General features: G+C 37.3%; 15 protein-coding genes and 2 long non-coding RNA genes across 19 annotated transcripts; 7 read left to right on the top strand and 10 right to left on the bottom strand.

The window, feature by feature from the left end:
- The first annotated feature begins 486 nt into the window (after positions 1-486).
- On the top strand, positions 487-4,068 carry LOC110861044 (zinc finger protein 91). Its single transcript, XM_022110157.2, has 6 exons — positions 487-1,050; positions 1,118-1,198; positions 1,311-1,624; positions 1,993-2,167; positions 2,249-2,815; positions 3,266-4,068. Exons 1-6 carry the CDS (start codon positions 723-725, stop codon positions 3,913-3,915), a joined length of 2,115 nt encoding a protein of 704 aa, XP_021965849.1. The 5' UTR covers positions 487-722; the 3' UTR covers positions 3,916-4,068.
- On the bottom strand, positions 4,056-5,292 carry LOC110861045. Its single transcript, XR_002549020.2, has 2 exons — positions 4,880-5,292; positions 4,056-4,323 (listed from the first exon to the last, which is right to left on the bottom strand). It is a non-coding gene; the product is annotated as an uncharacterized LOC110861045 (long non-coding RNA).
- A 2,459-nt stretch (positions 5,293-7,751) lies between these two features.
- LOC110861017 (solute carrier family 52, riboflavin transporter, member 3-B) lies at positions 7,752-10,098 on the top strand. Its single transcript, XM_022110129.2, has 4 exons — positions 7,752-7,922; positions 7,984-8,247; positions 8,698-9,608; positions 9,704-10,098. Exons 1-4 carry the CDS (start codon positions 7,805-7,807, stop codon positions 9,905-9,907), a joined length of 1,497 nt encoding a protein of 498 aa, XP_021965821.1. The 5' UTR covers positions 7,752-7,804; the 3' UTR covers positions 9,908-10,098.
- Positions 10,099-11,848: 1,750 nt separating this feature from the next.
- On the top strand, positions 11,849-14,350 carry LOC110861075. Its single transcript, XM_022110188.2, has 5 exons — positions 11,849-12,003; positions 12,161-12,250; positions 12,327-13,572; positions 13,696-13,832; positions 13,905-14,350. Exons 2-5 carry the CDS (start codon positions 12,194-12,196, stop codon positions 14,139-14,141), a joined length of 1,677 nt encoding a protein of 558 aa, XP_021965880.1. The 5' UTR covers positions 11,849-12,003; positions 12,161-12,193; the 3' UTR covers positions 14,142-14,350.
- A 17,426-nt stretch (positions 14,351-31,776) lies between these two features.
- On the top strand, positions 31,777-33,582 carry LOC110861015. Its single transcript, XM_035860819.1, has 4 exons — positions 31,777-31,941; positions 32,010-32,468; positions 32,545-32,761; positions 33,062-33,582. Exons 1-4 carry the CDS (start codon positions 31,777-31,779, stop codon positions 33,580-33,582), a joined length of 1,362 nt encoding a protein of 453 aa, XP_035716712.1.
- A 3,746-nt stretch (positions 33,583-37,328) lies between these two features.
- LOC110861116 lies at positions 37,329-40,909 on the bottom strand. Its single transcript, XR_002549027.2, has 3 exons — positions 40,676-40,909; positions 40,453-40,525; positions 37,329-40,106 (listed from the first exon to the last, which is right to left on the bottom strand). It is a non-coding gene; the product is annotated as an uncharacterized LOC110861116 (long non-coding RNA).
- A 3,749-nt stretch (positions 40,910-44,658) lies between these two features.
- On the bottom strand, positions 44,659-48,239 carry LOC110861053 (SEC14-like protein 2). Its single transcript, XM_022110165.2, has 7 exons — positions 48,078-48,239; positions 47,927-48,002; positions 47,771-47,814; positions 46,907-47,021; positions 46,058-46,264; positions 45,092-45,169; positions 44,659-45,015 (listed from the first exon to the last, which is right to left on the bottom strand). The coding sequence occupies exons 1-7, from the start codon at positions 48,195-48,197 to the stop codon at positions 44,780-44,782; spliced, it is 876 nt and encodes a 291-aa protein (XP_021965857.1). The 5' UTR covers positions 48,198-48,239; the 3' UTR covers positions 44,659-44,779.
- Positions 48,240-49,543: 1,304 nt separating this feature from the next.
- Positions 49,544-59,765, bottom strand: LOC110861052 (protein real-time). The gene is made up of 7 exons (XM_022110164.2): positions 58,814-59,765; positions 55,414-55,489; positions 55,134-55,177; positions 54,939-55,053; positions 50,593-50,799; positions 50,007-50,084; positions 49,544-49,936 (listed from the first exon to the last, which is right to left on the bottom strand). Exons 1-7 carry the CDS (start codon positions 58,931-58,933, stop codon positions 49,701-49,703), a joined length of 876 nt encoding a protein of 291 aa, XP_021965856.1. The 5' UTR covers positions 58,934-59,765; the 3' UTR covers positions 49,544-49,700.
- Positions 56,728-63,847, top strand: LOC110861014. The gene is made up of 6 exons (XM_035860844.1): positions 56,728-56,733; positions 58,533-58,575; positions 60,956-61,066; positions 61,405-61,683; positions 61,834-62,609; positions 62,941-63,847. Exons 4-6 carry the CDS (start codon positions 61,542-61,544, stop codon positions 63,193-63,195), a joined length of 1,173 nt encoding a protein of 390 aa, XP_035716737.1. The 5' UTR covers positions 56,728-56,733; positions 58,533-58,575; positions 60,956-61,066; positions 61,405-61,541; the 3' UTR covers positions 63,196-63,847.
- A 4,931-nt stretch (positions 63,848-68,778) lies between these two features.
- On the bottom strand, positions 68,779-71,356 carry LOC110861110. 2 transcript variants are annotated; one of them, XM_022110222.2, is made up of 5 exons: positions 71,225-71,356; positions 70,996-71,083; positions 69,664-70,918; positions 69,319-69,455; positions 68,779-69,249 (listed from the first exon to the last, which is right to left on the bottom strand). In XM_022110222.2, the coding sequence occupies exons 2-5, from the start codon at positions 71,074-71,076 to the stop codon at positions 69,091-69,093; spliced, it is 1,632 nt and encodes a 543-aa protein (XP_021965914.2). In that variant the 5' UTR covers positions 71,077-71,083; positions 71,225-71,356; the 3' UTR covers positions 68,779-69,090. The 2 variants fall into 2 exon arrangements, with proteins under 2 accessions (XP_021965914.2, XP_035716804.1); XM_035860911.1 differs by having other exon boundaries at positions 71,231-71,354.
- A 6,083-nt stretch (positions 71,357-77,439) lies between these two features.
- Positions 77,440-83,065, top strand: LOC110861105 (trypsin). Its single transcript, XM_022110216.2, has 10 exons — positions 77,440-77,719; positions 77,806-77,899; positions 79,017-79,113; positions 79,191-79,303; positions 80,765-80,877; positions 81,006-81,185; positions 81,263-81,344; positions 81,690-81,784; positions 81,905-82,475; positions 82,808-83,065. Exons 1-9 carry the CDS (start codon positions 77,671-77,673, stop codon positions 82,105-82,107), a joined length of 1,026 nt encoding a protein of 341 aa, XP_021965908.2. The 5' UTR covers positions 77,440-77,670; the 3' UTR covers positions 82,108-82,475; positions 82,808-83,065.
- Positions 83,066-83,460: 395 nt separating this feature from the next.
- On the bottom strand, positions 83,461-85,344 carry LOC110861081 (SEC14-like protein 2). Its single transcript, XM_022110192.2, has 7 exons — positions 85,184-85,344; positions 85,021-85,096; positions 84,900-84,943; positions 84,474-84,588; positions 84,193-84,390; positions 83,868-83,948; positions 83,461-83,792 (listed from the first exon to the last, which is right to left on the bottom strand). The coding sequence occupies exons 1-7, from the start codon at positions 85,301-85,303 to the stop codon at positions 83,536-83,538; spliced, it is 891 nt and encodes a 296-aa protein (XP_021965884.1). The 5' UTR covers positions 85,304-85,344; the 3' UTR covers positions 83,461-83,535.
- Positions 85,345-88,185: 2,841 nt separating this feature from the next.
- Positions 88,186-92,350, bottom strand: LOC110861099. The gene is made up of 3 exons (XM_022110212.2): positions 92,238-92,350; positions 88,439-88,822; positions 88,186-88,354 (listed from the first exon to the last, which is right to left on the bottom strand). Exons 2-3 carry the CDS (start codon positions 88,725-88,727, stop codon positions 88,320-88,322), a joined length of 324 nt encoding a protein of 107 aa, XP_021965904.1. The 5' UTR covers positions 88,728-88,822; positions 92,238-92,350; the 3' UTR covers positions 88,186-88,319.
- Positions 90,896-94,954, top strand: LOC110861013 (probable serine/threonine-protein kinase irlA). Of its 2 annotated transcripts, XM_035860893.1 has the most exons (3): positions 90,896-91,286; positions 91,337-92,115; positions 92,864-94,954. In XM_035860893.1, the coding sequence occupies exon 3, from the start codon at positions 92,894-92,896 to the stop codon at positions 94,850-94,852; it is 1,959 nt and encodes a 652-aa protein (XP_035716786.1). In that variant the 5' UTR covers positions 90,896-91,286; positions 91,337-92,115; positions 92,864-92,893; the 3' UTR covers positions 94,853-94,954. The 2 variants fall into 2 exon arrangements, with proteins under 2 accessions (XP_035716786.1, XP_021965818.1); XM_022110126.2 differs by having other exon boundaries at positions 90,896-92,115.
- A 2,277-nt stretch (positions 94,955-97,231) lies between these two features.
- Positions 97,232-102,822, bottom strand: LOC118439496. The gene is made up of 3 exons (XM_035860865.1): positions 102,195-102,822; positions 102,000-102,119; positions 97,232-97,779 (listed from the first exon to the last, which is right to left on the bottom strand). The coding sequence occupies exons 1-3, from the start codon at positions 102,403-102,405 to the stop codon at positions 97,457-97,459; spliced, it is 654 nt and encodes a 217-aa protein (XP_035716758.1). The 5' UTR covers positions 102,406-102,822; the 3' UTR covers positions 97,232-97,456.
- Positions 102,823-102,890: 68 nt separating this feature from the next.
- Positions 102,891-104,920, bottom strand: LOC118439507. Its single transcript, XM_035860877.1, has 2 exons — positions 104,597-104,920; positions 102,891-104,360 (listed from the first exon to the last, which is right to left on the bottom strand). Exons 1-2 carry the CDS (start codon positions 104,721-104,723, stop codon positions 103,942-103,944), a joined length of 546 nt encoding a protein of 181 aa, XP_035716770.1. The 5' UTR covers positions 104,724-104,920; the 3' UTR covers positions 102,891-103,941.
- Positions 104,777-106,034, bottom strand: LOC118439491. The gene is made up of 3 exons (XM_035860818.1): positions 105,985-106,034; positions 105,338-105,702; positions 104,777-104,926 (listed from the first exon to the last, which is right to left on the bottom strand). Exons 1-3 carry the CDS (start codon positions 106,004-106,006, stop codon positions 104,777-104,779), a joined length of 537 nt encoding a protein of 178 aa, XP_035716711.1. The 5' UTR covers positions 106,007-106,034.
- Between the last annotated feature and the right edge of the window lie 10,280 nt (positions 106,035-116,314).

Raw genomic sequence — 116,314 nt, 5'->3', positions numbered from 1 at the left:
TTCTTGCCGAATAATAATTCCGTGTTACATATTCGATATGTGTACCAAATTCCAATTTGACAGGGAAGGAAAATATAAAAATTCTTGAAAATATAAAATTAACTGCATAAGTTGCATTTCATGTATTAGATATTATGCATTTTTATGCATTTTTATGCATTTTTGTGCATTTTTGTTCATTTTTGTGCATCATGCATGCATGAAAATAATTTCGTGCGCACAAAAAGAAACACTGATACATATCTAAATGCCAGCAAAAGTTTGTGAAAGTTTATAAGCGTAAAAGCAGAGGTCTTCTTGCAGAAGATCTGCCTTAGATAAGGACTTAGGTACACCTTATCTAAAGAAAAATTACGTGACGTTTATAACGCTTTGTTCTTATGAAATTCGAGATTCCTCTTTATGAAAAGGAGCGATATGCATAGAAATTTTGTTTCATGAACAAAGGCAAAGGGAGAAACGAGCAGCTGAATCGAGGGCGCGATCAAGTCACAATTTGTGATTCACAAATCTTTACGCGAAAAAAAAATAAAACAGAAATTGAAAATTGTAGACAAATTAAAAGTTTGAAGTTAGGCAAATGTTTAAAATAAATCTAAGAATGTGTATCTATAATCCATTCTTATTGCAGTATTATAACGAATTCACGGGCTAAAGTTGACTGTTAATTAACTAACTTTACTTAATTAAAGACATTTAAAAACTATTGCACCTTCGTAACCATGGCAACCTCAGGGATTTGCTTTTTTTGCCGAACTTCTTGTCAATCCACAGGGTGTGACTGTTCCTGTGGGTCAGATTTTGTCCCATTATTTCTAACTTATCTCAACACAATCAACATGGACAAAAAGTACGCGAGTAATTTTCGCCGAGAAGATTTTCATTCTTGTGAAAAATGTGGCACTTTGTTGCAAACAATTTGCGGACATTTGCAAAAATTGGGGCAAGATTTGTTTCGAATGTATACGATAACGTTGGAAAATCTGGATCGGGACGAGGTGATTGAGGAGGACGATGTTTTGCAAAAGTTGAGGAGGAAGAGTGTCTCACGTGAGTTAATCAATTATGATAAACATTTTAATTGGTCAAATTGTAAAATTTTACCGTTTTTTGGCAGAATTTAACCCTTCCGTCGCTGTGATCCGAGTACACACAGATTTAGAAAGTAGACGACCACAAGAATCAGATAGAAGTTCTTGTATGTACTTAATTTTGTATTGCCCTCAACATTTGTTTAATTAATTAAACACTAAAATTAATTAAAAGTGGAGAGTCGAACATGATTAATTTACAACTTTTCCCATCCGCAGGCTCGTCCCCAATTTATGACGATGCACAAAGTGACCTCGATCTGGACGATGGACCATTCAAAATTGAACTCGATGGCGAAGAAGATGAAAGTGACCCCGAATATGAAGTCGTTGAGCAAATAAGTGATTCCTTAGAGTGGGAGGATTTAGGAATTTCGCCAAATCAAGAAGAATCGCCGCATGCTTCTGGGGAAAGTAGTAGCGATGACGGTGACCTTCCTCTCCCTCGAAAACGGAGGCGACGAAGAAAATCCGATCCTCTACGGGTGAAAAAGCCTCGTCAAAGAGTTCGAAAAAGTCCACGGGTCAGAAAAGTAAGAGAAAAACATTCGAAAAAATGACAAGAATTTTTAATTATACCCGTTTTCATAACTCAACTTTCATTCATTTCTTAAATTTTGATACATAAAAGAGAATGAAGCAATTCACGCAGGGCTTGGTAGCATTGTAAAATCTATTGTAATTTTCGTAAACTTGCAAAGTTTTGCAAAATGTTGGAAATATTTCTAAAGAAACCTGGCCTACAGATTTTTGAAAACTTGCTCAGATCAAGGGCGTCGTTTTATTTTGTAAAAATTTCTCAAGTTACATATTTTACAAAACTTACACATTTTACAAAGTTACCAATACCTGCATAAAGTGCCTCGTTCAAAATTTTCATACATTTTTCACAATTGTGTAGGTTATTGCACCTCCCGAACCTGAGGAGACTGATAGCGAGGCTGAAAAACGAATGGTAAAAGTGTTACATGGCGGCGTGGAAATAAAATCTGACGGATCGATTTTCAAATGTGGCCTGTGCAATTCTAAATCTACCACGTGGCGTGCTATGACATGCCACGTGAAGCAACATGCACGTATGTTAATTAATGCCAAATGTATCTCATCTTTAAAGAAATTATTAATTAACTTAAAATTCCATTATAATTTTAATTTAGATCTTCTCACGGATCGCCTCCCCTTCCATTGCTCATCATGTGGCAGCCTCTTTTCGTCGCAGGATCTTTTGACCTTGCACATCTTGCAATCCAATAAATGTGACCCTGCCACAATGGATCTGCCACAACCCCAAAAGGTCGTCACATGTGTCGTCACAGGTCTTGACCCCACATTTGATAAAAAGTGTGACGAGTGTGACCTCTCCTTCAAATCGGACGCCACCCTGACCAACCACAAAGTTGAGGTGCACCTCAACGGGGCGCGGTACCAGTGTGCCATATGTTTCGTTAGATTTCGAGGACAATCAAATTACGATTATCACGTCAGAAAATGCGACGGTTCGTCAAAAACTGGAGAAGAGGATGCAGCGGTTGTCGTGGCGGACGCAGATGTGCCCAGGTCTTCCTATTTGGGCGTCGAGATGAAGAAAATTGTCATGGATGAGGACGCCTTGCGGGGATTGGTGAAGAGGAAACAGCACAAAATCCAGTTCCAGTGTGGCCGTTGTAAATATCGATGTGCAAATAAGGGGAATTTAAAGCAACACATTCGTCTCAATCATACGGGTAAGCAGTATTTCTGGGGAAGATGGCAAATTTATAAAAATTTCGGATGAAAAATAAGATTTTGAAAGTTACAAAATTGTGTACGGTACTTTTACTGTGTACAAACAAATTTAATTAATATGATATGCAAGGTCCCCATAATTAGAATAACTGGACAAAGCTTGTCTGGGTTTTAGGGTTTTAATCAATTTTACATTTTGCAAATATTTTTCTCAAAATAGTAACTCAGTTCACGCAGTCCCTGGTAACTTTGTAAATTTCAAACTAATTCTAACAAAAATTAGCTTATACATTTTCATACACGTATTCAAATCTTTGGCGTCTTTTTATTTTTTAAAACTTTGTAAAATCACTATACAAAACTACAGATTTTACCAGTTGTAAATTAACTTATAATAATCTTCTAAGAATCTACTTCTACTTCTAATAATCTTTTATTTTTGTATTTAGATAATGTGCCATTTAAATGTCTCCGTTGCGGATTCACCTTCGCGTGCCAGACCACCTTGGACCAACACCTCCTCGACCATCCGACCCATCGAAACTTCACCTGTAAAGTATGCCAAAGTGTCTTCACCTTGCGCAAAACGCGGGACAACCACGTGCTAAAGGTGCACGAGAAACCTGACCTCTTCTCCTGTCCCCACTGCGGGCGAGGATTTCGAAACATTTCGGTTGCTGAGAGGCATAAAACAACCTGCGGCGGCGGAGTTGGTGAGGAGTCTGTGCAAAAATTTGACGAAGATGCGAAATCCAGGCTTGAAGCGGAACAGGAGTCGATCCGAGGACGCGAAATAATTTCGAATTATTGCAAATTCTGCCGGAAAATGGTATTTGGTTCCGCCCCGACGTTTACTCTGCATGAGAAGATTTGTCGTAATTCCGCCACAGATCTGAAATGGGGGGAACTGTTGGTCCCTGTACGAACGGGGGTTTGGCTCCTGGACAACGTGGAAATTGCAATGACCCAAATTTTGGAGAATCCTCTCCTCTCGATGTACAAATGTGGCGGATGCAATGAGACATTTCTTAATAGAAGTGATGCAAAGGATCACGCTAAAAAGTCAAATCATGGAAAAGTGAGGGAAGAACAGGGATAGTTTTTTATAGTTGCCATACTTAATTTTGAATTTAATATTCCATTCTGGATAAGTGATGTTTTTTTGTTATTGTATTTCCAGAGATTTAATGAAATACTGTTAAAAAATTTAAGTATACGATAATAAAACTAAAAACTGAATTTTTATTCCGAATCAGTAATGTTTCTTTCGGTTGTATTCATTACATATGTATTTTAGACTCTATTCAATGGTGGATTACAAAAAAAAACATATTTGGTTTCGCCACTTTTTTATATTCCGTTTTTACAAGAGTTTATTTGAACAAGCTTATTTATCTATTTAGTGAATATTTTATATCTAACTTTGCAACTTATCGTCCAAGGCTTAAGAGTTGTGCCCACGAGGCAAAATTTATGTCAACATTGGATAAGTTGAATCCTGAGACTCCTGTTCAAAATAAAAATTAATCTTGTTAGCCTTATACAAAATGTTAATACTATTTTAGAGACCAAAGATCAAACATAAAGCATGTGATCAACTTTTACGAGTTTTATTCACCAGTGATCCACAAATATGCCCTCTTGCTTTGACTTGATCACATCCCTTTTGCAAGATCCCTTACTAATAGTAATACTGGAGGTCTCCCACCATATGCTCTCCGATTTTGGCTAAATTAGTGCCAATTGATCACAAAGGGAATTAATATGAAATTTGCAAAATACGTTTTCCCCCATTGCGCAGGTTTGGGAGAGATATTTGCATTCGACGAGGAGAAAACGCGCAGAAAATTTGGAAACTAAAATTTGCCAGCTTTAGGGCACGTTTTCTTCTCTTTAGATGCAAATCTCAAATCTCTCTCCCAAACTTGCGCATTGGCAGAGCGTATCATTTTTAAACTTGATACCAATTAAATTTGCGACCGATTGACGCTAATTTGTTCCAAATCTTTGACCATGCGCTGAGAGACCTCCATTGCATGATATATAATGATTATTTTTAGTACTTGGTATAATCGCAGGCTCAAAATTATTCGTATCCGTCCACACGATCGGGTTTGGACTCCCATTCGACACGTGGATCAGATTTATCACGAGGATTAGATAAATTAGTGCCAAAAGTGCACAATTTTTGGGAAACATTCTGCTAAAGTTTAAATGTTACTTCAAAGCAGAAATTAGTGTTGGAATTTTGGTTCTTGTTAAAAATCTGTTGCACAGTTGGCTTTATATATTGGATTTCTGATGGAATTTTAGCCAGGAAATATTTTTCGTCTGACTGCTCTTTGTGCGTATGTACGTACAATTGTACATAAATAGAAGATTGTGATACATATTAAAATTTGATACAAATTTGTATTATACTTTATCGTAGTGGCCTTGGTAGAGAAGAAGTAGGAAGTTACATATGCATACGTGCATACAAAGTTACGGAATAGATGAGGAGTGAGAATTATCATTTAAATTTTATGTTGGATACAATAAAATTTCATATCTATATTAATATATCTATATTTGTTACTGTAAATTATCGAGTTGTTATACATATGCATGTACATTGGGTGAACACTTATTAACAGGGAATGAATTCGTAATTTATCCACATATGTAATCTGTGTTATTTGGAGAATTGAACAAGTTGTTTGATTTTGTATGCATACAAAATTTAAGCATGCCTGAATTTTCGCATTTTCACACGGTACATATTTATCTGCATACACACTATTAGAAATCTGGTATAGTCAGGCAGGTATTAACTTCTCGGTATTAAAGTGCTACCGCTTGGTACTAAAATTACCCCGGTCCGTAAAAATTTGCTACCGATGTGGCACAGCTTTAATAGTGAGCGATTATTTACTACACGATATTACTTATAAATACCACTTTGTTAGAATCATACGCTGTAAGTATATGAATTGGTATAATTTCAATACTAGATTTCTAAGTACCGACATTGCATGTACATATCCCAGATTTAAAAAAATCTCTACACCAAGAGTATTAAGCTTATGTATTTATGTACTTTAAAAGCAATCAAACTTCTCGGTATTGAGAGTCTCATTTTGAGACTTACCATTAGAAAAAATTGCCTCATTCTTGCTTTTTATGTGTCACACAGGATCATAAATTTTAAGTTTCATATTCAGTTTCAGTTTCATATTCGTGATACCTGCAAAACTTTGCAAATCCGTAATATGCAAATCTCTCTCCCGTCTGACTAAAAGAATGGGAACAGAGGAACGTGCAGCATGTAAAACACGATAAACTTGACCAGTTTTTGAGCAATATTTCTTCATGATCATCTAGTTCATTTACTTTTACGATGCGAGAAAATATGCGCCACACCACCGTCCGCGTTTTCGGGAATCATTAGTGTCAAAAAATTTACAGGGATAAATAATATCGCAGTTTGTGTACCTATTGTGGTGGTCCGGTTAGTCCGGTAGTCTGTTGACTGCTACGCACTTAATGTCAAATTAATTCAAACTAACCGTTACAAATTATAAATTTCCGAGCGGATTAGCACACTTTGGTAGCTATACAAAACCCTAAACTGTTACAAAACTGTACTTATTGCTTACAAAATAAGCCCTATCGAATCTGTGTATGTATTTATTTAATCCAGGTGTAAATTGCGGTACATAACTTTTTTATTAATGCAGAACGATCAAATTAGCGATAATCCCAATGGATGGGTAAGATCAGCATAAATCCAACTGTTACATACTTAATATAAAATTATGTAAATATATTTTATTGGCGGATTAATCATCCACGCAAACAAATCACTTGAGATGCAGTGAGACTGAATTGCGGACCACACCTGCAATCCCACCGTTGAGCTCACCGACCAAGCAGTAACTTCCAGTCGGCAGTCCAGTTATGTCCACTTTTGGCCTTATCTATTTACTTCTGGATTAATAACTTTCCACTGTTGTGCGGTTAACATAATACGGAGGCAATCACAAAGACAGGGCCGAAGCGTTTCTTTGTGGATGAGATAATAAAAATATTTGTATTTCCGTGTTATCTTCAGGAAATTCACGTAGTCACTGGGAACATTGTAAAATAAATTCTGTAAACTTACAAACCTTTACAGAATTTTAAAAAAATTTCTAGGGAAAATTAGGTTACAAATTTTTGTAAACTTGCTCAGATCAGGGACGTCTTTTTATTTTGTAATAGTTTGTAAAATTATTTTACACAACTTATACTATATTTTGATATGGCATTTAGATTTATGTTTCCAAATAAATCCATATTCGTATTTTAGATTTCTGAGTAGACTTTCCTACGAAATAAAGTTTTCAAAAAATATCCAAAAATCATATTTTAAGCGCCGTAACTTGTTCTCTTGCCTGATTTAAATATATTCTAAAGCATTTCAAACTCGAAACAAAAAACCCCAGAATTTTAAAAAGTCATGAAATTCAAATTTATGTGGGAATAACCCCGACCGATCTGTAATGCCCTTTCCATCCAAAAGCTTCCTCGACCCGGCTCTGCACTCGAAATTCGCATCATTATCGGACTCGATAAACCTTTCAGCAGTGCATTGCATAGTTGAACAATTCCATCACGCAGTCAATCCCTGGTCAGCCAGTAAATTCTGGATAACTTCACCAGTAAAAACTGGAACTGTTTGTTCACCGCGGACCATAATCCGTTAATCCTAAACCTGCACAAATAATTGATCACTGGACTGGATAAATCCCCTATTTTGCACAATGCCCAAGATATAATACGTGCCGTCCCGTGCGTCACAATGCCACCCGACGCAACGTCAAAGTACAAAAATTATGCAATTGACCACCATCTATACCCTTCTTGACTCCCGTGATTTTTCACCATTTCACTTTCTCCTGCTCAGAGGATCGCAACCATTGCAAAAATCTCTCTATTTGCAAAAAAATTCGCAACCATCCCCCATAATGGCACATCGCATAAACGCTCCCGATCCGCCCTCCCCCACTACGAAACCCAAACGCGTCTATCATATCGACATTTTAGCCACATTTTTCGGAATAGGGACATGGCTTACGATTAATGGTGAGCAAGTTGCACAAAAAATGCGAATAAATATGTGCTAATTGTGCGACTTGTTTTGCAGGATTATTCGTCCAGTTGCCCCTGCTCGCGTTGGCCCTTCCGGAGGGGTGGAATATCGGGTCGTATCTCTCCGTCATGGTCCAGCTGGCGAATGTGGGGCCACTCTCGTACATTTTTCTCAACTCGATGGCCCCCAACATTGTGACGGAGAAGAGGGCAATCTACGTCGTGATGCTGATTGGTCTCGTCACCACGGTTTTGTTGGCCAATTTGTGGGAGGAGACGACCCCCGTGGGAGGGGTGGAACGATCGACGGCCTTGTTAAGTAAGCAATTTTTTCGCTACACTTCTATGCATGTTTAGAGACTTATTTGTAGTGAAAATTAAGACATGACACTGATTCTGATGGGCAACATTTAAGCTTTATTGTCTCTAACTACTAATTAGAAAGAATATGCCAAATTGGGGATTATTGGGCGAACGCATGATAGCTTTCATCATTATGCCAAATTAAGCACATGCATCTTCATAACTTTCGAAGGTTTACAAAATTTGCATAGATTTCGCAAAACTTTTTGTGATTTTTTTCCAATAGCTACTCATGTTCTTCCAAGTTTATTTCACCAATTGTACATTTAGTGAATGAATTGAGATGAGATTTTGACATAAGAACATACGTAATACAACTCGTAAAATAATTTAGCAATTAGCCAAGAATAATAATGATACACAAAAATCTCACCTGACCCCCGTCTCATTTTCTCCAAATATCTAGTTCTCGTCACCTGTCTCGCCCTGGTCGACTGTTCCAGCCGCGTCCTCTACCTCCCTTTCATGTCAAAATTTCAAGAAATATATCTCACTTCGTACTTCCTCGGCGAAGGGCTCAGCGGTCTCGTCCCTTCGGCCGTCGCACTCATCCAAGGCGTCGGAGGAGACTCCGCCTGTCAAAACCGAACCGACGGACAACCCGGCCTTGAACCCGCTCAAACCCATCCCCGTTTTTCCGTCGACGTCTTTTTCTACATCCTCTTCACCCTCGTGTTAGGCAGTCTGGTAGCCTTTGTCCTCATGAACAAAAAGGAAGTCACAAAAAACGCACGAAAAGTCTCAAAATCCGTGCTCGAAGAAGAGTTCGATATCGAAGCACCCCCAGAGAATCTCAAAATGCCTCAACCCTACGATCACCCCTCGCATGAATCTAAACGCCTCTCCATGATCGAAATCATGTCCCGTGGGTCGCGGGGGTCAGTTGAGACGTGCAAAAGTACTCATGAAAAATCCATCCCGTTACCAACGCTGTCCGAAACGCAGGAGGAAAAAGAAGAAGCCCCACCCACCGGTTGCACCCCGCTTTCAGTCCTGCTTCGCCAGCCGAAAACGAGCTTCCTCTACTTGCTCATGCTCCAGGGCTACATCTGTTTCTGGGAATTTGGTGCCTTCCCCTCCATCCAATCCTTTTCGGGAACGCCGTACGGGAACGTGCCGTACCACTTGGCCGTCGCCTTGTCGAACATGATCAATCCTGTGGTCTGCGTCGTGGCGCTGTTCGTGCCGGTGTGGAGCTTCAAGTTGGCGTTGGGCGCGGCCGGGGCGTCGGTCTTTTTTACGGGGTGGATCTGCTATTTGGCGTTGGAAAGTCCAAGTCCACCCCTCGTGGGGAGTATGGCAGGGGAAGTTATGATTGTGAGTGGATACTAAATATGCAAATTATGAGTGGAGGGGGTAGATTGAGATTTTTAATTTTTTAGTGGGGAAACTGAGATTTTTTGTCTTATTAGATTGCAGTTTGGATCATCGTAATCGCCCTTTTCACCTACGTCCGCCTCTCCGTGGCGACGTTACTGTTCGAATCTAACGGAAAAAGTGGGCTGCTCTGGTGTGGCGCCGTGACGCAGGGTGGATCTCTCATCGGGGCCATAATTTCATTCGCCTTGATCAATAATTCGCCCATATTTCGCCCATTCTTGCCTTGTGGAGAGTAATAAGAGTTAGCATTATCTCAATATACCCCACCTGTAAAAAAGTAATCGTAATTACATATGTACATATATTTATTTGCAAATTACGTATTTATATACCTTAATGTATCATAATTCATGCCATATTTTTATGCAACCTTTTTGATAACAATAAAAACCGAAAAACAAATCTGACGTCAATGTCACAAGTTAAAAATTGAAAACAACGAACAATTGGTAAATGATTGTTTTGTCTGATTCGCAATTTCGCAAACAATTAACACATTAATTCCCTCCTTGGAAGGATTACTTACTTACCTGGATTTGCGAATCAACAAACTAAATCGCACAGACAGACATAACTGATGATGCAACTCTGTAACCTAAATTGCATTGCAGCAATAATTGCACACTGAACAAGCATGCAGTGCAGACAAATAAAACCAGATCTGGAAATAACTAGATTTTCTGGCTGGCAATAACCCTCAGAGTGGGCTTAACTGGAAAATTCAACCAATTAATTATCCTCAGGTGTTCACAGGGATAATCCGTTCAAGAGCTTTATTTGTCCACCGCAATAAAATCCTTCAGTCGTTATGCAGCTAATCCGACGTGATTTATCATGCTGCCAAATTAAAAAACTTTAATATATGTAAATTCCGTTAATCCTACTCGAATCAACATTAACTCATCAAATTATGTAAATACGTATGTACATAACATGTTTTATGTAAGGGTATGTATGTACAATTCTGAATCTCCGAGAATGAACCAGTAATTTTCTTATAAAAATCTTTGCGACAAATTTTTCACCTTTTTCTACGCATGTCTTGATAATGACTTGCAGATTGCATTCGAAATATTAACAAATAAAGTAAATCGTTTCTTCGTTTTTCCACTAAAATTCCGTGTATGTAATCAAATTACTAAATAAGTGTATAAATTAGAATTTAGTCAAACAAGAGGCAAATGATCTTGTGGGGTCTCCAATCCAATGTCATATTTTAATGGACTTTTAGCATTTCCAATACAAATTAAAGACTCCGATGTAGTAAGTTCCATGAATATTAAGATAAATCATCACTGATTATTACACTTCCTCAAACGGATGAAGACCGGAGAAACTGACACCTTCAGAGAAATATGTACATATGTATATTAGTTTTTATTGGAAACGAGCCTAAACTTAGGTACAAAATATTTCTCCATTACAACCCAATTACTAGATATTGATCGTACAATTTATTTTTACGTTTGACTATTGTCGTATTCATTCGTGTTTAAATTATTATTAAAGAAATTAAATTAAATTCAACCAACAATTCTTGAAGTGATAGAATTACTTAGGATTAGTATATTTAATTATCGCTTGTATACATATGTACTATTCCATTGCTTATAATTTGCTTAAAAAATTCACAAGTACATCTACATGCATACGTAAATATGTATACATAAATATATATATATATATATATATATATATATATATATAATGCATAAATGGTGGTCACAGTTTCATGATTTCATGGAGAACGCGAACGGTATATGGATGGATTACCAACCGGTTTGCCTATTTCCTTCGAAAAGGGCGTCTTCGGGATCTGAAGACGAAAATGATCAAGTGCTGATCAAGTCTTCTGACAAATCCAAGCCAAAAATTGCAGTACACTGGCGTCGGAAGCGGGGGGCAGGGGGATTTGTCCCCCCAAAAATTCAGAAAAATCCTATCTTCCCTTAATAAGCGTTAATAAGCCCCACCTTCTCCTATCTCATAGTACAAAGGTCCCCATATGTCCCCCCAACTTCCGCCTCCCTTGCATAAGTATTAATCCATCCGTTCCGATGTGAATACGACATTTTAAAAGTTACATGCAAATTATATTCTCTCATTCGGAGGATGAGAAGAAGTTCTCATTGAGAACCACGGCATGAGACAAATCCAACCCTCGTGGGAAATTCAATTCAATCCTTGTCATTCAGTCAACATCTGCTCTCGACAAGAAGAATAAAAGAAATACTTCGTGTGTCGTGCAAATTTGCAAAATTTATTTTCGGTTGTTTAAATTGAAACGAATTCCCTACGTAAACCAGAACATTGATCTTATCTCAAGCTAAAGGTAAGTTACGTGAGCAGATTATATTTCTTAGAATAATTTCTCTTTAAATAAAATTTTCTTTCTTTCTTTTTTAAATTATGAATTACGATTTGGCAAATCGGATTTGTTCCTGTTTTTTAAAAATATACTTACCTTTTAAATGAACATTTTAAAACAGGAAATTTGTAGCATCGGCTTCGACTCTATAGCAATGGAATCGCAACAGGGAGTGCAAAGCGTGGAACTTACCGCACTGAAGAATCCGCTCGTAAGCCAAATAATTTAAACGCAATTTAGAGTATGTACATTGTTTAATACAATTTAATTATTCTCCCTACTTGCAGATTTTGACGAAAATATTAAAACAGGCCGAAATCCCGTTGAAGACTTGTCGACTCGTGAGTTCATTCTGGAACGAAATGGTTCTCTCCTTGCCAAATACGCGACTCGCGTTAAGCCTGAGTCATGACGATGATCAGAATGAAATGTCATTTTCCGAGTTGTGTTCTTCAGTAGACGCCCGACTTGCGACAAGGGTTTCTTACTTCGGTTGGAGGAAGGCCGAATCTTTCGTGCCGAACCTAACCCAAATTTGTGACCAGTTTGGCGACACCGTGCAAATTTTGGAACTCAGCATCGCTGTACAAACCAATCTACCAGCGGTGTATCAACTTTTGAAAAATTCCTGCCCCAATTTGCAGCAATTGCGAATTAGCTGCTTAAGTACCCAGAATTCAGCGAGTTCAACGGATCTGATTCCAGGAGGAGAAATTGTGCCAGTAAGACGCAGTTTGACGTCCTTCATGGTCACCACAGTTGAGGTTGAGGTGACGGCGCATCTATCCAGCTTTATCGACGTGGTTATCAACGCCTCTCCAAATTTGAAGGAGGTCACTCTTCCGTGGGGAGTCAGCCAAGATTTGTCGAATTCTAAGTGCCTCAATTCCTTAACAATCGCACTGGACAACGCTGACCCAAGGGAAATCGTCAAAGCGGAAGATAAGCTTTCAGATCTGTCCCGCATGCTGTGTCAAGTGAGCGACCAACTTGTTACACTAAATTTTGACTACGTCGACATTAACGGAGAGTTTGATAAGACGAATAACTTCAAAAAAAATCAATATCGCTTGCCAACCGAGAAAATGTCCAAACTACGCACGTTTCAGAACCGGATGACCGACGTGTTTCGGTGTGACGACCTCTTGCCTATTATCCTTCCCAACTTGAAAACTCTGATGATTGGGAAAGCATATGAAAAGTCAAAATGTGTTGATGAAATTTTGCAAACTATTTGCCACTCGAATAACAAGATTTTTCCAAACATGAAGAATTTGACGGTTATGGAGTTGCATGATCCCAAACTTTTGAATCGATTGGTGACCGCGTTTCCGAATTTGGACATGTTAAATTTGGATATGTTGAAAACGACGGATTTCGCTGGGAAGAAGAGTCGCATGAAGTTGGGCGTGGTGCTCAAGACGTGTCGGGGTTGGAAGGCTTTGAAACATTTGGAATTGGCGTTGCCAAAGTATCCAGAAGACATTGAGGATGTTATCCAGGCTCTCTTGAAAGCAAAGGAATTATTTAAGCGTAAGCTGTACTTAAATTTGCATAAATTTGCATAATAAATATATATACCATGCCAATTTACTAAATTTTCATTTTCAAAATATGTTTTTCATACCTTAACAACTGCTCGTATCTTAATTTCAGAACTTAAAACCTTCACCCTTACGACGTTGGATTGTGATAACGAGATTTACGATTTGTCAGAGGACGAAATGAATTTGTTTAAAAAATTTCTAATTGCAATTCGTGGAATGGAGCGGGTCGAAATTAGCAGTCTTTGTGTGAGTCAGATTTTTATGTATGTATTTATTTATTAAGAAGAATAATGTTTAACGGGATTTTTTTTATTCCAGTTTACCAAGGAATCAGCAGAAAGTATACACGCCTTCATGGCGCTGAAGAAAATGTCTGTGGACAAGTTTTCGGTGGTGGAAGAAATGTCGGATGATGAAGACGAAGCAGCATCCGATGACGGCAGCGGGAGCGACGATTTCGAGGATGATGATGAGGAATTGTACATGGACGATGACAGCGTAGACTTCGATTTTGAGGATGATTGGCGCTCGGACAGCGATGATGACAGCGATTAGTTTAAAACCTTACTTCAACCGTTCCAAACGCTCTGTATTATGCAAATGCTGTTCCGTAAAATTTATAATCTTTAATTAAATATGTATTAAATAGTTGGGATTTCTTTTCATGTTTAAAGTGTAAAAATTTGAAGTGTTCTTAATTATAAATTATTGAATTGAAATGTGTCTAATAAAATATCCGATAAATAAACTGTAAATACTAAAGATTTTGAAGCACTAATGATTTTTGACATGTCAGAATGATCAGGATGTCGATGAAACTTTGTATACATACAACCTCTCGTCTGCTACATATGTTTGAGATCAACTGAAAGTTGTGAAATTACTTAACTACAAAAAGTATGTTCGAACCATAATTAACTCTCACCTATGAAAGCTTCAAATACAGTAATGGATCGGAAGTGTGGAAAGCTCAATAGCACGTCACACTTTATATTAATTTCGCATCCTTGAAGCAAACTGATGTATTGCAAACACCAGCTTGGGAATGTGGATGCTTCGGGAATCGAATTCGAGTCGGTCTCACCATAGGAGGACACATCCGACACTCGACTAACTTGGTTCTTAGAAATGAAAGCACGTTTCCAGCTACTTACCTTTAGATTTGAAGGATTTACTTTTAATTAAACCTTTGTAAGTTAATAAAAAACTGAATTTTATAAATTAAGTTTCCAATTAAATATTCATTGTGCCTCAAGGACGTGTTACGAACATAAATATTTATTTGCGTACATACATCGCAGATAGACGCTGTGCATAAGTATGAATGATGCAGTCACGGCGGAAGAAGGGGGTCGGGGACATTGTCCCCCCAGAAATTCATGTTAATAAGCCCTTCTTCTCACAATAATAGTGTCCCCATATGATATGTCCATGTCCCTCAACTTCAACCGCCCCTGATGTGAACTTTTCTCAATGGACAAAACTGTGCAATTTGTACAATAAATTGCGATAAAATATTAAACTAAGTATTGGGAGACATTTATTAGATTAGCGCATAAAATGCGGCGCCGCCATTACATCTGATTTCCTATTCCGTTAACATTAGGAAGCCTAACCTGATTCGGAAAATGTGCAAAAATTGACGCCGGCGCCGCCGTAAATTGTCGGTGTCAACCTCTCTCGCCGATTTTGCACTGTTCTTATACAGGTGCATATTTATTTAGTATGTATGTATGTACATGTATTATATATATGTATCGTGTGGAAAGCGCATCTTGCACAATACTAATTTTCAATTTTTGTCGTGGCAACTTTCATTGTTAATAGACACAACATTATGCCCAACTTATTTGAGCCCGAGTCACCAATAAATTTGATTTCCTATACCTTCAAGGGGACGCTCATAAACTTCATAACGCAAATTTTGGCTTCTTTGGACACCCACCCTCCCCTATGTAACGCTGGTGTCACAAAAATTGGTAGCCCACCCCCCCCCTGTCACGTAACGCAAGTGGCTAATTGTGCAGCCTTTGAGTGAGACAAATTGTCAGTTTGGTTTGGACGAAGGTGTTCAAACCAACATGTGGCTTAACTCAAGTTAGAAATTCAAATTCTTCATGACGAAAAATTCCAAAGTTTTAAGTATGATATTTGAGTGGGTTGAAAAATTTCTTTAAATTATAATTCAGACCAAAACTAAATACCTAATTATTTTTGCGGATTTAGAATGAAATTTGAAGCATATGTAAATAATCATGTTGACTTAAATTTCAAGAATCATTAACGTGTACATAAATCCTAGTTAGCTATTTGGTTTGCATGCAAGTAAAAGAAGCACATACATATATACGTTTGACTTAAAAGCAGCGTCTCTGATGTTTTATCCTTTCCTCGTCTTTTCAGTGTTGTAAATTACAACTTGTAATGTCAAAAGTATTTCCACTTTTATCTAATATGAAAAATGAATGAAGGCGTTAAGACTTTTAAGATTGGAAGAATTATAACTTGACGGTTTTTATGAGCTCTTTATACGGGCATGTACTTTGTGGCGAAACAAATCCTTTTTGAAATTTTCTTTCTTAATAAGAATTTCATGTTATTCGAGCGTACAAAATTTTAAGTCGATAAGCTAATGGTCATATTAACAATCGAAGGGACGACCTCAACCTAAACTCATCCTCAACTTAGGATGAGGAGAGGTTGAGTGGCTCCTCAGATTTATTTGATATAAATAATGAAAATCGCTCCCTTCCTTAATTGAGGAGAACCTTGACCTCCACTCAACTCAGCTTCTACTGTTTTCGCTCAGGTTTTTTTTACTGAATTAACGCAGTTTTCAATTTGTTTGAACTGATTTTCATTTTAGCTAACTGTGAAGTATTTTTGGCCTATATTTTTTTAATTTCGAGGACAATTAACATGTCGGACCGTAGGTTTTTTTAAATCGTAGGAAAAAAAATTAAATTATCTCACTTTTTCGCCAAAATATTGATGAAAAAGTGGATTTTAGCACATATTTAGATACGACTCTCGGTCAAATGTCAATAATTTCAAAATTTTAGTTTTGACTATTTATAGTGGAAAGTTGAAAAATCGCCATCATTTCGATCTAATATAACCTGCTTATCAAAAAATCAGAACGATTGTTTGTTTAATTTTAAAATCTAAATTTGTTAATTTTTTATTATGATAATTATGATGGGCCGGATGTACTTAAATATGAATTATTAAGAAATATAAAGACAACCAGCACCAAAACTCAACTAACCACGCCTCAAATTTTGACAATATATGTAGATATGATATGGAAAACTGGGTTAAGGTAAAATATCAGACAGAACCATATGCACATGCTTAAAATACAAAATTACAATAGGGTCAACGCATGCGAAAGATTTCCATAAAATATTGTTAGTTTTGCCAATAAAAGGAGTGAGTTTTGAGAAAAACATTTAAGTTCGGGACGTCCCGTCCCGATCGGGATGGACAGCGACGGGATGACCTTCGTCCCGTCCGTAGATTCTTTGGGACGAAAAATCTTGTCCCGTCCCGCGGGAAAGCCTAGTCAGCGATGTGGTGCGGCGCGGCGTCCCAATGTTAAAATTGGAAATCAGATTTATAGGCGGCGTGTAAAATGCTACCGGAGTTGGGCGGCGTTGACCTCCGATTATGGATGAACTCACACCTGGACTTATCGGAAAGATAAGTCCGGACTGATGAGGTCCCCCGGGTGAAAATCGTATGTCGAATTTGACATAATTCTACACAACTGCCCGGACCAATTGTTTGTGCAGAAAAAGTATGAACGATTCTGCATAAAACTTCTGACAGGTATATTCTGCAGAAAGGTTTTAGCACAATTATGCGTAATTCTGCACATTTTGTGCACAAATTGTTTCGGCATGAATTTTTCTGCATAAAATCCAGCCAATTCTCTGCATAAAACCAGCCAAATTTATGCATAAACTCCCTTAAATTTTTCACTCATATACAAGGAAATAGCTATTTTTTAACGGCCGTTAAAAAAAGAGCTATTTCCTTGTCTATAGGATACCATGTATTTATGTAACTCGACAGCATTGTACTATTCAAAAGGATTGTGCATATCTCGAAGTCTGGTCAGAGGCATTTTTGCGACCCGAATTTGTCATTCCGGACGAAATTAAAATTTACCAATAATAAAAGTGACTTTTCAGCTAATACTACTGTTTTAACTGCAAAAACAACACGAAAATTGTGCTAAAGTAGACGTCAAGGAAGCTACATGAGGTACCTTGAAAATTTAGAGGAAAACTCAAGTTTTGAGGATGAGGTCAACCTTAAGTTTTCATTGTTTATATGGATGAGCTAAGGTGAGGTTTAGGTTAAGGGTCAGTTGAGGTCAAGGTGAGGTTGAGGTTGAGGTACCCCTAAGTTTTCATTGTTTATACAAATTAAGGAGCCACTCAACCTTTCCTCATCCTAAGGAAGCATTATTTATAGGGCCATAAGTCTTACGAGCCTAATCGATTGACAGAGAAGCAACTGTAATGACGGATAGATAAGCCCCAACATCGGGTTGATAATATTGATGTAAGGCTTCAAAACAGCACCGAATTTTAGATAGCTGAATCACACCCTGACTTTACAGGGTGGAAAAATATATTTTTTTTGAAAACATGAATTCCTAGTATACATAAATTTCATTCACTCATTATGTGTTTTTATGAATTTTATTTACTTTTATGCCCATGCATGCCTAAAAATTATATTGTGCGGACAAAAAGAAATTTGCGTTACAGTAACACGTCCCAGCTCACCCACCCTCCCCCCTGTCACACTGCGTAACGGAATTTCTATACCCACCCCTCCTTGCGTTATGAAGTTTATGAACGTCCCCCAACATTGGGACGCTGACGCCGCCGATATATCCCCATAAATTTGCTGGTAAATTTGTCGGTGTCAGTCGACCGCTGATCTTCTGAACATTTGACCAAATACGGTTAAATACTTACCTTTGATCCGATCGAACAGACAGACACGTTATTGTTACACAAGCTACAATTCGGACGAATAAAAGTGAAATTTATTTATTTATTTACTGCCTTGCAATTGTTTGTTGTCAATTTGTCTTGGTTAAAACAATTCGGTTGCATAACTAATCACGAATAAGTTTCCTTGATTATTTCGTCTGACGCATTTGCATTCTGCTTCCTCCCTGAGAGAGATGGTGTCCATTAGCAATAATATTCTCATCCTGACAGCCGTCCTCATCTTGCGTGAGGTCGACTTTTCCACCTCGGAGTGTTGCGGCGCAATGGTGGACGAACTAAAACGGTGCTACCCAATCGACTGGGCTAATAGATGGGACGAATTTGGTAATACATAATTTATCAACGTAACTCAGTCAGCAAAGTTGCAAAGCTTTCAAAATTTGTGTCGTGGGAGGCATGGTTTTGCAAGTGGGATATGTATATCGCAGAGATATAAAGATATCTTCAGTGTTTTACAGAACCGTTTGTAGATATATTATTTGCCACATTTCGCAAGTATCTGTACAAACGGTTGTGTTACATGTCGTATTTTAATTCGGTTTGCGTGGATTATTCGCACCTTCTAAACCATTTAATGGAGAGGATGAGTTTGCGAAATAATCTGGTGAAATTAATAAAAACATGCCCAGGTGCTAGGTATACATATGTAAATTCCTGAAGTAAAATCCTATCTTTTTTCTGTAAAATTGTTGCGAAATGTCGCAAATTTCTGAAGAATTCGCAATTAAAACGACGACGAGTGTCGCCGTGAGTAAGAGTATCATTCTTTATTTTATTTAATTCTATTTTTTTAATTGCTATCTTGCAGGCTACTCCCATGTAGTCCCGATGTGTTACGACTGCCACCCTGGGACCCCACATTGTTGTGGAGTGTAATAGATACATATTTAATATAAATATGCACCTAAAGAGAATAAGATTTAATGGTATGCATATGTACTTAAATTAAATTTAACAGAGGGTGGTGCAATATATTTTGTTGCAACTGTGACTATGGATGCAGACGTTGGGGTAGGTACATATTTACATATGCACATGAACCATGCCATTTTCAAGAAAATTCAAAATTTTTGAAACGAATTTGTCTGTCAAATTTGAGTCCCGCTGAAATTTGTGTTATCATTGGGTGGAAAGACCGAGACCGACAATAATTAATCGTAATGGATTTAAATGCAAGTTCCCACTGTTTTCTAGTTGGGAAATGTACAATTTTGAAATTATGCAATTGAAGCTTCAATTTTAAAAACTATTTTGAAATTGGAAAATGCAGGCTTGGGCAAGATACTTTGTCTTCAGATACAAGATACAAGATAAAGATACTTTTGCAAAAAAATCCAAGATACTAAATAAAGATACTTTACTCTCTGTTCTTTCCAAGATACTTAGATACTAAGTAAAAGATACTTTGAAGTATTTTTAAAGATACAAGATACAAGATAAGATAAAGTATCTTAAATATTCCACAAGATACAAGATACTTTTGATTTTTTTAGGATTTAAAGAAGATGAAATTTTATATTTTTTGCCATTTAGGCATCGCCAGTAAAGTCTTACTATTGAGTAGTTAGGCATTGAAAAACACCTTCCACTAGCAAAAATACCACGCATATTTTCTTACAAATTACAATTACTACCTCATAAATCATAAGAAAATCGAACTTTAGATGTCGCGGTTAGCATATTTTGCAAAAAGTATCTTGTATCTTAAAAAGTATCTTAGATACTTTCCTCTTGATGGAAAATATCAGATACAAGATACAAATACAAGATACTCATTGAGAATTTTTCAGATACAAGATACAATCAAGATACTTTGAGCTGAGGCGGGTGGAAGATACAAGATACGAGTAGTATCTTGTATCTTGTATCTAGTATCTTGTATCTTAAAGTATCTATCTTGCCCAAGCCTGGGAAAATGACATTTCACGAAATGAGTTGTAAGTTACAACTTGTAACCCCTACATACATATGCACATGTGTTGGGAATATTGCAAAATAAGTTCATGCAGATAATTACCACGTGCTGCATTTGTCAGTCACTCTATGATCGATGAATTTTTATATTCCGTAAAAAATGGCTCTAAGTATAACTAACTATGCCTCAACCATAGTCACGTGATGAGGTCAGTAGAGCGGAAGAATTTTTTCAAAGACGTTTAGTTATTTTCCACTTTTCTCCCCCTAAATGACCCTGATTTAATGAGTTTTTTATCCTTATAGTTGAGGCGCCAGGATGTGGAAGGTACAGTCAGTGTGCTCCTGGCAGTAGGATGGCCACGACCAGTTCCGCAAATTCATCTCAACCGCAACAACAAGAGGTCACGAGGAAGCGGGTGAACGCCGTTATAAAGCGGTTGGACCTCAACGGCGATGGTCAGCTCGATATGGCCGAGTTTTTTGCAAACCAACACCCTTCTTTGACGGTGGAACATTTCCGTGAGATGGACGCTGATAAGGATGGCTTTATCAAGAAGGAGGAGATTGACCCGGATTATAAATAGTTGTAAATATGATTGGACAATTATAATAAATTTGCTTTTTATAAGATTGAGACTTTAGTTAAGGTACTTCTTTTGATTGGTTTGTTCACCTGTAGAAATAAGAACTTGTCAAATTTGTAGGGGAGATTAATAAATTATGTCACGCAAAAATCGCGATTTTCTAGACCACCCTTTCGCGTGACATAACTTATGGACGGTCCCTCTCCCTAGAGCCCCATGGATTGATTTTTAATTACATTTTTGTGGAGTAATTGTAATTGATAATTAAGTTTAATTACAGGACATAAGTATTTTGTAATTGGAACTTAATTTCAATTTTCGCATAGGGAGTCAAATTAAGGCACAATATCTTCGTCATTCATAGAGTTTTTAGTCTGTCTCAACCCTTGTTCAATGTCTTTACATGAAAATTCTAAAATGACATCAACCTCATGAGTTTTAAGAATAAATAAATTTAAAAAAATAAAACTAAGGCGAGAGGCGCTATTACAAACACGAAACAAGCCCTCCCACCAACACCCCCGTCTCGCCGTGGCCCCATTAATATTTTTATTTTTTGTAATTCTTTCCTGCATCATACAACAATTAAAAAAAAACAATAATGGGGGATATATGCCAGCATGGGTGCATGTCATTTTCGTGATAATGTCATAAAATTGTCACACAAATGTCGGAAATCAAACTACGAAAGCTTAATTTAACTCGTTTACCAGAGCAGCTAGCTCAATTCCAAAATTTCTGAATGCAGATTTGGAATGTATTTAATTACATGATTGCCTACGTTAAAAGCTGGGTTTAAGAAGTAAATATTTCATTTTTTCCAAACTTTTTCGACAACAATACCGATTGACTTGAAACTTAAGTATCTTGGTTCTGTTATATACATTTTCTTTAATCAAAAATCTTTAATTAAAAAATCTTTTTATTTGTCGGTTTTATTAAACATTTTAGATAAATGTTTCGGGGTTTTTAAGAATATATTTATCCGGACTCTGTTGATTAATGCTAGACTGCATGTTTAAATTGAAATTAATGTAAGAACTACAGGTAATAGGTTTTAAAAGTGCAGTGCAATATAACATTGTACTGTATATCAATTTTAAATGCAGTTTATATTAGTAGTTAAAGGTTTGAATCATAAATTGTGGTACCACCCCCCAGATATAAAAATATTAATGGGGCCACGGCGAGACGGGGGTGTTGGTGGGAGGGCTTGTTTCGTGTTTGTAATAGCGCCTCTCGCCTTAGTTTTATTTTTTTTAAATTTATTTATTGTAGGGTTTTTAAGTGAACAATTTGTTAACTCTGACATTAAGAGATTATACTTGATATAGCCCGAGTTAGGAAAAGGAAGTAATTATCACCCAATCGAATTTTTGAAGGAAATTTTATCATAAATGCATTTCAAAATTTTTAAAATAAAAACTAATGGTCCTAATTTAAATTAACATTCTTACATTAGTAGCGATTGGCAGCATATGTAGCAAATTGCGGTTCGAGAACGTAACGATTGAAACAAATCAGTATGGGTCACCCATAGCAAGTTGAAAATTTTTCCGATTTTAATTCAAATTGTTCCATTACGAACCATTACAAATTTCTTTGCCAAATTTCTGCTCGATTTAATGAATTTGAAAAATCAGTATGGGTCGCTTCACAGGGTCGCTCCAAAAAAAATGTTTTCAATCTCAATTCATATTTTCTATTAGTTGCAACTAGCAATCCCCACATCAAATTTCGGCATGATTGGATGAGTTTGAAAAATCGGTATGGGTGACCTCCTCGGGTCCTTCCAGATGAAAATTTTTACAATTTTACTTTATATTCTTTAATTAGAAACCATTAGAAACCTCTGTACCAAATTTCAGCTCGATCGGATGATTTTGAAAATCGGTATGGGTGACCCCACATACCACCCCTCCCGTTGAAAAATCTTACAATTTCATTTCATATTCTTTCCTTAGAACCCATTATCAAGCTCCATGTCAAATTTCTGCTTTCTAACACAGTTTTTAAATTTTGATGTAAGTATGTACGTCACCCCCACCACTTCAAATCTTGTTTGTACCAATATTTGAACTCGGTCGTTGTATTCTCCAGACACATATTTGTACCAAATTTTGGTCAAACGCTTGAGAAAGTTATCGAAAGACAGACGGACGTAACGATTATATAAGCCCTGTCTCGGGCCATCATTTACGCATACATATAAAGAATTTCTTTACTAAAGTTGCTATGGATGTAACTGAATATAAAAAATTTCAAACCTCCATAGCTTCGTCATTTTGCATCCGATTTTCATGACTCTAAAGAATGATCTTAATAATTTGTTAAGCTCTTTCGATTTTCCTTTGCCGATTTTTCACTTTCGGCGGAATATTTCGAGATACAGGAAAAAAAGTCACTAAAACGAGAAATACACCATGAAGATGTGAACCGATTAAGCCCAAAGATCTATGCGCAATACTACAAAGAATTTACTACCCATTGGTCGAAACCGCATGTCTCTACGGCATATGGTTCTCTCAGAATCTTATCTGACTGTTTTGAGGTGAGCACTTAACTGCATACTATGGCTTCGCCGTAACCATGCACGTATTTTTTTGGGTGCATGGTTACGTTTGGGTCTCGCCTTAGAAAAATGCAACTTTTGATATTTAGTTCCAAACCTAATTTTTGGTAGTATAAAACCTTGAACTTGTAAGAAATTAGCTCATTTATTTACCATTTTTGTCACAATAAATTTCCTCGAAAATAGATAAATTATTTTTTTAAAGCACCAAGGTCTTCAAGACCTTGTTGACCTGGTCTTGTACAAAAATTAGTTTCACATTAAACTATTAAAAGTCGAATTTCTCTCAAAACTCATGTGGTTGATGCCATTTTAGGGTTTGCGTTTAAACACATTGAATAAGGGTAGAGCGAAATTAACGCCCCAACGCGTCATCCATAGGAGCCTTAAGAATGAATTACTTTCATCGGTAGTTTAAGCAGTCCTGATTTTGTCGCGGAACTCGAACGACATCCTATAAGCACATTTTTGTGAAAAGACAACTTCCGGTCGGCGAAAATGACCGTGGTGTCGATATTCTCAGAGTTTATCGCATAGATTGAATCGGCCCTTCTTCCTTGGTGGGGTCACTGGAGAACCAGCGCATGGAATGAATCCGGGGGGAATTCAATTCAATCCTAGCCATTCAGTCAACATGTGCTAAATTTATTTCCGGCTGTTTAAATTGAAACGAATTCCCTACGTAAACCAGAACATTGATCTTATCTCAAGTTAAAGGTAAGTTACTTGAGCAGAATACATACACTTCTTAATTACGATTCGGCAAATCGGATTTGATCCTGTGTTTCTTTTGTCTTTAAATACAAAATATGAAACCTACATTTTGACTGAATGCTGAACATGTGACGGGGTATCTTTCCAGCTTTATTGCGCTGGTTATCAGCGCCTCGCCAAATTTGAAGGAGGCCATTCTTCCGTGGGGATTCTTCCCAGATTTGTCAAATTCCAAATGTCTCAACTCCTTGACAATCGCGCTGGATGACGCTGACCCAAGTGACATCATCCGCATACCTCGACACCTGCAGGGTCAGCCACAGGGTCTAAATCCCAAAAATTTCGCAGGGTGTCGGTCATTTTTTTGCAATTTTCGCCGAAGGCCAAAATTCCAAAATGTATCTTCTTAGCATAGGATAATGTGAATATTACCGCATGAGACATAGTAATCATGGCTATGTCACTCTTCTGCGCCTTATTTTTAACCTTTCAATACGGTTTCAATTGAGTGACTCAATTTAAGTCTCAAAGTTGCTTCAAATTTGAGTGCTTATTATGTAAAATCTTGAATTGCGAGATCGTGACGATTAATTTTGCGCTATTTACGCTATTTACGCTCCCGGTATAAATTATTCATTTGCTGTTAATTTGAGTTGTTGAAATATAGATTAATTAACTTCTTAAACTCAAAAGGTTAATTACAGCTCTTTAGTACATTTAAAATCTTAGAAATCCAGTTTTAAAATAATAATAGTTAGCTGTATTCATATGAATATGAATAGCTTAATTATGTCTGATGGTTATCTACATATTTGATTTTAGTGCTTGAATCCTGCAAACAATGACTTTAATTTTTAATTGAGTTTTTCGTATCCTATCACTGTTTTAACCAAGTTGTCTTATTCTTGTTATAATGCAAATGTTTAAGAATCTGTATTTTAACATACACAAACCTTATTTAGTAGAATGTTATTAAGCGAGAACCCCCAGGATAATTTTGCAAGGAAATAATTGTCATTGTAGTATAATTGATTTGTTATTTAGTTCCTTACGATGTAATTTAACCTGTAATTCTATGGGCCATGAGCCTTGTAAGAATTGTCATGAATAAATTATTATTATATTATTATTATATTATATGAATATGAATATGACTCTACCAAAGTGATCTCACCCTTGGAAGTTGATCACTTGGGGCTTCAAAATTTGAAATTGTTGTGGAGCACGCTACATACATCTAACTACATGCTACAAAAATTTAATAAGTCTTCAATGGAACATAAATTTCGCACACGATTTCAAAGTGAAGAAGTCGAGAAACAAGTACGAGAATTTGATTGGCAAATACTCGAAGAAGGTCTGACTACATTTCACCGGACAAGGTTGTGGCGGTGCAAAAATTAAGTTATACAGAACAAAGTATGGAGAATCCGAAAATGTAAACGTCAAATAACCACCATTTGTAAAAACCATCAAATCGACCCATCAAAAGTTAAACGATTGTACCTTTTTTGAAAATTATCCACCCACGCCGGTGTCTGATGCGGCTATGAAGTCAGAGATTAATACAAACCGCTTGTATTATATTAAGGCCTATAAACTGTAAGTCAAAGCGTATGAAAAAAAATTTGTATGAAAAGCAAAACCTAAAGGAACTAATGAAAAAATGGTAATCGCACAACCTCCGCAACTTTACAACAAAAGTTCACCAAAAAAGTTGGTCATTCACGACGAGTTCTATAACGTGACAGAAACTCCGGGAAGGCAATTTTTCGATGGGAAATAAATCTCTCAACTGAAAACCGAAGAGAAACTAAAATGTTTTTCGAAAATTCCCAAAAACTCTCAGGTTTGGCTGGCGTTGGATAAATTTGCGCATGTTTCGGATCCCTCACAAAGGCTGTGAGGACACAGGTTTGTTTTCAGAAATATGTGATAGACCGTCTGATTCCTTTCATCTTGGACTATCTAATCCACAATGCAACAGCTATCAAGGAAGAAATCTAAAAAAAATTCAGTTTGACGTCAAAAAATGGAAACCTCACATATGTAAGACGTGCCCGCATATTGTAAGCAGTGTTTCGTTTCTTGCGGGTTTTTCTCATTTTTTGTACTGCAAAGCAAAAAATGCAATGTGCAAGAAATGCAAGAAACAGAGCGCCATCTAGCGACGCGCCTACAGAACTATGGCGGCGGGAAGGAGTTTCTTGCACTTTGCATTTATTGCGGGTAAAAATAGCTGCAAGAAACCAATTTCTTGCGGTTATTTCTTGGACCCTCTATATGCAAACGTATATTTCAGTTTTTAATTTTCGCCAAGGCGGCGATTTTAGACCTCCAACCTGTCCTGGGCGAAAAATTCCTGTTGGCGCCAAAAAAATCGTACACGGTCCGACCAAAGCTCATTATTCTTCAAAACGCATGCCGCATCCAGTAAAAAATATTGCAAAGTTCAAAAAAATTATCCACGAAGTTTTTTTTTTGACGCCTCAAATTTTTTTAGAAAAATAATCCTGACCTTTGACCTATCTGCGACATTAAAAATCGGCGACGAGGAAATTGTCGGCAGATAGTTTTGACATTTTTGTACGGAGTTTCAAAGTTGAAATATTACGGCATCATGTCGAGATAAAAAATATGTCATCGTAGCTATACTTTTGTTACATACTGTAAGTTGGCGAAACGAGTGGCAAAGCGCTCATGAGGCGTGTGCGACAAAGTCTTCTTTCCTCCGGCATGGAAGATGTATTTGGACCATTGAAGGACTAAAAAACCTTGGTATACTCATCATTAGTATAACACAAAAGTTTCATTACATTTGATTCACGCATTCATTTTTACTGGTCTATAAGGTTCTGACACTTACAATATGCGGGCGCGTCTTACATCCCTCATCTTCGCTCAATAAAAAAATGTTGGCTATGTTGAAGAAATACTCCCAGCTTTGGGAAACAGTCGATAATTCAAGAAAATTTTGGTTTCGGTGGCAGACAATTAGCAATGAAGTTTCAAAGTCTTCAGAAAAAGCATTAATGGCGGACGTGATGAAAAATATCAAATATGAAATGGACAATGTACGTATATAAGTCTTTTTTGTACGCGTATGTAGGTAGTCAGATATATTTGTAACATTCTACACAAATTTGAGATTTTTGGAATGGTTTCTTGACTAGAGTCCTATAGGAACAGAGCCTAAGTGAGTAGCTGTGGGATAGGTACTTTCCCACAATACTACTAATAAATACTACTAATAAATAAATAAATACTAATTTAATAAATAAATACTACTAATAAATGTACTAATAAATAGGTACTTTCCGCAGGGCCGGGCCATCGAGCTTACTTAAAAATTTGCATACAAAAATTATAATTTCTTTTACATAATAGCTTGGCCACATCTAGTTTTTGCGAATCCCTATTAGGTTACAAGATTCGCGAACAACGAAGTTGAAACAGCCCACTTCACTTCAATTTTGTAATTTGTCTTGTTTATTTATTGTTCATGACGCTTGCTAAAGTACATGTACAGTACCGGTACATGAATCGGAATCAGAGCTCCACGTCGGTGAAATGTCCGCCGCAGCCGATATTTTTACCCTTAATTCTCAGTCAATCATTATAACAAATATATTTATTTAACTTTGCGATATGAAATATCAAGCCGTTACTCAAATATTGAACGGATCATTTTAATTTGTTCAATGACCACAATAAGCAGCCCTATATTTTTTAACTGGTGACAATGGGAGAATTTTGTTGCGTGACAGAATTTTAAAAACATTTCTCCACCAAAACCATTCGGATTTTCGAATGTTGGCGCAACTTCAAAAATTAAGAAGTTGTATTTTTCAAGCCAAATTGAAATTTCCAGGCTAAATTTTTCAGATGTGCACTTTCAGAAGGGTTTTTTGTTTTTACATGTTTCTGGGTTTAGAAAAATCCCAAGACTTAGGATTAGCCTAATTTACAATTTCCAAACAAAGTGCAACATAGGGCTCTTGCCATGGGAAGTTGATCACTAGCAATTTGGGATACAAATAGCAAATAGTCAAAAAACGATTCCAGAAATCTCAAATTTGTGTGGAATATTACAAATGCATCTGACTACCCAGATCCTAGAAATCTCTACAACTTAAAACCATCGCATAATTAAATTATGAATTAGTGCAAACTATGTCTGGACACCTTTTGTACATTTCAACAGAGCAGGGCGTGTCCGTGCAAAAATTAAGACTTGCAGAAAAAGTATGGCGAATCCAAAAATGTCGCCCTAAAATACGCAGCATGAGTAAAAACCATCATAATGAGCCATTGAAAGTTAGAAAAGATTGAATTTATTTTTTGAAAGTGTCGCTCCATGTTCGTGCCTGATGCTGCCAAGAAGTAAATGATTAATACAAACTACGTGTATATATCATATTAAGGCCAATAGATTGAGGGTCAAAACGTATGTAAAAAAAATGCACCAAATTATACCTAAGGTCAAGAAAAAATGGTAAACGCAAGACTTCCCAAGCTTCACAGAAAAATTTCACCAACAAAGTTGGACATTTGCCACGATTCCTACGTCGTTAATAACGCGACAGAAATTCAGGGAAGTAATTTTTTCATGGCAAATATATAAACGAGTGACACCCGACGAGAAATTAAAATGTTGTTAAAAATTTCTCAAGAAAGTCTCGATTGTGCTGGCGTTGGGCCAAATTGGGCATGTTTATCACCCTTAAGTTCGCAAGGACTGTGTGGGCGCACATGTTTATTTTTAGAAATGTATGATAGACCGTCTAATTCTTTTCATACACACGTACCATAAAATATAAAATGTAATTTTTTGGATCGATCTTGGACTAATCCAAAATGCAATAACTATCATGGAAGAAATCGAAAAATAATCAGTTTGATGTTTAAAAATGATCTCACAATTAACTCCCGTAGAAATTTTTCATAGCGTGTGAAATTTAAGAACCAGGTTGACACCTTGCGAAATTTTTTCACAGCGTCTCAAATTTAATAACGAGGTTGACACTGAGAAATTTTTCACAGCATCTCAAATGTAGATACCAGGTTTACCCCCTGATAAATTTTTCACAGCGTCTCAAATTTGAGATTCTGCTAGACACCCTGCGACATTTATCACAGCGTCTCAAATTTAAGATCCACGTAGACACCCTGAAAAATTTTTCACAGCGTCTAAACTTTATGAACCAGATTGACACCGTGCGACATTTTTCACAGCGTCTCAAATTTGAGATTCTGCCTGACACCCGGAGAAATTTTTCACAGCGTCTAAAATTTAAAAACCAGATTGACACCCTGAGAAATTTTTCACAGCGTCTAAAATTTGTGACTCTGCTTGGCAAACCTTGAGGAAATTTTCACAGCGTATAAAATTTAAGACTCTGCTAGACACCCTGCGACATTTTACACTGCGTCTCAAATTTAAGAACCAGATTTACACCCTGAGAAATTTTTCACACTGTCTCAAATTTGAGATTCTGCTAGACACCCTGGGAAATTTTTCACAGCATCTAAAATTTAAGAACCACGTTGACACCCTGCGACATTTTTCACAACGTATCAAATTTAAGACTCTGCTAGACACCCTGGGAAATTTTTCACAGCATCTAAAATTTAAGAACCACGTTGACACCCTGCGACATTTTTCACAACGTATCAAATTTAAGACTCTGCTAGACACCCTGCGAAATTTTTCACAGCGTCCCAAATTTGAGATTCTGCTTGACACCCTGAGACGCTGCTTCGCAGCGTCTCAGGGTCTTTTTCGTCTTGCAGGGTGTCTGACCCCGCGGCTTCGCCTCAGGGTCCCCGGCGTATTAGGAGTATACCCGTGTCGAGGTATGATCACCCGAGCGGAAGATAAGCTTGCAGATCTGTCCCGCATGCTGAATCAAGTGAGCGACCAATTCGTCAAACTAAGGTTTGACTGCGTCAACGATACCGAACCGATAACCTTGGACAAGACGAAGAATTTCGAAAAAATTCAATACCACCTCCCCACCAGGAAGCATACCTGTTCACATTCGTTCACTAAAGTGATTTTGAATATTGAATACGTACGAATTATTCAAAAATTTTGAATTTTGAATGAATAAATATACCACATTCATTTATTGAATGAATATTGAATGAATAAATATGTCCCGGACATTTATTTAATGAATAATGAATGAATGAATAAAATTTTGAATGAATGAATTGAATAAGGGATGGGTGAATGTAATAAATGAATTGTGAATAAATTTGGCTCTCATTCACCTCACGTTGAAGTGAATGAGTCTGTGGTCTGTGATGTGTCATCATTCGTGGTTGAAATTCTCATTCCTTATGTGCATCATCATTGCGTGCCGGGAACTTCGGTCGGAGCATGGTGGGAGCCAGTTCAATATTCCAACCCATTTTAGATTATTACCCGTGTGCCCAGATTAAAAAATAAATAAAAATCGTTCGAATACTTTATACCGAGGGATTAAACTTTATAAGTTAACAATTGCAACCTAGAGAAGTTATTTATGACATCAAAAGTCAACCCTGGCGATGGCGAAGCTGTCCACAAGGATAAAGAAATAGTTGATATTGAGCATGATTCTGAGGGAAGTTCCAAAAAGCCTAAACTCGTAAAACAACCAGGTTTTGAAAATTTGTCGAAGTTCCGTTTCTTCTTTGAGAAGAAGTTCAGCTACCTTGGACATTCAATTGAGTCCCAAAAGTTCTTTGCAACTTGTAAAAAGTGCACCGAAGCTGGTAAAAAAAGTCGTGTCTACTCGTTTGATGAGAGCAACTTTAAAGCAAACGGAAATCGTCATTATAGAGTATGGATAACTTTATATACCTACGTGAAATTTATTAAGTGGTAATTAAATTCGTTAATTTTTATCGAATATTTTTGCAGAACTCGCATAAAGATGTGGCTTTGGAAATTGAAATCCCACAAGAAAATCATAAGGTGAACGAGTTTTTTCACTCAAATCAAAACAAATATAATAAAAATGACCCTATCCAATCAAAATTCAACTCGAATCTGCAAGATTTGGTCTCCGTTGATGGGCTCCCTTTCAGTTTTGTTAATGGGATAGGATTCAGGAGCTTAGTATCTGACCTTAATCCACGAGTTATAGTTCCTGACCGAGTGACCTTGGCAAGAAAATTAGCAAACACGGTCAACAAGATTGTATGTAATTTTGACTTACTCTAATACGCATAAAATTATAATAAAACCTTTATGCATGCAATTTTCCCGCTTGTGTGAATTCCAGATAAAACCTAAAATTAAAGATCCACTCAACCACGTTCAGGATTACAATGTTCACATATCATCTGACATATGGACAAGTAGACAGGGTGACGGAATTATGGGACTAAAATACCATTATATTCAAAAGGATACGCAGAACCGAACATGGAAATTGGTGTCAAACGTCCTTTCAGCCGTGCAATTTAATGAACGCCACACCGGAGAAAATATAAAACAAAAATTCCAGCAATCTCTGGATTCATTAGGAATTAGCACGACCAAGGTGAATAATAAGCATAAATATGCAATTTTATTAATGATAAATAAATAATGCAATGCTTTTAAACTCAGGTCGGTTATCTTGTGACTGATGGCCCTAGCAATATGGTTTGCGGCTTTAAGAATTGGATCGAGGAGACTGAAAATCTTGTGACGGATGAAGACGATTTAGCTATCGACCTTGAAGACGATTCACAACCGGAAGACTCTGATATTAGTGAGAGCTCTGAGGATGAAGAGGAAGAAAGTGATGCAAATGATCAAGTCAATGTAGCGACGCCAAACATTACAATTGGTGAAAAAGTTAGGATTTCTTGTTATGCACATACCTTGCAATTAGTGATCAAAGACGTCATTGGAAAAGGCGGTAGACCTAAAGAAGTTCTGGATTGTGCTTTCAAAATTGTAAAGTATTTCATGCGGTCAAATTATTGGAGAAAGCGACTAAAAAAAGTTGTGGGGAAGGTGTTGATAAAGCCAGCTGCTACTCGATGGAATTATATTTATTACGTTTTGGAACGCTTATGCCAGGTAATTTCAGATCGAACGATTTTAAGGACAATAAATCATAATTTTAATTTACAATTAAAATTTTGGAATTTTGCAGGATAAAGTGTACGGTGAGGTTTGCAACCTAATAAGAGAAGCCAGCACTTGTTCAAAGAAGCCAAAAAATTTGCCTCCCACACCTAGCATTGAGCCTCAAGAAAAAATGATCGAAATAAAAAATCTCCTAAAGCCAATTTGTGACGCAACAAATAAACTTCAAGGTGATGGGGTAACCAGTAGTTTGTTTTACTACTCGATAGTAAATGCATTTAACGGTACGAATATGGCAACATAATTTGCTGGGTTCCTTTGAATAAAATATGTTTAATTTATCCAGTTACCCAATTCAATTTTTCTAAATTTGTAGAAATTGCTAAAACTCCAACTACACGATTCACTTGTATGAAAGCACAATTACTGGATTGACTGAAAAATCGATTCGAGAAAGCAATAAATAATGACCCCCACATTATCCTGAGTGCTTTGTTGGACCCTCGTCAAAAATCCGACGTGTTTAAAAGTACGAACACATTTTAATCTTATATGTAATACGTTTAATGTTGAACAATTTTTAGTCAAACCTGCCTTGTATGGAACCAGAAGCCTTGAAACTCCTTCAATTGACGAGGTCACTGATATGCTCAAGTCATATTGCAAGGAAGATCCTTCGGCTGAAGCAGCATTACACACATTTCCTGAAAACGAAGATAACGACGACGATCCATTTTCCATGCTGCCAAGGATTGTCAATTCGAATACTACTGTCGCTCATGAAGTAGACAAATATTTAGGTCTACAAAGAGAACCGTCGAAATCCGATCCACTAGAATTTTGGGCTAAAAACGAAACCAGCTTTAAAGAATTGTCGAATTTGGCCAGTCAATATCTTGCAATTCCGGCATCCACGGGCAGTGTAGAGCGGCTTTTTTCTCTACTGGGATCATTTGGACGTTCAAGGAGATCAAGTCTGAACCCGAAGTCTTTGGAAAATTTAGTGCTTCACCGAGAATATCGTCGTCCGATTTTGATGAGAGCTCATCCAGCCATAAATCTCTCAAAAAAAGGAAAGTCTGGAGCCGGACAACAAGTGCAATAAGCGGAAAACATTGAGTACGCGAGCAATTTGTTTTATTATTTATATGAATTCTATTTTTAGTAGGAGGAAGAGTACACAAAGGTGGTAATATTCGATATTGATGCCGTTGGATATTTTGTTCTATTTCGTTGAACGCAGAGCCCTCAGAAAATGTTCGAGCTTATTAAATTTTCCGAAAATTAAAAAATATATTTTACATATGAGTATGATAAAGTAGTCATCTAAGATCACCAGTGGCTGCTGGGGAGCTTAACATTGTGGGATAAAGGGGGACTTGTGCAAAATACGATTTTGCTGAATTTCCCCGTCTCAATGAAGATAATGAGAATGAAAAATTTTGAAAATCTATCCGAAATTGGATTTTTGGTGAGGTTTGGTGAAGGATTTGGTTCTGCAAGTTATTAAACAAATTATCTCTTTGATTGGTGTACCTTCCTCTTAAATGACAATGAAACCATAATATATTTGATCACATTTGATTATAATCAATTATATTTTGATTTTAATGTCAATTGCTAAGAATGGAATTCATCTAAACAATAAAACAAAATGGTACTAATTCGCTCAAAAATTAGTTAATAAGTAGATACCGTATATATTTGTAATACAAATATTATGTAGAGAGGATATTACCGATTTTAGCACATAAATATTTCAAAAAGCCTTTACCTCTAAGAATCTTGGAAATTTTTTGACTCAAATGCTTTCATCATTACCTTGAAATTCATGTCAAATTTAAAGTTCGAGTTCGCCCGAGTAACGCGGCATATGCATATTACATAATAATTTGAACTCAAATTGTGGATGGGCTACCATGTGCAAATTGTGAATACAAAAAAAAATGAATAAACCGTCGCAAACGCATGTAGCTAAAGGGTGAAATATGTGTCAAATATACGTCAAAATGAATATCATATTGATTTTGCCACAACTTTTGGAATACTCAATTTCATATTTCATCTATAGATTCAATTTGAGTGAAAATCTCATTTTCCCCCAGACCACACCCCCACGCGCCAGATGGTGTGGCACAACTCGGGAGCACTAAATTTCACTTATATGTATTTCATTCGTAGCTTCAATTTCTGAAAAAAGAACTCATTTTTCCCCGACCACACCCTCTGGCGCCAAAGGGGGTTGTCTTATTGGTCCCACAAGTTGATAGGATCCTCCTCGGGTCCTATGCGTAATGTCGAAAACCGATTTCGATTATCTCGATCCGTTCTCCTATTATCCTGTCTTCGCATAAAGTAGCTGAAGCTACTTAATAAATGAACGAATATTTGAATGAATAAATGAACGAATATTTGAATGAATAAATGAATATTGGAATGAATAAATAAATATTTGAATAAATTAGTGAATATTTTAGTGAATGAATAAATATGTTAATGAATGAATGAATATTTGAATGAATGTTCCCCATTGTCAATGAATGAATATTTGAATGAATGTTGCCAATTGTCAATGAATATATATTGAATGAATGTTGCCTGCACTTCATGACAATGAATGAATAATTGAATGAATAATTTTTTGTTGAACACGTATGCCAGGAAGATGTCAAAATTACGCACGTTTCGAAACCAGATGACCGACGTTTTTCGGTGTGACGACCTCTTGCAAAATATCGTCCCAAATCTGAAAACTCTTGCGATTGGGAAAGGATTTTCAAAGTCGAATTGTGGGGATGAAATTTTGCAAAATATTTGTGAATCAGATAAGATTTAGCCGAACATGAAGAATTTGACGGTCATGGAGTTGCATGATCCCAAACTTTTAAGACGATTGGTGACTGCATTTCCGAACTTGGAGAAGTTGAAGTTGGATACGTTCAAGGGGACGGATTTCCGTGGGAAGAAGACTCGCATGAAGTTGGGCGTGGTGCTGAAGGCGTGTCGGGGTTTGGAGACTGAAACATTTGGCATTGGGTTTACCAAAGTATCCAGAAGACATTGAGGATGTTATCCAGGCTCTCTTAAAGGCCAAGGAATTATTTGAGCGTAAGTTCCAAAGTTGTGTACGTATGTATTTGCATAAATTTGAATAATATGAATATGCTAATTGTAGTTTAACTCTTTTTAACCCGGGTTTGGTAATGAATTTCATTATGTTAATTTCTCCTTGACCTATATTTCAGAGTTGAAAACCTTCACGCTTGGGACGTCCGATTGGGATAATGAGGTTTACGATTTGTCAGAGGACGAAATGGATTTATTTCAACAACTCCTCGTCGCCATGGGTGGAATGGACCGGGTCGAAATTAACAATTTTTATGTAAGTCGGATTTTTGTTCATTGACAAAAATAATTATACTTAGAGGATTTTGTATTATTAATTACAGTTTAGCAAAGAATCAGCGGAAAGTATACTCGCGTTCATGGCGCTGAATGAAATGCCCGTGTCGAGATTTTCTGTGGTGGTGGAAGAAGAGTCGGATGGCGAAGATGCGTCCACATCGGGGGACGAGGACGAAGCGTCGACATCGGACGAGGACAGCGAGGGCGACGACTTAGAGGAGGAGGAGGATATATATTTATACATGGATGATAGCAGCGATTTCGAGGATGATTGGCGCGTGGACGATAGGTGGGGTGAGAACGATAGCGAGCGCGAGGATGAGAACGAGCGCGAGGACGATAACGATGATGATGGCAGCGATTAGTATTTCTTAATTTGTATTGAAATAATCCAATAAAAATAAATACATCACTGCAAAGCAAATACTGAATGTTTTGAAGCCTATTTATAATTATTTGAATGCTTCAATAATGATACATTTTAAATGACATAGTACCCAACGGTACAAAAGTATTTAGTATTTAGTTGACATACGACCACAGATATATAGTAGCACTTGCATATCTGTCCATACGACTGAAGATTAAAACATACCGTTTAGTAGATGTGCATATGGAGTAAATGTACATATGGATTTATTGATGTAAGTATTTACTGTACATTTGTTGCATCAAAAATTAAGTTTTGCAAGATTAAAAATGTCATTAAAATTAAGCTGTCACATTTCCAGCTATTAGTTCCAGCTTGGGACTTACATACGAATATGTATACGAGCATACATATTTATTTACGTATGCACATCGCAGGTGGACGTACGCCATGCATCCGTGAACGAATGCATACAATAAATTGCATTCGAGAGATGACGATGGACCAAAAAATTAAAAGAAAACATGAATTTCCGCAAACATCTCGCTCCTCCAGGACTACGGCGTGACTTTTTCTAAAATATCGTATACAGAAAACTACATTCCGGTGCTCTGCTACATATGTACAGGGTGGTTAAAATGTCACGCTGCAATGGCAAATTTTTCGATGGGAAAAATTCGTAAATTTCCATCAGTTACGAAATTTTGTCTCTAAAATTCAACATTTTAAGAATTTCGTCATCAGTGGTGTGGTCCATCAGTTTTGATAATAATTATAATAATATCAATCTAAAATCTTATACCTAATGGAGATTTAGGGGTGTCCCCATCTGAAAATTTTCCATTGGAGCGTGACATTTAAACCACCCTGTTGTGTACATGAAGTTATTATGCGACTGTCAACTGTGCCTGTATTTATCTCCAATTCTAGGCTTAATAGAGTTAATTTGCATTGCCCCCCCCCCAGAAATTCTTGAAAGTCTTGCCTTATTAAACCTTTGATGCAGTTAATTTGTGTCGACTTTCGAATATTTGGCATAAGGAAACATGCGCGATCAGAAACCAAGCGTGATGAAATATTATTACTGCATAAGTTTATTTTATTGTATAATTTTAAACCCCCGTAAACGTAAATTTTGAAATTTTGAAGTATGTACGCAAGACAACAAGTCACTACGCAAAAGTTTAATTAATTCTAGGTTATACATACATTGATAATATAAGTTTCTCAATATTTTTTGCACAACTACCAGTATTCTTGCATAAAATTTGACACATATCATAAACATAATTTATATATTAATATTTGTTAAATTAAATTGTTGGTAAAAATTTAACTGCACACTAATAAATACATGTGGTATAGAAAGGAACTGCATATTTTCATATTAATTCGCATCAATTACAACCTTAGGTGTGACCGATCGTTAGTTATAAGTAGTTAAATGGATCATACATAAGTGTGCAAGTAAAAGAGTGGTAGTCATTTTTGTACACGTATTAATTCTACAATATATATGTACAGTTTTGGGTTTTGGTCACGTTTCTAGTAATTATCTGAATCTCTCTATTCTTGTATACTCCCGGTAGGAAAACCGATAGATAGATACCTTAACTCTCCTATTAAGCACATCATTAAGAAATACAATTTTCTAGTTTTGTTTGCCTAAACCTATTCATCATTCTCGATACCTTTGAAAATGTGATTTTTTTGGTAGAAATAGGAGTTCTTTTTCAGTATTGGACAACATATGTATATGATAAGTTTTTAAGCAGAGGCTACTCGAATTGCGAACGGTGAAACTCTGACCCCATTTTGGTGTTCCATCCAAGTCTACATTCATAAAGGTTTTAAGGAAGTTAAGATATAAGTACGGAACAATTAACAAGCGAGCCGTGGTTCTTATGAGATCTGATATTTCTACACGAAGGAGGGTGTACCTGCAAATTATGAAAAACAGTAGGGCTCCACCAACCCAAAATGTGTGATTTTCACAGGTATACATAAAGAGTGTCTTAAAAATCAGAGAGGAATCGTTTCAATTTTTATTTTAATAGATTCAATTTTTATAAAAATCTCATTTTGCCTCATTTCGACGTACGATTCCTTTGGCGTCATCTACACGGTCACGCGGTTGTGACATTTTAAAACTATGCCTATTTTTGAATTTCCGCCCAAAATTATGTCTAAAACGGTTAAAAGAAAAAATCAGGTAGCAGGTTTTTTCCGACCTATGTTTTGTTTACGTCATCCATGCGCCGTGTAACCTGCAATCTCATACACGAGGCATGTGTTGTATGTAAAAGATTCTGCGAGGTTAAAACTCGTTAAATCTCATGTCATCTTCCAGGTACCATGTCCTTATGATAACCATCAAATTACGATAACCATTTTCATTATTTCTTTCTGGCAAATATTTCCGAAATAATTTTCGAAGTAATATTGAACTAATGTTTCTGACTACGGTCAATAGAGTCACTTATATACATATTTGGGTCGGATGGACCCCAACCCGATCTGTTTGTTTACATGTGAACTCTTAATGGTGATACAATTGCAATATGACACGGTCCTCCCTATGCCACAGACGAGACATGGATAGACCCGATGGAACATGGATCCTGCGGTAACTCTTTGCTGAATAGCGTGTTAATTTCTAGTAATCGATTCAAATCTACGATACAAATATAGACTTGAAATGCACATCTGAACTTAATCAGGAACTTGGTTTCATTTAGCAGAACGTAATTGTTCTCTTTGTATAAAAAAACGGGTCACATTGATATAGTGATTTACAGGTAACAAGTCCAACGTATACATACGCGAACTTCTCACGCAGATTATTTAAACAGGAAATTTAGGCCACATTTGATAACAAGCGATAACGCTTTATTAGTCCCGAAAGACAAATATTGGAGTGTGTCCAAGTTATTTTAGCATATGTAAGGACCATATTATGTATTTGGCCATTTATAAGATATGGTATGTAGATTTAACTCTGGCTCCTTTAAAATTATGCAATACCTTGTTATTAATTAGTTATATGGATGATGGTATTAGAATTATTATTATAAATTGTTTTGATAGTTCCTACATATTATGTATTACGAATAAAATAAGTTAAACTAAAAGAATACACCAGGAGTATCAGTCAGAATAACCCGTTCTCTTGACTACCCGTACGATTTAATTCAAAAGGTTTAGCTTAAGTTAGGCTATTTGACCCTAATTTGGGCCCAATTTGACCTTAAAATATTTTAAATAAATCAGGAATTGAGTATAATTATTATTCCGGTATTCAACGTGTGCATATTTTTTATCATGATGTCTTAGTACATACATACATACTAGGAATTGTAATTCCTCCAATGTTGCACACTCCATCCCGTTCAAAACAACCGTCACACTTACAGTGCTATCTTAAAAACTATAATTCAACACAGACAAGGCCTGATAATGGTACCGTACATAATCGTCAAAGTAATGTGCGAAATAGCTACTTATGTATGTTTGAAGAGTATCGAATTAAATGCCAGATTTACGTCATCGTTATATGAATTCAATTTCTAGAAAATTGAAATTTCAGGCGAAAAATTAGATTATTGACTTTCTTATGCGAGAAATTACCATTTCTTGGATAACACTTAATTGGATCACATCATGGTCATGGTAGATATGCTAAATTTTTTATACGGACAGGGAAAGAATTATCCTCGCGGGGTGCAGTAGTTGGCCAAATCTGAATTCTTATGGTTGACTCGGAATACATATGTAGTTTCTGACGTTGTGAAGCCTGCGAGCTTGCCGGATTTGAGGCTGTGGAGATCGGCATATTAGTATTTGTGACCCTCTGCCTGCAGTAACGGAGAAAGTTTTAACCGGAATGAGCATAATTTAAATTTAAGCAGGAATTTCATAAATGAGGCAATTCATACAGGTTTTGGTAAGATTGTAAAATTCTCAAATTCTGTAAACTTTAAAACTTTTATAAACTGCTACAATTATTTCTTAGGGAAATTAGCTTCCAAATTGTTGAAAACGAGGTCAGATTGTTCTCATTTTGCGAAACTTTGTAACATTAAATATTTTATAAAAGTTACGGATTTGTTATTTACGAACAAGTTCGCTAATGAATTTCCTCAATAGACATATGTATGCATGTAAATACATAAAAATATAATTCATGTAAAAATCAATTACATTAGTACGGTGTCCAATCCGTTGTTTCTATGATGACAAATGATCATCATTGTCAATTTTTCACCATTTACGTCTGAAAATTAGCAATAATATTAATTATATACGTTGCAATCAAATGTAAGTTTATTGAGAAAAATTAGGTTTGTCAGCAAAAACTTTATATTTAGATGACTTACTACTTAATTACATGGTTAACTTCAACATATGAAAAGATGCAACTTACCCATTGTTTTACGCAATTATGGTTCTTTCCCCGAATAAATATCACATTGTCGAGTAACTTTTAATATGCATTTTTTGATTATATTTTAAAGTATGTAGGATCAAAATTGCGACAGAATTTTTAACATGATGTATTTAATTTTTGTCTATTTTATTTTCAACATTAAATATTAATGTATTAAATAATGAAACCTACAAATATATTGCTTAGCAACAGGACTGTTGTTAAGCAAGATGAGATTAGAACTGGTAACGACGAAGTGGTTACATATTAAATACATATGTGCGAAAATATTTAACTATGATAACTACATATTTGTTCGTGCATGGAGCAGTTATCTGGAAAGTGGGTCAAAGCATGCACAAGCATACATATGTATTCGCTAAATATATGTCAAAGTGGTTTGGTCGACAGGTGAAAAAGGAGAGATCAATAAATTCATACAATAAATGCATAAGTTTTCTCCGTTTATGTAAATATGTAGATAAGTATGTAGTTATCGTGGTTGTGGTGGCTATATACTACTTTATGTGATATGATATGAATTCGCAGTATGCAGTAGTTGCAAATTGTGATGGTACGTATTTATGAATTTATAATACATATGACAAGATGCTAAAGTTAATGTCACTAATTCTCATGAATATTTACACTTGCAAGAGGACAAGAGAGACGTGCTTATTTGTCTTTAGGTATTTCAAATAAGGATGTGTGGAACACTTATTTTAAAAAATATGAACAAGTTTTGTACCGTTTTTGAGAGGAAATAAAAAGTAAGAGTTATACAGTACACGTGAAGCACGTATGTGTAAGTATGTGTAAGTTTGACCGTCACGGGAACCTACAGAGGTATGTGTCACACAAAATATGTAAAAGGGCCCATTTATAAAATGATAATCAATTTTACATATCGCATTTTGCTTTGAATGCTTAACCGAACTTTTACAAATAAATATGCTTCCATCGTTCCAATGATACATACGTGGATATAAATATGCATGTAGGTATGAATGCATGGCCATGGAATTTACATAAATAATATAACACAGGACATGAAAAGGGATGTTTAAAACTATGTATGAAGAAATAAGAGAATACTTTGCATTATAATTTTAAGGGGAAAAAATAATTTAATTTAGCCCGCACACAAAACTGATATCTTATTGACGTGCATATGTATGTATGAAATATATTTATCAAGCTGCATGTGGTCTTGGCATGACGTCCTTAAAAAATACGTCCCCATTTTCCACAGCACATTAAAGTATTAAAGAACTCAAGTCTTAAAATGGGTGTGGCTCCCTTGCTACATAAATGTCTTAATAATTTCTCCCTCATATACGAATACTTTTGGGGATGGACGATTGAGTGGGATCGTAGAACTAGGAAATTTATCGTTAAACCTATTTCACTCGATTTGCTGGGCTGGGTGATCGGGAACTTTCTCCTGGTCCCGATTGACCTCGTGATTTGCGGAATACTTCTTACATCCCAGATTTATGGGATCGTTAGATTTCAGCTTCTGCACGTCATGTTAGTTATATTGATGGCGCACCTATTGGGATTTGCATTCCTGGCGGATACTTTAATGTTCCGGAATCGAGATGAGTTTGCATCCTCATACAATGCCGTGATAAGAGTGGGAAAGGAAACAGGTACATGTGTACATAATTTATGATAAAAATTGTGTAGAGTTTTCGAGACCATTTTTCACATTTCGATCTAATTTAATCGATAAAATCGATATGTGAAAAAGTTCAGAGCAATAATTCTAATAATACTTGATAAATAAATATTAAGATTCCACATGATATTTGGCAAATATTTTGAAATTCACATAGTTAAATATGAGCATCGATTTCATAAAACAGTTGTTATTACTTTTGTTAATAGTGCTCCCGACGAAGTCTGAATGCCAAATATATATTATGAACCCGAAACTTTGTTTCTGAGGATTCGCCCATCTCGATTCTGATTTTTTTTTATTTAATTCAGGCCGAATCCGGATTCATGGGGAGCACTAGCTTTGATTTGAAAGCTAATAAAAATTCTAGTAGTGAAGCTAAATTTTTATTTCAGGTCCTACAACATCTCCGACCTCTCAACTCTTCGAAAATATCTTGAACTCAATGATCCCACAATTTGTAGCTTATCCCTTTTGTATCACAATTTTCATCCTGTACCCCGCCCTAGATCCTTTATCCCTCCTAATTTCTCATCTTTCCCCATTCGGCCATCTTCTCACCTCCCCAGTCTTTCTCTTCATCCGCTTTCTCCTCGTTTTTCCTCCTTCCTTTCACGTCTGCCGCGTAATCTGCTTCTTTCACATCCACTTTAACTTCCTCACCCAAAATCTCCTTAGTTCCATTCGCTCCGTGAATGTAGGGTTTAGACGCCTCCTAAAAAACTGGGGCATGGGAAGATTCGGTGTCGCTAAGTATTTGTGGGATTATTTGAAACAACAAGTTTTAACGTGTCAACTACCCGCCGCTCTTGGCGAAATCGTTGCTTCCTTCATGTTCATGTCACTCGTGGCGTGCGTATCCTTTAATTTTGTGACAGTAAAAGTTCGAAACACAGTTCCGATGCCGTTTTACCTCTATTTCCCCTCAATCTCCGTCATGATCCCGATCGAGCTGCAGATCATGTTGCAAACAGGGATTGACGTTTTTGAAGAATCCAAGCAAATGTGCACCAGGTGGAAGGCGTTACTGGAATGTTGTCCTGACCGGAAGTTCTTAAGGAGAAAGTTGCAAGCTATGCGGCCAATTGGACTTTACGGATCGATATCCTCCTTTAAGCTGTACTGGTTGAAGAAATCTGTGAAACCGGCGTATTACTCGGTCGTCGTGGGTTACACGATTACGGCACTTTTGTCCATGGAAAATCGACGAAGCATAATTTACATATGACAAACCCTCTACAAACGGGATTATAAAATTGTAATCATTAATTCTCACTTTTTCTTAGGTGAGGCATAGTAACCATGACCACATGAAAAAATGCATGGTTACGGCGAAGCCTTAGTATGCAAACAGACCCCCCCTCCAAATATTCTGCCAAAGATTGACATTGATTTTCATGTGCAGAAATCTATAACCCGTCATTTAAAGCAAACCCGAGCGAAATCGGATAAGAAATGAAAAACTTTTCTTGGTGGCATCTTCAACGAGTTACAGTACATACGTTAATTATAATGGTTCGTCATTACTTAAATTAACAAGGTTTAATTGTAGCAAAATTTTAATATTTATGCAAGATGGCATATTTGTATTCAATTAATCACGGCCCACGGCGAGGCAAATGGTCCCAAGCGCATATACTTTGCTGTTATGTTTACCGAAAATTATAAATCATGAGATGAACATTGATTTAGCATATTATGTTACTACACGATGATAACATCTTGTTTTCTCCTTTTAAGCATGCCTCACCTAAGTTTTTTTAAAAAGAATTAGTTTATTATAATCACACTTTTAGAAATCCAGTATTACAATAATAGAAAGCGGTATTCATTTATGACTCTACCAAAGTGGTATTTATAAGTAATACCGTGTAGTAATAGCTATGTATGTACATACTGTTGAATTTTTATAGCCGGTCACCTCATTTTGAATATTTTGACCCATTCGCGAGCGACAGGGTTTATTCAATATGGAAAGCCCGTATCGCCGAAAATGGGCATAGTGAGATTTATTCAGATGAGGTGACACGCCTAAATACGAGGACAGTAGGTATTAAAGTTTTCCCATATGTGTCAGTATGCATATACAGCAAGTTTTTACGGACCAGTGTACATAATTTCGGAACCTACTAACCTTAATACCGACGAACAGTGCAGACACTTCTGTGGTTTTCGGAGATTATTTATTACACACATCGTGCGAGTAATGGGTACCCGATTCGCTACCCGCTGGTCAAAAACCTTACAGAAAATATCTAATTGGACAGTAGACGACTAATTACTTAAACGGTAAACATGATACTCGCCTTAATCATTTATTAAAAGTTTATTTCATATTTACAAAAATTTTGTCGCCTAAATATTAAAATACAGTACAATGTTTCAGAAACCGCGCTTGTTACACACAAGTATTATGTATGCTAATTTGGACATTCATAGTTATACCCATTCCTCCGAATAGTTTCTAAATCCACGGAATCTGGCCCATCCCCGCCAAAATCTGGGCTTAGTTTGGACACATCAATTCCATGCGTTTTAAGCAGAATATCCCTCCAAGCCTCCTTATTCGTTCCGTGCAGCTCGATCAGACTCGCGACACTGGGCGGGGTTATAGGAGCAACAATGTTGTTCCAGACAGATACCGCGTATTGGGGAACTAAATAAAAAGTACGACTTTTTACTACCCACAAATTATGTATTTGCGTCTAATTTATTTCTAAAAAAAACATTACTGTTTAGAAATATAAGTTTGGTAAAGATTAACGGGTTCCTGCCAGCGCCTTCAAGGATGCGAATGAAGAAGGAAATACCTTGAAAAAAATTGTTATTAAAATAACGGAATTTTTATTAATAACGTTTAATAATTTTTTGTGCATATATATACTCCGTATTGGTACTGATTTGGTAATATCTATAATGACTTCCTATACCGATTGGGATAGTTTGTTTCTAAAAGTGGTAACGCTTCATTACCATAACATTACACTGTGGGTATTCACGTCAACTTCGTAAAAGCCGTAAACATCTCTTCGCAACATATCTTCGCAACTTTGCGATATTTGCGAAGAGTTGCGATGCGATAACCAATCAGATTGCTTTATTTTTTTACGAAACATGCGAAGCAAAAGGGCATCTATTATCGTCGTAAACTATTTTTCACAAACTCGTCGTCAAGCGAAATTTTAATCTCTCTTCAATTTTGGAAATGTTGCCAGATAACCTTACACTTTTCCGTCGAATGAATTATTTTTTGCAAATAATCAATTTACGCATTTTCATGTAAAATAAGTAGTTCACGACACCGATTTCGCAAACACCGCAAAGTTGAGAAGATGTGTTGCGAAGCGACGTTTTTAATTGACGTGAATACCCACATTGTAAACAAAAGTTGGGGAGAATTTACTCAAGGTTGCGTAAAAAAGAGGATTACGCAAAAATTGGGTAAAATTTATCCAACCGTTGTTTAAAAATTGTCAAATTGTCTTGTCATTTGGGAACATTTTCCATAACTATTATTTAGAGTGTACTAAACCGTAATTCTCATTATTACCATGCCGGTAGAGTCATATGTACCCCGGTCAGTAATGTTTTAATACCAATTTTCTAAGTGTGTAGAACTTCTCCCAAAACACAAATCGGACATTATTTTCTGTTCAGGTTTCGGTCAAATGTAAAATTCAAATTTATTATTTACTCACATCTTGGACACAATTGTTGCTGAACACTCACTCCCGAAAATTCACTGAGAAACTGCACCCTGGTTATGTTGTTTCCACTCTTCTGCATATTTCTCATGACGAAGCCCGCTTCTTCATATAATTTATCGATGAAGCGATACATTTTGTCGGACTGACCACTCACTACGGCCCTTCGGAGGTTCCATTCTCCCACAAAGAGGGACAAAACTGAAACGAAGTAACAATTTAGGAATAAAATTAGAAGATTATCATGTAAGCAATTCGTTAGGGGCCGTCCATAAATTACGTAAAGCGAATGGGGGAGGGGCGCACTAAGGCTCCAATGATATCGTGTCTATGTTACACATGCTAAGGGAAGAGGGGGTCTAGAAATTCGCGATTTCTGCATTTCATACATTATTTTTAGGACGGCCCCTAAAGTGGCTTGAGTTGTGCTACAGTTTCTTGACTGCTTTCAGTGCTTTCCAAAAAAGCTACAAAAATAACATTTTGTATTAGATGTATGGGTCGCTATGAGGCACGAGAATTATGTAGTTAGGGTAGTACAACGCTGTTCGAAATTTAAATTTATTTACATATCTCCGCTCCGCTCTGGGTAGTTGGGGATAAATTTTAAATTGTATTCTTAAAAACTACCCAAGGTACAGGAGGTATAGTACTCCTTAATTAAATTAATTTTAATATCGGATTTCTAATAGTGTGCATACACTCGCTCTACAGTTGAAGTAATTACTAATTAATTAATTAATTGCGTGGGTAATTAGAAAGCCCCGGTGATTGATTTATACATACTTGCACCACTCCATTAAATAGCATATACATACATACATAAGTATGTAATATAACTACCTGGTTTTCCTTCCGCATCGCATCCTTCCACACTTATACGATAATCTTTATTAAATTGGGTCCAATCGTCTTCAAAGATGGAATCAATTTTGTTTTCATCTCTCCAATTAAAATTCTAACGAGGACAAGTTTCAATTAATTGATCTTTCCGACTCAGCATAACTGGTTAGGGACCGTCCATAAATTTCTAAACGCGAATACCGTAAAACCTCTATTTATAGCCCTATTCTAATTATAGCCGGTCTCCAAATATAGCCGGGTCTAGAGACCAAGATTTTAAAATTTTAGCCGGGTCTCTAGTTATGACCGGGTCTTCAATTATGGCCTTACTTGTTCGCTGTGTCCCTGTTCATAGCCCATGCAAGGAAAATGTAGCGCATTATGCTAGTCAACGAATAAATTGAACTACTAATATTGACCCATTAATTGCTAGCTAATAATGAATATAATCATGACAGAAAGTTGAAAAACCTGCTAAACCTCGTTTGAAGATGTAAATTTAAAATCAATTGGTTACTGATGACATATCTTGCTAAAAAAGAAAACCCAAATTGAGCCAGCATGATCTTGTTACATGTAAAAAATTTTGGCAGAGCAAGATTTAGCCGGGTCTCTAATTATAGCCGGTCTCTAATTGTAGCCGGGTCCGTGACCCTCAGTTTTGGATTTTAGCCCCGGCTATAAATAGAGTATTTACGGTAGGTGGAGAGGGATAGGGTCTAAGGATTCAATGAGATCATGCCTACATAAATACGTGACACATGTTAAACGGGGTAGGAGGGGGTCTAGAAAATTGCTATATTTGCGTTCCGTAATTTATGAACGATCCCTTCTACACTGTATTTCTCGTATTCAACTAAATACCATGACGATTTCCTTTGTTGCAGCGTCAACATTGAAATTATTTACTGTGAAAAAAATACATGGTTTTAGGTGAAACATTTATAGACTTTAAATATGGTCTATGTTATATATGTAAATATAAATATTGTTAGTAAAATTATCTACATAGTTTGTCACCTCGTAACCATGGAAGTAAGTATACTTCCGACTTCATATACTCGTGCGGAACTCGTGGAGTTATAATAGCCTTGAACTTAAGATTAGGACAGAAAAATCAAACTTTAGGGAGGAATTTATGCGAATTACGAAAAAATAATTTAGTAAGTACCTCGTCAAGTTTCACTTTCTGGTCGAAGGTCAGTGTCAAATCTTCATCTGCCAGCGTCCCCTGAGAGCTGGGGACACAGGCTGAGGCACAAATAAAAATGACTACCAGTACCACGACCATGTTCACTAAATCGACCACACTTGCAATATGACCATGACCCAGGCGACGACCACCTTGATAAAACTTGCAACATCGTTATTTTACGTGTTTAGGAGTTGGTGAATGTCTACCCGAATCCGATGGGAAATTTGTAACCCGATTTCCTTCCAGGTGGAAATTACGCAATGATTACACCCTGGTTCACTCTTAAAAATACGGTCACTCTTTTGAAAAGTTAATAAACTATGAATGCTATCTTAAACAAACTGTGCTAAATCCAGAGTAAACTTTACTCTTAATTATGTCAACTTTACTCTGGATTTAGTATAGTTTATTTAAATATAGAATTTAGAATTTTACTTTTCAAAAGGGTAACATTATTTTGAAGAGTGTGTGTTAGTATGTTTACGAAAGAATGGAATGTATTTAAACTAGAGTGCTGCAATTATGTAATTCTACATGGAGATAATTGCTTACATAAATTAAGTGTTAAACTGGTCCATCCATGAGAATCACTCTGTTAAGAAATTTACTTCCCATACACCAAGGGATTTCTACACTATTAAAAATCTGGTGAAGTCAACAATGGTATTGCTTTTCAGTATTACTCTAACAAAGTAATATGAATATCGCTTGGTAATATTTTAATACTGGATTTCTAAGAGTGTGCATAAAGTACCCAAACAAAATCTTCGAGTACTTTTCCTTCTTGTTCTGGCTAAAAGTATGTAATACATAAATGCAAGCACGGATCTTCGTTTTTAGATTAATTATGGATAATTATGTATTTAGATGAGTCCGGTTTTATGGTGAATTTTTTTTTTTAAATATTAGTTAGTGTACCACCACGTATGACGTAATTTACGCTCGGAATATGTAATTGAGTTCAATTATTTTGCAATTTTTCTCTTCTTTAATATTGTTTAAACTTAAATTGGCCTTCGCAATAAATACTTATTCTCGATTCATTAAATGCAAGAACTTCGGATACCCTGTAAATATGTGTCAGTTTATTAAGTTGCGTCAGCTACTTATTGTGATCGTTTTGTCCGTCCAGCAGGATATATCAAAAACCAGTCAACATAATCAATCGCCGTTTTCGACATTGTGCTTCTAATTTTTAGTTCTAGATCGAGTTACGAAAATTGGGCCCATCTGACTACCCTCCACAGCGACAGGGGGCATTGTCTAAAACTAAACGGGTAACGGGTAACGGGTACCCGGTAACGGGTAACGGGTAACGGGTACGGATATGCGGGTAACGGGTACCCGACCTGCCTGCCGCACACGTGTTCCAGCACCTTAAATGAAATATGTACGTATGTATTTAGGTGGACACTGTTTGACAAGCTAAAAAATCAACAGGGTACATGCCGCAATAATTTATTTAGAATATATTTAGGCATATATGTACGTATTTAATACAAAGGTTTTGTACCTAAATAATAAAAGACATTGATACATTTGGAAAAAACTCTTTGTTTGTACACCTCATATCTTTGACACAATTTTGCATTTTGTAAGCTACTTGGGACACTGATAGTTATGCCCATTTTTCTTAATAGTTTCTAAATCCACGGAATCTGGTCCATCCCCTCCGAAATCCGGGCTTAGTTTGGACACATCAATTCCATGCTTCTTAAGCAGAATATCCCTCCAAGCCTCCTTATTCGTTCCGTGCAGCTCGACCAGATCCGCGACACCGGGCGGGGCTAAAGGACCAACAATATTGTTCCAGACAGCTACCGCGTATTGGGGTACTAAATTAAAATATGACTATTTAGCCCCCATAAATTATGTATTTATAAATAATTATTTTTGAAACATTACTGTTTAAAAATATAAATCTTGTAAACATCAACGGATTCCTGGCCGAATCTTCAAGTATGTGAACCAGGAAGGGAATGCCTTGAGAAAAACATCATTATTTATTTTTAAAAAAGTCAAATTTTGATCTAATTTTTCGTAAAAGAATTTGCTGTTCAGGTCTCCACCAATTGTAAAATAAAAATAAAAATAAGGGTACTCACATCAACCTTCGTGTATCTCGTATATTTACATACATAATTTGCAAATTGAGCATAGGAACATAACTTGCGAAATTTGCGAGATTTCGCCCAAAACCTTTGCTGCAAAACTGTAGGAACTTTTTGGCAAATTTACTCAACAAGTGGCATGTTTTTAATTCCCAAACTCATCCTCACCATCAGCGGCGAGAAAAATTATAGAAGCAATATCAATATTTCCATGCATTTCTGTAATTTTTCAGAGCGATTTGTGAAAATTTATTCGCAAAATGTATTTGGCGAATCCCCTTCCAGCAAGAATTTTTTGAGCTTAACAAGTTTGCAAATGAGTTACGATGCGAAATAAAACGTTGACGTGAGTACCCCTAATTTTAATTCTCCTTACTCACATCTTGGACACAATTGTTGCTGAACACTCATTCCCAAACATTCAATGATGAATTGCACCCTCGTTATGTTGTTTCCACTCTTCTGCATGTTTCTCACGACGAGGCCCGCTTCTTCAAATAATTTATCCACAAAGCGCAACATTTTGTCTGACTGACCACTCACTACGGCCCTTCGGAGGTTCCATTCTCCCACAAATAGGGAGATAACTGAAACCAAGTAATTACATAGTTTAGGAATAGCTGAATAATTTGCCGCGGAAGCGTGGGACAGAAGGACAATGTCGCCACAGTTATTCAATGTCCCCATGATCTGTGCATGTTATACAAACCACTCCCTCCCCTACCCTATAATGTCCACACAGGTTCCGCAGCCACTAAGCGGACTAATTATGAAGCAAGCAATTCAAGTGACTTTGATTGTTCTCAAATGTCGTAAAATTGATTGGTAAAAATTAATTAACTAACTTTTTTCTAATTGACCTATTTAGTACTGACTACCTAAATTCTAATAAAATTTCCCTGTGTTGATTTCACAATTATACATACATTTCATAATTATATTTGATTAGTAGCCAAATAAAATTTTCAACCAGTTTCGGTTGAAAGTTACGTTTTATTTGAGTTTCTTGACGACGAAAGCGGTAAAAATTCGATAGTCACATGTATGTTCCGTACTAAATAGTATTGACTTGGTAACAATTCCCTACACACAATAAAAGCGTAGTTGCGATTATAACCAGAAAGTATTTATAACATATGCATATGCTCTACCGCCATGGTTGTAAATTTGCCACAAACTGGTTATAAATCTTTCACAAGTAATGACAAATTTAATACCAGTGATAATAAATTGACTACCAGTCGGTGACAAATTTATCCCAATGGCGCTAGAATCATATACATATGTTCACTTTCTGGTTATAATCGCAAGCGCTATTTCTTAACGTTGGATTAGGTGACTCATCGCCTGTGACGTCACAGGTCTAAAATTCTGAACATTTTTGCGCATTGCTCCGTTCTTGGAACTTATTTTTAAATTCCGTCAGATCCATTTGTAGACCAGGTCAGTACCAATTTATTAAAAATATGTACTCAAGATTTTGACAAGTTTTGAACGAGGAGACCCAATTTTTCTGAAGGCCTTCACTCCTTTTGGGTCTCCTTCTTCAAAACTTGTCAAAATCTTGAGTACATATTTTTAATAAATTGGTACTGACCAGGGCCCCATTTCACCACACCCTACTCTGCACTCCAGATTCCGCACTCTGCACTTTACACAATTTGTAGTGCAGAGTGGGAGCGTTTCACTGTGGCGACCTACTCCGCGAACTTCCGCTCCACAAAAATGAAGGTTTGCGGAGTGAAAATGTGGAGTTCATTCACTCAAATTTCAGAACTTTTTAACTTTCTCAATGTTGTTTCATCATTTTCTTCTCACACGACTGACACCTTCATAAATTTATTGTTCTATACCCGTGATCGTCCAATCAAGTGATAATATAATCAGTTAATTTAATTACAAAAATATTGGATTGTAGATAATATATTTCACTTCACTTATGGTTGATCAAAAATCATAAAGAGAAATACAAAAAACCAACAGTGCAGACTTGACATAGCCCGAGTCATGCCAAGAGTTATCACTCAATCCGACTTTTTTGCATGAAATTTTATCTGAAATGTGTATTAAAAAACCTAAAAATTTAAATTGATTTTTCAAATTTAAATTCATATTCTTCCATGAGTACCAATTAGCAGCCTATGTGCCAAATTTCAGCCTGATACTACGATTTAAAAAAATCGGTATGGGTCACCTAATCGAGTCCTCCAGATGAGAATTTTTCCTATTTTAATTCATATTGTTTCATTAGCATCCATTACCAACTTTTCTAACAAATTTCAGCTCGATTTGACGAATTTGAAAAATTGGTATGGGTCACCCCGTAGGGTCCGTCCAGATGAAAATAGGTCCCATTTCAATTCATACTTTTCCATTAGTTGTCAGTAGAAATCCAAACACCAAATTTCAGCTCGATTGAATGAGTTTTAAAAATCGGTATGAATCACCCCCTAGGGTCCCTGTAGACTAAAATTTTACTTTATATTCTTTCATTACACACCATTGTCAATCTCTATGCCAAATTTCAGCTTTCTACAATAATTTTGAAATTTTGGTGCATAATACCCCACCACCCAGATGACCCCCACCAGTCAACCACTTGACCGATTTCGCCCATCTACGAACCTGACTCTTCATTTGACCCTTTTCTACATTTGTGCAAAATTTCGAGTCGATCGGATTATTCTACGACAGTTATCGCAAGGCAGACAGACGGACATGACGGGTACATAAGCCCTGACTCGGGCTAAAAAGCCAATTGCAGAGTGTCCGAGCACTTTGCAAAAAAATATGTAGAGTGCAGAGTTTCGAGCGATGACCTTTCGCGGAGTAAAATTTGGTGAAACGGGGAAGGTCAAATTTCACTCCGCACTCCCCAAAATTTGACTCCACAATCTACACTCCGCACTTCACAAAATACTACATTTGTGAAACGCTCCACTCCACAAATCCGCAATTTTTTTTGTGGAGTATGGAGTGCAGAGCACTGGTGAAATAGGGCCCTGGGCCCCATTTCACCACACCCTACTCTGCACTCCAGATTCCGCACTCCGCACTTTGCAAAATTTGTAGAGTGCAGAGTGGGAGCGTTTCACAGTGGCGACCTGCTCCGCGAACTTTCGCTCCACAAAAATGAAAGTTTGCGGAGTGAAAATGCGGAGTTCATTCAACCAAAGCGGCTATTAATTTTCTTAATGTTACATCCTCTACTTCTCGCACGACTGACACCCTCATAAATTTATTGTCCTCTACCCGTGATTGTCCAATCTAGTGATAATATGGTAAGTTAATAATTAACTTACCATAGTTAACTTACCATAGTTACCATAATTGACTTACCATTAACTTACCATACTTACCATTTTTTTGTAATTCAATTATTGAATTACAAAAAATATAGGATTATAGATATATTTCATCATTTATTTATCATAGCCTCCCAGAGTTGCAAAATCTCATAAACTCTCTCTGTTGAACATGATTAAACAGAAAACCTACAGTACAGACTTGATATAGCCTGAGTCAGGCCAAGTTGTGGTTATCACTCAATCCGACTTTTTTGCATGAAATTTAATATGTATTTAAAAAATTTAAAAACTTCAATTGATTTTTCCAATTTAAATTCACATTCTTCCATTAATTGGCTATTTAACAAATTTCAGCTCGATGCTAGGATTTCAAAAAAATCTCTTTGCGTCACCCAATAAGGTCCTCCAAGATGAAATTTTTTCCTATTTTCAACCGTATTGTTCCATTAGGAGCCATTACCAACTTGTCTATCAAATTTCAGCTTGATTTGAATAATTTGAAAAATTGATATGGGTCACCCCATAGATAGGGTCTGTCCAGATGAAAATGTGTCTAATTTCAATTCATACTCTTCCGTTAGTAGCCATTAACAATCCCCACACTAAATTTCAGCTCGATTGGATGAGTTTTAAAAATCGGTATGGGTCACCCTCTAGGTTCCCTCTAGATGAAAATTTTTGAAATTCTACTTTATATTTTTTCATTAAAAACCATTATCAACCTCTACCAAATTTCAGCTTTCTACGACAATGTTAATATTTTGGTGCATAATACCCAACCCCGGTCAACCACTTATTTCACCCATCTTCGAACTTAACTCATCATTTGACCCATACTACATTTGTGCAAAATTTCAAGTCGATCGGATTAGTTCTACAGCAGTTATCGCAACACAAAGAGACGAACATGACGGGTACATAAGCCCTGACTCGGGCTAAAAAGCCAATTGCAGAGTGTCCGAGCACTTTGCAAAAAAATATGTAGAGTGCAGAGTTTCGAGCGATGACCTTTCGCGGAGTAAAATTTGGTGAAACCGGGAAGGTCAAATTTCACTCCGCACTCCCCAAAATTTGACTCCACAATCTGCACTCCGCACGTCACGAAATACTGCTTTTGTGAAACGCTCCACTCCACAAATCCACAATTTTTTGTGGAGTATGGAGTGCGGAGCACTGGTGAAATAGGGCCCTGGTCTACAAATGGATCTGACGGAATTTAAAAATAAGTTCCAAGAACGGAGCAATGCGCAAAAATGTTCAGAATTTTAGACCTGTGACGTCACAGGCGATGAGTCACCTAATCCAACGTTAATCCTGCAGGATTGGTAGTAGTTACATACATAGTTTGTTTATGGATGGTTTCATTATCAAATTCTCTGGTTTATTATACTATACTTGAACCACGCCATAAAAAATACCTGGTTTTCCTTCCATATCGCATCCTTCCACATTTACACGGTAATCTTTATTAAATTCGGTCCAATCTTCGTCTAAAATCGAATCAATTTTGTTTTCATCTCTCCAAATAAAATTCTGAAAAGAAATCGTTTTAATTATGTAATCTTTCCAAATTATGATTAACTTAACGCGTTACATTTCAAATATTGCATTACCGTGACGAGTGCCCTTGTCGCAGCGTCAACATTGAAATCATTTACTGTGGAAAAAATATTTAAAAAAAATATTATATGCTTACAATTTGATTCATGTCGTAAATGTACATACTTCGGGTGAGTTAAAAAATAAGCTAAAGTGGAGTAAAAAGTTGAGGTAGAAATTTTCCGAAGAGTAAAAAAGTACATATGTAAAGTCACACAAGTTAAAATGGAGCAATCAACCCGGAAAATCTCAAATTTTGCTCATCATTATTTGCAGTATAAAATAGTTGCCTACCTCGTAACCACGGAACTAAATAGATTTCCGACTTCATGTACTCATGCGGAACCCGTGAGCTCATAATGGCGTTGAACTTGAATAAAAAGTCAAACTTTATAACATACATTCTTAGAAATCGGGTACCTAAAGGGTGTTAATAAAGTCCGATCCCATTAATTTTTTGGAGCGCGGTTGTTACAAATTCAGCTGGAACTTTTGAACCAGTGAAGTTATTTATTTCAAATTTTTACCATGGGAGGAACAACTAAACGTGTAAGTCATGAGCATCTTAGAGTTAAGATACAAACATTGCATCAGCAGGGGTTTAAACCTGCAGAAATTGTGCAAAAATTGGGCTGCAGCCGCAGAACTGTTTGGAAATGGAAGAACACAATTTTGTCCACGACAAAAAGCGACCCGGGCGACCCAGAAAGGTGTCACCTACCACAAAAAGAATGATTAAAAACAGACTTTACAAGAAAACCGGTAGTTCATTACGTAATTGTGCAAGGGAGTTAAATGACTCAAAACGCTATAAAGAGAAGAAGAAGCAAATTAACTATGTGACCGTGCAAAAATTTGTGAAATCTACGAGGTGGGGTCACACAGCTTACAAACTAACCAAAAAACCTCTCATGTCACAAAAAAATATCGATGACCGTCTGAAATTTGGAGAACTCCTTCAGAAAAGTGGCCATTTGAGTGAAAAAAGACTTGGTGAAGAATTGCGCAGTCACATCCTTTGGACTGACGAATCTATTATTGAGCTATATCCAAAATTGAACCAACAAAATGTTCGTTACAGGACAGAAAACAAATCGGATGTACCATCAAGAGCAGTCCCAAAATTCGGGCTTAAAATTATGGTAGCGGGTGGATTTTGTGCACGTGGCGTGACTCCTCTACATATCATACCAAAAGGCCACACAGTCAATGCAAAGTATTATATGGAAAAAATATTACCTATCTATTTCGATAGCATGGGGAACAAGGAAATATTTCCGAATGAAAGAAAAATAGTTTTCATGCAGGATGGTGCTATAGCCCATACAGCAAAAGCGAGTTTGAGTCTCATCAAGACGCAAGTTTCAACGGTCTGGAGCAAGGGGGTGTGGCCCGGAAACAGCCAAGATTTGAATCCCCTGGAGAACCTGTGGTCCATACTTAAGGTAAATATATACAAAGAGCCACAACCCCGGACGAGGGAAGAGCTAGTAAAAAAAGTTCAAGATGTATGGAATTCGATTCCCACAGACACATTGGAAAAATTAGCACAGAGCCTTAAACAAAGAGTTGAGGGCATGATTAAAGTAAATGGTGACAAGACCAAATACTAAGGTAAATATGTCGAACATTTTTTGTAAGTATCACGGGTAGTTTTTTTTATACTAGCCTTCACTTTTTTATAGGAAAAATGGGATCGGACTTTATTAACACCCTTTATATACATATACCTACGAATCAGTACATATTTACAGACGTTATTTAATGGTATTTCAACAGTAGTCCACTTAATGAATAAATTATTCTCCAAAATTATGTATGCAAATTAGCTATGTCAGAACACATACATATTTACATATGTCCTACTAATTCGCAAACCTTTTCCTCCACAAGTACATGTTTCACTGCTTGTTTACTAGTGTAAGATTACATAAAAAATAAATTTCATCGATAAAGTTGTCCAGACCTCGGGTAAAAATTTCAAATTCCAAGTTTTACTCGTAATTATGTATGCATGTACATACATACGTCTGTACCTATGCATGTCTACCCGATTTTTGTTGGGGCAGAATTGCAATTTTTGTTGTTGTTAACACATCGCATTTTATATAAATATCCAGTTTTCCATGCAACTAACAGGGTGGGGTCGTTCGTAAATTATGTAACACCAGAGGAGGTGGGGAGGGGTCTCAGGCTCCAATGATATCGTCACGATATTATCGTGCATATGATACACATTCTAAAGGGGGGTCTAGAAAATCGCGATTTTTGCGCTACCTAATCTATGGACGGCCCCTTACCGTCCTGTTTACTTGGACGGTGCGGTTACGAAGATGTCAATCAAACGGGTTAACTAATTAATTAAATTAATCAAGTACTCGAGTTTGTAGACATGACATTAATTTTATTAACCAGACCTGCAACAAAAAAATTAATTCACGTCACTCCCGATCACTGACAAATCAACGAGTTTATCGCTAAATTAAATATGCTAATTTGTCGGCAGACTTACCTATGTACTTATCTACCTCCGGCCTCCTATAAAATCAGGGAGCAAAATCTCCAATAATTCAGTACTCTCTGAAACCCGAGAATAATAAGATGTTCAAGACAATCGTTCTATTATCCTGCCTGGCAACCGTTGCCATGGTAACTTCTACAAAACTACGCACCGAGGATCATACCAGGTTAACTGGAGAGCAAAGGGCCGCATTAGATGAGGTATTTGCAGATTTAGTTAATTTTAGATAATTAGATAATTTCTGATTACATATTTGTCATCCTAATTATTAACTCTTTAATTGATAGCTGATGAGAAGAGTTCTGCCCAAAATTAAGGAGGACTGGGTCAAGGATGAGTTGTACATTTTGAAATTTCTTCGAGGTAAATTTCATCCGTAAAGTTGCTTATATTATTACCAAAAGGCCACACAGTCAATGCAAAGTATTATATGGAAAAAATATTACCTATCTATTTCGATAGCATGGGGAACAAGGAAATATTTCCGAATGAAAGAAAAATAGTTTTCATGCAGGATGGTGCTATAGCCCATACAGCAAAAGCGAGTTTGAGTCTCATCAAGACGCAAGTTTCAACGGTCTGGAGCAAGGGGGTGTGGCCCGGAAACAGCCAAGATTTGAATCCCCTGGAGAACCTGTGGTCCATACTTAAGGTAAATATATACAAAGAGCCACAACCCCGGACGAGGGAAGAGCTAGTAAAAAAAGTTCAAGATGTATGGAATTCGATTCCCACAGACACATTGGAAAAATTAGCACAGAGCCTTAAACAAAGAGTTGAGGGCATGATTAAAGTAAATGGTGACAAGACCAAATACTAAGGTAAATATGTCGAACATTTTTTGTAAGTATCACGGGTAGTTTTTTTTATACTAGCCTTCACTTTTTTATAGGAAAAATGGGATCGGACTTTATTAACACCCTTTAGTCATGCAGGTACATATGTATTGATTTCTCGAAATTACAATTTCTACCGCCGTTAAAATTAGCTGAAGATGGTAAAACTTTAATACGGAGCTATTACTACACGGCATTACAATACTTATCAATACCACTTTGGTAGAGTCGGACATACATGAATACCGCATTGTATTATTTTATTACTGGATTTCTAAATAAGAGTGTACGGGACACAATTTGTAGAAATTTTTAAAATAATTTACTCAGTACATACCTCATCAAGTTTCACTTTCTGGTCGACGCTCAGAGTCAAATCATCATCGGCCAGTGTCCCCTGAGAATTGGGGACGCAGGTTGACACACAAATAACCATGATTACCAGAATCGCGACCATTTTCACTAAATTTACCACACTTGCAATATCACCATCCCTCCACGCCACGTACGTAATGACTAACTGGATAAAACTTAAGAATATGCAATTATTTCACTTGTGGTAAACTTATGTATATACACGTGACGCAATATCATGCTTAACCGGCTGGGAATTCTTTTTTCAGTGTTTTTTCACCCATTCCTTTTAAGTGGAAAATTATGTTCGTCATGATTACAACCTGGAACATCAATTTTTACGAAATGATAGAATGTAATAAAACTGGAATACATACCCACGTATGTACATAAGTATTACAGTAATTATGTATGCATCTAGTGATGATTGACGAATGCATAAAAAATCAAATTGTAAACTGGTTTACGACGAGAATCAGTCGACTAACAGATTTACATAGGTACATACTATGTATGTACATACATACATACTTCCCACACATGTCTATTTTTACGGCACGAATTTAATTTCCATATATATAAATCATTACATTAGCACAACCATTTACTTCTGACTCTGCATACTTCTAAGATGTACCGATGTACACCCTTAGGATTAGAAAACTATGGTATTAAATCATTACTGACGGGTTTATACATACGTATATGTACATATTTACGTGGATCTAACTGTTTGGCAATAACGAGCATTACGTTATGCTGATAAAAAATTTACCACTGTACAAGAAATTTCTATCAACCCGGTAGGAAAATACATATTAGTTTACATATTTGTAATAATGTACAAAGCACAGAGCATCTATATTACTCATCATTACATGTGTAGTATTTAGGAGTAGAAGGTCACTACTTGTCGGGCCCCGATTTCGATCTCCTTTGGATATGTTGTAGTACTACATGAGTGTAGAAAAAGTGAAGGAGGGTTAGACTCCATGAGCCCAGTTACGCCCGCCACACCCCCTCAAAGGCGCCAAAACCCCCAGAGTTGCCGCACTAAAATCATCGCCAAAAATCGACTCAACTTTTTTGAAATTTTCAATATTTTCGAAGATTTTCTGACCAAGGGTATGTATTGAAAAAATTCGAAATTTCAAAAAAGTTGAGTTTGCTATTGGATATGATAGAGCAACTATCTGGGATCATAAAAATGTAAATTTCTTGAAAATCTGACCAAAACTCGATTTTTGGCGATGATTTTAGTGCGGCAACTCTGGGGGTTTTGGCGCCTTTGAGGGGGTGTGGCGGGCGTAACTGGGCTCATGGAGTCTAACCCTCCTTCACTTTTTCTACACTCATGTAGTACTACAACATATCCAAAGGAGATCGAAATCGGGGCCCGACAAGTAGTGACCTTCTTAGCCACGGTTCAAACTCAAATGGATGAGGAGTATACGTACATATGTATGCATACCCTATATGTACGTTGTCAATACGCGCTAAAGATTGGCGTATGCATTTATCCATATCGTTAACTGTATATCTGTCACGATTAGGTAACTTGTTATCATACATGTGATAGTTAATTGATCAATTGTTTCTCCATCGAAACAAAAGGCAGATAACGTCCTGACTTGTTATGAAGTTAGTCACCTTGGTCTCGGTTAAATCAGCTTCAGTCGTGCATGTGCAATATTAAAAACTCCATATTTTAAATAAAATTGCGCTATATTTTCATATCATATTTTCGTCTTTCATCAAAGGGTTGCAATTTCCTGGAGTTAAGTCGAACCCAAAATACTCCTTTAGTAAATATGGAATACGGAACAGTAAACGTAAACCAAAGCATTGTGGATCTTACAAGTATGTAAATGACAAATATATATATAAAATGTGTCAATTCAATAATCCAACTAGTATTTAGCAAATTTATTATATTATTCCCTTCTGTTCAATGTTTTATAATTTTCTAAATGTTTATTTATTCTTACACTTACACATGCATCATTTTTATTCATTATTATGGAGGACTTCTTATAAAGAGGTTTTATATGTACATAATATGTATAAAACTTCTATCTTTGCGTTTTCTTATTTCTTACTTTGACATGTCGTTTAACTATTCCAGCAATTAATCTAATACTCTCAAGTTCCAAAGCCGCTGAAACTCGCCCGGTGAAAAAACCCGTTAAATTATCGGATGAATATGTCGATCCGTTGAATCAATCCTGTCTAAATGGTAAATCAATGCTATACAAGTAAATTGACAAACGACAACTTTTAATAAATATGTAATTCATTGAAATTGAAAACTAGCCCAATCAACTTTTTCCGTTGTAAAAGGGACAAAAATGCACAAACTTAAAGTCATGCAGAGATGTTTACTCTACATGAAAATCAAAAATATTTATTTCACATCATAACATTGCTAAACTTTCGCTCCGCAACAAATATTAATTGTAATGTATTACCTATAAGTATTTTTAATTACATCAACAATTTTCTAGAGAAGAAAGCTTAACATCACAAATTATAATGTAATACTTATTTAATTAACTTATTTATAATTTTTTTTAGAAACTGCAACTAATTTGGGACACATATCTACAAAAGAGATCGTCGATCTCTTAATTACCGACGAGTATTACGTCACTAATTGGAAACAATTCTACTACGATTTACGAGCACCCCATCCAGATTTTGTCCAACTGGAAATGCTCTACAATTCCGGGGCCAGACCGTTTCATGACATAATAATGAAAATCTTGAATAACTGGGTAGCAATTCAGAGGAATCCACCAAGTGTACGAAAGTTGTATGGAGTCTTACTTTCTGGCGATTTCGTTAGCGTCGCAGGTAAAAATGAAGGATTTTTCCTGATTATACAAAAAATATGCTATAATCCTATAATTCTCATAGATATGTGTGGTCCCTGGAATTTAAGTTTGATCATAATTTATAATTTTTTTTCATAAGTTATCCTTAGATTTCCCAATATTTTTTCAGAAACGTTAATCAAAGCCTTTCCACTAACTGCAACCATAATTCCGGAACAATCCACCCACACTGTAAGGTCAATTAGGTCACAAGTCCTCAACTTTGAGGTTCCACCTTCCCCCTTCATAGGCCCCTTAACAAACCGCACCAAAGAAATGGTCCAACTCATAGACCACTTCAAGTTCAACCGACGCGCCGTAGTCGTCACGGGACCGACCAGCGTAGGCAAAACCAGTTTAGTTGCGCACTTCGCGGCCACAGAGTTTGACGGGTCCTGCATTTGGATCGACGCTAAAAATAGCGCCACATTTACAAATTCGTTTTCCCGCCTAGCCGCGAAACTTGAGATATCACCGGACTTATCCGCGGCAAAAATCTTAGAAAAAGTTTACACATTAGTGAGTAACCGCCCAATAATGTTCGTCTTTGACAGCATCTCGTCCCCCCAACTAGAAACCGAGATAACTCAACTAATCCAAATTTTCAATGAGTATCCGCAGCCTTACCCATTTTTCGTACTACTGACCCGAAGCTCAAAAATGTTTTCGACTATAAGTGACCGTGTCGTATTGAATGCGTTAGAGTACGTTAAATGCTTCACTATCATTTATGCTCTCGTGGAGACGATATGCGGCCTGGGTTATCTTGTCGTTGGAAGTTACGGAATGCAAATGTATAACGATGGATCCTTTCGTACCAGAATTTTAACGAGTTCGATAGTCGCCGGGGTAACCATGCTAATTCATCAAGTGCTGCTCATTGTGTGGAGAAAAGTTGAGAGAAAGGTATTTATTTCAATTTGAGTTTGAATTTTTGCGTCTCAACTTTCCCTTCTTCCATGTTTCAAATGGTGATTTTGAAACCTGTTCAAGATTTTATGTAAAAATTGATAATTTTTATCTTTGGGGCCGTCCATAAGTTACGCAACGCAAAAATCAAGATTTTCTAGACAGACCCTCCTCCCGCATTAAAATGTCACATATCATTGTAGCCTTAGACCCCCCTCCTGCGTTACGTAATTTATGGACGGCCCCTGCCTAGCACAAATAATTCCACTGTATGTACATAGCTCTCTTGTCAGATTTTTAAGACTTGATCTTCCCTCGATTATTTCAGAATGACGACAAAAATGTCCGACATGGTAAAATCTTCAGGATTTTCTCAATCTTAATGATCATCATAATCTTTGCCGCCTTGATCGTAATCCTTTTAGACGCTTGGACATACGTATTTGCGGACGACGAGGATGAGGCATATGTAATCCTTACTGTGCTTATGCACATAAGTAATATTACTGTAGTTGAGTATTTCATCTACCTTTTATTTACATCTTGTATCATGTTAGGGCCTTGTTTCAAGGTGTGTTTCTAACCGAACAAATGCATAAAGTGTTTTATTTATATTCATTAGGGGAAACATTCATTTATGATTAATTGAAGGAATTAAAATTATGAATTACCCCGAGAAAATAAGTAAGAATAAAAAATATTTCGGGGAATTGTACAATTTTGCATTAATTATACGCTGCATTCGCACACAGTTGAATTTGTACAGAAATTGAGAAATCTGAGAAACTACAGCACTGTCAGTCTCAATTTCCCTAAACTTTTGATTACGGGGAACCTTGAGGCTGGCAGTGTCGTAGTCTCCAGAGGTGAGTTGGATTATCATTTTCCAAAATCCAATCCATCTAAATCCAACTCATTTTATCCTAAAAAATCCAATCCATCCAAATCCAACTCATTTTATCTTAAAAAATCCAATCTATCCAAATCCAGCTGGATAGGATAGGACGATGGATTATCCAAATAAATGGATATCCAAATCCAAGTCACCTATAGATCACACCTCGCAGTGCCCCCAACCGACTTAGACGGGTTAAACTATCTTCTCCAGGAATAAAACGGTTCGAAATTCGAAATTCTTACCTTTATTTACATCACGCATTATGTCGAATTAAACCAAAGTTGTTATTATTATCCAAAAAACAATAAATCCAAATCCAACTCATTTATCCTAAAAATCCAATTCATCCAAATCCAACTGATTTTTATCCTAAAAAATCCAATCCATCCAAATCCAACTCGATAGGATTGGATGATGGACTATCCAAACAAATGGATATTCAACTCACCTCTGGTAGTCTCGAAAGTACTCTCCATTCGCACACAGATGAACTTTTACAGAAATTGTGAATTCTGAGAAACTACAATACTGCCAGTCTCAAACTTCCCCGTAATAAAAATTTTAGGCTTTTGACTCATCCTCAGAGAGTGGCGTAGTTTCTACGAATTCTCAATTTCTGTAAACGTGAATTTAGAGTAAGCATCAAGTGTTCGTCGTTTTAGTCCAACCCTAGCGGGAAATTCACTCTTCGTGACTGTTTACTACTGGATTACGCTCTGGATAGATAAATAAAATAAGTTATTTTCAGAAAATAACTCTCTAGCTGCGCATTTACTTTTCAATTGTTTAATTTATTAATTTCAAACGCAAGCGAGAACGTTGATCTTATCTCTTGATACCTTCAAGTTATTCAGTTAAGAAGATTATATATATTTCTTCATTACGATTTCCCACTTTTTTCAAATACATTAATATTTCTTTATTGAACATTTTAAAACAAGAAATTTGTGGCACTTCAAATCTCGCAATGGAATTCCAACCGGAAGTACAAAACGCGCAAAATATCGCACTAAATAATCCGCTCGTAAGCCAAATAATTTTAGACGCAGTGAGATTGAGAACAAGTTTCTTTAACACAATTTCAAATTTACATATTTATTTATTTTCAATTTGCAGATTTTAACACAAATATTAAAACAGGCCTCAATCCGGTTGAAAACTTGTCGCCTCGTGAATTCATTCTGGAACGACATGGTTCTCTCCTTGCCAAATACGAGACTAGCTTTAGACCTGAATCGAAAGGATGAACATAGTAAAATTTCATTTCTCGAATTGTGTTCGTCCCAAGAAGACGCCAAACTTGTGAAAAGGATCACTTGTCTCGGTCGGACGATGGAGGACACTTTCCCTCCGAAACTACTCCAAGTTTGCGATAAGTTTGGCACCCGCGTGCAAATTTTGGAACTCCACATCTCTCAAGAAATCAGTCTGTCCTCGGTGCATCAAGCTTTGAAAAATTCCTGCCCGAATTTGAAGCAATTACGAATTAGTTTCTCACGTTTCCAGACGTCAACGAATCTGATTCCAGGAGAAGTTATACCAGCAAAGCAAAATTTGACAATCTTCAAGGTCAGTTCGAAACGGATTACTGAAAATCTTACCAGCTTTATCGAGGTTGTTATCAACGCCTCTCCAAATTTGAAGGAGGCCATTCTTACGTGGGGATTCTTCCCAGATTTGTCAAATTCCAAATGTCTCGAGTCCTTAACAATCGCGCTGGATGGCGTTGACCAATTCCGCATCGTCCGAGTGAAGGATAAGCTGTCTGATCTGTCCCATATGCTGAGTCAAATTAGTGACCAACTCATCAAACTAAGCTTTGCCTACGTCAAACATGACGGACCGTTCGACTTGGACGGAACAATGGATTTCGAAAAAATTAAATTCCGCTTCCCCACAATGAAGATGTCGAAATTACAAACATTTCGGAACCTGATGACCGAAGTTTTTCGGTGTGACGACCTCTTGCAAAATGTTGTGCACAATCTGAAAAGTCTGACGATTGGGAGAGCATTTTCAAAGTCGAAATCTGTGGATGAAACCTTGCAAAAAATTTGCCCCTCGAAGAAGAATAAGTTGTTGCCAATGCCAAACATGACGAATTTGACGGTCGTGGAGTTGCACGATCCCAATCTTATGGAACGATTAGTGGCCGCGTTTCCGAACTTGGAAAAGTTTAAGTTGAAGACATTCTACCCCACGGATTTCTGCAAGAAGAATAGTCGCATGAAGTTGGGCGTGGCGCTGAAGGCGTGCCGGGGTTGGAAGGCTTTGAAACATTTGGAATTCGGGTTGCCAAAGTATCCAAAACAATTTGAGGATATTATCAAGGCTCTTTTGAAAGCTAGGAAATTATTCAAGCGTAAGTTGTCTACTTACCTGAATAAATTTTTCATAATTGTAGTTAACAACTTAATCGTGGTAACATTAATTTTGAAAAAAAAACATTTTAGTTAATTTATAATCATGTTAATTTCTGTTATGTATATATGATTATACATAAATAAGTGGTACACAGTGAGAGGAGACAGAGGAGAGTATTTATTAGTGGAGAGTTAAAGCTGGAGTGAGTACAGATTCATAACTAATTACATATACATATCTACGTAGGCATACATATACCTAACATTTCAGAGCTGAAAACTTTCGCCATTTGGAGGACGTTAAGTTTTGACGAAGAGAGGAGTCAAGATTTGTCAAAGAAAGAAATGAGTTTGTTTAAGCAACTCCTCCTCGCCATGAGTGGAATGGAGCAGGTGGAAATTGACGGTCTTTATGTGAGTCATGTTGTTATCCATTGATTTGATAGGAATAATTATGCCTGACTGGATTATTTGTTTGAATTTATTCCAGATTAGCAAAAAATCAGCGGAAAGCATTATAGCCTTCATGGCGCTGATTGAAATGTCCGTGGACAAGTTTTCTGTGGTGAAACAAGCGTCAGACGATGAATCGGATGAAGGCAGCATTAGCGACGACTACGATTGGCACAGGGAGAGCAGTATAGACTTCGATTTTTCGAATGATTCGGACGAGGACAGCGATTAGTTTTCATGTTATTCAAACGTTCTCAACTTTGTATACTTATTTTTCTTGAGTTAGTTGATACTCCATTATTAGAAAGTAGTGCTCCGCATGAATCCGATTTTTCCCGGATTCGGATTCGTTCGAATCCGGATTCGAGCAGATCCGAATCTCGAGGAGAGGGATTCGGATTCGGATTCGAGTGGATCGAATCCCGTAAACCTAGGATTCGGATTCGGATTCGGATTCGTAAGGATTCGAATCCGATTCGTATCTGATTCACAACTTGCACAACTTAAAAAAATCAATTAATCGGTTACAACAACCGTTTCTGTATTGTTTTCGTTACGTTGTTCAATACATAATTTATTATAAATTTGAAATTGGTGGAAGACTAAACACTATTTCGGAAAATTTTAAATTTCACATTTAGTCTCACATTTGATTTTCATCTCACCTCATAATATAAGGGTTTCGATCAGGGGTTAAATCTAGGTCTAATCGAACTTTTCCTATTCTGAGGTTGCATAACATTTAAGATTTAAAAAGGGATGGAAGGTAGCACATACATATTTTTGGTACAAAACTATATTCAAAGTAAAAAAATTTCGACTGTGATATCAGCACTATATTTAACCAATTCTCTACGTAATTGGTGCGAAAAAATCCTGCTCAAACCTTTACAAAGCATATTGACGTCAAGTGATTACGCAATTTCAACCTCGAATTGTTTAAGTTGTTTTGAGAGTTACTGTAATACCAGCACTATCTTCAAGTAGTTATTTCGATAATTATTATTAGTCGGTAGAAATTTTTTTTGCTTTACAAAATTTTCCAACTTCAAAGTAATATCGCATACCACAAAGCATAATTGAAGATATGGAAAACACGGAAAAATGGGAGAAACTCTGTTTAGGGCAATCCGAAATAACTTCTTCAAAACCAAGGTTTTCAAAATTTAAAAAATGGTAACAAATGTTTCCCGATTTTTTTCCTAACAAAAATAGAGCAATAATTGAGCAAATATTGTTTTGGACGGGAAAAACAAAACCCTGAATATAATACTCTGCCCATATTGCGCATTAACGATGGATTCGAATCCTGTGTTGGTCGGATTCGGATTCGTCCGGATTCGAGCAGATCCGAATCCTGAAACGCCGGATTCGTGGTAGGATTCGAATGTACCGAATCCGCCAAATTTAGGATTCGGATTCGGATTCGGATTCGAGATTCGGATTCATGCGGAGCACAATTAAAAAGTATTAAATATTTGAAATTCCTCAATTTTTTTTCACGTTTAAAAATTTAAAGTGTTTAATGATTTGTATTTGTATCGAAATACATACGCAAAATATTTGTTAAACTGTAAATATCTACTAAAAGTTTGGAATTATTTGAATAATAATATACATTTTTAATTAAAATAAAAACCTACCCTATTGAAGTAGATTTATATTACCATATACACAGATTATCTTAGTATTATTCGTATCGTAAAGTAACTTATGACGGTTACGAGATTTGAAAGCGTGGAAAGATTTAGTCATTTCGTTGAAAATCACGTCACAACCTATTGCGGTGCATCGAAGTAAACGGGACAGAATTTCTACGTGCCAAAATTACGTGCCCACTTGATTAACATTGGTGGCGGGCTGAAATTCAAATCAAATCTGTCCCGTTTACTTCGAGAATTCACAATATGCCTACGATAATCATAATACGATTTTTGCTAAACCTGACCCATTTTTTCATAAACTAGATATCTATCTTACGATACTAAGGATACTAAAGAAATAACCAATACCCTCACTATAAAAATACTACGGAGGATTACTTCTCAAACTTTTTGAACATTTGTGACCTAATTTAGGGCACAAGTTAAACTTGTGATTAATTTCTATTTTTCGAAGAGATCAGCGTTTTTCTAAACCCACCCCAATTTTGTATTATTAAAAATGTCAAATTATGTACATATGTAAGTTGTAACGCACTAAATTTCAGGAATTATTTACATATGTAGGTGTTTAGGAAATATGTGGAAATTTCGAGTGGCAGACTCTTCATAAAGCATATGTATGGCAACTTAAGTGGAGACATACAAAAGTGGCACATTGCTGGGGCAAAAATTATAAAAATTATTCATCACATCCTTCACGCATGGCCCATCTACTCTAACTTGTAATTATCAACTTGTATCATTAATAGTCAAAAATCGTTAGTGCTTCAAAATCTTTAGTATTTCCGGTTTACTAGATATTTTATTAGACGCATTTTAATTCACTACAAATTAATAAACACTTCAAAATTTTTAAACTTTAAACATAAAAAGAAATTCCGAGAAATTTCAAATATAATTAACTATTTAACACTTTAATTAAGGAGTATCAATTTTACTCCATTATTATTATTATTTTATAAATTTTCCGGAACAGCATTTCATTTTACATGCTACAAAAAGTTGGAAACGCTTGAAATGAAACTAATCGCTGTCATTATCGCTGTACGCCCGCCAATCATCCGCGAGATCGAATTCCATGCGGCTGCCCCCCCCCTCTCTCATGTCATAATCTTACAATTATTCGTCATCCTAGTCGCTGTCTTCATCCCAGTCATCTCCGTCTCTTCTGGCACGACTTCGACGACAGAAAACTTGTACACGGGCATTTCGTTCAGCGCCATGAAGGCGTGAATACTTTCCGCCGATTCTTTGGTAAACTGTGTAAACATTTAAAAAAATCGTGTTAAACATAATTATTCTTTTCAGCGAATAAAAACCTGACTCACACAAAGCTCGGTAATGTTGACCCGGTCCATTCCACCCATTGCGATGAGGAGTTGCTTGAACAAATCCATTTCGTCCTCTGACAAATCGTACGGCTCTCGACAAAAGTTGAACGTCACAAGGATCAAAGTTTTAAGCTCTGCAATTTAGATAAGAGAAATTTATAAATTCACATGTCTAAAAATGAAGAATATATTTTCAAAGGTTAATGAGATCAAGTCAATTTATAAATAAACCTTATGCATAAATGCTTTGACTTCAAAACAAATTATTTTCCAGGGAAATTCTGACACTAGCATATGTATTTATTTACTATGCAAGGTTATACCGATAAGCAGACAACTTACGATTAAATAGTTCCTTTTCTTTCAAGATAGCCTTGATAATATCCCCAAATGGTTCTGGATACTTTGGCAAACGCAATTCCAAATGTTTCAACGCCTTCCAATCCCCACATGCCTTGAGCACAGCGCCCAACTCCATGCCGCTCTTCATCCCTCGGGAATCCGTCTTGTTGAACGCGTACATCTTCAACTCCTCCACGTTCGGAAACGCAGTCACCAATCTTTTCAAAAGTTTGGGGTCGTGAAACTCCCCGATCTCCAAATTCTTCAGGTTTGGGTTTGTCAAAGTCTTCTTCGAGGGGCAAATATTTTGCAAAATTTCATCAAGACATTTCCCTTTTTCAAATGCTTTCCCAATCGCAAGACTTTTCAGATTGGGTACGACATTTGGCAAGAGATCGTCACACCGAAAAATGTCGGTCATGTCGTTACAGAACGTTTGGAGTTTCAACATCTTGGGCAAGCGGAATTGAGTTTTTTCGAAATTCGTTGTCTTGTCCAAGTTGGTCGGTCCGGCATTGTTGACTTGGCGAAGTTTGAGTTTGACAAGTTGGTCGCTCACTTGATCCAGATTGCGGATCAGATCTGAAAGCTTATCGTTCGCTTGGGCGATGCCATATGAGCCAACGTCATCCAGCGCGATTGTCAAGGACTCGAGACATTTGGAATTTGACAAATTTGGACAGAATCCAAACTGAAGAGTGACCCCCTTCAAATTTGGTGAGGCGTTGATAACCACGTCAATAAAACTGGTAAGAAGCGCAGAAATTCGTGTCGATGTGACTTTGAAGAATGTCAACTTTTGCTTTACCGGCATAATTTCTCCTGCTGGAATAAGATCGGTTGAACTCTGGAAATATGAGCCACAAATTCGCAATTGTTTCAAATTCGGGCAGGAATTTTTCAGAACTTGATACACCGATTGTAGACTGGTTTCATGAGCGATGCTGAGTTCCAAAATTTCCACGGTGTCGCCAAATTTGTCGCAAAGTTGGATTAGTTTCGGTACGAAAGAATCCGTCCTCGTCCAAGCGAGACAAATAATACTTTTCACAAGTCGAGCGTCTACTAATGAGGAACACAATTCGGAAAATGGAATTTTACTGCGTTTTAGCTTTTCGTGAGGATTAGGATCCAGGTCTAATGCTAATGCTAGTCTCGTATTTGGCAGGGAGAGAACCATTTCGTTCCAAAATTGGCTCACGAGTCGACAAGATTTCAACGGGATTTCGGCATGTTTTAATATTTGCGTCAAAATCTGCATAATTCGATAAATGATTAGAGAGTAGTATACTTAAAAAATGTACACATTACGTCTAAAATTATTGGGCTTACGAGCGGATTACTTAGTGCGATCTGTTCCACAGTTTGTACTTCCGGTTGCGATTCCATTGCTAGAGTCGAAGTTGATGCCATAAATTTCCTGTTTAAAAGTGTTTTTTTAAAGTAATTCAGTAAAAAATTTTTACTAAAAATGCAAAATGTAGGTAGGTACATTTTTTCAAACAAAAAAACAGTGACAAATCGTAGTTAAGAACTATATTCTGCATTATAATTAACTTACCTTCACCTTGAATATCTAAGATCAATATTTTCTCGTACGTCTCAATCTCAAATCAAACAACAGGAAATAAATTTGCACAAGAATTTTTATTATTCTAATTCTTGTCGAGAGCACATGTTGACTATGTGGCGGGCCTCAGCGCCTAGCACCTCAGGCCACAGCACCTAGCGCCTACCTAGTTGGCCACAGCGCCTAGCCCCTAAATAAGTGGGCCACAGCGCCTAACGTTTAAGTAAGTGGGCCACAGCGCCTAACGCCTAAATAAGTGGGCCGTAGCGCCTAGCGCCTACTAAGTAGGCCACAGCGCCTACACTCAGCGCCTGTGGGGTAAATTGAGAAAGTCAGAAATATCAATAGGAGACTGGCAAAATTATAGAAAATGTCATATATAGCTCAAATACGGGGATGATTTTTTTCGGGTAAAGTTAGATGTCTGGGGTAAGCTGAGATTTCTAGTTTCTAGCTAGCTCTCCTAGCTAATTCTTCTAGCTAGCTCTCCTAGCTAGTTCTTCTAGCTAGCTCTCCTAGCTAGTTCTTCTAGCTAGTTCTTCTAGCTAGCTCTCCTAGCTAGTTCTTCTAGCTAGCTCTCCTAGCTAGTTCTTCTAGCTAGCACTCCTAGCTAGCTCTCCTAGCTAGTTCTTCTAGCTAGCTCTCCTAGCTAGTTCTTCTGTTAACTAGGATTGCCAGCTAGGACTGCTAGCTAGGATTGCCAGTTAGGACTGCTAGCTAGGATTGCCAGCTACGACTGCTCGCTAGGATTGCTAGCTAGGACTACATAGCTAGGAGGGCTAGCTAGAATAGGAACGCTTTCAGCGTACCTAGTTTAACTAACCTAACCTGCTCGCTTCGCTCGCTTAACTACGAACAATACCCCAATATGGGGCATAATTACGATAATAGTTGACACACTTTTCCCCAATATTCTAGCAATGCCCAATAAATTTGCCTCTTCGCGGCAAAATAATTTGAGTTCAATATTCTACGACAAAAACTATAAGTGTTATCCTGCCCTAAAGATCTCATGTCACCTCAAAAAATTTCCCGCCGTTAGGGAAAGTGAAACAACTTGGAAGTCTCTGAAACTTCCAAAAATGCATAAAAATCTTGACTTTTTGTGACCTTACATTTGCCGGTCAAAAAATTTATATATTCGTGATCAGCATGAAAAGCCCGACATTTTGGTGTATCACATTCCCCCGGGTCCATTCCCTTGTTTTATACCGATGTTTCTCTGACTATCTCAGTTTACCCCATAGGCGCTGAGTGTAGGCGCTGTGGCCTACTTAGTAGGCGCTAGGCGCTACGGCCCACTTATTTAGGCGTTAGGCGCTGTGGCCCACTTATTTAGGCGCTAGGTGCTGTGGCATGAGGTGCTAGGCGCTGAGGCCAACGTCATATGTTGACTGAATGAATTGAATTTCCCGCGAGAGTTGGACTTGGGTCGTGCACGTGCTCAAAGCCACCATTTGAAATTCTTATTTTTCATTATTTATTTGTATTAATTTAATTGACTAGAAATTGAAAATTAAAAATATATAAATTTTGAAATCTGTTTAACGGTATGTAGTTTATATGAATTAACTTTGTCCCGTTGATTAGACCGACTTTAAGGGCAGTAGCGGAACTATAAATTTGGGGCAAATGTACGTCGGGGCCCCTGTCCCTGACAGATTAGGGACATTTTGTGGTTTTAAGAAGGTAATTTTTCGCCGTATGGTCAAACGACAAAGGTTTACTTAAAATTATATATTATTAAAACCATAACTTCCAAAATTGAGGGTAGAGCTGGCTGGTAGCACAGAGTTCAGATTTTGCAGTAGTTTAATTAATGCTTTTTGAGCTAAATAAGTAAAAAAAATTGTTAATTTTAGAACATGGAAAATTATTAATCAAGACTGGATTTCCGCGCAAAACCTATAGAAAAATACATAGCGAATTTGAGTGGTTTAAATTTACTCCTGTAAATAAAGGAAACCAGTGAATTAAGCCGAGTGGCAATTCCCATTCCCATCTAAGAATTTTTGGAATGGAAATTATAATATAGATATTTGACAGAATTCCTTCACAGAAATTAAATTTGTTTTGATTTTATTATGCCCCTTCTGCAACGCTTGTCCCCAGTTTCCCCAATGTTCGAGAGGGAACAAATTTATACAAATTCCGGGGAATGTCGGGGCCCCAGTTGCGCGGGGGCCCCTAGGTAATGCCTACCCTGCCTACCCTTAGTTCCGCTAGTGATTAAGGGGTGAATACCCCTTTATGGAAATGTCTTGTCCGTCCGTCTGTATCCACGATAACTTTAGAACGGATTCGAATTTCGATATCCGGTTTGCGCCAACGTGTTTCTAATTTTTGGGGACGGGATGAGGTCTAAGATGGACGTTGTAGGTCATTAGGTCACGGCGCCACGGTGATGACGCCAATGGTCAAAGGTGTCGAATTTTTCGTTTCCACCGTTTTAGACGTATTTTTGGATGGGGATCTCAGAAATCGCCATGATTTCGACGTGCGATGACTCCATGACCGTGTGGGAGGTGCCGAATGTCGAAAAATGACTTTTGTCATGTGGGGTGTCTATTCTATTGAAAGGTATTGTCGTGTACGTTTGAAGTACGCGGGTGGGGGTGTCAAAACGGGGGAAAATGAGACGTGGGGTAATGTGAGACAATGACGGGAAAGTCTAGAAAGACGTTGTGGGCGTGCCACAGAGACAATTCAGTGTGTTTACAACAGCATCGTTTCCGATTTGACCTACATGGCTGACAAGGATGATCAAGTTGCCGTCGAAATTGCGGTAGGAAGCTGCAACACCGTGAATAATACCACGTGCCAACGGAATTCTTCTGATTTGAAGAACACCTTTGCTCTAAAAATCATTGGCACGCGAAACACGAAGAAAAACACGATCAACGGCTGTGTTGGGGGGGGCGGTTGACCTCGGGGGTGAGTACAAACCGCTGAATAATGTGCATACCGGGGAAAACATGACACTTTATGGGATGGGTCATAATAACCTAGAGAATTGTACATAAGGCGTACAATACTTCAACAATAATTCGAGTGATTGGGTGTAACTTTACACGTAAGTAAATGAGTGATATAATTAAATCTTGTTTTTATACAAGATACAAATTTAGTATAGTTTTATTTTTTATTTGTTTTCGTGTGATTCGTTGAAGTTAAAAGTTGCGAATAAAAAACATGTAAACGGCTATTTTTTCATTTGTTCCAATTTGTTTAAATAATAAAATGTAAAATTCATCAAATTTTATAAAAAAAAGTTCAAGAGAACATCACAACAAACATTAGGCATCATATTTATCATGTCAGTTAGCAGAAAATGTAAAATATACATTAAGTTTGTACGCATGTATAGTAAGTATGTAAATATTTAAATTATGCATTAAGTATGTATGTACGTATCTAGGGTTGTAAAGAAGTACTTAAAGGTCGCTGGAAATTAAAACTTTTAGCAAAGGAAATTTATAAATTATGCAAATAAATATCGGATTACGTACGACGTAATCGGATTCCTGCTGGTTAATATTAAATAGCAAGCAATTGTTTTTTTCTGCCCAAAACGAAGAAAATAAGGTTTGACATTATTAAAGATAAATTAAGCAGATAATATAAACAATTTACGTGAAAATATTATTATCCCCTTCAGAGGCTATTTTTCTCAATAATATTTATTAACCCCGTCCAGAAATTTAATTATCAAGTAAGTAAATAAATATGCCTACGTTTTATTAACGAGTGGAACGAAGTAAAGCGTATTTATTGCGATCGATTTGTCCGTCTCTCTGTCTGTCAGCACGAAAACTGTTCTGTTTTCGGATGTCGACGTATAATTTTAAACGAAATTGGGAGTTGTTGACAAACACTGTAGGTCAAGAGGTCACGATGATATTGTCAAAAGTACATAAAAAATACCAATTCTTTACGGTTTTAGACTATCCAAATAGTTTGGGGCGGGAACTTCAAAAAATTACGATTATAACTTAAGATCATAAATTACGAGGTCAAAATTCGCAATTCGTCGAAACCAAAAATGACAAAATTTTCTAGAAAAAGATGCACCTCGAGTACGCATCTCCACACACTTTGTGTCTGCAAGTTTATTATATCTGTTGTTTCCTTGGATTATTAATCCTACGCATAAGGTTAATGCTGAATTAACCCGACTCCAAAATATGAAAATTCCAGGACGACCTAATTTTTAATTTTAGTCTTTCCCAAACTTCTTCACACGGAACATTGTCTCTTGAAAAAAAATGTCCCTAGCTCGATACGTTCGTCACCTTCTGGTCCCTCGGGATTGGACGGAATCCTTCACAGAACTCTTGAACGTGGGATATTTCCTGGTTTCGCTGCCCTTCGTGACCACGAAAGAGGGGAATTTGGCCGTGACGAGGAAATCATGGAGGATCACGGTCCTCTGGGGGATGCTGCTAGTTTCGACGATGGATACCTTCTACAGGGCCGTGGTCTGTACAAAGGTCAACTACAAGGAGATGAAGAGCAAGGACATTATGCAAATGTATATCGATCTCTTCTCCAGATCGGGGGCGACAATCGTGTGTTGGGATATATTCGCCAAGATGGAGACGCATGCAAATTTTGTGAACCATATTTTTAGTATGAACGCGAGACTAACTGGTACGTATTTATAATTGGGGGAAGAAATGAGGGTGTAATTATGGATTGTATTTCATAATTATACTCTTTTATTCATTAAAAATTCATAGAAGAAAGGGTTTCAATTTTAAAATGCAAACCATAGGCGGATATGATATGGGATACAATGAGCGTAGTCACGACAACGCTTATTTTATTTCGCATCGTAATTCGCAATTTATTCAGCAGCGAAGTGAAAAATTGTGCTTGGTCATAACATCCATTTGCAAGAAATAGTGGCAAGAAAGTGTTTTTTTGAAGCAATTTTAACCTGCAAGAAATGCATGAAGCTCAATATGTACTTCCCGCCGCTATATCTTCGGTCGTTGCTAGATGGCGTTTGTTTCTAGCATTTCTTACCTTACTGTGCTAAAAAGGCATGTGGCAAACGAAACACTGAATCTTGCTCGATAAGTTCAGGATTACATACTTAAATAAATAAATGGTATCTGTTACTCCCGGGTTTTATGGCCAACCGGACAGAACGCGATTTTGATATGTCACGTTACCATCAACGTGATGTTAATATCGATGCATGACTCAATTCCTCGCGGTCTTCTGGGCATGCTTCTTATCACACTCGTGATGTTCCTCCTCTTTGAAAGAAACTGCATCAAAGCATGCGCAAAAATGTATGAAGAGTCGAAAAAGTTTAAGCGCATAATTGCTGCGAGCGGACATCTGAGACAGAGAAAGGTCGCGAGGTCGCTACGACCGCTGAAAGTCTTTGTCGGATCGTACTACTACTTTAAAATGAGCACTTTTATGACTTATGTTAACACCGTGGTCGATTACACGATTGATTTCCTAATTGCAAATAATTAAGACTGTAGATACATATGTACATATGCGTACTTTATGTCCATTTGCAGCACAGAATAAGTACAAAAATTTCTAAATTTGCATATAAGTATGTACAAATTCAAACTCTCTTAGAATTATTGCTTTCGAAGTAAATCACTAAATTATATAATTAATAAAGTGCAATGCGTAAACTTACTACTTTACAGTTTAGTTTGGACATATGTACTTTGCAACCTTTGTATTCAATTTTGTACGTATCTATGCACATATGTGTCATTCTATTAATAATAAGATTTAAATGTATAATGATAATAAGTAACATATTAAATACAATCTGCCCAAGGAATGACAAATCGGCCATCACCCGCATTCTGGACTTATCAATAAAATTTGTTGCGTTTGACATCTGCGTCATTAGTGAGAATGTTTGCGTATGTAACTAATCTGATCTTTCATCTCGATCTCGTACAAATAGATGTTACTATAATATTGAGTATATTATACATAGTTTTCATTAGTGGGAGAGCATGTTTTTTTACTGTGAACTCGTTAGACCGATCAATAAATCAATCACTTTTCACGGAAAAATACCCACCTGGATTGTATTGACATACATATTGCATAACTTTTATCTTGGAACAATTATGTAGGCATGGTTATGCCGCACTGTTACCGCATTTGGGGTAGATTAGTTACACAAGCGACCTCGATGATCACGCAGGTGTCAGTTATCGGGATGCAATTGATAAATGCAGTGGCTGCGGAAGCATGGGGGACACCGGGTACAATTTCCCCACAAGAATATATATGGATTTCCCCATTCTTGCAGTGTTACATGTTTATGCATTATCTTACGATAAGCACTATTGTCCTCAATGTCCCCATGGTTTCGAAGCCTTTAGATTTTCCATTATAAAACTGCGAGATATGTATGAAACTACGCATTATGTACAGACAGCACAATCATGAATCATCTGGTGACCATCGTTCTCGCACTAGTCGCTCTGGCTTCAGGTACATATTTAACTAAGTCGATAATTATAGATAGATATTTACATAAATTTATTTTTGTCGAGATTTTATTGTTTAAATAATTGAAGTTCCAGCCATACCTAAGAAGCAGACCCAACTAGACGCCTTTACCGGTCTAAACCACGGGAAAATTGTGGGAGGAGTCGAAGCCGACAGGAACGAGTAATAATATTAAGGTTCTTTTGGATGACCCGCCTATTTTTTTGCTTAAAAGTATAGTAAATTTTGTATGCAAAAGTATGCATGGACTTGCAATTATAATTGCAAATAAGTAACCATAGTTACGTATTTCATCCTGGTGGAGTTTTATTCAATAAATTTATGCAGAATAAATTTCAGTTATTTTAAAACTAGCGTATAAGCCCGTCTCCCGCCGGGCGGCAGCTTAATTGATTTTCATCAAAATTGAGTGGGATTGTGCATAACTCCACAGAATTAATTTTTTTATGGTATCTTATATTATTAGCTGGAAATGTCTGTTGTCCAGAATCAAGGGTACTGAAAGTAAATGTTCCGCAATTGACCATTTCACTTTAACTTTACTGTAAATTACAGTGGCCAAGCAATAGATATTATTATTATTATTATTAAGTATTATTAGATAACCACTCAGGATGACCATCCCTAAAGAACCGTCGTCGACCCTGTGCTGTGCGCACAGCACAGCACAGGACACTCATCCCAGTCCTGATGTATCACAATTCGGCGAACCTGTGCTGTTGCCTAATGGTGGTTATCTGGGGGTGGTTATCAGTGGTGATTATCTGGGGGTGGTTATCTGAAGAGAGGGGGGGGGTATCAGCGGGTGATTATCTGGGGGGGTTGTCAAGAGGTAGTTGTCTGGGGGTGATTTCACGCGGTGGTTATCTTTGGGTGGTTATCATGAGGTGGTTATCTGGGCGTGCTTATCAGACAGTGGCAGTGGTGATATGGGGGTGGTTGTCACACGGTGGCCATCTGAGGGTATTTTTAAATTAAGAATTTAATTTGAATTGTCGCGCCATTTTAAACTTAACTTTCTCTACTTTCACTTCCGTCACGGAAAATTACTTTCACTTTCGTTGCAGACAAACATTTCCAGCTTATAATATAGATTCCTAAATTTCATAAAGTTTTCAGGAAAATTTGCATTTAAGGATATTGAAAGGTGAGATGACAACGTGAAACTTTTATATCAAATGAACGCGTCATCCAAGAAAGAAAACCTTATATACATCCCAAAAATAAATGCATATGTACATAAATTGACGAATCATGCTTATTTAAATTTCCCTTCCAGATTTCCCTTTATTGTCGACATTCGCCGGGCATCTCATTCCTGCGCAGGGTCCATTATTAATGCAGAATGGATAGTTACGGCCGCACATTGCGCTTTAGTAAAATAAAACTCACTTAATTCAACGTATTTAAATTATCAAAAAATTGGCTACCAAGTTAACATTGTATAAATTAGCGTGCACCAATCGACTATACATTGGTCGCTGGAGATCACAACATTGACATTGTTGAAGGGACTGAGCAGACCAGACAAGTCGTCGAGATTCGAATTCACCCAAATTACGGAAGGTAGGAAATTAATAAATAGGATTATAATGAAATCTACAGGTGAAAAAACTAGTTTTCGACCTTTTCTGCACTATCCTGCAGAATTTCTGCAGAAGAAAACTACAAAAAACGTAAGGTGTGAGACATTTCCGTCACCTATATAGTAACTCACCATTTGAGCACCATTTAATTATAAGAATTGACTGCCAGATGGCGTTTACATACATAAAAACCAATTTCGTGTAGGTAATTTTTTTGGGGTCGCATTTAATGGCGACCCTAAATGACTGAATGGGATACCCTAAGAACTAAACCCTACGGTGGACTGAATGGCCTACCCTAACAGGTCGAAAATAATAGCTAATAACTGAATCTCGACCCTAAGGTTCTGATAGTTGATTTACACCATTTTTTAGGTAATTGCATCTCGATTATAATTTATTAAGACCATTTCTCAGAATTGATTCTTAAATTAACCAAAAATTCGTCAACAACAAGGGCTCACTTGCATTTCTTTGGGCTCCCTGGTTCAAGTTTAAACCGAAGAGGTACGTTTTTGCAAATATCAGAGATATTGAAATCTCTGCAGATGTATCCTAGTCTGATTAAATGCTCACAAATATGCTGATTTTTAATTATTTGACAATTATATAGAGAAATCAACTAATTTGATTCTTGTCCTTGTGTGAACGGATTACATACACTCTAAATAAAAATAAGTAAAATTTACTCAAGGTTAAAAAGTGGATGACACAACCAAAAGATACAATTTATCCAACCGTTCTAAAAATTGGAATTCCAAAATTTTGTCCAAAGTTATGTACGTAAAATTTGTGCAACGGGTGGGTAAATTGTGTACAACGTTGTCTAATGTTCACCTTTTGGTAGTGTCATCCTCTTTTTACTCAATTTTGAGTAAATTTCATTTATTTTTATTTGGTATGTATAATTTAGTTATTAAAATATATTGGGACCTTAGGGTAAAGTTTAAGATAAATAAACCGTAGTAACGTTAGAAGTAGCTCACCCTGCAATATAAATCAGGATGTACATAATTTTGCACCAATGGTGCCTAATAAATTCACAAAAGAAGTGTAAAACTCTATAATTTGGTTCCAATTGGTGCGTAGTACATCGCGTCCACCAATTATTTCGCATCATTTTGTGTTACCAATTGTTAGACACCAATGGTGCTGTTACCTTATAATAAAATGGATCTGGTACATTTTAATTAGCAGCAATTGATGCAAAAAGGTCGTTAACAGACGGACGGACGGACGGACAAGAGGAATTCAATAGCTCCTGTGCTACGCAGGGTGAGCTAATAAGGATGGTTATTGGCAAGTTAGGGTAGGCCATTCAGTCCAACGTAGGGTTTAGTATTTAGGGTATCCCATTCAGTCATTTAGGGTCGCCATTAATATTTCCCCATTTTTTTGTTCATGACAAAAATTTAATATATAAATGATTTGAAATATGCAGCACGCCAATCCCAAATATGGACGACATTGCCGTCATGAAAGTTACACCTCCGTTTGAGTTCAACGACGTTGTACAGCCAGTCGTCCTCCCAGGGCTTAATTTTGTACCGACCGGTAAGTTCTCAGTAATTAAGGTTCTTCGTGATGCACAGATGGAAATTCGAATTTTTCATCATCCAGTAGAACCCTAATTCATTAAAAGCTTTATTTGCAAGTCTCTAATATTATACTAATTTTTGCAGCCTTTGCCACCGTTATTGGATGGGGTGTTCTTGCCCAGGGTGGTGGCATAGCGTCTTCCGTCCTCATGAAGGTGGATGTCCCGCATGTCAATGATACCGCTTGTAACACCATGTACTCCGGAGATATCACATCTACCATGATCTGTTATGGAGAACCTGGCAAGGACGCGTGTCAAGGGGGTGGGTGTCAATTTTAATTTAAGGTTTCACCTCACCCCATCAACCTAAATAGATAATGTGAATACTTTGTCATCCAGATTCTGGTGGCCCAATTGTCTGCGGAGCGGAGAAGGCACTTTGTGGGATTGTTTCATGGGGACATGGTTGCGCTCAACCAGGGTAAGTATTTTATGGTTCGTTCCGAAGATCCACCAGAGTTTTTTTTAATTTTTCTCAATACCATGCAATATGAAGTCCCAATCTATCGATGTGCTAAATTTTGGTGAATCACAACTCTGCAATTGAAATTTATTGATAGCCATTTTACGCTGGTGTTTCAAATTTGGTCCACGCTTCTAAATGCGTAATTAATTGCAACATTAAAATCAGGCGCCGACCAATTTTGGGGTGGGCGCTAATTTTGGAGATTAATCAGCGGCATGGAAATTGCGTCAGATCGCCGGCAAAGACCTCTGATTTGAATTTATACATATTTACATAAATGTTTTTACTACCTACGCATAGATTCCCAGGAGTCTACACAGAAACCTCCTGGTACGGGGAATGGATACGAACTGCCATCACCCCCACTGCAGAAGATCCCGAACCCGTTGTCGAAGGTATGTAAATTCGACACGCCATAAATTGGCAAAATCCTTAGATCCCCAAAGTTTCTCCATACGCACCTCGGTATTAAATATCCCTAAACTGTCTCATCCTGCCCCCTCTTCTATCTATAGTCACCACCTGCGGCGGCCGTATCGATGCATCCTCTGCCTCTATCAAGTTCAACTTCGGATCCCCCATACTTTACCGACAAAGGTGCGTCTGGACGATTAACACGCCCTTCAACTCTTTACGGATTAGCCTCCAAGAGTCCGGCCTTTTCTGGGACGACAAGATCTACGTCACCCAATACTCCGCGGCCGGACCAGGCTTATAATTTGACCTTAACACGGTCGGAGAAGACTTTACCATCGAAGGTGGCCTGTACCTCATCACTTTCATTGCTGGACCCACATTTGGCGCCAACGGGTTCGCCATTACCTACTTTTCCTCTGGATTTGCCGCCTCAACCCCCGCCTTGACCGGGTTTGCCAGCATGTCCAACTCCACGGGGAGGTACTCTTACCCAGAAAATGGTGGCCAATACACAAACAGAGAAAACGCTCTGGTCGTCGTTAACCCCACCCAGCCTGCCGACCGAACCCTAGCCTTCACCAGGATGGATGTCGAGAACGGTTCGTCATGCTATATGGACGGAGTAACCGTGTTCGACTGGAGTAACGCTATGTACACTCCACGAGCCAGGTGAGTACGAAGGGAGAATTTGGTGGGGAATTTCTGAAACTTTCCTAAATTTCCTGCCCTGTAAGAAACCACCCAAAGTTATGTACAAGAAATGTTAGAAATGGATGCCACCTAGCGGCTCACCCTTTGCACTATCTACATTTAATTATAGCAATTGTCCGCTAGATACCGCTTATTTCCTGCATAATTTCATTCATGTAAGAACTTATGCATGCAAAATAACAATTTCATGCAGGTGTTTTTTATGGCAAATACAAAGACTGATAAATAAATAAGTTTATTAATCCCAAAAATTCATGGATTTACATTAAATATTTTTAATTTTAAACCAGATTTTGTGGAACAGAGGTTCCATCCCCAATTCAAATTCAGGGAGGTGTTTGCCTCGTCACATTTACCACGGATCACAGCGTAACCAGGGATGGATTCAGCTTCGTCTGGGCTTAAGTGTGTTTCGTCGAAAGTTTTAAATTCTCTTATTTTTAGCTCTTTTTTCTAATATTCTTCTCTTGTAAATACGATTCGGTATCGTATATTTAGTGATACATAAGTACATGTGTAAATTAAAATTGACTTCATTCCAGCTGAAATTTAATAATTGCGTGTCACTCATTATCAAGCATGTATGTATGCCGTATGTATGTAATTTGCATGTATGTAATTTGCATACATGAACAAACTCATAATGACGTGTATATCAACACAGGTATTCGCGACGCGTTGGAATCATTACCAATGAAACAGGTATAAAAAAATGTTTGCACAAATTTTCTCTTAAAATTCTCGGCCAGTAAGTAAGCATTTACTCGACAAATAATCTTTGAAGTTTCAAGAAATACATGAAAATGCGAATTTGGAAAATACAAGTTTCCCATTTTCAAAATTTTATTTTACTTTGCTAATGCATATAAATATGTATGTAGGTAGATATGCATATCAGATGAGCAGTATTTATCAATTAATAAGCATTTAAGACAATCAACACTATTTTTAAATAATAGCAATATTTTTTTTTAATCAATATTTTTCGATTAACAAGTATTTAACGTAAGAAATCGGATCACTGTCTAAATCCGAAAAGCTTCGGCCAGGACCAAGTCCCCGGTTTATTCATGTCTCCTTGAAACGTTCCCACGAGAACTTTGGGTTTGCCTCCCTTCGTTCCCCCGTAGGAAGGGGGCAGTTGTTCTGGGTCGACCAAATCCAAGAGGATGGGTTTCCACTCCTTCTCATCTCCGTAGTTGTCAAAGATGTCGTTCGTTTCTTGCGACAATAAGGGACGCATGGCAGACATGGCCGGGGAAAAGAGAGACGGAGCTATATATAAAAAAAGAAGCGAAAATTTAAAAAAATCTAACAATTTTTAAATTTATGTAACACCAATTTTCTTACAATTTATAAACACGACTCTGGAACTGGCGCCGGGATGTTGTTTCTCATAAGTGTTAGCGGAATGCCAGTAACACCGGGCGACTGAAATTGCATAAAATATTTTAATAAAAAGCTGGGAATATAAAATGTTTTGGGACTTTTTTTGGAGAACATAAATTTCAAACATTATCGACAGTTTTTTTGGCAACTGCAATCCAAAATTTTAGGACGAACGAAATGCGTACATTGCTTGAAACGGACGAAAACGTGTATTTTTTAATATCAAATTTTGAGTGTTAACTATTTTTTCCAAATTTTTAAAATTGCAATTTTCGAATTGACTCACTTGCAAAACTAACGGTAGCTTTGTTATCTTGATTCATGAGCCAGGTGAATTGAGTAATATTTTTTCCCTGATGTTGCAAATCGAGCACTTTTTGTTCCGCTTCTTCCAACATGCGGTCATAGTAGCGGAGAACCCGGTCAATCTCACCACGCTCAGCCGCACGGTCCAAGTCCCACTCGCCAAAGTCCGTGATCAAAACTGGAGCACGATTTTTAGATTTTTTATTTAATTTTGGGTGTCATTTATGCATGCGTAACTATTTTTCCAAGGTTATCACTCACGTGGTCGCCCTTGTTTGTCATAACCGTCCAACTTGTAGGGATAATCTTTCTTCATATCGGAAAAGTCCTCGGTTAAAATGGATCTCATTCTGTTATCGTCGCGCCATGAGAGATGCTATTTTTTAGAAAATACGTAATTTTTTTAGTAAGAAAATTTAGGAAAGCTTTAGTTTGGCATGAATTTAGTTTTTGAAAAGCTTCTGTATTTACTCGAAGTTTTCGAAATAAACCTGGCTAAATTTCTGACAAAATTCGAATATCTTGCATAAAAAATTGTCAACTGTTGTTAAACTGTTGTTAAACTTGGCAAATTAGTTTTTAAACTTTGGTTAAACTATGGTTAATTTTTGAGTATCCTGACTACGCTAATTAATTACTTAACATACATAAAAAACTGCATTATTAATTTTGGAATATTTTTCCTACCGCAAGAAAATATAGCTCGGCATCGTCTACATTAAAATTTTTGGCTGAAAATTTTTAAAAAGACTAAAATTACGAATAGTCAATCAAGAATAATATAAGCAACTTTACGGATGAAATTTACCTCGAAGAAATTTCAAAATGTACAACTCATCCTTGACCCAGTCCTCCTTAATTTTGGGCAGAACTCTTCTCATCAGCTATCAATTAAAGAGTTAATAATTAGGATGACAAATATGTAATCAGAAATTATCTAATTATCTAAAATTAACTAAATCTGCAAATACCTCATCTAATGCGGCCCTTTGCTCTCCAGTTAACCTGGTATGATCCTCGGTGCGTAGTTTTGTAGAAGTTACCATGGCAACGGTTGCCAGGCAGGATAATAGAACGATTGTCTTGAACATCTTATTATTCTCGGGTTTCAGAGAGTACTGAATTATTGGAGATTTTGCTCCCTGATTTTATAGGAGGCCGGAGGTAGATAAGTACATAGGTAAGTCTGCCGACAAATTAGCATATTTAATTTAGCGATAAACTCGTTGATTTGTCAGTGATCGGGAGTGACGTGAATTAATTTTTTTGTTGCAGGTCTGGTTAATAAAATTAATGTCATGTCTACAAACTCGAGTACTTGATTAATTTAATTAATTAGTTAACCCGTTTGATTGACATCTTCGTAACCGCACCGTCCAAGTAAACAGGACGGTAAGGGGCCGTCCATAGATTAGGTAGCGCAAAAATCGCGATTTTCTAGACCCCCCTTTAGAATGTGTATCATATGCACGATAATATCGTGACGATATCATTGGAGCCTGAGACCCCTCCCCACCTCCTCTGGTGTTACATAATTTACGAACGACCCCACCCTGTTAGTTGCATGGAAAACTGGATATTTATATAAAATGCGATGTGTTAACAACAACAAAAATTGCAATTCTGCCCCAACAAAAATCGGGTAGACATGCATAGGTACAGACGTATGTATGTACATGCATACATAATTACGAGTAAAACTTGGAATTTGAAATTTTTACCCGAGGTCTGGACAACTTTATCGATGAAATTTATTTTTTATGTAATCTTACACTAGTAAACAAGCAGTGAAACATGTACTTGTGGAGGAAAAGGTTTGCGAATTAGTAGGACATATGTAAATATGTATGTGTTCTGACATAGCTAATTTGCATACATAATTTTGGAGAATAATTTATTCATTAAGTGGACTACTGTTGAAATACCATTAAATAACGTCTGTAAATATGTACTGATTCGTAGGTATATGTATATAAAGGGTGTTAATAAAGTCCGATCCCATTTTTCCTATAAAAAAGTGAAGGCTAGTATAAAAAAAACTACCCGTGATACTTACAAAAAATGTTCGACATATTTACCTTAGTATTTGGTCTTGTCACCATTTACTTTAATCATGCCCTCAACTCTTTGTTTAAGGCTCTGTGCTAATTTTTCCAATGTGTCTGTGGGAATCGAATTCCATACATCTTGAACTTTTTTTACTAGCTCTTCCCTCGTCCGGGGTTGTGGCTCTTTGTATATATTTACCTTAAGTATGGACCACAGGTTCTCCAGGGGATTCAAATCTTGGCTGTTTCCGGGCCACACCCCCTTGCTCCAGACCGTTGAAACTTGCGTCTTGATGAGACTCAAACTCGCTTTTGCTGTATGGGCTATAGCACCATCCTGCATGAAAACTATTTTTCTTTCATTCGGAAATATTTCCTTGTTCCCCATGCTATCGAAATAGATAGGTAATATTTTTTCCATATAATACTTTGCATTGACTGTGTGGCCTTTTGGTATGATATGTAGAGGAGTCACGCCACGTGCACAAAATCCACCCGCTACCATAATTTTAAGCCCGAATTTTGGGACTGCTCTTGATGGTACATCCGATTTGTTTTCTGTCCTGTAACGAACATTTTGTTGGTTCAATTTTGGATATAGCTCAATAATAGATTCGTCAGTCCAAAGGATGTGACTGCGCAATTCTTCACCAAGTCTTTTTTCACTCAAATGGCCACTTTTCTGAAGGAGTTCTCCAAATTTCAGACGGTCATCGATATTTTTTTGTGACATGAGAGGTTTTTTGGTTAGTTTGTAAGCTGTGTGACCCCACCTCGTAGATTTCACAAATTTTTGCACGGTCACATAGTTAATTTGCTTCTTCTTCTCTTTATAGCGTTTTGAGTCATTTAACTCCCTTGCACAATTACGTAATGAACTACCGGTTTTCTTGTAAAGTCTGTTTTTAATCATTCTTTTTGTGGTAGGTGACACCTTTCTGGGTCGCCCGGGTCGCTTTTTGTCGTGGACAAAATTGTGTTCTTCCATTTCCAAACAGTTCTGCGGCTGCAGCCCAATTTTTGCACAATTTCTGCAGGTTTAAACCCCTGCTGATGCAATGTTTGTATCTTAACTCTAAGATGCTCATGACTTACACGTTTAGTTGTTCCTCCCATGGTAAAAATTTGAAATAAATAACTTCACTGGTTCAAAAGTTCCAGCTGAATTTGTAACAACCGCGCTCCAAAAAATTAATGGGATCGGACTTTATTAACACCCTTTACATATGTATATACATACATACATGCTTTATGGAAAACCACGTATTTACCTAATTAAAATAAATCGAGATGCAATTTTTCTAAATATTTCTAGGTACATATGTATGTATGTTAGTACTTGAGGACAACCATAGGTTATACATTTAAGTACTTCGACAACTCAATTACTTTTAATGAGAAACATATCAAGGAATGTGTGCGACAGTGGAAAATATTTCATAAATGACGCAATAACCAAGTATGTACGAGCATATACTAATTTTGTTGGGTAAAAGTGACCCGGAAGTCCTGACTTAAAGCCATATGACTCGTATATGTACATAACTTCATATTTATGTGAACACTGTAAATCTAGGGCTGATATCGATATATCAAAGGCATAAATTATAGTTATTGTAGTCATAGTCAGAATTATGACACGTGGTCAGAAGTGACGAAAACGTTAACAAATTTGATAGTTTGAAATTTTAGATACTTACAACGCGTTGCCATGCTGACAAATAAATCGGCAGTCACGAAATTCCAGTGGACCAAATTTGTCATAATTTATATCTTCTAAATTTTTACAAATGAGAGAATACATGTTCCGAGTTACTGACACGCCGTTACAATATGCACATTGATACATTTGATGCTGCATGCCAGAAGATAAGGTTGATATGCAAATGATCTTCCATTTAGACCTGTTCCACCATACCCGATTATTACACATGTAGAAAAGTAGAAACATTCGCAAATTGTATTTACTCCGCCAACTACTTGCCACGTTACATATTTATAAATAACAAAATGTAAAAAATAAATTTAGATAAACATTTAATTTTAGAAATTAAACTTTTTAGTGTTCCTCCACAAAAGCCTCACGGATATGTCCTACGAAATATGATACATTAATTATCAGTGCGATTAGTTTAATGTTTTTGGTATGTATGTACAAATGTAATTATATATACATACTTGCAGTCATTTTGTAGCCTGCTGCGTCCAAAAGTTCTGCCAGGTTTTCCACCGTCCTATCATTGGCGATCCAGCCTACCAAAATTTCCTTGAAAACTCCACTGTACGTCATGTTCCCACTATTAATGCCTCTCCTCCAAGAAAGTTTATCAGAATTCGAAGCAGCCAAAAGGTCGCAGAAGTCCTCCCAATTCTTCAACAGGTGCATGTCTTTGTCAATGATGTTGATTAATTTGGGAACGTCGGTGCCTTTGAGGAGGATTTGTGCTGTGGAGATGGAAGACGCCATGTATTTGTATATGTATGTATCTGCTGCCTGAAAAGTGGTGGCGAGACTGGAGGGGTTGACACATACGTATGACGGATGACCATTTCCTCACTCATCTGGGCGTACATATTTTATTCCGTGGATTAAATAAATACAGATAAGGAAACAGTTCGTTCACTCTGGTCTGGGTGACATCAAGCCGACGTGCATGATAAACTATTGGCTTGTTGAGCAAGTTGATCAAATGTTAGCGCAGGACTTGATGCTCACCACGAAAATTATAACCACATTTTGAATCATTTCTCAGCTTTGGAAATCTACATATATTGAAGTTTTGTACAAATTTGTATGTAATTGGTCAATTACAAATGATTTCATTCAATTTTCACCTCTTCCCACAGTTTTTGATTAGTAAGCACCTACCTTCCTTTTTACATACATATGTATTATTACTGATGGATGTAATAATACATCCATCAGTATGTACAGGATCGCAGTCCAAGACGTGATGAATAAACATGCATGGAGTATGTTTAATCGTTATGCATGTATATACAAAGATTTTTTAAATTGTGGAAATAAGCATATTGATTTTTAGCCCTAGTCAGGGCTTATGGAACCATCATGTCCGTCCGTCCGTCCGTCCGTCCGTCCGTCCGTCTGTCCGTCTTACGATAACTCTCGTTAAACTCATCCTATCGACTTGAAATTTGGTACACATGTAGTATGGGGCAAATGAGGAGTTAAGTTCGAAGATGGGCGAAATCGGTCAAGTGGTTGACCAGTGGGGGTCATATAGGTGGGTGGGGTATTATGCATCAAAATTTCAAAATCGTCATAGAAGGCAGAAATTCGACACTGAGGTTGCTAATGATGTCTAGTGAAAGAGTATGAATTCAAGTTGGAAAAAATTTCATTTTGAAAGACCCGAGGGGGTGATCCATACTGATTTGTCAAAATCGTCATATCGAGTTGAAATTTGGCAGATAGATTGCGTATGGGGTTTAAGGAAGAACATGAAATGAAATTGGTCAAATTTTTTATCTGGAGGGACCCGAGAGGGTGACCCATACCGATTTTTGAAAACCATTTAATTGAGCTGAAATTTGCCATTGCCGTTTCTAATAGCTCCTAATGGAATAATATGAAGTGAAATTAGTGAAATTTTTATGTGGAGCGACCCTAGGGGGTGGCCCCTACCGATTTTTATAAATTGTCTTAAAAAGATGAAATTCGGTACGGTGATACTTAATGGTTTCGTATGGAAGTACTGTTGTTAAGTATATCTGTGGTGCCACGTCGACCGCTTTGGATCATCCATAAAAAGGTCTAACACATAGCGCGTCACAAAAAGAAATTCAAACTTTGCCAGAATTTAGAAAATATTAATAGAAAATTATTTTTCCTATAAAATTTTTCGATATCTGACCTCTGTGACCTGTTTTTTAGGGTGAAACTCATTAATTTGAAATACGTTTGTTTGTCTGCGTGCACAATAAGTGGATAAGGATTTTAATCGAATTTAGCGAGAGATCGGGTTTAATCTGCTGGGAATTGAAAGTTGACATTGTGTAAAATATTTCTGCCATTTTTTTGAAATTTTAACACAACAAACAATGCAGAAAAGTAGGGATTTCGGTGGAACTAGATTTCGGGCTGGCGGAGGAAACAAGGCGATTCGGTTGGGAGCGCGGAGGACTACACTAAATATTATTTTACACCACTTTATTTTTATTTTGACGTACAACTTATACAAATTCGTGTCTGAAATTTAGGAAATTGAATAATTTGTACGTCAAAATAAAAATAAAGTGGTGTAAAATAATATTTAGTGTAGTCCTCCGCGCTCCCAACCGAATCGCCTTGTTTCCTCCGCCAGCCCGAAATCTAGTTCCACCGAAATCCCTACTTTTCTGCATTGTTTGTTGTGTTAAAATTTCAAAAAAATGGCAGAAATATTTTACACAATGTCAACTTTCAATTCCCAGCAGATTAAACCCGATCTCTCGCTAAATTCGATTAAAATCCTTATCCACTTATTGTGCACGCAGACAAACAAACGTATTTCAAATTAATGAGTTTCACCCCTAAAAAACAGGTCACAGAGGTCAGATATCGAAAAATTTTATAGGAAAAATAATTTTCTATTAATATTTTCTAAATTCTGGCAAAGTTTGAATTCCTTTTTGTGACGCGCTATGTGTTAGACCTTTTTATGGATGATCCAAAGCGGTCGACGTGGCACCACAGATATACTTAACAACAGTATATGAAGTTAAAAGCGAACAAAGTGGAACCAGAGTAACCTAGAGGGTGACCCATACCGTTTCTAAAAGTCGATATTTTAAAAATTCGTAGCTGAAATTCAGGAAATTGGTCATACTTGAATTGGCGAGATGAGAAGAAATAAAATTAAAGTGAAAGTTATTCATTGCGTTTTTTATACAGTTCAAAAAGGCACGCAAAAAGGCAAAAAGGCATGAACAAATAGCAAAAAGACTGACTTTTTGCACACACTGGTCACCCCCACTGGTTTAGAGAACGGACGTAGACGACTAAAAGTTGGCGTGATCCTGCAGGGTTAGATCAGCTTAATAAATGTGAAGTAAATTTTAAAGTTTTTTTTTCAGGAGGACCCAGTGGGGTTTTTGGAATTGGTTAAAGAAGCTGCAATTTTGTAGCGACTATTGCGAATCATTCGCAATCATCAAAAATTTTCCCATAATACCAACTATTAGTAGTTGGTACCGATCACTTGACAAACAGTTAGAAGTGGACTCTGTCCCTGTCTCGGGCTATATAAACACTGCACACTGTAGGTTTTACATATAGAATTCCATAGAGCATGACTACACAAGTTGCAAACAATATGCAAAGGCTCGGTGAAGTGTGTTAATATGGCTTATCTGCGGAGATAAGCATCGTTTCAAAATTAGTCATTCCATCACAATTTTATAGGTCACGTATGGATTTTGTAAAAGTACGTACAATTTAAAATATGTGTAATATCATGATTTTAACATGAAAGCTGTGTTTTTTTGTAGCTGTATAAATGATTTGGATTGCGTCAAAGATTATTGTTTCGCAATATTTAAAATATTTATGTACAATTTTCGCAAGATCAGTGAATTTGAAGTTATTCACGTACACACGAAGATATGTACATACCTACACATTTATATTCTCTATCTCGTACAAGCATGGTTTTTATGTATCTATATCACTCATATAGTCAAAATAAAACCAGGTTTTGTTGAGCTTCTCCAAAATAGATAACTACAGATTTATGTAGCTTAGCATATGTTCGTGCAAATTAATTTTCTACAAAAAAATCATTCGCAAATTACGGTTAAAAAGTGCATTGTTCCCATCCAATTCGAGGTTTACGGCAGAAATCGTGCGGTTTAAGGTACATACAAACAAATCAAGATGCAAAACTACTTATGTACAGATCAATGAGTACATTGAATTTTACGTGGTAACAGTGGATTATTATACATTCAGAAGGAGACGATAAAAAGAAGTACTTACCTACATAAAAATAAGCTAATACGAGCAAGCCAGACAAACGTGTGAAAAGGAAATATACATTTGTTCTGGTGGAACGTAATCTTTAAAGTTGACGATATTTTGAACCCAGCATACACTCTTAAAAAATCAATAACCGTTGGTATTGATACGTGACTCTACCGCGTGGTATTGATCCGGTATTGAGTTAATACTACGTGGTAAAAAATTTAATACAAATTAGTATTAAAATTATTACCATGAGGTATAATTTCAGTACCTGTTTTATACCACTATGCTATAACCGTTTAATACCAAGGCGGTAGAGTCACGTATCAATACCGTTAGGTTTTTTTCAATACCAAGTTTCTAAGAGTGTACATATGACACACCCCTCATTGGCTCCAATTACATGTTTATGAGAATCTGTGACTCACAGACTGTGAGTATCTGATATTTTATACACCCACTATCCGAAAATTTTTACTTATTGTATGCAATAAAATATCTAAAATCTTACAATTAAATCATTTGAGAGTAATAAGATTCTTTCTTATTATTTCACTAATCTATTTACGCAGTGGCAGGTTTTTAGTTGCCGATTTATACCTTAATCAAAGAATCAAAGAATTTTCTTTCTAATCTTACAGACTGACGATCTACCGGACTAAGGCGAAAATATGAGTGGAAGATCAAAGAAATCAAAAGCTACTGCCACCACCAAGGAAATTTCATCGAAGCCGGAACAAAGCAAGTCAACTAATATCACCAATGCACCAAAACAAGCAGGGCCAAACAGTGGGAAAAAACAACCAACTGTAAATGCACAAAATCAGGGAACCAGTGCCAACAAACAAAATCAGGCCATTATCAAAACTCCACAAAAGCAAGCATCATCTAGCAATGAACAAAATCAGGCAAGTACCAGCAATCCACAAAAGCAAGAGACCAGTCCAAACAAACAAAATACGGAGACCACCAGCAAACCACCAAAACAACCAAATGCTACAAATAAACAAAATCAGCCAAATACTGGAAATACACAAAAACAAGCAACAAATATCAATTCACAAAAACAGGCAGCAACTAACAATTCACAAAAGCAGGCTGCCATAATAAATGCACAAAAACAGAAAATTGAAACTAATGCACAAAAACAGGCAGCCATAATCAATGCACAAAAACAGAAAGCTTCAACATCAATCAATTCCCCAAGTCAGAAAAGTGCCACCAACCCATTAAATCCTGCCCCAGTCGATAAGACAATTCCAAACAAAAATTCAGGCAACCAAGCACCAAGTAGCACAAGTAGACCAGAAAAAAAGGTGACGAACAATATAATTTATTACACGGACAAAAAGGCGCAACTTGGTAAGGGTGGTTCATCCACCGTATATGAAGGCTACTTCGAAGTACCTACTCGAAAAGCAGCAGTAAAAGTTTGCGACATTTCCTATGTCACCTACTCCGCAAAGAGCAAGGAATTAGAAACCTTGAGGAAATTGGCAAATAATTGCCCAAATATTGTAGGCTACTTCGCTACGGAGGACATTTCCGACAAAAGCTATATTGTCATGGAACTCGCAAAATTCACGTTAGAACATGCCATTCTAAACGAAAAAACCACCACAGACATGCTGCAGCAATGGTGTACAAATGCAACAAATGGGCTAATGGCCATGCATGCCGAAAACATTTTACATCGCGACATAAAACCAGCCAACATACTCATTTTTGAGAACAATATTGCAAAATTAGCAGACTTTGGGATAAGTAGAGTTATACAATCGGACACAAAAGGTGCACCCACCGATGCGGTGCTAGGAACTGGAATTTGGATGCCACCCGAAGCTTTAAGGGTTTTTGAAACAGATCAAAAATTTGTGCTGTTCAAAAATTTTGACATTTTTTCCCTTGGGCTCACAATCTTCTTCACAATGACAAAGGGTCGGCACCTCTTTTCGGCCGGAAATGATGGCCCCGTCAAGATCATTAGTAACATCATAAATTACACACCAAACTGGCCAACGGAAATTAAGTGCACCTCACTATGCAACTTATTGAAAGCCATGGTCAATAAAAAACCTAAGTTACGACCGGATGCTTCGGTTGCTTTAGAACATCCATTCTTCTGGGATAACAAAAAAAGAATCGATTTTTTATGGGCAGTCACGTCCGACCTGAAAAATGCCACCAAGGCGATGGACGCTAGCACATGTAAGACAGAAATAACTCAGACGCACGACAGGTTTTGCAATTCGTCTCGAACCGACAAAAACTGGAGGTTAAGATTGTGTCAAGACATGCAAGATTTTATGACTTGGAAGGATAAAAATAGGGCCGATAAGAGTAAATTGCCTTTAGAAAACAAAAAGTATGGGAATTCACTTCTTAAGTTGGTGGAGTTTATTAGGGATTATAGAGAGCATTATAAAGATTGGAATGAAACGTATGAAAACGGAAAGTTGAAGATGGAGAAAGTATTTGGAGCAGATGGAGCAAAATATGTGGAGTATTTTTTAACCAAATTTCCAGAAATGGTCACCATTCTATATACTATATTTCAAGATGAGAAATATCGAGGTGTACATCTTAAACCATTTTATGCTTTGAACAAGGCTTGCTTTGAAAAATGGTAAAGTTATTATGCATACACACATAGATATTCGTGATCAATAATCAAGACACAATATGTACAATGTAGACGAATAGACCAATAAATAATGTACATCAATGGGGAATTCACGACAACGTCTTATTTCTCATCGCAACTCATTTAGAAAACTTGGGAAGATCAAAATATTTCTGTCGTGAGGGGATTCCTAAAATATGACTTCGCAAATCTCGCACACCTACTGAAAATGCCTATTTTGATATTGTTTCATGTATTTCTGTAATTTCTGTAACACTAGTAAACCTCGAGTCGAGGTTTCGCACAGAATATAGATTCCCCCAGAAGAATCGATCTTATGTATTCGTGTGCCGCTTATGGAGGAATGGGAGAGCCAACCAATTAACAACTTCTATGTACATTTGGCGCACCTCCGGAGGTCACAGTGAGTTATTTCGAAAAAAATGCGAATCAATTATTTTAAGGTCTAAAATGGACCTATGTGGGTGGGGGAACATAAAAATAGGGGTTATTGTGGTTTTTGAAAGGGGGTGTGGTGTTTGGGGGGGTTTTATGAAATTTCAAAAAAGTCTCAAATTCCCCCTAAGACCACACCCACTTTGAAGAGAACTTAATGCTGATTAAGAAAAGCTATTATACATGCCCCTAGCTCCTATCATTCTCCCGGGAAAAAATAAAACGTGGCGAAGAAACGGGATTTTTGTTCAAAACGACAATTTCGACAATTTCAAATGGCTGGCAAATTTTTAAATCGAAAAAGTAGCAGCCAATGACCTATACGTCGTAAACTACCCTCATATGTGTATCTAATGACGCAACGTTTGAAACATTGGGGGGCGTAACTTTTTGGAAAACATCAGGCCAAGTTGGGTGAAATCCAGGTTGGCGAAAATGAAAAAAAATGTTTACATGAAAAGGGGCAAAGTGAGAAAAAGTCTTAGAATTGTCTGAAACGTAAAAATCCAAGAAATCTCACATTGCCCCAAACGTGGGATAATGTGAGATTTTTGGGGGCAATATGAGATTTCTTGGATTTTTACGTTTCAGACAATTCTAAGACTTTTTCTCACTTTGCCCCTTTTCATGTAAACATTTTTTTTCATTTTCGCCAACCTGGATTTCACCCAACTTGGCCTGATGTTTTCCAAAAAGTTACGCCCCCCAATGTTTCAAACGTTGCGTCATTAGATACACATATGAGGGTAGTTTACGACGTATAGGTCATTGGCTGCTACTTTTTCGATTTAAAAATTTGCCAGCCATTTGAAATTGTCGAAATTGTCGTTTTGAACAAAAATCCCGTTTCTTCGCCACGTTTTATTTTTTCCCGGGAGAATGATAGGAGCTAGGGGCATGTATAATAGCTTTTCTTAATCAGCATTAAGTTCTCTTCAAAGTGGGTGTGGTCTTAGGGGGAATTTGAGACTTTTTTGAAATTTCATAAAAACCCCCCCAAACACCACACCCCCTTTCAAAAACCACAATAACCCCTATTTTTATGTTCCCCCACCCACATAGGTCCATTTTAGACCTTAAAATAATTGATTCGCATTTTTTTCGAAATAACTCACTGTGGAAGTGGGCCAAATGCATCATCATCATCGCCACATATTCTGGCATCAAACATGACGTTGGAATCACATAGATGGCGGCTGCACCCCTATTTGACACCATCGCAGAGCATCAAATTTGGGAGACGCGACTCAGAAATTGGAGAGAGTATGCTCTGCGATAACGCTGGGACCATGAGATTTTTGGGGTCAAAGTTTCTGAGAGAGAGTCTTATACGGCAGTGCCGTAACAAACGAGGGCTAATGATATACCAAGATTTAAGTTTTTTGTGTTTTGATAAGCCAACAACCCAGTATAGATAATTAAATGAGACGCATGATTGAGTGAGCGCGACAAAGTGCGACGGATACGACACTGACGCGCGATGGTGCTGGATACCCACTAGAACCCGAGTTTAACACTTTCTTTCGCGAAATATGGAAAATGCTTTTATGGAAGACTTGGTCTGGTTTTCCTCTATAGGCAGTTTTGACAGTCGTAAGTACTTGATTGAGTGGGTATTATGCATTTCAGAGCATGCATCATACGTATTCTTTCCACGTTATATAACATGGGGAAAATACATATATACGTCACCAAGGAGGGTCTGGTCAAAGTTGATGGTTCATGCTAAATGCAGGAGTCCTGAATTTAGCAACACAACACGATTTAAGGGTCCTGCAGCAGGACCCTTAAATCGTGTTGTGAACGAGTTATCTGTGAACGAATTAAGCCAGGTAAATTAATAGCTCCAGTGTAATAAGAATTATTACTATATAAATTGTACAATAATTTATTCAACTCTGTAACTGTTATAAAAATAAAGGTGCAACAATTGATTATTAATTACAGGATGGAATATGAAAATATATACATATATAAGTTGTAAATGCATGCAACTTATAATGCTTAGTGTGGCTTAACGCAAAGTGAAGTTATGTATCTCACGCAAATTGAGATCATTAATTCAAACTAAACCAGAAATATATTTATTGTAACATAGATTACATTTTTTACAAACAATGCCGCTTTACATTTTACTGGAATAAATGTTTTGCTATTATTCCACGCTAATTTCTGTTACCATAACCCATGCCCCCAAATTTATGAAATTCGCTCGAACCCCAGTAATATTTTGTCTGATATCGAAACACAGCACTGCACAAGGTGACACACCACAGCTTTCACGGGTTACGACTTTCACCTCTGATTGCCAGATTTTCTGGTAATCTCGAATTTGCAGGGAGACATTTTCCGGAAGTTCAATCCCCCAGCTCCACTCAAATTCTGTCATCCATACCCGGACACATTGGACTAATTTAGCTTTCACCCAAACAACCTGCACATGTCCGTCATTTTGGCCTGGACTGATTCCCACTACACCTGTTGGAACATAAATAAATAAATATCTCATCAGTCTAATAATATAAGAGCAGGGTTTGATTTTTTTTGCGCGTTCCACATTTTTTTTACTAAAGTTTTGAAATTGAGAGACACATGCAAGGTGCAATAATTACAAGAAATTTGCTCCACCTAGCAGCTCAAATTTCAAACAATTTGAAAAATTGTCCGCTAGATGGCGTTTTTTGCATTTATTGCACTCATGCAAAGCAATTCTGCCGGCAAAAATAGAAAAGTTGCGTTCATTTCTGCGATAACTAGTCTCTTAAGCCCGCAATGCGGGCTCTAAGCAAAACAATTTTATTTAGTTTAGCGATACAAATTCCTGCTGAATAATTGTTACACATTTATCTTCACACAGAGCAAAGAAGCGTTGACTTGATTGTCACGTTTTATAGCACGATCTTTAATAATAGAGTTCACAACTCTATTGGTGCGACAACGAAAAACGTGCTGTCAGGACTCTAAACGGTGTGACCACGAAAAACGTTCAGTCACAACTCTAAACGGTCTGACCACGAAAAACGTTCAGTCACGACTCTAAACGGTGTGACCACGAAAAACGTTCAGTCACAACTCTAAACGGTCTGATCACGAAAAACGTTCAGTCACAACTCTAAACGGTCTGACCACGAAAAATGTTCAGTCATGACTCTAAAGGGTGTGACCACGAAAAACGTTCAGCAACAACTCTAAAAGGGTGTGACCACGAAAAACGTTAGGTCACAACTCTATGGGTGTGACCACCAAATTTGTTCAGTTACTACTCCGAAGTGTGTGACAACAAAAAACGTTCAGTCACGACTCTAAAGGGGGTGACCACGAATAACGTTAGGTCACTACTCTAAAGAGGTTGACCACGAAAAACGTTCAGTCGCAACTCTAAACGGTCTGACCACGAAAAACGTTTAGCCACGACTCTAAAGGGTGTGACCACGAAAAACGTTCAGTCACAACTCTAAAGGGTGTGACCACGAAAAACATTCTGTCGCGACCCTAAAGGGGGTGACAACGAAAAACGTTCAGTCACGATTCTAAACGGTGTGACCACGAAAAACGTTCAGTCGCAACTCTAAAGGGTGTGACCACGAAAAACGTTTTGTCGCGACTCTATAGGGGGTGACCACGAAAAACGTTAGGTCACAACTCTATGGGTGTGACCACCAAATTTGTTCAGTTACTACTCCGAAGTGTGTGACAACAAAAAACGTTCAGTCACGACTCTAAAGGGTGTGACCACGAAAAACGTTCAGTCACAACTCTAAACGGTCTGACCACGAAAAACGTTCAGTCACGACTCTAAACGGTCTGACCACGAAAAACATTCAGCCACGACTCTAAAGGGGGTGACCACGAAAAACGTTCAGTCACGACTCTAAAGGGTGTGACCACGAAAAACGTTCAGTCACAACTCTAAAGGGTGTGACCACAAAAAACGTTCTGTCGCGACTCTAAAGGGTGTGACCACGAAAAACGTTAAGTCACGACTATAATTGGGTGTGACCACGAAAAAACGTTCAGTCACGACTCTAAAGGGTGTGACCACAGAAAACGTTCAGTCACGACTCTAAAGGGTGTGACCACGGAAAAATGTTCAGTCACAACTCTACAGGGCGTATCTAGATCAAGAGGCGTAGTCAATTCCAAGGAGTGTTCAATTGTTCTAACGTTTTGAAAACGTTTAAGAACTTGAAGCGATAGCCCGCCCTCTAGCGCTGAAAAACAACCCACATCCTGTAGGTGGCGCCGGGAGGTAAATTAAAGTTGTAAGTGTCAACCATTGCGTGGGTTCCCAGTGGTCACAGGTCATATGTAAACTCAGGGGGGTGTGCGCAGGTCACAGGTTAAGTGTAAACTCGGGGGAGTGTGCCGAGGTCACAGGTCATATGTCAAGTCTAGTGGGTGTGCCTAGGTCACAGATTAAATATCAAGTCTAGTGGGTGAGCCCAGGTCACAGGCCAAATCCAAAGTCTAGTGGGTGTGCCCAGGTAACAGGTCAAATTCAAAGTCTAGTGGGTGTGCCCAGGTAACAGGTCAAATCCAAAGTCTAGTAGGTGTGCCAAGGTCATAGGTCAAATGTCAAGTTACGTGGGGGTATCGAGATCACAGGTCAAATGTCACGTTACGTGGGTGTGCCTAGGTCCCAGGTCAAATGTCAACTCTGGAGGGCGTGCCCGTTCATGTGATCAAGTCGGATCTAAATGCGTGTAGCGTTAGTCAACGATTTGGAAACGTTTGACACTTTAGCGAAAAACGCCCTCTAGAAACGAAAAATGTAACATAGTGACCCAACTGCCGCTAGGTGACATTAGCTTGGACAATGTGAGACACGTGTGTAATCAAGCGCCAAGTTCAACTGGTAACACACACCACTGCACAATTCTTGGTTCTGATGCCCTGCCGAAGCTTTTTTCGTGCAAATATTGTACAATAGTTAAATTAGTTCATGTTCATGTTCATGTAATCATGTTCATGTAAATGATGAACTCATAATACACACGAAGTACTATGTATATATACAGTGTCGGACAGATGTCTACGTCCACATAGTCGCGTCAATTTCATTTTCAAATTGTCACTGAACTACTGAACCTATTTTCATCATTGATATATCAAATTCTCACAAATTTAACGTAATTTCATAAAACATATGAGTTATTTCTGAAAATTCTGGGAAAACTGAGAATCATAGTGCAGAGCGAGAGAGGATGAAATTTGAGCGGACAAAAGTCTACGTCCACTTCACTTTAATTGTCAACAGCAAAAATCTCTCCAATTTATAAAATCAGGTAACTTAATAAATCTATCAATAACATATGCCGCATTAATTTTTAAATAATTTTCTTCCAGAAAAATATGATGGCGTCGACACGCAAGGAAATTCCTATCGCTATTCGAGATCTTGTCATTCAGGACTGGAAGGGTGGACAAAAAGGGGGGCTGTCGCAGAGACAAATAGGGACCAAGTATAAATTAGCAAGGACAACCATCCAGACAATCATTAAGAACTTTAGAGCTAATGGTTCAGTCCAAAACAAGGTCAGAAGTGGTCGAAAACCGATTTTGGCTCACCGAGAAGTACGCCACGTGCTCAACAAAGTCAACGTTACACCCTCACTTAGTGCTCCAAAGCTATCTACCGAGATCAAGGAGATGTTCGACAAACAAGTTAGTCCTAGGACCATCCAAAGAACACTCAACAAGGGAAATTTGAAATCCCACAGAGCAGTCCGGAAGCCTCTTATTGTACCGAGGAATGCAACCAAACGAGTGAAGTTTGCCAGAGACCACATTTCCAAGCCACAAACATTCTGGGACAGTATTTTATGGACTGACGAGTCAAAGTTCAATGTCTTTGGGTCAGATGGGCGTCGTAGAGTGTGGAGATATCCAAAAGAAGCATTGAATCCAAAAAATCTCAACCCCACAGTTAAGCACGGCGGCGGGTCGGTAATGGTGTGGGGATGCATGGCTTCAAGTGGGGCAGGAAAAATGGAATTTGTTGACGGAATTATGGACCAATACAAGTACCAGGGAATACTTGACGGCAATATCCAGGAATCTGTTCGAAAACTTGGACTTGGACGACGATTTGTCTTCCAACAAGACAACGATCCGAAACACTGCCAAGTCCACCATGGAATACTTCAAGAAAAAAAAATTTCGAAGCTAGAATGGCCTCCCCAATCTCCAGACTTGAATCCCATTGAGCATCTGTGGGACCACATTGAAAGAGAAATAAGAAAACAATCTTTTTCAGGAATTCCGGGCCTTAAATCCAGAATTCGTGAAGTTTGGGAAACCATTTCTGAAGATGTGACCAAGAATTTGGTAAACTCTATGACTCCACGCCTTGAAGCCGTCCTTAAAGCGAACGGAGGCCCAACCAAATATTAAAAATTAATTGTTATAACATTCCTTATAAATTACAGTTTTTTTTGTATGTTTTCTCTGACTGGACGTTGACTTTTGTCCATCCAATTGTTTTCATTTTGAATTAAAATACATCTCTGGCCTAAAATAAATTTTTTTGCGGAAAACTAATAATGTGCTATGAAATTACGTTAAATTTGTGAGAATTTGATATATCAATGATGAAAATTGGTTCAGTAGTTCAGTGACAATTTGAAAATGAAATTGACGCGACTATGTGGACGTAGACATCTGTCCGACACTGTAGATATCATAAATGTGCATAGCACCTGTAGATCCTGCAATAATTTTCCTGAAAATGGCTCCATCAACCAACTTTCTCCCATTAACGGGATACGGGTGCGACGACTTTCCATCTCCGGGGACTGGGGTCACCATGTATGGCTTCCCTGCAAGTTTAGATAAATTCTGTTATAAATATTTTTTCCAGCTTTTTAAATCTGTACTTAATAGTTTATTTACACCTTGTGACACCACGTTCCCCACATCATCCCGAACTTCAACTTCATCCAATAGAAACCAAGCTAACGGGATTCCAGATACTGTCACCCATCTCGCCGTCACATTCTCAAAGCGTAAAGAAAGCAGATATCTGTCATCGTTATTATTATCCTTATCAATCTTGGTTATTTCCACAGGGTCAGAAGATGCCGTTGGAGGGCAGCCTAATTCCATCGTCCCCTTCACCCTTGGGGGACAACTCGTTGATACAAACGCACCCAATCTAGTCGGAAATCGTACACCCGCAATTAGAGTTGCCGGTGAGATGAGTTCATCTCATCCCATCTCATGTGAAGATGAGTTTGAGATGAGATGAGATGGCCGCTAAATGAGATGAGAACTCACATGAGACGGGTAAAGTGAGATGAGATGAGATGAGACGAGCTCATGAGATATGAGATGAGTTAAGTAAGACGAGATCAGCTCATTAATAAATATTAATCAGCATTCAATTTGCGAACTTTTATGGTGTAACCTAGACAAAACTCATTGTTGTCGACTTTGGGGGTGTACCCAAGTCAAAATTCAATTTTGGAAATATTGGGGGTGTAAACAACTAAAAATTCATTTTTGGGAACATTGGGGGTGTAACCAAGTAAAAATTCATTTTTGGGAACATTGGGGGTGTAACCAAGTAAAAATTCATTTTTGGGAACATTGGGGGTGTAACCAAGTAAAAATTCATTTTTGGGAACATTGGGGGTGTAACCAAGTAAAAATTCATTTTTGGAAACATTGGGGCTGTAACAAAGTCAAAATCCATTTTGGGAACATTGGGGGTGTAACCAAGTCAAAATTCATTTTTGGAAACTATCGAGGTTGATGTAAGTCAGAATTATTTTTGGGAAATTGTGGGGTGTATGTAACTAGGTTAAAAGTCAACCATAGAAACTTTGGGGTGTATTTTGTGACCAAATCAAAATTCATATTATAATATCGAAATTTCGATATTGAAATATCGAGATTATATGCCCTTGTCACTACATCATTATTTTTCTATAGGAATTTTAGGCAAAATATTGCGTACGAAGCGCTAAATGAGCCATCTCATCTCATCTCATCTGAGCATGAGATGAGATGAGATGAGACGAGCCAGGGTTTTGACGAACTCATTTAGTTCTCAACTCATCTCACCAGGTAATGAGATGGGGTGAGATGAGCTCTGTCTCACTTCATCTCATCTCACCGGCAACCCTACCCGCAATCTCACTAAAATGGGTCCATATTCTAACGTCTGAGATATGGGTAACAATTTGACCCAGGTCAATCGTGATGCCAAAAGCCCCTTCTGACGGTAGGTTCCACCCCATTACTCCATCCCAGTACCATGTTCCTCCCTCTGCCACTTTCCCATCCGTCAACTTTCCAGGGACGTACTGCTCATGGGTGGGCGCACTATCCGGGTACGGGCCCTCAACCACGGATGCACTAGATGTGGAGGCATCTTCAAATAGTGGATTTGCTAAGTAGGGAGGCTCATATTTTGCCGCTATCATCTGCATAATCGATGGCCACGGAGTAGTTGATGTTTCTCTGTGAAGCTCAATCACCAAATTCATCCCAACCGTTATATTCAAGTTTGCCGTTGGGGTAACAACCGAACTGTATATTGGGTCGACAATATCTGGTCAGGAACGTTGAGAAAAGGCCGAAAATCCTGGCACTCTCACTACCAATTTTCCCTTCCAGTATGCACCACAATCGCCGAAATCAACCCTGATTGACGTGATTCCTTCCTAACCGGGTGGAACTATCCAACTCTTCCTTCGTACGAGGGTGGAAACTTGTGCGTAATCGGATGGTCCGAAGGGAATCCCTAATTCCAAGTTGGGGACCCACCCAAACCCAACCAACCAACCCACCCAAATAGTTTGTCAGGTCGGTGTAAGCCTTCCACTTGTCGCCAGCTTGTTGCGACCCGGCGCCCATTCCATCAAAAAAGTCTGGCCCTACGAAAAATACTTGCGGAAAGAGGGCGGCCCCTGATGACTGGGCAATGGCAAGGTACCGATGTGCAATCCAATTTTCCAGCGGGTATTGCCCCCCTCCGCGCAACTCGTACTCGAACGACTGGTTGACTGCGGCAGACTTTAGACCAATTGCGTATAGTCTGTCCCCAGAGGCGGTACCTGATTTTGGATAGATAAAAATGAGTTAAGATAATAATGAAAGAGGCAACACACATCACTGCTTGTAAGATCCGTAATCACGTAAACTTACAAAATTTATAAAAATTCGAAGCTAAATTTTAACGAATTTAGGAAAGGTGACCAAGGTACATTTTTACGCACCTCAAGCAGTTTCGAGAGTTACTTAAGGCGTTAGTGACGCGAATACCCCAAGAATTAACAGAAAACCAACCAACCGCTATCAATCGACGAGCCAAACGAGTAATTCGGCTGCACCACTAAAACGTCAAATCTAAACACGTCCTTTCCATCCCATGCGTGAGGCGCATAATAATACGGAACCCACACGGATTGCATCCCCATTTCATGAACTTTCTGATTAAAATGCGTCACAATTTCAGCATCTCCATACGCATCTATGATATCTTCACGGTGATAGTAACGTTTTTTAATTCCCCACTTTGTCTTAACCCGTTGATTTTACGGATGTACCACTCCACAAGATTTTTGAGGTCGAGAGGATTCCTTAAGTGGTATGATTGGCCCTCAACAGAAACTGTGCGATCCTACATAAATACATACAAAACATAATTAACACTATTTAACGCTAATCGCTCAAATTGTAAAAATCAGCACATTCTAAATAATGTCTCGCTTCTGGAATCTATTTTAAAATTATGTAGGACTAATTTACAGTAAGTCGATTGGAGAATAGCGGTGACATCTTGTAATTAAGGTAAGTCAATTTTTCTGAAAGTGTTTTAAACTTGAGATCTCCCCGTTCAAAAATTGTCAAAATCTGGAGTGTTTATATATTTTTAGAAAATTGGCAACGAGCTGCTTTAGAAATTTGTAGTCCAGAATTTTTAATTAAATTCCCAGACCCGAGAAATAATTGGAAATATGCTGATATTAACGATTTTCCTGATGAGTCCTACCATAAGGAAGTTAAATATTTAAGAAAAAAGATAACTTGCTTGTCCATCAATATACGGCATTGCCAGAGATAGTTGGAAAAGTTGTCCCCCATTTCTTGGAAAAGTGACAAGCAATTCTCCAATCGCTTTGTCCACCTGTCTAACATCAGATGATAGATTGTCCAACAGACTGACCAGATCCGGTCCATCCAGGCCACCGTACGCTATGTCCTTTCCATTGATTTTGAACGTGGTGAGAATAGCGTGATCAAAAAGCCATTGCCCAACAAATTTCCCGTCTTCACCGACACGCATAAAGTGTCGTTTCCAACTTTCAACATTTCTGGTTTCCTGATGGTAAATTAACGCACTTTTATTCCATCCCACAGCGGAAGGTATGAACAAGCAGAAGAGTGGCCAGATAACTGGACACGATTAGAAATTTCATAATTTTTGTGCATATTTATGATTTCTAAAAAAAATTGCTATTAGTGCTCTGCATGAATCCGGATTTGGGCGAGTGAGACTCACTCGAATCCCAATTTGGCCCGATTTGAATCCCAAACTGCAGGATTCAGGGGCTCGGGCTTTAGACGGACAAATCCTCAAAAGCAAGGAGTCATAAGTCCCGGATTCGGGATTCGGAGGTCGGAGGCGAATTGGACTCGGATTCATGCGGAGCACTAATTTCCATTACAAATATTTACCAAAAATCAAGGATTTCTTCATTATGGCCACAAATTTATTTGGATAGAAATATGTGCATTCGCCAACTTAGAAATGAAATGCGCAAGTAAAATCAACTTATATATTTTGTAAAATAAAAATTTTGCCAGATGTTTTGACATATGTAAATTGACGTGCAGAAGTAATTGCTTGCTTGCATAAGTTGCTTACATAATTTGTTTACGTAATATTTCATGTTCCACCAGTAAACACATATTGTAATCCATCACAGATCCATTTGGGTCCATCGATGGTACTCGAAATTAAATTAAATTGGTTCATGGAACGCTCATTTCCGATCTGAAGTACATATCTATGTTGATAGGTATTTGTGACGGTATGTATTTCACGATAGGTATATATCGTAGGTAGCGATACTGCATGAAAATTGGAAAACAAAGCAATACTTAAATATCGTAAAACATAAATTCGCACGGCTTCTTAGGCAGATTAACAACAGTGATTTACATAGATGCGTAAATTATGCAAATGACCGATCCCGGTTGACGGATTAAACATACATACATGAAACAAATAATTATAATCACTAATTTTTTATAATTTGTGGAAATCATGAATATTAGTTGTTTGCCTTTTGCAAAATTAATTATTCCAAATTTGAGTCAAATTATATAATGATTTATTTTGTCAGCGTATGATTTTTACAACGTGTAACATAATTTTGCCTCAGTAATTTGCTTTTATTTTTTAGTTTGTTGCATATTTTTTAGCTCGCAGTTTGGGAGACATGGATATTGATCTGGACCGACGCAGATTTTGAGCTTGGGGTTGAAGATGAGCCGCTGGGTGGGGCTTTTCAGGGGACACTCGCGCGGGAATGGCCTTCCATTTGAGCACTTGTAGTAATTGGAGCAGTTGTATGGGTCTGGGATCAAGTCGTGGTCTCGAAGACATTGGACATCGCAGGGCGATGATGATGCCGGATGTGACGCGGAAAACCCAGGCCCCGGGGAGGACGATGTTCGTATCGGTGGCGACCTCAAAGGCGTCAGCGGTGCAAGATTTGCGAAGCTGGTAGCGTGTCTTGCCATCCGCAGCGTCAAATCCGGCGAAGGCGTGATGGTTTCCTCCACTTCCTAAATATTTAGATAAGGAGCGAGGATAATTTTGCCGAACTTTGTAAAGTGACAAATTTTGAAGAGATTTATAAATAGAATGTGTTTTTGGTATTTCAAATTGTGAAGTATGTAAATTTTGAAATTTGGAACTGGGTTAAAAAATTTTATATATTTTATTTTGGCAAAGCTTTAATTGCATAAAAGTTGTACTTTTAGTAATGTTATGGTTATGAAATATTTACCACTCATTGTCAGAAACAAACTACTGCCAATCCGGTAGGAAGTTAATATGTACCAAATCAATACCAGAACGTATTTTACATATATGCCAATCTACCCGATTTTTAGCAGTAAAAATTTGATTTTTAATAAAACTGCGTTTCTATTTCAATGAAAATTTTTGCGAAACTCGTAACTTTTTATCACCCATACCCATGCATGAGTCACCCCCATCGCCTAATGGTGTAGGTGCGTCGGTCCACATGATTCTACCGTATAGGAACACGATATACGACTCTTTCGCCAGTTTCGCCCCTTGTGCGAGTACGGTTTGGAACGTATTTCGCAGCGCTATCCCTGGACAGGACCCGTACGGATTTGCTGCGCCAAAAAACGGGACGTTGTTCGTGGTCATGACGAATGCCCACTTCAAGTCGGTGGACGATCCTGGGAAGGCTAGTCGACGGCTTGTCGATACGTGATCTCTCCACCCGTCGTGGTATCTGCATCGGCCCAAAATGGAGTTATCACTTGGACAGAGACGCCACCGCATTGGGGGATGTAGTCTGCCATACCTTGAATTAAGAGATACAAAATTATGAAATTGTACATAAAAAATATTTACGGGAAATTGACAAGGGGATCTTTTTCCAAGGTATACCGGGATTGTCTGGTAAGTAATGTAAAAAAAATCAAGCCAAAAATTAGGAATCACCCCGACGAACCAAAGTCTGCAAATATTGTAGTAAATTTGTACTTCTAGATTAATGCATATTTTCCGTTAAAATGGCAAGGCGACTCGTAATAATTTTGTACAAGTCGCATGTACAAAATTCATACCAAAAAATTGTCAATACAAGTTTACTTGTACAAAATATGTACAAAATTATCACAAACAAATCTGTACAGATTTTCTAGAAATTTGGTGAAAATTAATATGCATTAATATATTGCGAATTTTTGTGCGAATTTAATGCTGATTTTGTGTTAATGATACGCATGAAATTAATGCCAATTTACTTATACATAATTGCTACATATTACAGTACATAAACAATTGTTTATTAATTGCTATACATATGTCGTGCAAATCATACGCACTAAATACATACATATTATGCATATACATTTACACACACATAGTATACATACAATATGACAATTTGTTATAAAAATTTATCCAACTGGTTTATTTTTTAGCGTTGTAGTTAAATAACAATTCATTCTCCACTTTCAGTAGAGATTCAATTTTCGGGTCCGGTTCTAATTGAAAGAGTTGAACTTGTTGGGACTTGCTAATGTCTTCCACCGTTGATACGCAGGCTCCGAGGAAGATCTCGTTTGCTATTTTTATAAAAATTTTAATTATTGAATCATGATTGTCAACTATACTCTGCAATTTCGTTTCTAGTTATGATGTTATCTTAATATGGGTAATTAATGTCGCAATTATTATTATTTTACTTACTTTCACAATGCAAAGAATTAACAGGTGCGTCAAGAATATTGCTCCCCACAGGTTCTGAAACTGTATCTTGCTCGGGTACTTTGAGCCGCCGCCGGGGTTGATCACTTGATGTTCACTTGAGTCGATTGGTTTATTTGTGATATATTTTTTCAACTTCCTTATCGCCTTCTCGTACGAATCTACAGTTTAAACGGCACATTTGCACATAAGAATTTGATCATGACCGTCAGAGAAAGTAATAGCAAATACTTACCGTAAGTTCCGACATATAATATGTCGTAATTAGTCCAGTCTTTATCTGGGAGAGTACACGGGTCGCTTTGAATACTGGAAAATCCCTTTGGAATTGGATTTGGGAATTTGCACTTAGCTCGATCCGTGGAAATCCATGTGGATGGCACTACCTCCACCCCCTTATCAACTTCAAACTCGAACACAAACTTTTTCAAGATTTTATTTGTTTGACTAACTTTAGTTGTAAATAATTAAAATGACGAGGAAGTAATGGCGTGGCTAACAGAACAACTGAATGATAGAAAACTTTACTGCCACAACTGACTCCTAGAGAGCATTGAATCGAGAAATAAATAATACAAATTTTGTAGTAAAGTGCTACAAAAATTTCGGCACAACTTTTGTGTGGAAATAGTAGCACCTCTTTTATGCATTTGGGTTTGTACAATTTTCCGGGTACGAATTGTGTAAGAATTTAGTGCGAGAAATCTCATGAGAATGTTGTACCCAGAAATACGCAATGAATTTTCACCAATTTCTTTGTAATTATTTTGTACTAAATCTTTTGTGATAATTTAGTGGATTTCGTGTACAAGTTTGTTAACAGCAAACATATTGATATCAGTTTTACATGAATATTGTACAAAATAATAATTACATTTTTTATGCAAAGAAATTGCATTAATTTGCATTGGGATTTGCAGTAAATACGCATTGAGGCTCGTTGGGACGTGACACTTATCTTTTCCTTGAATGGTCCCTTTGAAGAAAAATATTGGCGGCAAAGTTCAACTTTTGAGTCAATTTTCTCTTGCTTTTTCCTCCACGGGATGAAAACCAAGGCGGACGTGTGAACTTTACCCTGCAATATTTTTTCTTGAAAGAGTCATTCAATGGAAAGATAAGTGCTGCTTGATGATTGGTAATTTTTCACTTGACTTTTTGATAAAATTGTTAAGCAATCGCTTGAAAAAAGGTTCCATTGGGGGAGTAAAAATATATTCATACTTAAATTATTTTTAGTAAATTAAATTTAAAAAAATGACAAAATATTTTCGTTAGCATGATTTGTCGTGTAAATTTTAAAAGAATTGAGAACCTTTTTCAAAAGGGATTCTTCCATTGGTGTTAACAAAGAGCTGGCCGTAGGTCGAATTTGCGAAGATGAAGGGATCACGGAATAGTGTGACGGGGGCAAAGGCGTCGTCCGATGGGGGCAGGGTGACATCGCCATTTTCACTACCGAATGGCATCATGTCAAATAATGGCAGGTCGGACAAGCCATTTGGCTGTGGATCCGGAACGATCCAATTGTTCGCATTATGGTCTCCTTTCTCCCCCTTTTCAGCGTCGACGTCGTCAAAAAACGTAACTGCTCGATAACATTTAATCCAAAAAATTTTTATTTTCATACCGATCAAAAAACCCCCTACAAAAAACTTGTTGTAAATTTATGGTAATTGTGCTAGGCATGAAAACAACAAGGGCACCTGCTGGTGACAATTTGTTATCACTTATTGCGAATTTGCTATCCGGCGGTGACAATTTTTCATCAGTACGGTATATATTTACATTTATCCATTGTCACCGTTGTTATGCCAAATTTTTTGGAGTATATGAGCATTTAAAAAATTAGTAATTAAAAATATAGAGGGTGTCCAGAAAGTTTCTCCCTATGGATTTTTCGCCCGTTTTTTGCTGTTAGTTTTTGCATCTTTGAGTTTTGTCGTGCAATTATTTTTCCAATACGATACCAAAGGTAAAGCCTTTTCCCATGTACAAGGAAATGTGTATCCTAGCAGTATCCTATGCAGAGGATGGATTTAAGTGAAAATCCGAAAATTTGAAAGATGTTAAGATAGCGGAGAGATAAAAAACATTTTAAACGCAAACGCAGTTCAGATAGTTCGAGGACACTCCCACCATCAAAAAAATGCTAACTTACATAAATAATTTTAAGGAAATCGCAAAGTTTTGGTATGAAATCTGAACGAGCCTAAATCTCGCAACGCTACACTTTCATAAGAATGATAATACTTTGATAACCACTTTTGGGACTAACCCAGCATGACAAAGGAGGTTCGTCAGACATACAGGGGTCAGTATAAAACGCTTTTTAACCCACGTGATATGAGTTAAACTTCGCAAAACTGGTTAAAAGCATAGATTTTCGACTATTTGGACCCCTGCGGAAGGCGACGATAAGCGCACATTCACGGATAAGAGCTAGATTTAATAGCATTGACAATTCAACCCACAAAATTCGTGATATAGGAAAACAAATTTGATGGGTGTGGCATCCATTACAAGGCCGAAACACGACTTTGAAATCCCGGTCCCAAGTTGGTTTCGTAAGGACCACACGTTTTGTAACACAGTTTTGTGGCATGAAAGGTAGAAATGTTGAACAAGGCCGGATTATGCACATCATATTACAGTACTTTCGAAAAATATTGCAGTTTGAACAATTCTATCTCCCTGTTTTTGTCAGGTAATAAAATTCATTAGTGGTTGATAGGGAGAAACTTTCTGGACACACTCTATATTTTAACAAATTTTAAAGACCTGAATATTTACCTACTCGGTAATATTGTGATGCTGTCAGAGATGTTTGAATGATGTGGAAAATCAGGAAATATTTGGCAGCAGAAGAAAATCGTTCCATGTTGTCTGTCAGGCACTGCTTGTAGATTTAAAAGCTGTATCTACGAGCGAGTACTTGATTGTGAATGAGATTTAAAGTGAGGGACTAATAATTCTTGCGGGGAGGATGGGTGATGGAATTAATATAATTTTCCCTTGATTTTCTCATATTCAACGGTTTACTCACACACAATCATTGAGTAAACATGTTGGTCACGTGAAAGAAGCGTGAATTGGTTAGTTTCTGGCGTAGGCAGAGTGTAACGATGTAATTTTTGTGTGGTCAAGAACTATGGTAACTAATTTTCCCCAAAATTCTTAACCTTCTTATATCTTTGCCTTCTTATATATACCCCGCCGAAGTGCAAAATTATTTCCATCATGAGTCGCAATTTACTGGCTGATCGAAATTGGTTTTGCTCCAAAATTGTCTGCTACACTTCGTTAGTGAGAATTGAGTCGATAAAGTTAAAGTTCCAACACTATTTCAAAGTTTTAAGGCCCAAAACCCTCACAATTCCTTCATTACCCTATACGGTCTTATCCACGTATAAGGGTTTATTTACTTTTCAAGATTTCTACCACCTCCCCATGATTGTGTTTCACCTGAATATGTTGGGCATGCTTCTGTCATGCTGAATGACACGTTTTCAGTCATTCTGAATCCTTAGGCTGAGGTCCAGGGTCAATTTAGGACGGTGCTCCACGTTTGACATATAAATGAATGGGTTCATGCTCGCAATTCGACCCTTAAACCCCCTTTTTCAACTCAGGCTGCTGGTTGTTTGAGTGAAAACCGTTCTGCTGAATTGTTCTTGCATCTCACATGCAATTTTCGAGGCCAAAATCCCTCAGTTGGTCAAGATCTTGCTGATTATATTTCGATGCTCTCCCATCGTCATTGCCGTTTTTTCTCCGCGTCAATGGAAATTACCCAATAATCCCGTTTTATTGAGTGTTTGGACAATGAATTGGATAGTAGCATCCTAAAACTTCGTCCCCAATGCAATTTTGTGATTACATTGTCCTTTCCAATGCATAAAAATAACCCTCTTTCTTTACACAGCATAGAGGTATTTTCTGCTCATTCTGCAGGATGTTTAGCAGCATCAAAGTTAAAAAAATTGAAACCTTTTACATAAAAATATTAAAAACCGTAAATCAATCGAATTTCAGGTAATAATTATTGTTTTTGAGTGTGTGGGAGAATTAGATTATCGAAAAATCGAAAGGGTACGATTTAATTTTTTGTATGAATTTTCAACTCTGCACAACTTTTTAATTAATGGTGCAATATCGGAGAGGAAAATTGAAAAATGAATATGATTTTCGGAATCTACATTAAATTTCCTATAAAAGCGATGTATTACATAGGAAGAATCGATTTACATAAAGCGGAGAACCATGGATTTATGACATCACAGAGAAGGGTACGATTTAAATTTTTGCTTACTGTACATGGGAAAAACTGAATTGGGTATCATTAATCTGTTAATCACTCTTGATTAATACATAATATAAACGTACAGATGTATGTATGTAGGAATAAAATAAGTATATTTAGGCACCGTTAATGTATATGTAAAGTTTTATGTACACACTCTAAATTACCTGGAGACACTTCGTCACCCGGAGAGGTACTGTGCATAGTGCTCTATTTTTGGGTAATGATTGAGGAGACTTTTTGCCACCAATGGAAAATAGGTCAAACATGCATGCACAAAACCACGCGACGTCTACATATTTAAAAAGTGAACGTTTTTATTATACTAAAATGCGATTTTATACGAAGTTCATAACGAAAACTGCCTCCTCAAAATTAATTTGTAAGTGAAGGACACGTGAAACTTGTATACCTTCTATATTAATCCTAAGTATTTACATATTAATGGTGTAGATATACGTATTCAGGAATACCATCAATAATTTAAGTACTTCATTTAAAAAACCCGGTGTTTTTCAACTTTTATGGCCTTATCCAACCCATTAAAATAAGATAACGACATCACTCCCATAACACATTTTCCAACTAAATCCGAAACTACACCTTCTCCTACTCCAAATTTCCCAGAAAAATACAACCCCCGCAATTCCCTCACTTATCAAAAAGATATAAAGCAAAATCTGAATATGCGAATAAACCGATAACGATTTAACTCCGGAACCAACCCTATTCCCAATATCCCGCCAATATTTCCCGCTCCCCCAACTTTCCACTTGCCGCCAAAACTTTTCAAACCCCGTTTCCTGCAATTGTACAAACACCTTGAGCATATCCCTCCCCTTAAAATATTTAATCGCCACGTAAACCTTGTTCACAACAAACTCCGTTTCGAACAAGATGACGCACTTAACCCCGCCAACCACAAAATTATCCCCTCGCCCCAACATTTTTGATAAAACCACGCTTTCCTGCGTTTTTTCAATGTTCCTCACTTCACAGAGGTATTCGAAAAGGTGCTTGTTTTTCGAGTCATCGTTCCAAACGGTTATTTGCGTCTCGCGGTTAATCTCGTTGCCCCGCATTCTTAAATTTAAGATGACAATGTCCAAATTGTTGATGATATTGTCCGTTTTAAAGTGTAATTTGTATCCTCGATGAATCATAAGTGTGTACAAATCCCGAACTTCCTCCACGCTCCCGGGTGTTATAAAGGCGGACGTTACCCGGCCGAGGTATTCGGGTTGTAGAAAATTGTACGAAAATAGTGCTATCACCAAGAGCGGGATTGCCTTTAAATTTGTACAGATATGTTTGTCGGGGTCTCCTTTTAGCACGAAAAGCCCGGATCTTATCATTTCATAGGTGTAATACTGAAGGGGATCATCGTTTCCACTCCCGCCAGTAATTTTTAAATTTGTCTGTACTAACAGACAAACTCCCGCCACAACTAGAATTACCGCGGCCCACACAAAAGTTTGAAACGGTTCGAGAAATATGGCCCAATCTGGACGCATAAAGCGAGAATATGGAACACAATAGTAGAGCAAGTAAGCTACTGGGGCGTTAATTCCAAAATTCCCGCCAGTTTTAAGGACATCCTGAAACATTGGGAGCAAATGGAGGCCCACAATTAAGGGTTGCATGATCGTGAATGGGTTGGGATTTTCGTCATCAAAGAAGGGATCCAGCTCCAGGGTGAGATTCAGCTTTCCCGCCATAATCGAAATGGCGGTTAAATAGCCGCGACACTCGTTCGGGATGCGACCGAAGTAGAGACCACGGAATTTTTCTCGATAACAGTGCGGACCTCCGTAGCCCATGGTGGCTAAACCGAGGACATTGGCGAAAGGGATTTTCAAATGGGGCGCGTTTTTTAAATGTATTTTTGAATTTTCATAATATGCATCATTTTCTTGGCAGGGAATGCAAATAAAGGTGGTTTCCAGGGTTTCTAAATTTATATAAATTCCCGGAGTGTGTGCGATCGATAAGGCGAGAAAGCTTGAGTCAGCTATTTCCGATTGGAGAGAATCCAGAAACTCCATATTTTCGGAAACGAATAAAAATATGATGTCTTCTTTAAACAGGATATTCAACGTGGAAATAATTTGTGAAGTCTGATTGTACGAAATACTCGAAAACACATAAATATCGCATCGATCCCGATAAAACGTTTGAGTAAAAAAATTATTCCCGTCGAGATTTTCGAATGTTTCTGGAGTGTAGAGAAATTGTGTATGGGTTTTAAAGTAGTTATCGTGATTTTGAACATTATGTAAGTTAATGATGTTAAAAACTACGCAAAACTGGGGAATATTTAACGAGTGGATTTGCTCGGATAGATAATAATTCGACATTTTAAAGAAACATTTCTCCGTGAGAAATTGAAATGGATATTTACTGTCAACTGTCGATGTTCTACAAAAGTACTTACGTTGTGTGAACATGACTATTAATTTTTAACATATGCCACTGCTATTTACATATTCAAGTGAATAAATTCTATATTTTGGAAATCCAAAGAAATGTTACGGTGACAATGAAATATATACATTAAAAAAAGTTTTGGCATGAGTATGTTGGAAAATGGTTCAAATTATATGAAATTGTTTGTAAATACATATCATGCATATAGATAGATAGATACTTACTTATGTATATAGGTATGCACACAAATATGTACGTAACATAAATAGGAGTAAACGAATTGATAGATAAACATGTATGTGAGGATGGAAAGTTGTCACAAATTGGCGAAATACATGTTATACGCCGAAACTCAACATTTGTACACATGCATTTATACGTAAATGTACCCAACAATTGTTGTTTGGATTTCAACGGGTCAGAAATTATTAACTTTCTCAATTCAATTTCGGTATGCATGTACACATGTACATAAATATGCATGAAGAGTTATAGTAACTCAAGGTTTTGTCCAGATGTATTTATGTTACTTACATATATTTGGATTGTTCACAGGTTTATTTATGTTTACATTTAGCCTTGCTAAATTTGTGTGGATTGTAAGTATTGGGTATTTTCGGATAAATCAAAAATATATATGAAATACATATGTAGGAAGCGTTTTAAATTATGAAATTGTCCAAAACTATTTTCCAAGGTGAAAAAGTATTTTAATAAACATATTACTTCAGAAACCCTCACGGCGTTAAATTCATCTGGTGTGAATAATTTATTAAAAAAGATAGTGATAAATATGA

The sequence above is a fragment of the Folsomia candida genome, unplaced genomic scaffold (genome assembly GCF_002217175.1).
Source record: "Folsomia candida strain VU population unplaced genomic scaffold, ASM221717v1 Fcan01_Sc037, whole genome shotgun sequence".
NCBI lineage: Eukaryota > Metazoa > Arthropoda > Collembola > Entomobryomorpha > Isotomidae > Folsomia > Folsomia candida.
The sequence above is the reverse complement of the archived record's forward strand: the minus strand, read 5'-3'. Positions and strand labels throughout refer to the sequence as shown.

Excerpts from the sequence above, each read along its gene's own strand:
- LOC110861013 (XM_035860893.1), top strand. The coding sequence starts at position 92,894 with ATGAGTGGAAGATCAAAGAAATCAAAAGCTACTGCCACCACCAAGGAA.
- LOC110861099 (XM_022110212.2), bottom strand. The coding sequence starts at position 88,727 with ATGGCGTCTTCCATCTCCACAGCACAAATCCTCCTCAAAGGCACCGAC. Across the intron at positions 88,355-88,438 it reads AGGCTACAAAATGACTGCAA|GACATATCCGTGAGGCTTTT; the intron begins GTATGTATATAT and ends CATATTTCGTAG.
- LOC110861075 (XM_022110188.2), top strand. The coding sequence starts at position 12,194 with ATGGAATCGCAACAGGGAGTGCAAAGCGTGGAACTTACCGCACTGAAG. Across the intron at positions 12,251-12,326 it reads CCGCACTGAAGAATCCGCTC|ATTTTGACGAAAATATTAAA; the intron begins GTAAGCCAAATA and ends CCCTACTTGCAG. Across the intron at positions 13,573-13,695 it reads AGCAAAGGAATTATTTAAGC|AACTTAAAACCTTCACCCTT; the intron begins GTAAGCTGTACT and ends TCTTAATTTCAG.
- LOC110861053 (XM_022110165.2), bottom strand. The coding sequence starts at position 48,197 with ATGGTCGTGGTACTGGTAGTCATTTTTATTTGTGCCTCAGCCTGTGTC. Across the intron at positions 46,265-46,906 it reads CGATGCGGAAGGAAAACCAG|TTTTGTCCCTCTTTGTGGGA; the intron begins GTAGTTATATTA and ends ACTTCGTTTCAG. Across the intron at positions 45,016-45,091 it reads CAAACTTATATTTCTAAACA|TTCCCCAATACGCGGTATCT; the intron begins GTAATGTTTTTT and ends CTTTTTATTTAG.
- LOC110861052 (XM_022110164.2), bottom strand. The coding sequence starts at position 58,933 with ATGGTCGCGATTCTGGTAATCATGGTTATTTGTGTGTCAACCTGCGTC. Across the intron at positions 55,054-55,133 it reads CGACAAGGGCACTCGTCACG|AATTTTATTTGGAGAGATGA; the intron begins GTAATGCAATAT and ends ATTTCTTTTCAG. Across the intron at positions 50,085-50,592 it reads GCAACAATTGTGTCCAAGAT|GCATTCCCTTCCTGGTTCAC; the intron begins GTGAGTAAGGAG and ends GTTTTTCTCAAG.
- LOC118439507 (XM_035860877.1), bottom strand. The coding sequence starts at position 104,723 with ATGGGGATGCAATCCGTGTGGGTTCCGTATTATTATGCGCCTCACGCA. Across the intron at positions 104,361-104,596 it reads TGGCTCGTCGATTGATAGCG|GTACCGCCTCTGGGGACAGA; the intron begins GTTGGTTGGTTT and ends ATCCAAAATCAG.
- LOC110861017 (XM_022110129.2), top strand. The coding sequence starts at position 7,805 with ATGGCACATCGCATAAACGCTCCCGATCCGCCCTCCCCCACTACGAAA. Across the intron at positions 7,923-7,983 it reads GACATGGCTTACGATTAATG|GATTATTCGTCCAGTTGCCC; the intron begins GTGAGCAAGTTG and ends CTTGTTTTGCAG. Across the intron at positions 9,609-9,703 it reads TGGCAGGGGAAGTTATGATT|ATTGCAGTTTGGATCATCGT; the intron begins GTGAGTGGATAC and ends TTGTCTTATTAG.
- LOC118439491 (XM_035860818.1), bottom strand. The coding sequence starts at position 106,006 with ATGAAGAAATCCTTGATTTTTG. Across the intron at positions 105,703-105,984 it reads GAAGAAATCCTTGATTTTTG|TTATCTGGCCACTCTTCTGC; the intron begins GTAAATATTTGT and ends AATCGTGTCCAG. Across the intron at positions 104,927-105,337 it reads TGCCGTATATTGATGGACAA|GATCGCACAGTTTCTGTTGA; the intron begins GCAAGTTATCTT and ends GTATTTATGTAG.
- LOC110861015 (XM_035860819.1), top strand. The coding sequence starts at position 31,777 with ATGGGACTAAAATACCATTATATTCAAAAGGATACGCAGAACCGAACA. Across the intron at positions 32,469-32,544 it reads TTTTGGAACGCTTATGCCAG|GATAAAGTGTACGGTGAGGT; the intron begins GTAATTTCAGAT and ends GGAATTTTGCAG. Across the intron at positions 32,762-33,061 it reads GATAGTAAATGCATTTAACG|TCAAACCTGCCTTGTATGGA; the intron begins GTACGAATATGG and ends AACAATTTTTAG.
- LOC110861081 (XM_022110192.2), bottom strand. The coding sequence starts at position 85,303 with ATGTTCAAGACAATCGTTCTATTATCCTGCCTGGCAACCGTTGCCATG. Across the intron at positions 84,589-84,899 it reads CCGAGCTATATTTTCTTGCG|CATCTCTCATGGCGCGACGA; the intron begins GTAGGAAAAATA and ends TCTAAAAAATAG. Across the intron at positions 84,391-84,473 it reads TGACAAACAAGGGCGACCAC|TTTTGATCACGGACTTTGGC; the intron begins GTGAGTGATAAC and ends ATCGTGCTCCAG.
- LOC110861110 (XM_022110222.2), bottom strand. The coding sequence starts at position 71,076 with ATGGCATCAACTTCGACTCTAGCAATGGAATCGCAACCGGAAGTACAA. Across the intron at positions 70,919-70,995 it reads TCGCACTAAGTAATCCGCTC|ATTTTGACGCAAATATTAAA; the intron begins GTAAGCCCAATA and ends CGAATTATGCAG. Across the intron at positions 69,250-69,318 it reads TCAACATTACCGAGCTTTGT|TTTACCAAAGAATCGGCGGA; the intron begins GTGAGTCAGGTT and ends ATGTTTACACAG.
- LOC110861044 (XM_022110157.2), top strand. The coding sequence starts at position 723 with ATGGCAACCTCAGGGATTTGCTTTTTTTGCCGAACTTCTTGTCAATCC. Across the intron at positions 1,051-1,117 it reads GAGGAGGAAGAGTGTCTCAC|AATTTAACCCTTCCGTCGCT; the intron begins GTGAGTTAATCA and ends GTTTTTTGGCAG. Across the intron at positions 2,816-3,265 it reads CATTCGTCTCAATCATACGG|ATAATGTGCCATTTAAATGT; the intron begins GTAAGCAGTATT and ends TTTTGTATTTAG.
- LOC110861105 (XM_022110216.2), top strand. The coding sequence starts at position 77,671 with ATGAATCATCTGGTGACCATCGTTCTCGCACTAGTCGCTCTGGCTTCA. Across the intron at positions 77,720-77,805 it reads ACTAGTCGCTCTGGCTTCAG|TTCCAGCCATACCTAAGAAG; the intron begins GTACATATTTAA and ends AAATAATTGAAG. Across the intron at positions 79,114-79,190 it reads CGGCCGCACATTGCGCTTTA|CGTGCACCAATCGACTATAC; the intron begins GTAAAATAAAAC and ends TGTATAAATTAG.
- LOC110861014 (XM_035860844.1), top strand. The coding sequence starts at position 61,542 with ATGCTCTACAATTCCGGGGCCAGACCGTTTCATGACATAATAATGAAA. Across the intron at positions 61,684-61,833 it reads CGATTTCGTTAGCGTCGCAG|AAACGTTAATCAAAGCCTTT; the intron begins GTAAAAATGAAG and ends ATATTTTTTCAG. Across the intron at positions 62,610-62,940 it reads GGAGAAAAGTTGAGAGAAAG|AATGACGACAAAAATGTCCG; the intron begins GTATTTATTTCA and ends CGATTATTTCAG.
- LOC118439496 (XM_035860865.1), bottom strand. The coding sequence starts at position 102,405 with ATGGAATTAGGCTGCCCTCCAACGGCATCTTCTGACCCTGTGGAAATA. Across the intron at positions 102,120-102,194 it reads GGGGAACGTGGTGTCACAAG|GGAAGCCATACATGGTGACC; the intron begins GTGTAAATAAAC and ends CTAAACTTGCAG. Across the intron at positions 97,780-101,999 it reads AATTATTGCAGGATCTACAG|GTGTAGTGGGAATCAGTCCA; the intron begins GTGCTATGCACA and ends ATGTTCCAACAG.